The following is a 128,235-nucleotide window of genomic DNA, read 5'->3' on the forward strand; positions in this document are numbered from 1 at the left end:
ACTCAAGGATGATATATGTAGAGTGAATATACCTCATTTGTATGTGTGTAGATGAATTTGAAAGTGGTCCAGGATGGTGTGGGGCGCGGAGACCAGCGAGAAGGAGAGTCCGTCCGAAGCAACCTTCAGCCTCTAGTCTTCAGCCTTCAGCCTTCAGCCTTCAGCCTGGAGCTCCACGCCCACGTCTGCCTCTCGTCTCATCAATCAATCACATCGGTTTCTGGTTTGTGGTGTCCGTTCAGCGATCCGAACAGTGACAATTGGAATGGCACTGAACTGGAATCCGAATCCGAATCCGAATCCACACCCACACCCACACCCACACTCACACTCACACCTGCACCCAAACTCGCAGTGGCCAACGTGAGTGCTCACTACTCACTGGCAGTGGCCAATGTCAGTGGCCAGTAGTGTACAACTGCAATTGCATCTGTCGACTGTCACAGGCCTGCGCACTGCCAGTATGCGACACTGCGTCATCTCCCTTCTATCATATACATATGACATTTCCTCTGTTTTGACGTGGAACGACTTTTAGATACGGGGATATGCGGGATATATTAGCGATAGCGATTACATTAAAAAAAAATTCCCCCTCATAATAAGTTAATAATTGTTTTACATCCGAGACTATCTCTCGTACAGCAATAATGATTATTTCGTTGAATTGATCAAGCATTTCGGTTTTTAATTATAACTAGCTGAACCTGGCATGCGTTGCAATGCCACAATAACGCGTGCAATTCCCGTTCCACAGACATTCAATTTTATATATTTTTTATTTTTTTTACATATATACCAGGAAGGCCTTACAGGTAAATCACAATGCGCCTTCCTGGCCAATTACAAATTACAATTACAATTACAAATGCAGCATTTTTATTACAAGTCGTTGAATTACGAAACACTGAAAATATGGCAAATTAACGAGACATCTACATAAATTTTATTGTACATCAATCATACTTCAAATAGTGGTGACATAGTAGGTAGGAAGGATTTTTAACCAATTTTTTTTCCGGGAACCGTTTCAACAATGAAATCAGAGAAAATTGGCTAACTCTGATAGAAAACGATCAACCTGGAGCATAATTCCAGGTCTGACCAACAGCATACTCTGAAAAATACATTTTCATTCGAGGCCCGGACCCAGGGATCGCCTCTCGACGCTAAGCAGAAGCTTATCGACCGAGCTATGCTGCTGGATAGGTATAGATCATAGATGAATAATACATAGATCCGCCCTCACGCTTTATACTGGTCTCCCTTTTGGCGCATGCAAAATACATGGCGCATGTACACTTTCTCTCAGTAGGTAGTTAGCTTCTAATTAGGAAAGGTCGATTGTGGAGATCTTGTCGTCACTAACTGAGGGGTGCGGGGGGTTTAACTAGCGGGGAAGTGAAAAAAATGCCGACCGCTGCGTCGTAGGGAAAAAAACCTTTTTTTCCCAACTTCCCCGCTAGTTAAAGTCCCCGCACCCCTCAGTTAGTGACGACAAGATCTCCGACCAAAATCACGCGTCAGGGTCCATCTATTATATATCTATGGTATAGATATATTTGCTTACGTGGGCTGTGTGTATATCCCTTTACCTGTTCCACTCCATCTTTTCATTCAATTGTTCCCCATAAGACAAAATTATATATGCAAAACGCAAATGGACATATAATCCTTTAATATTTACTTAATAATTTTATTTTTGTTAAAAAAAATGTAAAAGCATCGCTATTTATTTTAATTTAAATGGCTAACAACTATAATTTAGCCTAAAGCGGTAATGCCCCTTCTTGACATTGGCCGAGTCATAACAAGCGAAATCGCAATCTGAAATGTGAAAGTGGCAAGAATATTACTTACTTACATTTTTGTGCACAAAGTTTTTACTACAGAACTGGTCCAGATCAGCAATCAGACTGTAAAATAAATTTCACTATCATAATTTGCTTATCGTGTACTATTAGATTTGGTTAGTATTCAAGATACACATACATTAGTTATCGTGATAACTTCTTGTGCTTATTTAAAAGTGAAAATAAAGGGTATGGTCAGTTTATACTGCTTGCTAAGACTACATTGCTCATTGTAGGCAATCGTCAGCTGTCAGTCAACAAGCGTATGTGGTGGTTGTTCGTCTGGTTTGTCATTTATATCTATTATTACGCAGTTGCATCGTCTTTGTAATAATATTATACGGCAAACCTAGTTAACTTTGTATATTGTATGGTCTAAGGTTTCTTTTAAATTGTAGGTTAGGATTACTGTCAGTTCCATTATTTATTTTCATTGTCTATTTGTCCAGCATACGGTTTTTGAACCACCCAGTAAGTAGAGAAAATAGTTAATACATTGATGATGGTCGTCAAAATTATCAGCAATTTGACGACTAATAAATTATCACTCTAAATTAACAATAGCTTCACACTGAAGCATTTGTGGATGAGAATTTTTACATCAGTTTACTAAATTAACCAATGTTAGATGAAAGTGACAAATTAAATTCATTTAATATTTAAACATTTTTTTCTTAGATTTAAAGTTCCTAAGAATTGTTTGTTTTTTTAATGAGACGATATTGGTTTTCGTTAATTGACGTCAAAATGTTTTCAGATTGAATGGAGATTTTCTACTCGTCTATATACAATAATGAATCAAAATATTGACATCCAACACCAACATTCACAAGCTGATGAACCTTGGAAAATCCAAAATAGTGTTCACGATGTAAACAAGAATGCTCTTGACACAAGCGAGCAAACTACCGTTGTTGATATTGCAGTTAATACACACAATTTCCCCATAAACTCGAATTCAATCATTGACGTTGATATAATCAATGCTAACACTAATTTTCAAAGTATGCAACAACATCAAGATATGGCTCAAGCTGAAAATAGTATAAAAATGAGAGAGGAAATTGAAATTTTGCGACAGCCACCCATTCTAAACGTCAACAGTTGTGAAACTGAACAAGTTTTGAATCGATCAAACTTAACTCGAATAGATTCTTTTAACCAAGTGAATCCAAACGCCAGAAGTCGAATGGCTCCAGAAAGTAATTCGAGAAAAAGTAGCTTAGATTCCTTAGCTCAATCATCAATACTGAGAAACTATCGAAATGCATCTGTAAATCAAATTAATAATAATGAAAGATCAACCAATATTGCCCATACATCAAGAAATCAATCTGATATGTTCCAGATTCCAATTATAGGATATGAAATTATGGAAGAGCGAGCAAGATTCACCATTTATAAACTGAGAATTGATGATCCTCGAACTGGTTTGTCGTGGATGGTATTCAGAAGATACACCGATTTTGTGAGACTGTATTCAAAACTCAAAGGTCATCATCCAAATATTAATCTTCCACTTCCAGGCAAACGTTGGTTCAAAGACAATTTTGATCCGATCTTTTTGGATGATAGAGTCCGTGGCCTACAAATATTTGTAAATGTTGTTATCAGAAAATTATACAATGATAGTATTGTACGTGACTTTTTTTGTTTGGATGAACCACCACCGGTTTGTGATGCTGAACCGGAATCACTTGCACTTTTCGGTGCTCTGGAAGATACAGTTGGAGCGTTAAAAAGTCAAATACGTCAAAAAGAGGAAACAATAGAAACTCTTAAAAAGAAAGTTTATTATCTGGAAGAAAAAATGAAGGAATGTCAAATTTGCAATCCCATTGGAGCATCTTCAATTAACAGTAATATCGAAAAATTATCTGTTACGTCTAGCATTAGAAGCTAATGATGTATACAAATATATTTATTATGTCAACAAATCATATATAGTATTGTTGAGTTATTGTCCCAGAAATGCATTTTACAGAAACATGATTTAATGGATAATTATTATTGATTTTTCAAAATTGTATTGGTACCAATATAAATGGTATCAAAAAATTGACTAATCATTGGAAGAAAGTAATAGATGATTATAGATATTCTTTTTTTCACTTAAATGACTTATTTCACTTTTATAATAACATTAATACCTTGTACACAATGTTCTAGTATTATATTTCAGTCATACAGAACGTATGAGATTCCATAAATTTGGAACATATTTCCTAAATACCAACTGTACACATACATATTTTCAAAACATATATAAATACATACATATCTGTGAAACACACCATTTTAATATTACATCTTTCGCAAGGTTCATAATTCAATGTTATGATTATGTATGTACATATTATATGTAGGTATATGTTGTTGATCCTACTAATATGTTGATATAAAATATTTATATTGTGTCAGGATAATATTTTTCAAGCTTTGCATCTGTACTGCAATAAATGGAGATTACCAAAATCGATATTAGGTATTTAACTTTCGTAGGGTAAATTGTACATATGCATATTATTTATTTTTATTTTATTTTATTGATATTCACATAAATTGACCAAATAGTATCAATTAGTGTATAAAATGTAAGACTCTGAAATTCAGCTGTGACTGTGGCCTTTTATTAAATGTATTTTCCTATATAAATTTTATAAATAAAAATAAATTGAAATTATATTTTTGGACTGTTAAATTATATTCATGAGACTGTTGTAACACAAAATATTCCAATAAAATTAAATATATCTAGATTGGTTTACACAAATAAGTGACTATTTTCAACTAATACTTGTAATAAATTTTATCTTGTATGTATATTTGTTTACATATGTATTATATTTCTGGTATATATGTATGTACATACATACATACATACATACGTATTACATGAATAATTTATTTTTCATGTCTTTATTATATTATAAAATAATAAATCATTTATTACAATATTTTTAAGATGATGTGAAATAAAAGAACTGAAAGTTCTGTATTTATGCATAAATGTTTTTATGCTATTACTTTAATTTATAACATATACATACATGCATATGTAATATTAAATAAAAAAAATATGTTCTGAAATGTTCTTCCATTTGTATTTTTAAAATAAATTAATAAAATGGGTTTATATTATAAATATGTATGGTTTTTTAAATATAATTTAAAATAATGAATTTCCAAAATATTGTAAAACAATACCAGAAATAAGCAGATGTTGGAAGTACATTTCCAAGTGAGTTTTTGATGTATTCATTTGGTGTGTAATTCTTCACAGAATCTTAAAATCCAAGAACATAACTATTTTAACCTGTATATATTAGATAAATATTAAAATCAAATTCTCTTGATAATTACACACATACATACCAGATCCGGCTTCTGGATTTTTGCCCTTGTGTGCAAGGCCTCTAAAAAACGGATTGAGAACTAAAACAAAATTCAAATTCACAATAAAATACAAAAAGAAATGCAATACAGAATACACACATATAGGAATATAAAGAACTAAAAAAATGTTGTAAATTTGTTATTTACAATTGGAATTAGTATTATAAAAATTGGAAATTATAAAAGTTTAGGTATTGGATTGGATTCGACTTTCGGATAATTTTAATCCACAAAAAACGAGATTAAAGCGATATCAAGAACTACCGAACCATTAGTTAACTTTCAGTGGTTTACAAGCTCTTCCCAAAGATATACATACATATACAGAAAGGTTGAAGAATATAGTCCAATGCACTCAAAGAAGTGTGGAACATTGTATGCTTAGCATAACGAAGAGACAGAAAACGGAATACGTGGATGAGAAGTATGACAAGGGTTATAGATATAGTGGATAGAGTGAAGAGATTGAAATGGCAAAAGGCGGGCTAGAAAAATGGACGAAAGGCGGACAAAGGAAGTGCTATAATGGTACCCGAGAGAATGTAAAAGGGTAAAAGGAAGACCGTAGGGAAGATGGGTAGACGAAATTAGGAAAATGTATGGGGTGAGATGGATGAGAGTTGCGCAAAACAGGGACGATTGGAAGCGTGTTGGAGAGGCCTTCATCCAGCAATGGATGGTGAATGGCTATAGATGATGATATATGTATAGCATAAACATTTAGTATTGTTTGATATTATAATAAAGCTCCTCTTTTTCAGAAATGTTGATAACGTATATATTTTAAAGGAATTTGAAAAAAATTACGACGACGATAGAAAAAATGATCAAATATTTGCGTTCGATCGAACACATTTTCTCGAATGTGCTCGATTGATTCCGGTTCCGGATTCATGTTACATTTCCGGATCTCGAGTTCGATTTCAGTTCTGAATTTTGATTCCTTTTTCAATTTTGGTTCCGGATTCCTATTTCAATTCCGATTCCCGATACCATTTTCCGATTTCGATTTCAGTTCCGATTCCCGGTTTTGATTTCTTTCAAGTTACTTTTAATATTATTTTTTATTGAATAATTTTATATGCCATAATAATTTTATGCCCATGCGATGATATTCAATCACTAGTACAGGTGCAGATTAACTATCGTTATATTATTACTAGTGTTATGCCCGTTGAAATTTCAACGGGTGCTTTCGGATTGATACATAACACTGTTCGACACGAAAAATGGTTCAGAGATGAGATATGACTTTTCTTATACATAGATCTATGCCCAGTAAATACGAATCTGGTAATACAAAATGTTGATTGGCTCGAGATTCGGAGATAATGTGTTTTTTAAATTGCGCGATTTTTCTATATCTTCGTGTTGTTCGATCGATGTCTCAAAATCTGTCAATTTCCTGTTCAAAATGAATATTGGAATCTATAGTCGGGTATTTTATCTTTCATTTGAAGTACTTTTCAGCTTTCAAATCTTTCTACGTATTTTCACTTTTTCCCACTGTTAATACTATTTTATATTGAGTTTTTTTCTATTGAAACATGTTTATTGGGATAGTGTTCTAGCCACACTATTTTTATTTTCGTTTAAAAGGGATAATTGGAAGAGTGCAGAATTTTAAATCGGTAAAATTGCGAGTTAACATCTCGTACTAGTATTTACTCGTATTTACACGAATCTGAATTGAATTCATAGGGATAATATATTAAATGGTCTTTATATGAAAATTAAATAAAATTCCACTTAGAAAAATCATATTTCGATTATTCTTCAAAAATTCTATTGATAACTGGCTTACCTCGATAAAATAAACGAATTTTTGTTATTAATCCACAAGCGGAACACGTGGGTAAGAAGTATGACAAGGTTAGTGGACATAGTGGATAGAGTAAAAAGATTGAAATGGCAATAGGCGGGCCACGTGGCTCCAAGAATGGACGAAAGGTGGACAAAAGAAGTGCTTGAATGGTACCCGAGAGAATGCAAAATGATAAAAGGAAGACCGCAGGGAAGATGGGTGGACGAAATTAGGAAAATATGCGGGGTGAGATGGATGAGAGTTGCGCAAAACAGAGACGAGTGGAAGCGTGTTGGAGAGGCCTTCATCCAGCACTGGTCACACCCGAAAATTAGTCACGAAAAAACTGGTCACACCCAAAAATTCGACCAATTTTTAATTAAAATTAAAAATTGGTCTAATTTTTAGGTGTGACCAGTTTTTTCGTGACTAATTTTTGGGTGTGACCAGTTTTAGTGTGACGGGTGATCACGTGTGACTGGTTCACATATGACTAGTAGTCCGTTTACCATTAAAAATATATCCCCGGAATTATTTTTCCAGAGCCCAGGATTCCTCTCCACTACTCTGGGTAGGCTGTATGTTATAAATATACATACTTCAATGGTAAACATTTGTTCTCTGAAATGCATAGCACAACACATACTATGTATGTATGTATGCATCGATAATACGTACGAGGTTGAACTTTCACCACAAGAATGTAATCATCTCTTGTTGGCAGTGAATGTGGCCCACGCCGAACATTGACGAACAATTATCATATCAGTACCAGTCTGCATATGCCAGAAAAATTTTCTTTTTCTTATTAAAAATATGAAAAAATATATGCAAACTGACTTATATTGTCTTGTAACGTTAATTTCAAATATTTATTCCTTTCGTCTTTCATATTTTAAAATATATCAAAACAACACTAGTTGTTTTTATGTGTGACTTACAAAATTATAAATATTTTAAATTTTCCGAAAAGAATTAGATGATTAATTGTAGTAATTGCACGTATTGAGAAGTAGACATACAATTAAATACTGAATAGAGTGTGAAAAGCTCCGTCTACTTGTTGGCTCTCATCAATTATGCATCACAAAAAGGTTGAAAATCTCTCTCATCGTCTAGAGCTGAATAATAGTTTCGTACTAGCAATTGTCATTTTTATTTTAATCAATTAAAAATATATAATAAGTATCACAAATCTTGGAACTGTTATAAAAATCAATATACATACATACATATGTACCTTTGGATTTTCCGTCCTTTAAGTGTTATGGTTAACCACACATTGCCTTTAAAATTGATTATTATCAATTTATTTGAATAAGTTAGATATTCTAAAATTAATCAGAAAAAGTGGTACACTTCATAATGATAATACAATTTATTCCATATAATAAGACTGAGTTCTGTAAAAATATAAATATTCTCACCAATGACAATTTAATATGAAACAAATAAATATCGCATAGATTTCAATTGATTGCAAGTAAACACCACAGCCAGACCACAAATATGTTAATTATTCAATTTTGCAAGAAAGCTGCTACCATCCTGAAAATAACCTCTTTATACAAGTGCTATCTACAAAATATATCATTCTTTTTTAAAAGCTATGTATTGATTCAACTACAAAATATCTGCTAAGCTCAGTATCCCTTCAATAGTCCGAAGAAATTGTATTGAGTCCACATCCTCAGTAGATTTAATTTTATAACACGCTAGTTCGAAAAAGATTGCCATTCTTCTTATAGAGATACTTTTTTCAACAGCTTTTGTTTAGGCATCTCATTTTGTGGGTCATTGGCAAGGACGCAGGTGTGCAAATAAATTATGGAAACAACATCGTACTTTCTCCACAGTTGTATCCTGGGTGCGTGTGTAATCAGGAAACAGTATATTTAACCTGATTCTTAGTTTCCTTCGAGCATATTAATACAATCGAACAGTACCAGTGTTTTTGAGATTATATTAAACGTTTCTGATCATAATACAGATTTTAAATTGTCAATTTACGAAAAACTGAGTTCGAATTTTCGCATGATCACAAAACTTCATCTATTGTTATTACGTATGTACATACATAGATATAGTAAAAATATTGTGTAGATTTGTTTGGATGAAGATTTGTTTGTCAAATTCTAATCCAATATAACGTTTGTAACAAAATGAAGCAAGTTAGGTATGACAGGTTGGCTTTCTACATACAAAGAACAAACCTCGTGACATTGGAGCGTTGAACACGAGAGATGGCCATTGCTCCAAAAATCTGAACCAGGCATTTTAAAAAGTGACCGAAACGAGATTTGAACCAAACCGCCCCCGGCTCACCAGCAAGGCCGCAAAACTACATCATCCAACTTTCTCCCAATCATGTATTGAGGTCTGTGTTGATCAAAAATAATATCGGCTTCCTAGAGCCGTCCCATATATAACTACAAATACTTACATTTATATGTACGTGTGTGTGTAATGAGATCAACGCAATTCGCAAATGCAAAATAGACGTCTTTTACGCATATCGATGAAAGTAAACCGTTGTCATAAACTTATTATAATGCAAAAACTTTTTGTTTGAAAGTGCGATAAAATTAACAGTATACAGAAAATTTTTATTGATATTTTTAACGAATAGCCCAATAATTCATTAAATATTATAAATGCCATTTTTTGCATTGCATTGCAAGTTTCTTTTACTATAATAACTTAAAAGCTCAATATTCTTAAAACTTTTCAGCTAAATATCTTGTCCTATCTGAAAATAAATATTTGTGTTAGATACATACGTACATATATGTACATATGTACATATGTATATCAGTTACTTTGATTATTTATTGAGAATTGATTTATTTATTTATTTATTTAATAGTTTTGGACCATTGTGGCATTACAGGAAGAACCTAATGCGCCACAATGGCCTACATTTGAAAAAGATATAAAAACATGATATAAAAACAAGTAAACTGTAAATAAAGCAAAAAAGCAAAAGCAGAAAACATGGTAAAATAAAATAATAATAAAAAAAAGTAACAAAAGGAAAATAATACATCATTCAGAGAGGAAAAAAAATAACAAAAGTGTAAAAATTAAAAATAAAATCCACAAATCCCATTCTTTGTTTACACTGAACAAAATTAAAATAGTATATAAAAATGTACAAAGGAGAAAGAAAAAGTAAAATAAAATAAAACAAAATATGAATAAAAAATAAAATCACAGCGAGGCCCAAATGGAAGAGAGTAAATTTAAATTATTCAATTCTATTTTTTATGCAATTTATAATTTTAAATAAATAAATAACCATAAAAAACCGAACGAAAAAGAAAGCACCTATAATGGCAAATTTAACGACACACGTGTTGCGAATAAGTTCTTGTTTTACTTTCATCGGCAGGTTGCAGTTTTTATTTTATTTTTTGCTTCAAGAAATAATACCTTCACGGAACTTGGTGTATCAATTCGGGGAACTTCTCGAGCACCTTTCACTTTTAACTACTCTGCTGACCCCTTAATAAAAATGATGCTGTTCGGACATAAAAATGAAAGCTCAATCGTGAGTAAAACGACACTCCTTCTTTCCGACGGAACATTCAAAATGTACAATAACGTGAAACAACGCCACCACACATACAACATATTTATTTATGTATGTATGTATTTAAGTACATATTCGATTCTGTAGAAAAGGCTCCAAAGCGTTGAGCGAGTGCACAAGTGCATATGCTTCAAAAGACGTATGTAAGCGCCAGAGGCCGTGAACTTGTAATGCACCACACAGGTGCGAACTAGATGCTAGATGCACGTTTTGCGTGTGATTTTAAAGAAAAAAATTGAAAATATAAAATTCGCGTAAAAACTTCTTTTATATTATACTAGTGGTTTTTTTACCCGGCTTCTCTCGTTATTTGTAATATAAACCGCTTAAGCTTACTAGTACATAAACATTCATTTGTTTTTTTATTAAATTTATTTGAATCACAAAAAAAAAATATATATATATATATTTAACGACAGCCAATAAATAAGAAATTAATCACTCACAACCGGAACTGAAAAAATAATCCTGACCTGGAACTGAAAAATGAATCCGGGTCCGCAACTGAAGCAGAAATCCGAATCCGGAACTGAAAAATGTACCGTATCTGGAACTGAAACAGAAATCTGGATCCGGAACTGAAAAAGGAATCCGGAACAGGAAATGAAAAAGAAATCCGGATCTGGAACTGAAACAGAATTTCACTGAACTGAAAAAGAAATCGAGATCCGAAACTGAAAGGAATCCGGAACTGAAAAATAAATCAGGATCCTAAACTGAAAGGAATCCGGATCCAGAACTGAAACATGAATCGGAATCGAAATCTGAACAGAAAAAGGAATCGATGTCGGCGGCATAGAAAATTATATTTTTTCGATAACGTCACAGATTCTACCACCCAAACCTTACATAGTTACATTAAACCTTACAAAGTCTTTTTGAAATTATATATTAGATGATTTTAAACGTTTCTGTTTTCACCTGTCGTCTAGTGAAAAGCACGACATACTCACACACTATAAAGTAAGTATTGAATGTTGATCAATTGATATGGCTACAAAGTTAACAGATATAGTTTTTGATTCCAAATTGACCATTATTCATTTAAAATTGACCCTTTTTCATTTCAAATTGACCCTTTTCATTTTAAAAGGAGTCATTTTTTTAGGGCGGGATTCAACTCAAATTTTGATAAAAAATATTGTTAAGTCATTGGAAATATTCATGTTTGCAAAATTAAAAAAAAAATTGGCGTGGTGGAAATGCACTTTATTTTGTCAATCTTTTAGTTATACACATTTTTATAATATTTTTCAAAACTCGTTAAATAGTACAATGTTGTACCATTTTTAAATTATTACCTGTACGGAAGAATCTAGACTTCCTATAAATTTCCTTATCTGATAAACAAGTAGCGATATAAATAAAATAATCCACATTTACATACATATATATATAAATACAGGAAATTGTTGAAGATGTTTAATGTTCCACTATAATGACTGAAAGCAATGTTCGAACAAATAAAAAACAAAAACATTTTAAATAAAAAATATTTATAGAATTTTATGTGATTGAATTACAATTCTTGAAAATCACATTTCTTTCACACTTACATATTTATTTATTTTACATATATACCAGGAAGGCCTTACAGGTAAATCCCAATGCGCCTTCCTGGCCAATTACAAATTACAATTACAATTACAAATGCAGCATTTTTATTACAAGTCGTTGAATTACGAGACACGTAATTCAACGACTCTATGAAAAACTCGCAAATCAACGAGGCATCTATGAATTGTACATAAATTTTATTGTACATCAATCATACTTCAAATAGTGGTGACATAGTAGGTAGGAAAGGATTTTTAGCCAATTTTTTTTCCGGGAACCGTTTCAACAATGAAATCAGAGAAAATTGGCAAACTCTGATAGGAAACGATCAACCTGGAGTCACAAATCCAGGTCTGACCAACAGCATACTCCGAAAAATTTATTTTCATTCGAGGCCCGGTCCCAGGAATCGAACCCGGCGCCTCTCGACGCTAAGCAGAGGCTTAACGACCGAGCTATGCTGCTGGCTATATGTATATTCAATCGAGTAGATTACTCAAAAGGAAGATCTTCATCACTTCTTCACATTTCTGGTTACTTACATTTTCAGGCTACTATCTTCTGTACATTGAAAGACATTGGAAGTCTGTCCTACAAAATTATAATTTATATTATTTATGTGACTAATGATTTTTATGGTTTTAAAATAATTCCCTAATCGTAAGTTCATGCCTGTATGGTGCAATGGGCACATGCGGCTATGGGAGAAAGTTGTTGTCAGGGTCGAGTCAGCAAGTTGTCATGCAGGGCAGCCTCAGGTTATTGCTACCTTGCCGTCGATGACGATGCTGCTGCACTTCCAAAGCTGCATTCCCTTCCTCGATAGAACCACAAACTCTTATTTCCGGCCCACCGAAATTCCATCGCAGCGACTAAGTAGATTCCACATTTTCGAAACGATCAACAGATTCGCTTTGAATAATTTATGATTTTCCTTTAACATGTCACTTTCACGACATGGGAAATCTAGTTGAATAACATTCGGCGTTCTTTATCGCATCAAATTTACCATTCTGTCGTTGAACGAACTTTCCTAAAATTGGACGATTCAAATTCCTGACTCTTTTTTCTTGTTTTGCCTAAATTAAATTTCCAAAGCTGCTATGATCGCAATGATTTAAATTTTTAGCAGAATATTTTCTTATTGTGTGCGATATTTGCTCAAAGTTAACGTTGGGTAGCCTCGTTATCGAACCCGTGACACGGATTCTGACGATCGTTGAAATCGTCTCTTACAGCCGCTCGTCGCAACAATGGATTATGCAAAATCGCGTAAAATCTTGAATATCTGAATGGGAGGAGCACACCATCCTATACATACACCTTAGGAACAATGGGGGTTATGGGAACGAGAAGCATTCGGCGCGGATTTTAGGTGCGCAACAAAAGCATTGTCTTTGGTGCGAGAACGCCACAAAATAGAACTTGCATATATCTTTCAACCAGTTTTCCTCTTTGGCAAGCACGGTGAAATTGGCAAATTTCTTTAAATCCGTAAATTATCTAACGCAATATGTCGGAACATTTAATGTAAACGTTTATTTCATTTTGCAATGGCGTGAGAAAACATTGTAGACTTCACGCATTAAGATTGAATGTACGTAGATTATTTTATATTTTGAAATAAAATGCATTTAGACTGGTTATATATTATTACTAACGACTGTTAGACGTACATATATCTTTTAAATATTACAACATACAAGAAAATATCACCAAAAACTTAAATTTTAATACAACTATCTACAAACATATACATATGTACGAGTTACGAGAAATTATGATGAATGATTTTCTTCATTGAACCTTTTTATTCTACTGACAAACACTTTCAATTCAATTCCTATAAACATTTGTAGCCTTTTCGTTAGATGAATATTTTTCTAATAAATAATTTTCACTAAATTTATAATAATTCTACGACAAAATACGCCCATATGTGAGTGAATTAACTTATGAAACGGTCGAGTGAAATCGCCCATATGCTGTAAAATGGAAATGCAATGAATGACATAGTATAGCGTAAATGTATTTATACATTGTACCTATGCAAAAGCATACAACAACTGCTATTTACAGTACATTGCACAAATACGTCGCATTTCTAAATATTTAGCAATTGCTTTTAAAATCGAAAGTTTCCCGTAGATTTCCCTGGCTCGCGTTAGAAAGGGATGACTTTGTCATACGCGGATGCGTTAGTATTGACCATGGTTTGACGTAATTTTAAAAGAATTTCAATAAGACGTGAGTTTGTTTTCTCGTGGTTTAGTCAGAGAAAGGTAACGACTGTTTACCAAGTATCGTAAATATGCCTCTCTATTTTTACAACATACTATTTTAATCACCATTCATATGTATATGCAATTTGTATTTTCTAATATTGTGTCTAACGAAACAGAAACAAACTCAAAATGTCAAAATGTTGTATCAAAGTATAATAAATAAAACTTTTTGAATAAAAAAAAATCGCAAACAAAAATTGTAAGTATAAGTAAACTCTCAAATCAACTGCATATAGACAATTTTATACCATAAGCAAAAACTTTACCAAAGTTCAAAAGTTTTGGCGAAAGCTTCAATTGACAATTTTCTAGCAGATAACTGTTGTCATCTTTAGTCTGCTTTCATTCATTAAGTCTGCTTCTTTTTTTATAATTTTCATTTAAATATTATTTTAAACGACAGTGTATTTACATACCTACGTAAAAGTAATTAATTAATGTATAATAACACTTATAATAAATGAAAAAAAATTGTATTATGTGTATAAGTTACAGTCCAGGTGTTCACTCCGGTTCGTTCATAAACATACTAGTCTGTTCATACACGAACTATTGGTTTGATTTAAGTACTAACAGTCAAAAGCTATATTCAAATAGACTCACCAGGTGTAGCATGGAACTTTTACCTGTCAAAACCTTTGCGATGTTGTTTAAAGGGGAAATCCTATGGAAACTATATTTCAACGTTGATATAATTCCCGTTTCCGCTAATTATTAAAATATTTCAACTCGGGGTAAGCACGCATATGTATTTACATAGAGGATATGACAAACGATTGAGAATACCAAAACTCATGCATAATATATCAGTTTGTGCATGAACAAACTAGTTAATTTGTTAATTTATTATTTTATGCACGTTATGAATGGTTATCAGGGGCTTCATTTCAGCGTTTCCCATGGGGGACAAGATTTTTGACAAATAAGGAATGACTTACTTAGGGGGGGGGGTGTATTATATTAAAAAATGAGTGTATATGAATTTTAACTATTTAATTTAATAATTTTTACATTTATATATTTTTATCAATATAATTAATAGTAAAATAATTTTAAAGGATAAACGAGATTTACAAATATCTTTCAAAGCAAGGCAAACAACAAAACGAAATATATTTGGGAGTTAACATTTTTTTCCTGGGGAAAAATCGACCATTTAATTTTCTATTTTTATTGGTTTAGTATTTTAATTCAAATTCATAATAATACATTATTAACGTGGATAATTCCGTTCAGGGGGGGAGGGGGCTGCCCACCTCAGCCCCCCCAAATGACGCCCCTGCTGGTTAGATTTTTTTTCATATATGAACAAACTACTATGTACATATAACGGGCTAAAAACCAGACTGGTACAAGTGACATTTTTAAAAAAATCTGGTTTAAGTTCTAAAATAATAGCATATATGAAATGATATTATTTTAGCACTTTAAACCAGCTTTTTTTAAAAATTTCCCATGTACCAGTCTGGTTTTCAGCCCGTTATATGTTCATGAACAAACGAAATGTACACTTGGACTGCAACATACATATTCATACCTATACATAAATCCTTTAACCAATCATCATCTACGGATTTCGAATCATTTTTAACATATGTACCTACATACAACATTTAATGAAGGTATAGCGTCAAAATGTATATGACTAATATACAAAAATAAAAATTTGAAAAAAAAATACGTCGTGTCGAAACGAATTTCAGTAACCGATACTAAGTTTCAGTTTGATAGGACTAACGGTGTTCAAAAAATCCCCAAAATACACACACACACACACATTTTTTTCTAGAACATGTAAACGTAATCAGTAATCGACTCTGAGTTCGAATCAGTCAAAATCTCGAGTTCGAATTTTCGCATGATCACAAAACTTCATCTATTGTTACTACGTACATAGGTAAAGTAAAAATCGAATAAACTAATGATATTTACATATTAAAAAAATAATGAAATGTAATAATCTTTATAAAAAGAAAACTTTGTTATTTAAATTTCCGCAAAAAACCCTAAGCTATCCATTTCAACTGTTTTTTTGAAATTTGTATTAATGATATAAAGCCTATGTACATTAACTTTATGTTTTTTTTGATTTTTAAATGCTTTTTATTATTACGAAATTATGTTCACAATACATCTTATATCTATTTTAATAGCTACTGATCTACTGATCATTTTCTGTTTTACAGTTTTAATTTAATTTGTTTAGTAATCACAGTATTATATTATTCTAATGTTACTCTAAAGCATAATAGGAAAAAGAGCTCAAAAACCTATTTACAATTTAACTTTATGTGACATGTTGTATTTCAGTACTTTAGCGAATTATCCAACGTTTCCAAAATAACTAATATAAGAAGACGGAAGTTTGTGGACACCGTGTCGGATAAGAAGAGGACGACACTCTTCGGATAAAACACATATGGCTGTGAAATTGTGGTTCATTCTTGGTTTGACAGTACGCGCGCGCGGAACGGTTACAAACAACCGCGACTTAACACTCGTGGGTCACACAACTCCAAATACACCAACTACAACATTTACAGCAACAAATATTTTTTTTTCAGATACAATGCATGCTTAGCGTATTCATTCAAATTTTTTAAATTAGAATTTTAAGTTTTTCGGGTCGTGTATAGAGTTGTGTGACAGTTTTAATTAAGCACCGTGGCGTTTCCCACATTCAAATTATTTCAAGATTTTATTAAACCATACAATTCGTGTGTACAATTAATTTATTACAAGTGACGTGTTGAGATTTCAGGTGCGACCGACTAAACAAGTGCTAGTTCTAAAACTGTGAAGTGCTGAATTTGTAGTACATACATACAAAGTGCTAAAAAAGAAAAACATCTCGTGTCTCTTTCAAAATAATACTACACTAATCGATTCATTTAATACTGTTCGAGTTTGTGCCGGTGAGTGTACCAATTATTTTACCATTATAATTATAACCATTCTATTACTTCGCTCAATTTAATACATGTCTGAAAATACAATGCATGAGTAGCCTAGATATATTTTATAAATTTAATTTCGAAGTTGTTTCCGCTCTCGAGTTTTAAACATTTTTTAACGATATGTTTCATCTTTGAGATAAACTATTTAAATTTAATTAAAAAGAAGTCTTGATTAATTTAATTCTGAGCAGTTAAATGAAAAAAATTCAATCTCAACTAACGGGAAGAAAAAATTAGAGTAGATTAAAATCAGATCATTTTATAAAATAATGTCAATGAAACCGGTTGAATTTATAATAGTTGAGCAAAAACCGATTATACTGATGATACCACACCTGTCGTTAGCTAAAACAAGGTTCAAGTGCATAAGAAGGCCACCAAAGACATACATAACATATGTACTCTAATCGCGTGACGACACATAATTGCGCCTATTTTTTTATGTTCATCATAAAGTCGTTAGTGATTTTATGAAAATAATCGTAACAATTTGTCATACAAATTTACGTAACATACATATTTCCTGTGAATAAAATAATATATTATATTCTACAAATCTGTCAATTGTCACCGAATACTGTTTGTTTTTCATATGTACATATGTGTGTTTAAAATAGTTAAATATGTTACCAGGGGTAAATTTTATGATAATAGTTATCTTTAACACAATTTGCCCAATTAACTCTTTACTCTATGCATGTGAAATATTTTAATAAAATAGCTATTTAGATTTAAATATCAAGTAATATTTTTTATTTATACATACAGATATGTAATATGTGAAATCAAACACATTTGAAAATTAACAAGTTGTTTGAAATAAATTAAATATGTATTCTATTTAAATATAGAAAAAAAAACAAAAGTACGGAAATTTATTCAAAGAGCTTTTCTAATTTGACATAATTTACATATTTATTATTTAGGTTTGTAAATATTTACATATATATGTACATACACGCGTGCATATACAATATACATACGTATATTGTCAACGTAGACATAATACATTAACTTAAATATATATCTTTTTAATTTAAACTTTTTTAATCAACTAAATTTTTATATTTCAATATACATATTTCATGAAATTCAAATAAACTTTATTTAAATTTCATGAAATATATTGAAATGAATGAACGCGATGTATTTAGAAAAAATTCACTACGCAACAATGTTATTTTTAGATTTTCTATTCATGTCATTTTGAAAACGGAAAAATATTTATGTGTGTCGCCAAAAATTAAAATGCGCATTTTGTGACTACAATGTGAAATTATTTTTATTTTCGTATAATTCATCATGAACACGCACCAAATTTATCATTCTGCTGTTAAATTGTTTTTATAAAAGAAAATGGCAAAAATATAACACCAAAATTTTTTTATTAAAATTAATTTGTTTATAGCGCCATGCAATTTTTCAACAATGCTAAGAATTACATATATGTATATGCGAGAATTAGAAGAGAACCTTACACTTCCATTGCTGTATCTATTTCATCGTTTGATCGTCTGTTTAAATATGTATAATCAAATGATTAATCATAAGCATAACCAATTATATTGTAAATAAGTAGCTATTACTTACTCGAATGATGCAAGTGAAACCAAAGTACATACATATATGTATAGTAGATATTATTACAGATTATCGTTTATGAGTAAGCGATGTTTTTCACTTACTATTTGCGATTAACATTCAGTTACAAGGCATTAAGTGAACGTTAAAATAATAAAATTTTGATTTAAAAATTATCTTAAGTGATTTTGATTTCAAATTTGATTGTAATGATTGACTGCAAAAATAAAAATCGACGGTAAAATTTGGCAAAAACGAGCTCACAATAATTATTGATCGAGTAAAAGTTTGCCAAATGAGCTCATATTTGAGAGAGAGGCGAATAGAGAGTGATGATGATTTAGTCAACGAAACAGGTTCTGCGGCACACTGACCTCTATAACCTTATATCTGTACGAAGTATAAACTATTTATTTAGTCTATTTTATCACTTTTTTATATAGCAAAAAGTCGTTTCAAATGTTAGTTTATGAGTATTATGACAACAGAATGTTTTATTGAGGTACATAAATTACCCATCTCAGGTTCGTGTCTTACCCGCACGTTGATCTCTTTTTTAACAAACTACTTTTTGTTTGTAGTTTTTCTTCGATGTTTTTAAGTTCGATTTGAAATACATATGTATGTAGTTTTGCCAAATAAAACTAAGCCACGTGAATAATTTTTTCAAACTTCTAAAATCGTTTTCATAAAACATTTTAATATCTAATTGACAACTGTTATTATTGCCAATTACATATACATACATGGGTCTACGTGACTTGACAGAATGTTAAATTACAGAAAACGCAAATATCAGAATGCAAAGATTGAAAATCGAAAGATCTTAAGTCGAAAGATCAAAAAAAAATGGTGCATGGTAAACGGTACATACTCACGTACATAATCACTTAATTTGCGCGAGCAGGATACAACAGGAACAAGAAGAACATGCTTTTCCTCCCGTATTCTGCGCGCGCACATTAACACGGGAGGAAAAGCATGTACCTCTTGTTCCTGTTGTATCCTGCTCGCGCAAATTAAGTGAGTATGTACAGTTTACCATGCACCATTTTTTTTTGATCTTTCGACTTAAGATCTTTCGATTTTCGATCTTTGCATTCTGATATTTGCGTTTTCTGTAATTTAACATTCTGTCAAATCACGGAGACCGACATACATATATACATATGTTCATATGTGTGTATGTACCTAATTTTATAAATTTGGCTTTACATTTTACACAAAATACTATACATAACTACATATATTTTTCATTTACCATAATAGGTCACCCTAAATCGACACCATTGTTAAGTGTGTATGTACATATATTCGAATACTTTTAATGATGTATGTAGTTACATATACAGATTTTGTACATATGTACATCTTTATCATATTTAAAATAGATAATTGAAATTAATTATAAAATATTTCCATTAATATTGCGTAATGTTACAATACAATATTATCGCAGCACGCAGCATGTGTTATCTATTCATTTTCGATGAGTTGAATTTTAATATTATCATTCGACTTCACCACGATTCGAAAATTACGAATTAATATTCCATGAGCATTTTGACCCTAAAAATATTGTATATCACTCGTGGTTGTTACGGCTCATTATCATGAAGTTTATTGCGGTCGAAATTATAGTAAGATGTATCGTTTTATAGGAAAATTGACAAGTTTTCCAATGAGATTTTCTTTGCTGACACATGTATATCAATGAATGACGAGTGGTTCTGTTACGGAATTAACATATGCTAATTTGTGCACAGAGGGCAATGTTACACTTCTTAAAAATGTATGCCAAACTTAAAAACACACATTCGTCATGGAATCGTACAGATATTTACCGATTATAATTTCTGAAAATACGTATATTTAACAAACAAAAAAAAGAACACAAGCGCATAGATTATCAGTACAATTTCGAATTCTCTTCAAACAAATCCTTCTGCCACGTTTCATAAAACGTTAATATTTCAAAGTTTATTTTTTTATGATAGAAATGCTTTTAAAACGTCTTTGAAAATCTTTTTAATTCGATTTATCTTTTTTAAACTGTAAAAAAAATTCTCCGGGAACACTTTCTTTGAAAAACTAATAAAGTTTGTTTAAGAATATGAAGATTCGACAAAATCTAATATTACATACAATGTACATATGTCTGTCTAATAGGAGTAGAAAATGAGTCAGATGAATTCAGATGCAATACGATAGTAGTGTTCAACAGTCTCACCTTGAGAGTCCACCTGAGATTCTTGGCCCAAAAGAGAAAATACAAATATTTGTAGAACGTCAAAAGACAATGCCGAGGCCAGAGAAAGGTCGCCCCGGGCTACCATGGAAAGTCTGGCACGATTGCTGACCACTTTAAAAAGCACCATTTCATATGTAGTTATATATGTATGTATATATAATATCCATACATACATATGTATATATTATATGTAATGTCAATAATAAACATAATCTAAATTCCTAAATTTAAATTCAGATTTACATACGTACATATGTATGTGTACTACAATATAATTTACAGTATTAATATTGGACGCAGTACCTCCAATATTATTTTTGTAGTATTTATTTCAAATTATGCAATATATTTCTACGAGATATACATGCATGTATTATTAAATAATACACCATTTTTATAACTTGGAGTTGTAATTTCGATACATACGCCTAATTTTTAATTGATATCGAAAACATGTATTTTTAAACACATATATAATTATTATGCACATCTACATACATATATCACTGGTTCTCGAATGAAATTTTACTTATTAAATTTGAAGCTGAGATTTCATCCAAAAGTATAGTAATTCCCAAACTTTTACTTTTCATGGGTTTCTTTATATACATACATATACAATTTTAATATGTTGTTTTCTCTTCATTAATTATTGACTATTATTATTATTAGTATTTTATTCTGTTTTCAAAAGAATGCATTAGTACTTTATTGGTTGATTTGATCAGCACTCCTCAAATTCTTGCAGAATTCAGCTCTAATGTTCCCAGCCAACTCATTGGCAGTCTTCTGTCACGCATCAATTTGATGGCTTCGTCACCTGTTGCAAAGAGCATCAAGTTCCACAACCAGATTTCTGTTAGCTTGGATTCTTTAATCTTAATTTAAGTATGCCGATCTGGCTGAAGGATTGCATAATTTAAGACCCTAAATTTGTTTTAATGTTGTATTTGTTTTTATATATTTATTTATTTGTTACATATTTTATCTTCTTTTGTTTTAACATCCTTGTTATTCTTGAATCTTATTTTTTGCTTAGCCATAGTGACGTCCTGGATAAATTCTATAAAGTCACTTTGGCAAAGTTATATATAAATAAATATATGTACATATTTGCATAGTTACTGTTCATGCATAATTCTGATCAAAATATTTGTTTTTTCAGTATTATGAAAATAGTCTTGATCAATATTTTATAAAGTTATTAGTTATTAGTCGAAAGATCAAAAAAAAGGGGGTGCGTGGTAAACGGTACATACTCACTTAATTTGCTCGAGAAGGATACAACAGGAACAAGAGGAAAAGGCTTTTCCTCCCGTATTAATGTACGCGGAAAGGATACGGGAGGAAAAGCCTGTTCCTCTTGTTCCTGTTGTATCCTGCTCGCGCAAATTAAGTGAGTATGTACCGTTTACTATGCACCCTTTTTTATCTTTCGACTTAAGATCTTTCGATTTTCGATCTTTGCCTTCCGATATTTGCGTTTTCGGGTGGTTAACATTCGGGCCCGTGAGGTAGACCCCAATTATATATATGTACATACGTATGTACGTAAAAACTATAATTAATTTATCAAACACAAACGTGAATACGTACGTTAAAGCGAAAGCTTACGACTATCCACAAATATTATATATCGATATGGAATTGTCAATAGAATTAAATTTCAATGGTCATATTATATTTAATGGTCACCATTTAATTAAAAAATGGTCTGTATTAAGAGACGACAGGCTGTCTACGTTATCTTCGGCCGCCTTTTGCAGAAAACGCATTTTTCTTTTTCCGATAGCAGACAAGCACAATAAGAGATGATGCTGACAACAGCACAGCTAGCGAAGGCTAAGGAGCACGCTTCGCCGTATGGAGGTCAAACCGTAGAGAGAGTGATTGTTAATGAAATATTTATTACCGGATGGACCACTCTGTAATTGGGATCAATCTGCTAAGCGGACACGTGTGTGCCGGGTGACGTTCCAATATGAACTGATTATGTGCATCTGTTATATTTAAATTTTTTAAATAGGAATTATCCCAAAGTATAAATAAATCGTACCAGGATTTTCCAATCCTGGTACGATTTATTTTATCTTGAACATTAAATGAAATTTAAGGATTGTAATATTCAGTTAACTTAAATTATTGGCACAATAAATTTCGATATTGAGTAATAACTAGACTGAGGATCGACACCTTGCTTTTTCCAGGAATCGGGGCGGTTTGGCTCTATTTACAAAGCTTGAGTACAAAAAATAAGGTTGGACGAACCTTTTACAACAATTGAACAATAGCATTAACAACAATTTAATAATAAACGGCGCGCTGTGGATCCGGCCACTAGTCCTAGTCACCGGCCACTAATAACTAGTCTCCGGAGCCTGAGGGGGCCGTGTATTGTTCAAAGGTTGTAAATGCATTGTTAAAGGTTTGCCGAACAATGGATAGCACTGTGACTATCCTACCTCTACTAATAACTAGACACCGGATAGACACCGTGCTTTTTCCAGGAATCGGGGCGGTTTAGCTCTATTTACAAAGCTAGAGTCCAAATAAAAAAACGTTCGGCGAACCTTTAACAATGCAATGAACAATACACAGCACCCTCTGGGTCCGTTTTTTTCAAGACGGCACCTTGGTTATCCGGCCTTTACTAATAACACAATCCACGTGGAAATGAATGACCTTAAACTAGACTTTTTGTGACCATAATTTCTTCATAATGATTCTGTTACACAATTTTCACCTGTGATTACATGGAAAGTGTGTACTACAACAGTGTGAATCGATGAACAGATATACATATGTAAATACTACATACATTGGACATTATACATTTTAATAATAATCAACTGATTGGCATGTTTCAGCAATTAAATAGTGTGTAGTTACACTTCAATTCAATTCATAAATTCACATCAAAGTTTCACTTTCTGTAATTGAATAAAAATTTTGCATAATTTTGTGTAAAATTATACTAAAATTGGCAATTTAGTTATACAATGATTATTGCATAAATTTTTGCCTGTAAATATGCCGAAAAGTTGTTTTCAATTCAATTTTAATCACTTGATAATTTAGATGAGATCATATTCGGACCCGATATACATATATATGTATGTATGTATGCGGTGCCAGAACAAAGAAGATGCATGTCATCTTCAATTACAAAGTTTCAGTTTTCTTTCACAGTTAATTTTTACTAACCTCTTCTTAGTTCATTAAGATTTGAATCCTAGCTAGAGCCTATTTTAGAATGTGTTACAAAACGCAACCATGTATGTACATATGTATGTAGGTATACTGTTTGAGGATGCGAGATATTAAAAAAGATTATAGTTACATATATACAGTTTGAACTATAATTAACGAATAAAATATGTAGACACTTAAAAAAATATTTTGCGGTTGCTAAAAATTTCGCTAATTGGTTTCGGAATAGTATTTTACGATGATTTTTTACTTTCTGTTGCCAATTGTTTTACATTTAATATCATTAATTATTTACACAAAAAAAGAAACAAAGCTTTATTACACTGTCATTCAAATGTTATTTTTTATTACTTTTTCTATATATGTATATATAGATATGTACATACATGCGTACATACGAAGTATCAATAAATGAAATTTATCATTTTCGGTTGTCGTTCACTTTTTAATAAACACATTACATACGCCATAAAGGGATTCGCCTATATTTTTAACATTATACAAATAAGACAGTATACAAATATAATTTTTTTTGGTTTCACCGTCATACTGATCAATTCCTTTTCGTCTATTTTATGATTAACTAGTGGTTTCACCCGGCTTCGCTCAGTATTTTTAATATAAACCACTTAAAAATGGCTAATCTAATAGAAAACATTCATTTGTTTTTTTTATTAAATTTATTTGAATCGAAAAAAAATTATATTCAACCATATCAATATCGTCGTCATAGAAACTTTGATTTATTTGATTTGATGCTTCCACCCAAAACTTACATACATACAAAGTCTCTTTCGAAATTATATATCGGATGAGTAAATCGTGCAAATTTTGTGTAATCGAGAAGTAGGTGTATAGTTCGGGCCACCGAGAGAGGTAAAGTTCCTGGGCCCGGACTACTCTAAGGGCCCCATATCGGAAATCGTACCCGTTAATCATTACCTTTCTTATTAAATTATTTTAAAAAATAGCAACCAATATATAGGTATTTTTCTAATAGTTCTGATAGATGTTTCGCATATTAAAAATATATCTATAAGATATTTTTTGAAATTTGCCATAGGGCCCTAATTATTTTTCCCATTTCTCGGGATTCCTCTCGGCGAACCTGTGTATAGTCACAAATTCCAAATCATTAAAAATGAGTATGACTTATGAAAGATTGTTCAAAAGCCGTAAAGTCACGGTCATTGATCCTGAAAATTCAATTAAAATTTGTGGCATCTGGAGCGATGAAAAGCGCCCAGAAATACATACATATGCATGTGCATATTTCACTTTCGTTCGTTCCGCTCGCAATTACAAAAACCCATTCGCATTATACACGCACGCGTCTCGTTTCAGGAATCATACCCATACATAATTCGCGTATATTATCGTTCTGGTTGCTTTTTGAATGCACCGCGAGATACGGTACTGTTCACTGTTCAGTGTCAAGGGACGCACACACTACATATAATAATTGTACATATGTACGAATGTAGCATCGTCCGGATTTTTGTAAAGAGATCGCTCGTTTCGAGCACACCTGATGCGCTAAAAATGAGGCGCGATTAAGTAATGGAGGCCAATAGACCGTGCCATGTGAATCGGTGAAAATGACAGTGGTATACTCGTATGTGGCACGAGCAAGAGCGCATCCGTATACCCATACTTTACTCCGCCACACCAACTGTAGCATTCTGCTACACTTCCCATGGATTGTGAGTTTAATCCACCAAATCAATTTCATGAAATGGAACCACTCAATTAAAAATTAAATTAAAACGTTGCAATACAGATTTATACTTTTTTCGTACGGGAAAACTCTCTGAAGCTTTTTTTCACATCTTCGACGTACAAAATGGTTCGGTGATTATTCCGCACAAAACGATCTCGCGCACGTCATGTAAATCTCGATCACGGAACATCTGGCACCCGAAAATTCCATCCATCGAGATTTGCCCACGTGAAATATCCTGCTAACGAGAGCTCGAGTGCCAGATAATACGTATTCACGATTTTCGTGCAAAGATTGTCGTTTGCGCGATCGCAATGTGTGAAATAATCCATTTACCATACAATATATAATGATGATATTATATTTACTAGGTGTATTTTTTTATTATTTAATATACCCAATATGTTAATATACCCATAGCTTTAAGTAACATCAACATTTGATATTCAATCATATTTATAATATTTACAGCATTTGATATTCAATCATAAATATATTTATAATATTTACAGCTTTTGATATTCAATCATAAATATATTTATAATATTAGATTGAACTTTGTTCCATAAAGGAGCATAAATTGTTTTCAAATTCATATCAAACACTTTATTTTCAAATTTTAAATTAATTCATTTATTTTTAACTTCATAACAAAATGATTAATTATTTCTAACGTTGCTTTATATTGTTGTAATAAATATAAACGTATTGACTAGATTAATAAACAACTGTAATATCGTATATTGTTATAAAATTATATTATTTTTTAATTTTATTTTCAAAATTTTATTAGATTTCTATTTATAGACTAAATAGAAAATAAGCCTAACGAGAGAGTTTTCTTTATTTTTAATTGATCATGTATTAGCAAAAATAAATTATTTGAAAATAATCAGTAATTAAATTTAAAATTTATTTATTTATGAAAGTGTAATTATATATCTCATTGAAAAGATTTTTGTGGTCGGGAAAATCGTGCTTCGATTATCTGCAATGCTTTTCCTTTCACTCGTTATTGAATGAATAGACAAAATGGCAAACAATGTTTATTTTATATCAACAATTTTAATAATAGCTCATAAAAAATTTCATTATCAGAGTCAATAAATAGCCCATTATTTTATTTCATTGTAAAATTCAATAAAAGCACTTTTTTTTCATTATCAAAGTCAATAATTATCATTTTTAAAATAGAAAGCTACATATTATTCAATTTACAAATGAAATTGTCTCGTTATAAATTTAAAACAATCTTTTTTTCATTTTTTACAGAAAGAAAACAAAAACTCACGAAGCCAGTTCAAAACGCCTCTTCATGGTGAACTACACAGTTTTCAGCAAAAATTCATAGACCAACCAAAGATATGATTATTAGAAGTGTGAGTATGAATTTTTTCCATTGTCGATAGAAATCATGTACTTCCTGTTATCAATGACACACAGATAACTGTAATTTCCAATCATCATAAGATCAACATCCGGATGATGCGACAATGGTGAAAGTGTCGGGTGGCTGGTTTTCAAATCTACATCCGTAAAATGTGAATCACCCACTCGCTCGACCTAGGTCATATTCTCAGATGATTGTTCCAACATAATCGAACCGGTTTCTAATAAATAATTATGAAAATTGACATACATATGCATTCTTGAATTTCAATTGACTTTTGGTACAATTAATAAAATACATATGTATTATATTTACATGTATAAAATTAAACACGCAAAGAAAAGCAATGATTAAGAAATGAGTAGCTGTCAAATAGCTTTGGAGTATGTACATATGTACATACATAAGTATAAAATTATTATTATTTATTGCCATTCCAATTTAATACATGCTAAATAATACATGAAGAAATAATTTCAGTGGCTTGTACGAAACCAAATTTATAATATAATTAATTCTTGACTAAATATTCTGCAACAAATTTGGAATATTTTTTTATCGGCTGCGGATTAGTCCACTGATATAATTTCAATCACTCAAAAATTCATTTCTCTGCACTCCTTATTTGAACAAATTATCTGACCACACAATAGGACACACATATATTCACTTGAAGTATAAATTTGATTGTTTTTGATATTTGTATTTTTTTGATTCAAAATAAAACATAGTATATAAAATATATAGATATGTTTACGTATGTATAATTATATTAGAAAATGTTTTTCTTTTATAATTTCCCAAACTCTCCATAGTTAAAATTATTAATTATGATGATATATTAACTTGAAAATTGGAATCATGCACAAGGTTTATGAGCAAATTACACCCTCTGTGTAACCACTGCTGTAATTTCTGAAAATAGATAAATTGAACCAGCTTATAAAAATTGTGTAGCACTACTCTGTAAGTATGTATGTACATAGATATGTTTCAAAAATATTGAGCGAATACTTACCTCTAGGAAGCACTCAAAAATGATATTGTCTATCTGCATTATAGTTTCTATATACATACATATCTATAACGATCTTATTTAGAAGAAAAAACATCTTAACAGGCGTTCTAATAACGTTCGTGCATATGTACATATACATATGTATATGTATTTAAAAAAAACCACACTTTCACTCAAATGACAGATCACTTCAAATGCAAATGACCAACACTATTTTCAATTTTCGAATATCTTCATGATTTCGCTTAACACGTTTGATCCATATATTATAGAAAACTTTCTTTCCGTCGCTTTAAATATTTATTTGAATTGTATTAAAAATTGTACGAATAAGCAATAATATAATGTTTTCAGATGGGTCATTCAAGACTAAGATGGACAACGTTGGTGACGAGCATACTATTTACGTGTCTATTAACGCCAGCAAGGGCTGTAGTAACCAGTGGAGCTTCGGACAAAGTATCCGTAGATGGTCCACCAGGGCTGATAGACATCCAAAGTGCTGAGGACCTTGTTGCAGAAGCCTCAAGTATACCCACCAACTATCTCGCCAAATTCTTAACACGTTGATAACATTGACCGTGTGTGTACACACTCTCGCCCAATCCGGTTTCTAATTGAATCCGTCAGAAAGAGAGACAAAAAAAAAATAGAAAATCGTCTCGTACGCAAATAGAATCATTTTTAAATTTCTCCACAAGCTATGTGACGATGGGTCAATTCGCTTGATTTATACTAGATTTCTAAGTTTTTTTGATTTTTCATAAGCCGATTGAACTTGATCGTTCTGTTTCAGTCGATACACAAAAAAGGGAAATACCCGGTGGTGGATTGTCCAATTCTTACGGTGAACCAATTCCAGCCGATTCTTATGGACCGCCTCAAGAAGACAATGGGCATGTATTAGCTCCCCAACCCATTCCAATTTCGGACTCGTATGGTCCTCCCAGTAAGCCAGATCTGGGTAAGTTGGACTTGAATACGCTTAAATTTAAAATCATGTTTTTTTATTTACATATATCTTCCAATCGTTTTCCCCCAATTTAAAAGATTATTACTAGAAACATTCAATAGTTCATTTTTTCAATTTTCAAACTTCCCATATATATTTTTTTAAATTGTCGCTGTTAAATTATCATACATTTTTTACACGTGTACATCTAAGCATATGCAATAATTTTTTTGTATTATTTCAGGTCTTCCAATTCCAGTTTACGGAGTACCAGATGACCCATCTAATCACATAAAATATCCAGAGCTTCCCCCGGATATTCCACCGCCGATTTCTATCGGTGGTCCACCTCATCAAACATATGGTCCACCACAGTTGCCGCACGATATATATGGTCCTCCAAAAGGCGGCATCGGACACAATCATCATTCAATTCATAAAATAAATGGTGGTGGATCTCAATATCATGGTCCTCCACCTCCTCCGTTATTTGGACCACCAAAACTTCAATATGGTCCTCCGAAAGCTTTATACGGACCGCCAAAACCCCAGTATGGTCCACCGAAATACCAACACGGTCCTCCGAAACCGATATATGGATTACCAAAACCTCAGTACGGTCCACCGAAGTTACAATACATCCCACCAAAACCTCAGTATGGTCCCCCTAAGCCACATTACGGACCTCCAAAATTACAATACGGTCCTCCCAAACCTATATATGGGCCACCGAAAATTCAATATGGACCACCTAAACCACAGTACGGCCCACCAAAACCAATCTTCTTACAAAAGCCTCACCCGATTTACGGTCCTCCAATATCTCACATTGAAACTAATCAGGTTCTAAAACCCCTGTTCCCTATACCTGAAGATACGTATGGACCACCAGGAAAACCAATCGGTTCAGATTACTTTTCTCACCAATTGATATCATCGGATCAAGCTTATGGACCTCCAATAGGTATTCATCACGGTCCACCGCAACCGGATCCTAATCCTAGACCTGCTCATCCTGGAATTCCAGCTCCACCTACGCCACCACACATTTTATATGATGGTTGGACACCAATTCCAGGTCTTGTTTCAAAACCGCACAATGGACATTTCTCTGGAGGACTTCAAGACAATTATGGCCCACCTCCGCCACCGTCACCTATAATTGAATCTGATATTATCTCATCATCATTCCATTCATCAGGTAACATAGATGCTGGTTTACATTCTGGAATATCATCTGGTGTTTCCTTGGGATCATTCGGAGGAACATCAGGATCATTTGGAGCAACATCAGGATCATTCGGAGCAACATCAGGATCATTCGGAGCACAATCAGGATCATTCGGAGCACACTCAGGATCATTCGGAGCGCCATCGGGATCATACGGAACTCCTATTCAATCTGTAGATATTCATTCTATCGGAGGAAGTTCGGATCATTCTCACTCTTCTAATTCCTTCATATCGAGTGGGTATTCCAGTGTTTCTGGTAATGAAGGCTTGCAAGGAATAGACCTAAATTCAATTATTGGTTCATCACATAGTGATGGAGGAATTGGTCTACAAGGATCTAAAACAGTATTTGAAGCTCATTACACAGAAGGTGGAAATAGTCATGGAAGTATAGACTCTAGCTCCCACAGTTTGAGTGACAACTTTGACAAACATGTTGATTCATCGGGAGGTTCAGTTTCCGTCTTACAAAGCTTAGGCTTTGATTTAGGATCAAATGTAGGTTTTAACTCACAGTCCCACTCGAATTCGATTTCATCTTCTTACGGTGTGCCTTTAGATTCATTTTCGGCAAATGGTCCTTACCCTGGACCGCGACAATTATCTGGGAGCCACTCATTTTCATCAGATATTGGTTTAAAACCTCCTAGTGGAATTTATGGTGTTCCACCAGGTGGCAAATATGGAATACCACCACCTCCACCACCACATAATACCTATAAACCTTCACATCAACATAATCATCTGGCTCTTTCGTATGGTGTACCTTCAGGATCAATAGGTAGTGGAAGTATCCATGCTTTAGGAGCAAGTTCACCGAAACGCCCCATCAATTTTAGAGATCCAGTTCCATCAGGCTTGTTAGAAAACATTGGGCATACTGTCATACAAAAAGATGTTTTAGGAATAGATGATTCTAACATCCAAACACAACATACTTATTTACCACCACCTGTACAAGCTCTACCGGAAACGTCGCATTCTTCGTTCTCTAATGAAATATCACATGGCGGAGGTAGCTCCTTCAGCATACAAGCATCAATAGAGCCTTCAAATCTTTACAGTTTACCGTCTGCAACTAATCCAATAAATTTCCAAAATCATGGAAGTCAACAAATATCAAGTTCGGGATATTCGTCATCACTAGATAGCTATAATGCTCCATTTGCTACAGTTAGCGATTCATACGGAGCTCCAAGTATTGAAAATTCAGTTACTACGACTTTAGATGGTAAAAATATCGTTAAAACAGAAAACTCAGAAACAAATTCTGCACAAGCTGATGCAGCAAGCCTAGCAGCTGCTATTTTAAAGAATTGCCCTTATCATAAAGCTTTATATGAGGCTGCCAAAAATGTAGAACAACAAAATCCATCTGTTTTGGCTTCTAGCCTAATTGCTAGTTTGAATTCGGACAGTTCAGATTCGAGTAATTCTGCATCCTCGATTACAAATGCTTTTAAGCAACTACCACCAGGAACCAATCTGATAAACTTCAACGAAAACAGTGTCAATTCCAATTCACAATCATCTCAACATAATTCTCTATTATCCTTAGAAGAATCTAAATCTGAAAATCAAAAAGGAAAGTCTTTGAACACAGGAGAACAAGCAGCAAATTTCCAACAATCCAATCAAAACAGTTTCCAACAATCTCAAAGCATACTTTTGAATTCTGATCAATTTGATCAAAGTCAGATTAATCACCAACAAATATTGAATCAAAACTTTGGAGTTTTAAATGGCATACATAATATACCAATCCAAGGAAACTTGGGTGCATATACTCTACAAATTCAATCTGCAAATGGTCTAGGACAAAGTGCAAGTCCTGATGCTATACCACACGAACAAGTACTATCAGAGGGTTTACTTCAATCAATATTACAAGCTATTGAACAACCTCACCAAACTCAAATTATTCCACAAGAAACGCCAACTGTTGAATTGCCTCAAAATAATTATTTCGATTTAAGTCAAGCCCAATCAGGATTAGTTCTCCCGGAAGGTTATGAATTTAGTGACAATATTAAAAATAATAAAAACGATAACATCAAGCGAGGTGATCAAAATGCAGAAGATGAAGATTCATCTCAAGAAGGATCTGAAGGCGCTCCTGTGATAATAGTTGCACCTCAAAATTCTAAAATCAATTCAAAATCATTTTTAGAACAATTCGGAATAAGTAGCAATGAAAATGAGCGAGCACCTGAAATTGTAACCCCACTTAATATTATTGATGATAACGAAATTGCTGTGTATTTTAACAGCAACAAAGACGACGATACTTTTGATTATGATAATGAAAATAATCAGGAAAAAAGGATTGAAAACCGAGATACCGAAGAAGGTAACTTTACAGATGATTCAACGGAAACTGTAACGGAAATATCAATAGAGACATCAATAAGTGCGACTGATAATGAATCACAAAAAAATGCCCAACAATATGGAGAGACAAAATCTGAAAAAAAGGGAAAATTCGGTGACAAAATTGTAAAAAAAACAGAAACCTAGTCTGAAAAAATATTAGTCTTAAAAAATATAATTTTAGACTACCGATATGTCAAGCTCAATGTCATCTTTATTATTTATTGTAATTTAATTTTAATTTATTTAATTATTTATGGTTGTAAAAATATTTATTTATGAAACTAACACAAACAAAAAACTTAATCAGCACGCCTATGCATTCCCAACCAATGAAATAGTTACTTTATAATAAATCTTATCAATTACCGTGTTCATATAGGTCAAATTAGTGTGTGAATGCCATGATGGAGAGATTTTTTAGTATACTTAAGATTTTATGTATCAGAATAGATACAATACATGTGTAATTATACAAGCGAACCTGAACTCGCGCATGTAAATATACACATGCTCTGAATGTATCACCATTTAAGAATATTTACAGTATTTTTAATTAGCCACTGTATTATAGAAATGCCATATATTTATTTATGGTGCGTTTTGTAAACATATTAGTCATAAGTCACAGAGGGTAGCTAAAACCTGAGTGACGACTGTATTTTTTATTTATTTTTATGAATGCTATATGTACTGTGTAAAAGTAATAAACTTCGATATATTACACTAGCAAAATATAAGTATCAATAATTAAGTTTGTTTGACAGTAAATATGTATTTACAATGACGAATATAATTAAAACTATATTTATATTTTTTTAAATAAAAAATTACCAATAATTTCCGAGGAAAAATTAAACGCCAATTTATTTCTTTAACACATTTAATCCACAATTTCTTCTACCCATGCAGAATACTTGATATACACAAGTATAAATGTAAATATTCGAATAAGTTACTTGAAAGCAAGTTGTCTACACTTACAGCAGTAATTGTACAATTTTTTCTAATATTTAAGTATACCTTGGTTTGAATACATACATATTTGAAATTCTCAAGTTTGTAAACCATTGTTATACTTAACATTTTAAATAACTAGTAACATTCATGAAACATCCTACATATGATGATTAATACATACACATACATATAATATGTAGATAATATAATTATTAATAAGTATTTATATAGAAACAACATTCCAGATAAAATTCAAATATTATATTATAAAGAGTTTAAAAATAATGGCGTTTTGGAATAATACTACTGCTAATAAATTTAATATTTGGTTCATATGTATATGTAATAATATAACGTATAACATAATTGAGTAATTCATATCGTTAATTAATTAACTACAATTTTAATACAGTTTTATTCGATATAGTATTTAATAGTAAATACACTTGTATGTATGTAGATACTATTTAACCATCATTAACCAATTTAGTGACATAATTGCTTGGAAACAGTCCTGTCATGCCACGTAATTCACCTAAAATTAAACAAAAATTGTAAAAATCTGCTCTAGTTCAATATATACATACATGTACATGTAGTAGAAGTATTATTTATGCAAGAGAGTCGTAGAAGTGTGAGTGATGTGGTAGAGGCGCAACTTCATTGTTAATTGGTATAGATATTGATATTGGTAAGGTGACGATATGGCTTAGGTATAAGAGTATTGTTTACTACAGCTCACATTCACTGACACTACTAGGATCCACCTCAATATAAATGACTTTTACTATACATATGCATGTGCATATACATATGTACCTTGCCACCAGGCAGGATCCTGATCCCTGTTGGTAACAGCAATTATATCATCTTTATCGAAACTCAATTCATCAGCATTTTGCGCAGTATATGGGTATAGAGCAATAACCTAAAAATCACATAAAATAGTTATTTTCATTCAAAAAAATGATTACTACATTAACTTGGCTATCTCACCTTATCAATTATTTGCTCTTGGGACATGATATCCATTTTTGATGATAAAACTGGTGTGGTGCGACCGGATACTCGACCAGATGATTGCATTATCTACATAAAATTAATTTTGTGTTAATAGCGTAAAACGGATGAAATTTTTAATAAAATGTGGGCATCACAATACCTTCACATAACTAGCTGGGAACCATCCAACTTGACGTTTGTGTCCTTTAGCTTGCAATTCTCCTTCCCACCAACCACTGTCAGCTTTTTTGCGAATCATGATTAACTGACCTTTTTGAAGAGTTAATTGCTCGGTACTAAAAGATTATAAATAATAATCATAAAATGTTATATGTTGTATTTAAAATGTACTTAAAATGAAAAAAATTTACGTCGCGTCGATAGGAATTTCAGTAACCGAAACTAAGTTTCAGTTTGATAGGACCAACGGTGTCTAGTGATCGATTCTGAGTTCGAATCATTCAAAATCTCGAGTTCGGATTTTCGCATGATCACAAAACTTCACCTATTATTACTACGTACATAGATAAAGTAAAAATACCTGTTTGCTGTATATGAAGCGAGAGCTTGGGCAATTTCGGGTCTTTTGCCACCCCTTCCAGAAACAGAATCGCGTCCAGAGACTGAATCTCTCCCAGAAACTGAAGATCGTCCCCCTACTATCTGTCCAATTGCAGCTGCTACCTGACTAACTCCTGCTTCTGTAATGGCTGCTACTTCACTCGATATAGGTGTTGAGGGTTTCTGTTCCTATTTTGAAACATAATACAATTAATTTCAGCGATTTATTTCAAAAATTAAAACTTTGTATGTATGTGCAAGGTTATCAGCATATTTTTAGCATTGCAGTTATTTCTTTAAAATATGGTGTTTATAATACGTTCCACTTTCAAAACAATCTGGAACTAATAGAAAGTCGATGTATTCCATTTAGGGATAGTTTTAACAATATTTTACCGGAGCGCAAATTCCGAAGAACAGTAGTTTTAGTTTTATAGGTACGTAGTACAAACGATATCTATATAATTTATTAATTATTGAAGAATTTTCTAAGACAATTCAAAATCTGTACGTCTCAGCACGATTTTGGAACCACTAGCATAAAACAATAAATTTTAGATAAAAATAAGAATGAAAAATTCATATGTACATATATAAAATAACTGACATCATTGAAAGTTTGAATGGGTGTAGATTCTTGAATACTATTAGCTGATTTTATTTCAGGTACATCATTTGATACGTCGGAAGCATTTTCATCAGTAGTAGGTTGAACGTAATTTGAGGGAAAAATTCCAATTCTAGAATAAAAACAGACACCAAGATAATATCATTTCATATTTGATATACACATGTAATGTAAGCACATCCAAGAATTTTTTCTAACCTATCACCAATTCGACCGGTCCACCAATCCCCATTTTTCTCAGTAACGAGGACCATATCACCAGCTTGAAATGCTAAATCGCCAGGCTCGTTAGAATTGTAAGGATACGTTGCAACGTATAATCCTTGTCCACCTATTAAAAAAAACATTTATTTTTAATATTAACTAAATAAAGTAAAAATAATTAAAAAAAATATGGTATCAACTTGCACATTATGTTTATAAGAATGACAAAAGGCATTTATAATTGACATTTTAAAAAATTAACACATTGTGCAAAAATCAACATAAACATAATTTTGAAATGTGATAAAAATAAAAATAAAACCAGTGGTTGCAGCATCTACAGGTTGGGAGTCCTGTGGGACATTGCTTACATCTTGAACAAAATCACCCACAGCTAAAATTAATAAGCACATATAACATACATAGACACGCATACATACATATGTATAAAAATATCTCAATTATATTTGATATTAAGATATATTTAATTACAATACCCGGTAAAGAAGACTGATCTCCTAATCCAGGTTCACTAACGTTTTCAGGAACTTCTACTATGCCTAGAATATAAAAATTATTATTAATATTTAATTATCTTTATCATAAAGAAAATAAGAAAAAAATGTTTTCACCTTCAAGCACTGTTTTAGATTCTAAAGATTCACTAACTACGCCAACTACACCAACATCTTCTCCGGGAGATGTTGCAATTTCAACATAAGATTCCGGAAACCATCCCGAATCACCTGATTTCAAAATAACAATTTTACAACAAATTAAAAAAATATATAATAAAAATACAAACTAAAGATTCAAGCATATAACATTTAAAATTCTATTACCTCTACATTTTCCACTGAGCCAACCAGGTTCAGCTTTGACATCAACACACACCATCACAGTATCACCAGGTTGCAAAGACAATTCATCAACAGAACGAGCCACAAATTCATACACAGCTCTATATCTTACTTCACCAGATGCAGCAGCAGTTCCTTTAAAAATTCCACATGTAATACAATCAATAGACTTTCATCTAAATATAAAATAAATTATTTGCGAATTTAAAAATACCGGCAGGTGGAGCTGTGTCCCATGTACTACTAATAGATGATGACGTTTCTGGTGGACCCCAATCTGCAGACGCTGCCGGTGTATTCCATGCATCAGCGCCTAAAAAGTATAAAATCCTATTAGAAAAAATCAACAAGAACACACTCACTCTCAATTGCAATAAACGCAGATTAATTTAGACCACTTCAATACAATTATTATAATTTTTAACTCATGGATACATTTTATACTTAGGAAATATTTGATGGTGCTTGTTAACTCTTGGAGCCCGGGGTGTGTTGAATACGTGTGTATGCTTGACGCCGGGGCATATTTGCAACATTACGCCAAAACCGTTTGGTAAACAAAAAAGGGCGTAACTTTTTATTTAATGCATATTTCTGTGCGAAATTTGGAGAATTTGAAGAATATTATCTTATCTAAATTATAAATGTATAATTTTACAAAAATATTAGCTTTTCGTAAATATTAGCTATAGGTTGCATTTGTTTCAGTACCACCAGTATTAATTGTGCGTAAAATATTTTTTTCAAATAGGGAATCGGATTATTTTATATCCTTGCGGATGGGACAAGTATTTAGTCTATACAATTTGTTTTTACTAGCTGATCTATCTTGAATTAGCTCGTTTTCTTTATAGCAGAGTACCTTTATGTTACGCGACATGTAATAATCGAGCTATAGTTATCAAGTAGTGGCGGCTGTATTTTTATACAATTTTATTTATTATATCTATTTTCATCGACAATTTTCAACGATAGTAATGTGTTTTATATAATCATCATAAATCATCAGTCGGGTCAGGTCAGGTCAGGTCAGGTCAATGCAAGTCTTGAATTGGTCATAGATGGCCTCTTTCCGCAACAGCCAGTGATGGAAAGACGATCGACGAGCGGTACAGGCGATGAGATGCCGTTTTTACAAGAGAAAAGTACAGCCAGAGAAACAACAATGATCAAATGGCAAGACAGATGGAACAGCTCTGAAAAAGGTCGATGGACACACTATCTCATCGGAGACCTAAAAGCGTGGTGCCAAAGAAAGCACGGTGAACTGAATCACCACACGACCCAAATACTCACAGGTCACGGGTGCTTCGGGACCTTCCTACACAAAATAGGGAAGGAAACAACTCCGAAGTGCCACCACTGTGAAAACGAGAAAGACGACGCGGCCCACACAACCTTTGATTGTCCGGCATGGGAAGATGACAGAAGTACATTCAGAACTGCAATTGGCGTAGAACAACTGACGCCGAGAAACATGATCTTCGACATACTGGATAGCGCAACTGCCTGGTCAGCGTGGGAAGCATTTGTTTCCACGATAATAAAAAGTAAAGAAGTCGCAGAAAGAACCCGAGAATTTGAAGGTAGAGCCATAAATGGCTAAGATAAATCTGCTTTCCCGAAGCAAAACATGAAAATGTGTCCGGGGAGCTGAAGAGTCAAGGGGGTGGGGTTTAGTCGGTAAAAATCCGACACTATCCTCCAGTGCGGGCTGGAGGATGTCTTTGGAAGATTCCCCACCTCAGACGATAAAAAAAAGGTCAGGTCAGGTCAGGTTAGGGTAGCAGGGGTTCTATGTTAGGTGGATCTAAACAAAAAAATATTACTTTCAAACTGGAAACAATCTTTTTAAACTTTCACACTTTTACACTTAAAACTAGTCAATATTAATTTTTGGTGTGATATGAATAAAAACATTCACCAGCATGGAGAGGAACCATACATTGTTTGCACATAAAAAACGTTTCGTGGCGAATTTTATGTGATTTGCAAACAATACACCGTTTCCTTATATTTTTATTGTTTTTAGTAATTCTAATGGGTTCATGGTGTTTTGAATTTCACGTGAGTCTTCCAGATGGATTAATTCGTGGGCACCGAACTGCGGTTGAAGACTGATAAGTTGAAGGGTGAGTTGAAGTTGTAGGCTGAATTGAAGTTGAAGGCTGAGTTGAATTTGAAGGCTGAGTTGAAGTTGAAGGCTGAGTCAAAGTTGTAGGCTGAGTTGAAGTTGAAGGCTGAGTTGAAGTTGAAGGCTGAGTTGAAGTTGAAGAATGAGTTTCTGAATGGTTGGACGTTTTGTTCAACCATCCTTTTACCACATTCAACAAGAACTCGTTGAAGTGTAATTTCGTGTTCGAATTCAAATTTTTGAATACGCAGTAGGAGTTGAAAATTGCCGAATGTAGAAGTTGGAAAAATACTTTTTTTGGCCACTTTAAAGTTTTTCTATAAATCGGGTTATATGCTAAATATTGATCCGCAAGATCTACAGCATTCATAAAACTATTGTAGTCTATTATACGGGGACGCGACAATTGGTTCAAGTCCAAAAGGTTCAATGACAAAATGTACCCGACGATTAGTGCACTGACAAAATGTACCCATGACAAAATGTTCCCGCGACAATTAGTTCACGCGACAAAATGTCCACGGAAATAAAGTTCAAGCGACAAAATGTTCAAAAGTCCTAAATTTTCCTATTTATTTAGAAAAAGTAACTTTTTATTGTATTATATATATATCTATCGATGTATATGATACTTTTTATCGTATAGATCGCCGATGTTATTAAATTAGTATAAATTACAGGTGTTCTCAACCGCATCCAACATATTCTTATTTAAATTGAAAAATTACATTTAAGCGAATGTCATTGAATGTCATTTTAAGATGTCATTAAATTAGTTTAAATGTAAGGGGTTCTTAACCGTATCCAATATTTACTTATTTAAATTGAAAAAAAAATACTTTTTAGGCGTATGAACTGCAGATTACATTGAATTAGAATTAGAATTATATGTCAGGGCTCGTCTCCAAAATTTTCTTAATTTCAAATGAATAATTTACTTTTTATCATATACATCACGGATGTTATTAAATTAGTATAAATAACAGGTGTTCTCAACCGTATCTAACATATTCTGCAATACGATTAAAAAGTATTTTTATAAAATAAGAAAATATTGGATACGGTTGAGAACCCCTGACATTTAAACTAGTTCAATGTAATCTGCAGTTTATACGCTTAAAAGGTTTTTTTTTTCAATTTAAATAAGTAAATATTGGATACGGTTGAGAACACCTGTCATTTATACCAATTTAATAACATCCGTGATCTACACGATTAAAAGTATCATATAACATACATCTATAGATATATATAATACAATAAAAAGTTACTTTTTCCATTAAAATAGGAAAATTTAGGACTTTTGAACATTTTGTCGCTTGAACGTTATTTCCGTGAACATTTTGTCGCGTGAACCAATTGTCGCGTGAACATTTTGTCGCGGGTACATTTTGTCAGTGCACTAATTGTCGGGTACATTTTGTCGTTGAACCTTTTGGACTTGAACCAATTGTCGTGTAACCGGATTGGATGACCAATAACTACGCAAAGAATTTTTACGCACTAATCCCATTATAATGAAAAAACCGAAAACTTTTTGCATTTCTTTGACAGTAACGTCAGTCCATTTTAAACTATGAGCATAAATTTTAAATATATTGGCATTCACTCTTTGATACGTATTGGTTTCGAAAACGATTTTTTCAAAAAAATCATTATCAATAAATAACGAAGTTATATCCGGAATGCTTTATGGATCTTCGGGAAAAACTTTTACCCCAGCGATGCCTTCAAAACATTCATTCACTCTGACTTGATCAAAATCTGACCAATCAATAGAAATATCGTCTTCTTCTGTGCTAGTAGATGAAGATGAAGATACGCGCATTACTCGCACACCTTGTGGTCTTTCAAAATTAGAATCATCACTCACTGAACTTTCACTTATTTCGGATATACTGTTTTGACAATTTTCTTCTAAATCATCCATTTTTAAGATGGAAAAATTCAAAATTCAAATTCAAAAAAATTAACGAAAAAATGAAAAAGTTTACGGAAACAATTGAACTAATGCAACGGAGTTGCAACAAAAACCAATAAATAATAATGTAGCGAGAAAATTTTTTGTACCCAACATTACTAATGTTTATTATTTGTGACAATTTTTTTCCTAGTAAAGTCACCTTTTGTCTTTGAAATGCGCAAAGCCGCCGATGCACGTGTTTGAAAAGCGAAAACGGAGTGTTTATATATTTGTAAAACATTATTTTTGCGTAATTTTGCATTCGCAAAAAATATCGTAGCATACCGTGTTGGTTGTTTATCACTGAAATTTTGCACTGACAGTACGCGTACATCAACGTTTACGAGTAGGAACTCTAGTCAGCGTAATATTTGAATTAAAAATTCTGTACAATAGGAATTTTGAATGAGATCTTGTATATAATTACTGAAACTCAATTATATAGACAGAACATTTAAAAAAAGAGCAAAAGTTTAAGTATAAGTTATTAAAAAATTATACTTTTTCTTTTTGTTCGATAAGTGTGTGAAATACGAGATTTAATTTTTTTTTTTTCAAAACAATATTTTTCAAACCCTAGTAGTTAGAGATTAAATCATTATTATCAGAGATTAAAATATTAAAACGCGCATATGTACGCAATCCCGTCCCCAAGCTATCGAAATGAAACGCGCACATATGCGCGCCCCGACGCCTGGTCAAAATTTCAAAACGCGCATAATATATGCGCGCCCCGGGGTCACCGTGTTAACAGTTAATCTACTTGAAGTCAAATTTCATTCTTAATCAATTAAATCGTAAACAATAATAACAAATTTAAATTACCGGAATTATCGTCCCATGCAGATTTAGTGGTTTGAGAAGCTGCCATAGCTAAATATTCTGCTTTACGAGTTTCCCACAATTTATATACCTGTAATAATAAAAATGGTAAATAACAATAAATGTACATATGTACGTCCATACAAATAAATATGTATGTATGTACATACATACATATATCACGAATTTCGACCATTAAGTCGTTTGGATAAAAATAAAGTACATATGTACAATAATTGTCGAATGTGCAATATTTTATTTATCTACCTGATTACATTTCTCAGAAAGTTTTTCGATGTTTCCATTTATTTCAGAAAGTTGTCCCTTATTATTTTGAACATCTTGAGTTTTATTTTCAACAATTGCTTTTGCAGATTCGATCTGTAAAAAAATATAACTTTGTTGTTCAAAACAGAAAATACGTAAATAAATTAACAATAATAAGCCACAAAAAACACAAATTTCTGATACAATATGATCTGTAATATATACAATATATGTAAGATGAATAATTAAAAAACAAACCTTTTCCCTTAGTTGTTTCAACACAAGTTCCATATTATTAAATTTGTTCACACCATCATCTCCAGATGAAAGTTCACCAGATTTGATCTAAAATCCAAAAATGAAAATAGTTATTATTTTACTTTACTTAAACTCAAACAAAATTCAATAATAACCTTAGCATCCAAGTGTGCCTTTTCTTGATTTAATGCAATTTGTTTTGCATTTAATTCCTTAATAGATGCTTTCAATTTAGCCATTTCTTGCATAGACGTATCTCTCGTGGACCTAAGAAAACATTGAATATTTATAAGCAAAAGCGTCAAACTGAAGAACTTTTTCTTTTCTTTTTCTTTTCTGAACTTTTCTTTTACATATGTATGTATGTACATACATACATACATATGTAAAATATTATTTACATTATGATACAGAATAATATATTTGTAAAATATTATTTAGATTATGATACAGAATAATATTTATATAAAAATAAATTATATCACGCCAAAACGTCAACAAAGAAAAGTGACACATTTTTTTCGTAAATGTCTGATTGTTAATACAATGTAATCCACTTTTCTCGGTTAAAGTTATATATGTACATATAATATATAAAGTTATATTAAAAACAGGTTTCTAAATATAAAGATATATTAAATCATATTGCTCTAACCTCATGCCATCAATTGTAGATTTTACATCTGCAACACTGACTCTCGTATCGACGATACTCTGTGTAAGTTCTCTGACTCTATTGTTGACAGTTGTTAATTCAATGCTCAAGTGCTGATTTTTACCTTTCAAAGCAAGTAGCTTTTCTTGTTCTTGATTTCTCAACATTTGTAGTTCTTGAGTTCTTTAAAAAATTTACTTATTAAGCTTTGGTGAAAAATGTTTGCTACAAGACAATATAAATAAAGTAACAATAATAATACCTCTTAGTTTCCCACTCCAGTTGGCACTGACGTTCCATTTCTTTTCTAGCTATATCACGTCTTTCCTATATTTAAACAAAATTAATCAGAATATGAAAAAAATAAGATCGACTAAAAGAAAAATACAACTAAACAAGAAAATATACACAAAGCTAATAGAATAAATACATATTAAGTGCGGACAAGGATTAAAAATATATATGTGGAGAGGATGGTGCTCAACAAGGTTACCCATGCATTTGTGTCTAAAAATAAAGTACATTATTAGTCTTTGTAATCTAAAATAAGCGTTGAAGATAGAAGAACATGCTAGGATATACATAGTTTTGCAAATCGGAAAAATAGCCATATGCTTCATATCAATGAGTGCTCAATGACCTGTTCTTCTTTTTGTTTCTTTTTGATTTCCTCTTGTTCTCTTTTTTGAATTTCCAATCGCAGCTTTTCTCGTCTCTCTGCTTCCTCTCTTTCTTTCCTTTCCCTTTCAGCCTATAGTAAATATGTATGAGAATTTAATTATAAATACCAATATATATGTATATATATATATATATTATTATAATATTAAAATACACAAAAATGCTCTTTTGAAAGTAACATATAGGTAACTATTGATTTAGGTATGACTAATATAAGCAAACCTGTTCTCTTTGAGCTTCCTCTTGGGCAGCCTAAACATTTAATATATTAAAAAACACATACACACAAAATTAATTCTTAATACATGAATTTCAATAATTTAATCTAAAATTTGTAATATTTGCTTGTCTGTTATTCCATATTAATCATTTTTACATAATAAATAAAAAATAATAACATAACGAACGTAAACCAATAATTAAATTATAAAAAAAATATTGTTATACAAACCTGTTTATATTTGAATATTAAATATATAATATAAATTTTGTATCTAATAACATAAACTATATTTTTCTATAAAATATTCACCAATATTTTTAAAAACCAACATATGACCAACATGAATTACTCACTTTTTCCTTCATTTGCACTTCTAACAAAGCTGCTCTCCGTCTTTCCAACTCAGCCTGTCCACGATCAAAATTTTCTTTTCTTTTATCCTCATAAGAAACTTGACTCCCGGGGCTCAAAAGTGAATCGCGTCTAAAGCATTTTTATATTTCAATATTCAATTATATAATATAAACAATATTAACGATAAAATAAACTTTTTAAAGCATAGTACATATATGTACATATGTATGTATTTAAATATGAATGTATGCAGTTCATACCTAAAAATTGGTGGCACAAGTTCTGGGGGTAATTTCATTGGTACTGTTTCACCAGTAGCACCCAATTCACATAAATACATGGCAAGAACAAACTCATCACACCCTGAAAATAATTACAATTATTTTTTTATTTGATAAACATTATACAATATATAATGTATGTATGTGATGATTTTATAGATAAATCACAGTTACAAAACATTTCTACCACGAGAGATCCATTGAGTTTAAAATATGACAAAGCTATTGCACAAATCTATAGTCTAAAAATATCGAAATATGAAGAAAAAAAAGGTGCTATTTCGGCCAAACAAAGTGAGATCAATACACAATCGGAGCCCCTTTAACTATAGTATAATAAATTATGTGTACTTAGTAAATTCAATATTTATAGTTGAATTAATACATATTATAATACCTAAATTTCCATCAGAGTCGAGATCAGCCATTGCCCAAATACGAGCCAAAGTAGCTTGAGGTAGTCTTGATTGAAGCATAATATTTCTAGCTTGAGGTCCGCTCAAGTATCCTGTCTTTGCTCTATCAGTAGTATTAAATAGTTGAGTGAATTTCAATCGTGAAGCTTGAGGAACTGCCCATTCAACTGGAAAAGATGGCATTGCAACGACACCAGAACCATCTGCAGGTGGACTCAACATCGAAGCGGGCAAAGGTGTCGAAGTAATTGGTGGAACTACACTGGGAGGGCTAGATATTTGTGGAAATGAAGAATTCGGAGCTGAACCCAACCCTTGTAATATATTTTGAGAAGGTTGAGAAGACTGAGATACGTTGGGAATCAATTGAGGAATACTTTGCACCAATGGTGAAGCTTGTGCAACAGGCAACATTGGTTGCACAAGAGGAGCGTTTTGCATCAGCGGTTGTGTAACAATAGGTTGACCAGTAGGTATAAGCGTTTGAACTGATGAGAGTAAAGGTTGATTAGATTGTAAAATTGATTGAGTTGGTTGAATTAACGGATGAGTTGGTTGCATCAACGGTTGAGTTGGTTGCATTAATGGTTGAGTTGGTTGCATCATTGGTTGAGTTGGTTGCATCATTGGTTGAGTTGGTTGCATCACTGGTTGAGTTGGTTGCATCATTGGTTGAGTTGGTTGCATCATTGGTTGAGTTGGTAGCATCACTGGTTGAGTCGGTTGCATTAATGGTTGACCAATAGATGTCATAGATTGAATCAATGGCTGAGAAGGTGGAATTATCGGCTGCCCAGTTGTAATTAGTGGCTGACTGCCTTGCATCATAGGTTGGCTGTTAGAAATCATCGGTTGAGATACAATTGGTGCCATCAAAGGTTGAGAAGGTGGTAAGATTGGAGCAGCAACCAATGGAGCCATTTGTGGAGGTGGAATCGGTTTAATGGGTTGAGCTGAAGGAGGTGTTATAGGCTTCATGGGTGGTGATATAATTCCAGAACCTAAGTAAATCAATATATTAATAATTTATATGTACGTATAGATAGATCATTAATATATGTATGTATATAGCACTTAAATAAGTAATACCGGGTGGATTTAAAGATGTCACCAAACTTGGAGGAAGAGCTTTCGGGACTTCAACACCATGGAGTTTTAAATTTATAACCTAATAAAAATTCATTGATTACATTCAATTGAACAACAGTGGAATTCAAGTAAAATTAAAAGACATCCATAATACAAAGAATATATCACCTTGCAAGCAATAGAGAATTCTTTTAGGTCAAGCTTTCCATCAGCATTTGTATCGGATAGAAACCAAATTGCACCAAGAATCGGTGGCGGCAGTTGAGACTGCGTATGAAAAATAACAAATATTACAAAACACAAATTTTTAACATTTGGAAAAACCTTGGGTCAAATAGAACCAATGAATTCAGGAAAAAACAGAAATATACTAGAGATTCAGAAAATAACCACGATCCCAGTAATTCAAGTTTTGTAACAAAAATATTTAACAGGATTTTATTCATTAAGTACGTATTTATAACCAATTAAAAACTATATGAGTATACACACCATATGTTTGAACAAATACAATATATTTCAATACAGTACAACGAATTTCAATAAAATGATCTAGTATTACCGAAGAACAGTTTAAATATCTCAACTACTAGTACATACACGTAACCATCAAACCAAATGAACCATCAGACCAGTATGAAATTAAAAAATTATCTAAATAAAACACTTTGTACCTGAAGCATGAATCTCTTAGCTTGTTCACCGCCGACCATACCATTTACTGGACCGAGTGATCTAAAATGTTCAGCAAATTTGACATGCTCATGAGGCTGGATAATCCATGGATCAGTAGCCATTTTTAATTATGTGCCCTGAAATATTAAAAAAGTTCCAATCATTTGTGTCCTATAAGCAATGTTCTAAGCAAAACATTGCAATCGGCATAGTGATAAATTATTTTATAGTTTGAATATCTTATTAAAAATTAAATAATATTCAAATGCATTCATAATAACTCCAATAACCTACTTAAAATTTTATTTTTAGCTGGGTCTAATTTAATGAATATAATATATTTGGGACTTATATTTATAATACTGACAATAAAACATTTGAAAAAATCATCTTAATAATCAATAGTTTTGAGGTTATGTCGAATTAATAATTGATGTTTATAAAAATGTTATTTTGAAATCGTATGGCAAAATTAACTTTTATAATGAATTGGACTACACATAAAATACGAATTATTGGTCTTACCAGTCCAGAACAGAATCAATTGAAAAAAAAGTCTCAACGCACAAAATACGGATCTGACGTCCGTGGGACTGACAGTGCGTCAGTTGTGGTAAACCATTCGATATAATTCTAGCAATTGAACGGACTGTTGAAATATTTCAAGACTAGAATAAATTAAGGTTCAGAAATATGTCCGATGATTCATTGTAGGATAGAAGGATAGAGAAGTGAAGTCCATCGTATAAAACTTGAAGGACATCTTTATCAAATGATTCAATTTTTCGCAAAAATATTTTATATTAGCATATTTGAAAAAAAAAGGTACCGGAACTCACTTTTCGTCAAGTTTTTTTATTGGAAAAGATTATATTCAAATTATATTACATACATTATTTGTTTGAAGCATAAAAAATACCGAGACAAAAAGGTGCCGGAACACCGTTCCACCGCGTTACATGGGAAAAAACGGTCCGTGATGAGCCAGAATGTTAAATTACAGAAAATACAAATATCGGAAGGCAAAGATCGAAAATCGAAAAATCTTAAGTCGAAAGATCAAAAAAAAGGGTGCATGGTAAACGGTGCATACTCACTTAATTTGCGCCAGCAGGATACAACAGGAACAAGAGGAACAGGCTTTTCCTCCCGTATTAATGTGCGCGCGCAGAATACGGGAGGAAAAGCCTGTTCCTCTTGTTCCTGTTGTACCATGCTCGCGCAAATGAAGTGAGTATGTACCGTTTACCATGCACCCTTTTTTTATCTTTCGATTTTCGATCTTTGCCTTCCGATATTTGTATTTTCTGTAATTTAACATTCTGGCTCGTCACGTAGACCCGAGAAAAAAGCCCTGCATATTAGTCAAAAAAGTTTCTTTATGCACACATATTATGGAGTAATTAAAATGGTAAAAACAAAGAAAAGGCGGCAGAAGTGGCTCTATATTTATGAGTACACGCAGGTAGAATAAAGGGTTTTGTTCACCTCCAAAGCCAAAGAAAAATAAAAAAACGCTAGAAATTTATCAAAAAAAAAAATCACGAGTGAAGTAATTCAGGAGCGTTGTTCAAAATAATGGATTTTATATTTTTTCATAACAACTTAATAAATTTTATTTATTGCATTGGTAAAAAAAATCTGTGTGCGCAGCTGACACAAAGCAAGTACTCTGAATCCGACATCAACTCGACAGGTATGAGTAGTCAAAAAGCTACTAAGGTTTATTGTGTTAACGATTTGAGAGCCTGTTTTTATTTTTTTTTGTAAATTTTTACACAATTTAAATTTTTTTTAAATAATAAACGAAAATATGTATGTATATAGCGTTAAATTTCAAATATAAATTCTTCAAAAACCATTTGTTTTCCTTCCCTGAATATGTTATTGATCTTTCATATTATTCTTAACCGCATCACTCCAAATACATTTTATTCTGGCCATATCTTCAAAAGAATATATACATAGGGTAATCGGACATTTCGGTAATCGGACATAGTCATTTGTGAACCAGTCACAGTATAACCGGTCGTACTAGATCGGTCACATGTGATCACCCGTCACACTAAAACTGGTCACGAGAAAACTGGTCACACCCTAAAACTGGTCACACCCTAAAATCGGTCACGAGAAAACTGGTCACTACCTTAAATCGGTCAATCAGTTTCATGATCTAGAGAAAAGTGTGTGTGTGTGTGTGTGTATTTTGAGGATATTTTGAACACCGTTAGTCCTATCGAACTGAAACTTAGTATCGGTTACTGAAATTCTTATCGATACGACGTAAATTTTTTTCAAATTTTAATGTTGACCGGAAATGATACTTCCCCTTATACATATGTAGGTGTTCTCTTTTTTTAAGTTTTTGAATTCAATTATCTCCCAAACCGCTAACCGAATCAGACTGAAATTTTTTAAATGTAGTAGAAATTATAAATTTTATACCCTAATATGTTTTTAATATAATTACTTGAACCGGAAGTAGTACTTTTACTATAGAGAATTGAGGTTTTTCGTGTTTTTCTCAGAAACCTTTAGTTTTATTGAACTAAAATTTCATATCTAGAAGTTTACGCTTAATACCAAGTTATGTATAAAATTTAGTAAGCATCCGTCAACCGAAAGTGGTAGTTTACTCTTGTTCGATTTTTCTTCCACTTTTTTTTCGACCCCTTAAACATGTGTGCTCTTCACGAAAAAAATAAGTATAATTCTTGTATCAATTAGATATAGTGATCTTAATAGCAAAAAAAAATTTAAAAAACATCCGACAACTGGAAGTAGAACTCTTATCTTGTGTGAAATGAAAATGTTATCATATCCGGTATGTGTGAACGTGTATATAAGATTAATTATCAAATTTGGTATTTTATCCTTTTTATATTCCTCAAATACATAGATAAAGTCGTGGGTAGGTCTAATCCGATTTTTTTTATTTAAATACCGGTTTATCAGTAAATTACCAGTAATTTTAAATATTACAATTTTTTTTAAAAAAACATGTAATTTAACTATAAATTTTTCATGTTTACATTAGATGATTTGTAAACAACCCACACTAAAATTGGATGCCCAAAAATCAAAGTAGATTTAAATTCATAATAATTTTATTAATACGGGGATTACAGCTTATAATGAGTTTGAATTTTTATAACCCCTAAATTTTCATTTTTAACCATTTGAGGGGGGGGTAGTTTGCCGTAAAAGTAAAAGACAATAATTTCTGTTCAATTTAATATCATGATCGAAAAGTCTATTATATAACAATTTAATGAAGTAATTTCACGTAGCATTACGAGTAAAAATTAAAATATATATTTTTTAAATATGATTTTTTTCAATTTATTTTTGAAATAATTGTGAAATTCTGAAGTAAATGTAAAATGCTTTGTATTATTAATAAATATGTAGGTGTACCACAATACACTTACATATATACATATGAAATATAATATAATATGTAAATTATGCGTATTCGACGTATTATAACTTTCACAACGCTTGAATTTTATTGATGCAGGTTACATAGTTTTAAAAAATAAATACTCCACATTTCTACATAATACTTTCCAATTAAAAACCACAAATACACATTTTCACATCAATTATATTTAACAAATACACGTTAACTAAGATTCAATGCAGCGTTTGTTTAAGTGACAGCAGAAAAGAGGTTGTTTTAACAGGAGAAAAGTTTTATTAAAGGTTGAATGCGACTATAAGTTTACAAATAATTTTCTCGGCAACATCTTTAAAATCTTATTATAATTATTTTCTTTCACGTACAATACCTATAGATAGCAAATAAATCATTAATAAATATAATATGAATAGACATTAAGTTTAGTAAAGCATTTTGTAAAAATCAACTTTGACGCAACCCTGCCCACCATTGTTAATTTTTATGATGAACCTTTTTTTTGCTCTCTAGCTTTGTATTTTGCCCTCTTTCCTGGAAAATAGCCCCAAAACTCCCAATTTTGTTCCAAAAACATGCTCCACCGCCGAAGACTAGTAATGAGAACTTATTTTCGTGTTTTTTGTATTAATAGCCTCGCCAATACCGCCAACCTATTTTCTTATTGCTCTCGAGGATATTCGTGGAAATAATAAATTATTTTAATTGGTTCAATAGATCAAATAGCAATGCCAGATCTCAGATATGATAACAGGTAGATATATCATATTATTTAAGTTTCAAAATATGTACATAGTTAATAGAGACTCAAAATATAGATTCGATAGAGAAGATTCAGAGACTTGTTTTACATTTGATGTACATACATACATAGGTAAGTATTACACAAATGTCCCATTTATGTTTTTTATTGGGTGGTTACTCAATACTAAACTAAAACGTAATATGACTCAAAGGCTGACTTTTTTAAGACAACTCGTGTAAGCTAAAAATACGCAATATACGTAATAATACATAATAATACAATTTTAGTCAATAATTTTAGAATCTCGCCAAAAATTTATAATAATCGACTCATTTAAACTGCAATAAGTGACTCTTAAGTGCTTATTTTTTTTGAAAAATGCAAATAAAAAAGTTAAATATTCCTCAAAAAAAAAAAAGATACATAAATGATAAAATCCACCGGCAATTTTTTTAATGAAAAAAAATATAAAAAATATATATTCATCCATCACGTTGTGCTTCTAATTTCAAATGTGAATACAAATATTTTTAGCACATTCGTACAAGGAATTCGATTCCATTAATAATTCCGTACAAGGAATTCCGTACTAGGGATTCGTACAAGGAATTCGAAGATATCGAGATAATTTTTTTTTTTAATTTGATTTTTAAATGCTTTTTATTATTACGAAATTATTCACAATACATCTTATATATATTTTAATAGCTACTGATCTACTGATCATTTTCTATTTTACAATTTAATTTAATTTGGTTAGCAATCATAGGATTATACTATTCTAATGTTTATCTACAGCATAATAGGAAAAAGAGCTCAAAAACCTATTTACAATCCTTTTAAATGCTCATAATATATCTAATATATAATATTAATTAAAGTCTCACTAAAGTCGATGACCTAAAGCAGATTGTGCTTAGGTAATCTGTGTTTATACCTGAAGGGTATAGACATTTTGTTGTTAGTTTGGGTATAGACACTGGTTAGTTTGTACATAAGTAATGTCTTTAACAAACGGAATATTGAGATAAATAAATAGAAATTGAGATTTCCACCAAAAACGGTAATTCTTAAATTTATAACCAGCTATTTTGAATATTTACATAATAGGACAGGAATTCTATCTAGGACGAGTTTGGCTACAATTTTTGTCAAAAAAAAACCGGTTTTTTGCAAATGCTGCTCTCAAACTAATAAAATTTGCTGTCTTCCTACCAATTATTTTATTACATAAAAAAAATGTAAGCGCCCGGTAAACCGTGAATGGCTTATTCAATGTTTGTGACTGGCGAAAGAAAGACGCGTTCACTCACTTAGAAATTGAAATATTTGGTTCATTTCATTGCCCGTTACAATTTAACAATTTAATTTGACAAACACACATTGATTAATCAATCGAAAAAATTTAAAGCTACTTCGCATGGGTAAGTCGTATTATATGTAATTGATTTTTAATTGATCGTTGTTCATTGCACTAGTTGCATACACACGATACAAAAGTTGGTCAGTACTCATAGAAATTACTCGAGACCCATATTTTTAGCATCTATTTATTTATTTTTTAATTTTAGCATTTTCATGTTTCATCTAGTGAATAAAATGCTCGGTTCAATGAATCTTTTTCAAAATAAAGATCATTTCAGTATATATATCATCTATCGCAAAATGCTAAAAACGAGGGTCATAATAATAATAATCAATGACATCGCCGTGAGCATATGTAATACAACTTCTTATTTTTATAGGGAAGAAATATATTTTTCATACAAAACCGGGTGAATTACTTATACATATGTGCATATACATACATATCTTCCTTCCCGACGTGTATGCAGTGTGAGTGCGTATCATAATACAGAATATCAATATTTCGAATTGTACACGTGCAAAATATTCGAATTTGGAATAAAGAGGTGTTATCATCTACCCTATCCACTGATTGATTTATCGTTCTTATTTTCTGAACAACTAAACATACCAATTTATACCATGATAATTAATTCGTTTTTAAGACAACGATTTAAGACAAATTTCCACGCGATATTGAACTCGATAGTCTTCAAACATCCAAAAATGATGAACAGTTGTTGAAATAAATTTTCACTCACTTTCTTATTTATTCGATTATTGAATATATTTAAAAATATACAATAACTTCCCATAATTAATGAAAATTGCAATCGTCTTTGGGCGTGTATATTATTTCATTTTATTTAACCTTCAACATTGATCTTGGTCGAGTTGGAAAAATAAAACTCGTTTTGTAACACAAAAAAACCGCATTCGCACATATATGTGAACAAATTTATTAACATACAGGAATATTTATGTGCATACATATATAAGAATATTACTATAATAAATCGATGTATATATGTATTTAAACATAACAAACTATACAAGTTAAAAGATTTTTAGCTTTCATTAGATACATATCTTCCCATTATGTTTTTATATATGTATAAATATATTAGTATATGATAAAACCGTAGTTCGACCTTTCCGGTAACTTATGTATATTACTTTTTTAACTACACCTTATTCGCTTTTTTTCATTGAAATTTTATCTTTAATTCTAAATAATTAAAATCATCATATAAATTATAATATAAATATATTCTCATTTAGAAAACATATATTTATTTATTCTTTTTATCTGTATTATTTTGATCATTAAAAAATCGTAGAAAATTTAGTGATTCCTTAATGAATTTTCCATGCAAATTGCTTTACTAAAGTATATCTATTTGTATATCTTATCATTATTTCTGATTTTTTTTTAAATGAATTCGAATTATCGCATGGTCACAAAGCTTCATCTATTGTTACAACGTACGTAAATAAAGAAAAAAATCTATATTTATTGATCTCTATTTTTCACACTTGTGAAAGGAAAACGAAAAAACATTTTTTTGTACAGAAAAATGTGGACATGAAAAAACCAGACATCAAAAATTGCGAAAATCATCAGAAAAAATAGACAGAAAAACCGTACCAACATCGAAAATTATGGAAAAACGCGGACATATAAAAACATCATCTATTCCTATGTCATAATAGGTTTAATAATATAATGATTCTAATATTGTTATGATAGATCTAATCAGGAGTGGCTCGTCTTTAAGGGCAACCGGGGCACTGCCCCATACAAATTTCTTCTGAAAAAATGAAGGAAAATAAATTTAATATTTTGTTGGTGACTCGTCACGATTTATTTAAAGAAACACATTTAAAATCTTGAAGAGTCACCAAATTTTTTAAAAAAGTAATTTTTCCTGCATAAAATGTTACTAAAAATGTATTACGTTCATTTTTTTGGAGAAAAAATATTATGTAGGGGGGTGGTTTTGTCCTCCTCTAGCCCCACCTGTTTTAAATGTCACGAGTCGCCGCTGAATCTAATACAGTATCGGACTTAATATTTAATAATTGGTTATTGCGCAGTGAGTAATAAATAACAAACAAAAAAAATAGCAAAAAAGTGGAAGCCTTATGTCCTCGTAACGTTGCTTTCGTTCAACACTTACTGATAACAGTATAATATATTATGACTGTTATTTTGTTTTTAAATCCAAATAACCAACTACTACAAACCAGGCCAATTACTACGATATATCCTCTACTTATATTAAATGACAATACATTGTTTCAAATTGATGTTAATGAAAACGTACACAGAACCCTGAGTAGTATCTGGCGGTCAATGATCATCCTTTGGACCGTATCGCATCTAATCAGTAATGTATCGACCTCTCATCTGTCAGTGGCCTTTTGCCTTTTAATATTTTTATTACTTTTAAGGTAAATATTCATTATATTTTTATGTATAAAGAATTATATACTGTTCTTTGAATATCTTTAGTTTGCAATTAAATTATAATTTCATAATTCAGCCAATGTCATTGAAAACCATTTCGAGGTTATGGCTAATGTCAGAAATGTTGCCAGTAGTTTATATACATATAAATGTTTATATGATACGTTGTCAGCTTATTGAAATCGGTTTGCGTTATTGCGATTATATGTATAACTATATTAGACTTGAATTTGTAAACTAAATATTGTTCTCATATTTTTTTTCAACAATTTAAATTTGCATTTTTGTAAATATATAAATATATAATTTTTGTATATATATAATGACCTTCATCTTAACCTAATGATCTTCCACACTTCTTTGCAAAAGCCTTGCGCATTATATGTAGGTCTTTGAATATATTACTCGAGATCGACCGATACCAAAATTTATTCCGATCAAGGTTCATGTACTGATTTTTTTTGTTGATTTTAATAATATGCATATAATACCTATGTACGTTTTAATCGTCGGAAGTTTTCCATAAAAAAAAACTTTATTGATGTTTTTTGTTTACGGCGAATTTTATGTAATATGACTACACTGTGTTTACATGTCACGACGGCGTATTTAATCTCACGATTCTCAAAAGTGAGATAGGCGTATTTATTTATACATTTATACATACCCACTTTTTTGAACTAAATTATCAAATTACGGCGCTTTATCACGGTTTTATACAAAAACATTTAGATCACATGGCGAATTATCAAAAACAAGTTCATTTTTTACTTACCTCTTATACAGTTCACATGGTTTTCGTGTAAGGGGTCATTTTTCATATTTACAATTGTCTATTTATTGAAAAAAATCACCCGAGGCGTTGAAATAAATTTAAAAAAAAATTTCTTCTAAATATATATGTATTATTTCTTTTAATTTAGGGACCCCCTGGCTATTGCCGTAATTTGCTGTAACTATACTTTAATTCAGTTATCTGTTAAGATAATTAGAAGAAAAATACGTGATTACCATTAGCCAGTTATGGTTTTATGAACAATAGGAATTGAGATCTAGTTAAATGAAATAAGGAAAAAAAAACTTATATACTTTAAAACCTTTTGATCAGCTCAGATGTTCTAACCAAAAGGTAAAGCGTATTTTGAGAGTTAAGTTCTGTTCATACCTATCCAACACGAACCGACCTTTAGAGCAGAGCATCGTAAACTTTGGATATTCGCGGCACACATTGTTAACGACTCGTAGAGTTTGTCAGCTTCGTACATATATGTATGTACATATGTACTTCATCGGCAGTCGCTAGTTATTCCGTATATGCGTAGGGACAAAACCAGTGGCGGCTCGTTCATACGCACTGCGGTACTGCAGCACCCCCAAGGAAATTGAGAAAAATTTTATATTATTATATCCATAAATTTATGTATATTATATGAAAATATCAATATTACTTAAGCGTGTATTAAGCTCGCCCGCACACCGATACATCCAATAATGATCATACATCGCGGTACTAAATCATCAAATCATAAATCAGAAAGTGAGGCATCGTTTATGATTTTGTGCAGTACGGTTTTCGATGGAATATGCTCGAGTGGGCAAAGGAGGGGCGCGGGGGCAGCTATAAGCTTGGTCCGTACTGCACTCCCAACAGTTACTATACACATTTCTTGTTGCGTTCGTGCGCGCCGCGCGCTCGACACGCTCGTCACTTTTCGTCATTTCTTCTGCACCTTTTGTCTTTCCTTCTACACCTCTTACACTTTCTACGTTTCTACACGTCACTTTAATTATATAAGATGGTATCAAAATCAACTTAAATATTAAGTTGACACACTTAAATATTCTTCCGAAAATACTGATAAAACAATAACAGATTCTACCAATTTACTGAATACAATTTTTTATTTTAGGCAGAACTTTTTAGTTAATGCCGCATGTAGAAATTATTTATAACCAAATGCAATCTAGTTATATCGATGTATTTTCAATTAAAGAAAACTTAAAAAGTTTTACTAATGTCATTATACAAATACGAGATTCTTATAGCGAATATAAGCCAAAAATATGTGATGCATATATTATATGCATATATAATCGCACATATTATAGAAGCCAAAAATATGTGCGATGTTATTATTAAGGATATAAAAGAAAGATATACTTTTTCTTATCAATTAAAAGCTGTGAAATTATTTAATAACGAAAATTTTGAAAAGTACTGAAAGAAAATGCCAATGGAGGATCTACCACTAACCGTTGAATCATATCCAATGCTAGATAAAGAAAAACTTCAAACTGAATTAGAAGTGTTTTACTCAAGAACATAAATGCATAGTATTAATGATTTATTAATATTTAATTATTTATAATAATTAAATATTATAACTATTTAAAACTTATTTTTGCAATCGATTTATGCAAAGTTCGTGTGGAAATAACAAAACTTATTCAAAGTCTGCTTACAACTTCAACTACCTCTGAGCCAAAACGGTGTTTTTCATCAATAAATAGAATACAGACATACATATGTATATAAGAAACACAATGGTTCAGGAAAGATTGACGGCTTTGTCTATGTTGTCAATTGAAAACAAAAATTATCATAAATAATGAAAAGTTGATAGACCTTTTTTAAAGAAAAAAGACAGAAGAATCAATTTTATAATGAAATAAAAATACATATAATGTTCAATTTTGATCCTTTTGATGTTAATAGTAAAATATAATCCAAATAAACATTTATTTTTATTTTTAATCAACCGCAGCACCCCCAGATATCTTATCCACGAGCCGCCACTGGACAAAACACTAACTAACATCGGTTTTATCCCTCACACGCGATCTCACTCGCACGCATTAGGCCGAAGACATTGCAACGCAATAATTTCAAATTTGTTCACGTCGCCACCTGCGCTGTTAGGGTAAAATAAACAAACAATTTAATAATTTCAAATGTGTTCACCGCCTGCGTTTTTCCGACAAATTATCATTACTGTAATTGAATTTGATTATTAACTATTAATTTGAAACTGAAGCATTCACTTATCGAAACATATCGAGAAACTGAAACGGGAACGGCAACGGCAACGGCAATTTCTTGCGTTATGGTGGCATTGCAACGCATGCCGGGTTCAGCTAGTATTTAACGTACTTAACTTATGTACATATGCATATTCGCATTATATTTTAGTAAACAAAAACTAATGATGATTATATCAATATATATATATATATACATATGTATGCTTATGCGGAACTACATATTGTTCAATACCAATTATGGACGATTTCGTTTAGCTATTTAATTTAAAATAATTTGACATATTATGAATAATAGTAAAGTTAGCTAAAAAAAAAACTAATTTCAATACAAATCTTCAACAAAAATTTGCAAATTAGTATTTTTATTCAACAAAATATTATATATTTTATCTTCAAAATCCTTCTAATTTACAGTTTTACCGCCATTATTGCCGTATCTTATGATTAAATTGCATACATACATAATATTAGCATTCCAGTTTGCGAATATTTTTACTGCATGTTTTTTTATGCCTTGTCCTCGGGTTTTTTTAAATTATTTATTTCATTCGATTCTAGTTTTTTGTTATCGACCGTCAAAAATAGATAGTACGCAGTAAATAAATATGTTTTCTTATTATAACTTGTTTTAAATATCATATTGGCTATCCCATTATAAGCATATTTCTATATATGTGTGTATACATACCTGGCAATAGTGACGTAATTGTGGGCAATCTGTTTGGTCACTGTGACGCTTGTATCTCTATGTAAAGCTGCCAAATTTCATACATCGCAGAAGCGCAAAATCGCAAAAAATATGCACTAATTTTCGTGTTGAGTAGTACAAGGCTGTCACAATGAAAGTGACTAATAGACAAGCCTGTCTGAATTGAGAATCATATAAGATAATATGTATTTAACTAATTTCATTAGTTATATATTTGAGCCGCTATAATTGACTATGGCATAGGTACACTTTTCTTAATTTTGTGAAATATCTCGCAAAACTATATAATGTTTTGCGTTTAAAAATTAAAAATACTGGTGGCCTGTAATACGTTTATTCTGCTTTCCCCAGATTCTGAACTTATCGAATTAAAATAAATGAATTAAGTCATTTGTGAATTAAGTCAAACAGAAATAGTGTTTTCTGTTTGACTTAATTCGCCACTTTCAAATATAACGGCTCATTTATCGAAAATGCCTAAATCGTCGAAGCTACTGATGACTGAATCACCTGATGGAATAAATCCAATTTAAGGTGTGTTTTAAATGTATTAAACGTATGTATGAAATATTCTGACCGCCTCAAACAGTGCTGTTCGCAATCGTTGTGTAATTGACAAAATCGCAATACTTTCGATAAAATCATTCTACTTTTAATCAATACTAAAATTCGTTGTGCTTTTGACGAAATTCGCAGCCATTTGCGAAATTTTACCATTAACCATTTTATATACAAGTTCTTTTCTTGTTTTTTATTTTTACATTTTCTACAAAATATTCACATTTTTCAAGGAAAATGTATACATTTTGTATTCCATGTGATTTTAAAATAGTATATAATATTATACAAAATAAAATTTATAATATATTTTTATATGTAATTATGTGTGTACATATGTATGTGTATACATATGTATGTGTAGTGTACTTGATTTTGTCATACCATAATACAATACATTGAACAGCCAACTTTTTTGCACATAATCAAGATATCTGAACATTCCGATATATTATTTTATTTGTCACACATATCACAATTGTGTAAGTCGTTGCCCGAATTTATTTTTAATAATATATGTGCTTTCTTCTTCGGGCATGACGAAAAGAAAGTAGAAAATTATTAGTCGAGATTTTGGTCGTAATGTTTTTTTGATTCTTTTGTTGACGATATCGTGATTTTACAATTTTTACGAATTTTTCAAAAAAAAAAAAAAAAATACGACTGTCGTGCGTATTCACTAACCACAGATGAAGAATTGTATCGTTATTAGAAAACTTGAAATTTTCATTTATAAATATTTATTATATTTAATTGTGATATCTTGTCATATATAAAACCGAAACGGCGTGCATAATTCGTTCCTGATTGGCTGTCGTCAAAGTCGTTTCTGATTGGCTGAATTGATCAAATACGTTTGTGATTGGTCGATCGTTAAAAAATAGTAATTTTTTTCGATTCTAATAAATTTAATAAAAAAAACAAATGAAGATTTTTACTTACTTTCATTCGTGGTTTACGTTTTATTTCCATTTACCGAGCAAATCCGGGTAACACCACTACAAGAGTACTGATACTGATAGAAAATTTGATAATTTTTGTGAAAATAAGCATATTTTCTTCTGGAGAATGATATACTAGGGCTGCCAAACGGGCGGTTTTCCGGGACTGTCCCAGTTTCCCGCATCTAATCCCCACGTCCCGAGAGGACCTTTCGATACAGCCAAATATCCCGGTTTTAGATAACTGCTTATTGACCTCTCATTGTTCAGAAAACCGACAACCCGCAGTTACGAAACCGCAAAAAAATGCATGAATCTCTACAAACGATGCTTTTTCTCACTATCAGCAATTTAATTTCAATTCTTATAACAGGCTGAAATTAAACACAAACCTAAAACTAATAAAAGCCGTGTAATAAAGCTTTTCTTTTACTTTTAACAAACAACGGAATCAAGGTTTTCCTAAATCTTCTTTGGCAATAAGATATGATTAACTTCATGTTATCTATCTATCTTCTATATACATATGTATGTATATAAAAATCAATATTTGTCTGTTTTTCTGTCACGTATGCGTTCCTATACCATTCAACCGATTGCGACGAAACTTACAGGAGTTATTGTGTGTATGCCTGCGATGGTTTCTGTAAAAAAAATCGCTCAAAAACAAAAACAGGAATGAATGGCATTGCAACGCAATAATTTCAAATGTGTTCGCGTCGCCACCCGCGATGTTAGGCAAACAATTGAATAATTTCAAATGTGTTCGTCGCCTGCGTTTTTCCGACAAATTATCATTACTGTAATTTAATTTGATTATTAAGTATTAATTTGAAACTGAAACATTCACTCATCGGAACATATCGAGAAACTGGAACGGGAACGGGAATAGCAAGCATTACTGTGGCATTGCAACGCATTCCGGGTTCAGCTAGTATTAAAATAATAAAAACAAAATAAACTTGAAAAAAAAGAAAGGAAATACTATATAAAGGCCACAGCGCCAAAATCTTTTGTAAAATATCACTCTTTTCAGCGCACAGCCTTTCTTACGTGTGTGCGAGTAGGATACTAAGGGACGTTATACCGAGTCCTCTTGTATCTTACTCGCGTATATACGTAAGTAAAGCTGTGCGATAAAAACAGAGAGATTTCCATGGCACGCCACCGAGTGTAGCCTATCAAAAAAACGCTACTATTTGTATTTTCCCAAAAATATTCCATCACCTTCAAAACCACATTACTGACAAGTAAAGGTTTATGAAGACATTTAGCACAAGGAATTTAAATTTTTGTACAATATGGTTTCTGAAGACTCTTGGAAACCCACTGGAAGACATAATTGTATGTATGTATGTAATATTAATTGATAAGAACGACATAACAACTTTTCTACGACCTTCATTTCAATTAGACCAGGCAGATAGAGAGAGAGAGTGATTTCTGTGATATACATACATACATACATACATATCATACCTCGTAACAATTTGGGCACTCGAGCGTATTTGTTATAGTTTTTCTTTTGCATAACAGTGGGCTGTATTACGTATTGAACTAAATTCAGCCGCAAGATCGATTTTTATTATTATGTCGTAAGCGTTTTGTGTAATTTAACGTTTTTGTTTTTATTATTACTCTTTCAGAATGGCGATACCTAGGTAGATTCTGCACGCACACGAAAATCTCACTATAATTTCCAAATAATGCTGAAACCAAAGATAGCTTTAGACATATTATTTTCAACGTCACGGGTGCGTTACCAATATGGAGGTGCGTTAGTTTGGCGAAGGCTCAATTCGAGCAGCAGCGAAGCACGCCCTCAAAAAGTGGCACTGCCCTTACAGGGGACTTCAGTCGCAGCAGAAGCATCCAAATATGCTTCCACTCTACACCATAAAGACCTTCCGACCTTTTTCCCTGTTCGAAAAGACGAACCATCCGCCTACAAGAACACTATTACAGAAAAAGTGAAGATGATCGCCTCGAAAGTTGATCCTTACGCACGTCTTATGAGACTGGACAAACCCATCGGTAAGTACATATATACATATATGTACATCACAACGATCGAAATATCGTATTCGATTTCTTGAATTGCAAATATTTCTAAATTACAGGTAGTCTTTATTTATGCTGTTGATTATGAAAGTGGTCATAAATCGGAAATGCGGTGTGTAATCGTATATATTTACTCCTATTCTTAAATCGCGGTCCACCAGTGGACCCCAAAGCTATAAAAATAATAATAATAATAAACTTATATATGTATATTTTACTTTACTTGCATATATATTTGGATAAAGAAATGCTTAAATGGTAAAATGTATTTATCGTATAAGAATTTCTGACTCAAATTTCGACATTTATATAGACTGTTTACTATCAGACTTGGTAGTTTTTCTAAACATGATAGATCTACATATATTTTATATGTACATATATTGAAAATATTCCTATAGCTTTTTAAAGTACTCATTAGTATGTTTTTTTTTTTATTCTAATTTTAATATTCGGCAGTACTTTTTAGAACATTTAAAACTTTTCAATGAATTTATTGTTCGATTGCAACTACAATGACAATTGAGATTAAATTTAAACCACCAAATGACATTGAAAGTTTGCTTGTGGGAGGAAAGTATTCGCAATGACGAATATAAAAATGTAATTGCTTTAAAATAAAAAATATGTGTCTCAACCACTTTCATAATAGTAAGAGTATTTGCGTTTTTGTGATCTCATTGGCCTGCATTAAACTGAATAATTTTTTAGCGTAGATATTTAATATTTAAATTTGAGAATGTAACTGTATTTTCAAAATGCTTTATCTATCTACAGGTACTTGGTTACTATTTTGGCCTTGTGGTTGGTCTATTATGCTTGCTGCTGATCCAGGTATTGTTTCTTCCGGAGAAGTTCTGCATACATTAGGACTCTTTTTAACTGGAGCATTTGTTATGCGTGGCGCTGGTTGTACTATAAACGATATGTGGGATAAAGATTTAGATGGAAAGGTTGCTTTCATAGATTTTCCTTCAATTTCTTTCGTTATTCATCAAAATTACAATATTAACGTAGATCTCAACAGGTGGAGAGAACCAAAACACGACCATTAGTCAATGGAGATATCAGTATGAAAAATGCTACCATATTCTTGGCGGCTCAACTCAGCACAGGTCTTGCCATATTGTTGCAATTAAATTGGTATAGTGTTGCACTAGGTGCTTCTAGCATGGGTTCGTATTTTACTATACCTATGTATGATTATTTTAAATGTTCGTTCAAATTAATCTCGATGTTTTATTAAAATATTTATTAATTCATTCCAGGTCTGGTAATATTGTATCCATTAGCAAAACGGATAACTGATTATCCACAACTAGTTCTGGGACTTACTTTTAATTGGGGGGCTTTGTTAGGATGGTCAGCTCTCAGAGGCTCCGTTGATCCTGCAATATGTTTACCTTTATATGCAGCTGGAGTTTGTTGGACGCTGCTTTACGATACGATATATGCACATCAGGTAAATTTGAAAAGTCTGTCGAAAACAAATATAATACATTATGTATTAAAATTAAATTGCTGCGACATACTTAAAATATGGTTCTTTTTAACAGGATAAAAAAGATGATGCAATAATTGGAATCAAATCAACTGCGTTAAAATTCAACGAGTATACCAAACCATGGTTGTGGGCAAACGGAGTGGGTGTACTTGCTGGCCTTACCACTACTGGGATAGCCGCCGATTTAAATTGGCCTTACTATGGTGCAGTCGGTCTTGTTGGGGCTCATATAAGCAGACAAGTATGCTAAAATATGCATTAATACTCATATACATAAATATATGTTATTCAATTGTTGTTGATAATAATATGCTATGTAACTTATTGATATTTTAGATTTTGACACTGAATACAGAATCCAAAGAAGATTGCTCATCAAAATTTGTATCAAATAGCACAATCGGTCTTCTCATTTTCATGGGAATAGTGTTAGGAAAATGGGATGCAATTACAAGCTATTTTAAAAACATTAAAAATGATAAAAAGGAGATCTTGACATTGCCTTTAGTACAATAATCTTTTTTTCTGAATTATCTTAAATGTAGAAATATATACTTTTGAGTATGTACTTTATATAATAGTGATTTAGTTTCATAAACCAAAAAGATTGGTACTTAATGAATGGTATCAGTAACACCACCACTGTTATAATACGTTATATAATTATAAACAGAACCGATGTATCAAACATGGAATTGTAAATATTTTAATAAAAGCTTGTTTGTATTTATTATACTAGTCATTTAGTAGGTATTTTTGTGTTTCAATTCTAAGAATTTATGAAACTTCGATTATTATTTTAAAAATTGGCATATGTTACGAATTACATATTTAATTAACTGAAAATGCACTTTCTAGTGACTGCTACATACTAATTTTCGCAAAATCACGGTTGCATGATATGGCAACGAATTGTGAGTAATTATGAAACAAAATATTATGCATAACCATAAAAATGTAAGTATGTGGAGAATATAAAATGCACATATGTATGTAATTAGTAAAAAGTATGAAAATATCAAATCTGTATTTAATGTGAATAAATAAAATTTTATTTACATTGTTTTTTTAACAAATTCTTAACTATAATATGAATCAAAATCGTATCATACATAATATTATTTCAAAATAAAAATAATTTCTAATTTTCGACTTAATTATAATTTTGTTCAAACATAATTTATTTTTTTCCTTTCTTCAATGTAACCAAGCTTTTCTCCCATTTTTACTCTATCGCCATCTTGAAATGCAAATTGAAAATTTTTCGGCGCTTCAAATATAAGAACGATTGTGCTGCCCATATTAAACTGTCCAACCATTTCCCCTCTTGATTGGTTGAACTGGTCTAACGCCAAATCTTCATTCCATTTTAGCTTTCTTCTGTTTGTTTTTAGTTCTGCGTCTTTGTATACTTCAATAGATCCAACATTAGTAGCACCAACAGGTGTAAAACTAAAAAACCCATATTTCCATTCTCCTACGTAAACAGCTCTTTCATTGACACAGAATAACCCAGGAATCAATTTCGCCATAACTGGATTCACCGAGAGAAGTTTTCCAGAGAAATGACGTCTAAATGTTGCTTTCCAATCGCACGGAGAATGAAATCTATGATAATCACCTGGAGCTAAATATATTACACATTGATGTAAAATATTTTCCTCGTCATTTTTTAACAGCGATTTATAATAGTCTTTAGAATCTGTTTTTACATTCCAAGTATTTTCTCCAAAGAAATTTTCAAGAGTGTATGTAATTCCCTTTACTTGTTCGATCGAGTCAGATGTAACTGAACCGCAGTGGAGAACTCGACCATCACATGGTGATACGAGACAACTTTTACTGTCCACAATTCGAGCAGCCGGTTTGAGACGTCTGACAAAAAAATCACCTAAGCTAGGATAAGCTTTGAAGTCTTGCACTTCCGCCTCTTCTATATTTACTCCAAACGTGTTACTATATTTTTCGTAAATATATGGTCTCATAGAAATTGGCAACTTCGTATTGGCAATGGAACCCCATATTTTGCTAACAATGCGTAGTGGCAGGTGAGAGTAACATTCTATTTCAAAATTGGTAATATTATCTTCAAAATTCCTGTTATACAACCAAACAGTATAGGTTCCAACAACTAAGGGGGTCCATCTTGTAATAATACTTTTTGGTGTTCGCCAATTTCTGAATTTTAATATATTTTGAGCCTCTACGTCACTATAAAAATTATTATTAATATAGTTTTGTTTGTGTATCACCTTATTTCTTCTCAGAGTCTTAAAGACGTTTTCCAACTTCTTGAACCAACCCGAATCGAATCTCCAAAAGAATTTCATGTTGATTGTTACAGTCTTATTTTTAAAAGAAAAAATAAAAGTAATTTGTATAAGTAGAATTATGGAAAAATTAATAGTGTTCCTCCATAATTTTGTCACAAATATTCACGTTTGGACTTCTCAGAAGCGATATCAGCTGACACGTAACATAATAACCTCAAAATATGAGAGTGACATTCCCCCAGACGGTCGTAAAACTTTACAAACACGTCCATTGCACTTGCAACGATTTCACCTCATTTTATTGGACAAGTTTTAAATGTATAATAAACAAATATGTGAAAATACATTGAAACTGCTGCGTGACTTATGATTGAAACACGATGTAAGCATGTATCCTTTTTACTTATTGCTTCTTTTGAAATTAGTGAAACTAATAAAAACCTTGTCAAAACAAGTTTGATCATATTGTCACTAATTTCATTATTTTATTTTAACAGTATGTACATTTCCAATAGTTTTCTAAATAAATATTTTGAATGTAAATTATAGTCAGGAATTTTTTTTAAGAACGCGGTAGAACGCCGTTCCGGCACCCTTTTTCACAATATTTTTAATGTATCAAAAGCAATTGGACGTAACAATATTCGTGCGTATATAATTGGCCAAAATGATAAAATGTGGTGTCCGTATGAAGAAATATGGATGAATATTTCCATATCTCACCCGCGTAAAATATGGAAATACATCCATATTTCACCCGTCTCGGGTGAAATTTAGATTCGAATTTCTTTGGTAAAAGCCCTGATTACAGCTATATTCCTATAATTATTGTTCTACTAATCGTGTTTTCCAACTGTATAACAAATATTTTATACACGCTTCGCGTCTATTTTCACTCTCGTAATTCTCATCGGCTCATTGATAGCGAGTATAAACGTTTTAATTTTTAATGTTCTCTGATTTTACTGTGCTTATTGTGTGCCTACTGCATTTAATATATATCACTTTTCATTCATTAAATTTAAACTACCTTTTCTTTTAATTTTTAAAGTCTTTTAATTTTACAACTCGGTAACATTACTGAGTATCTTTTGTATTGTAGGGAATCATCCATCACACACGTTCAAAATTGTGCAAATTCGGAGACACAACTTTTGAATGAATTCGACACGACCGACAATGACTCCTCGTCTTCGTCATCCTCAAAGGACGACATGACTGCAAATGCAGAGTCAGTGTGGGAGTTTACGCCGCATTTTACACAAATTCTAAAGCTTAGACCGCACTTGGCGGCACTGCACTACAGCGACGCAGCGCGGCCAAATATTGTTTGTATGTAATTCTATAAAATAGAACGCACTACGAGTGGCGGGACACTGCGCGTCAGAATTGCCTTTTGCCAGAGCTGCGCATCTTCTTCTTCAGACGCGGCAATGGAATTTGCCGCGTCTATACTGCATGCGTCTTAGGGCGAAAATACACCCAGCATCCCCAGTCCCAAAAATCACCCCTGGAGTGTTTTCGGTGATATTTTATCTTTGTATTTTAAACATTGTTTTAAATTTAAATATATAATCAATTCTACATTTATACCACCATGTTCAAAGACTATTTTAATCAATCTAATTGAAAATGGAAATGGAAAAAATGGTTTATTAAACAAATTATGAATTTTAATACGAATATTGTTTCACATCTAGAAAATTGGGTAAACAATTTAAGGAAATTACTGATTTTAAATGTATTACTTTGAAACGTCAAGTAGATTGGAACAACGTAGAAGAAACAATAGTTTTCATAAAGAAATATTTGCCTGAAAACTAATATCTAGTACTGTAGAATGAATTATTTGACGAAATTTTATATTAGAAAAAATACGTAAACTTTGAAAAACTTCAATAGAATAATGAAAAAACACCAACAAAAAATAACATCAATAATTTGTGGACAGCAGATGAATATTGATATCGCAAAAGCAATGGTTATAATAAAGTGCAATTTCAAGTATAATACTTGCGAAGACTTCATGCAACAAATAGAAAATTGCGATGAATTTCTTAAAAATGTGCATAACGTTGCAAAATATTCTTAATTTAAATATATATATTTATTGTATTTATATTTGTTTCATTGAAAATCGTTTATTATACATTAAAAAATAGATAACCTTACACTATACGTTTGTGGGGGTAAATGGATTATTTCGCAAAACGCGATCTCGCGTACGTCACTAAAATCTCGATCACGAAACATCTGGCACCCAATAACTCCATCAATATGCGAAATATTGTACTAACGAGAACTCGCATGCCAGATATATATATTCCGTATTTGCGATTTTTGTGGCAACGATTGTCGTGCGCGCGATCGCAATTTGCGCAATAATCCGTTTACCACGTTTGTGATGGCGTTTTTTTTGCCACGACTCGATCAACGTCGAAATAGGCTGTAATGTTAGCGCCAGAGTCATCAGCAAAATGATAAATTATAATCAGTTTAAATTTCACTAAAGGGTCACAAAGTTCTCAATATTGAAATGTAATAACGATGACGAGAATGAGCGTGATTGTAGGTTGGTAGCTGTGCGGGTTTGTTTTTGTGTTGTGTCGATCGCAGGCGAGTGTTGAAGTGGAAGTGGAAGTGGAAGTGATCGGGCCGAACGAAGAAGAGGAGAACAACAAAGTCGAGAGCGAAAATGGACGTGAGCCTATGGAGAGAATTCGGGCGCATGAACGTGTGCGAGCGCGGAGAGCTGGTCTCGCGGATGCGGGCTCTCCTGGGCCACGCGCTCTCCACCGACACGGCCGCCTTCTTCCTAGACATGACAGACTGGTGAGATCCACAACATTCACATGCTCACATTCCCCATTCCCCATTCCCCGCTCACGTCTCTTTCCATTCCAGGGATCTGCAGGCGGCCGTGTGCTGCTACCTGGACACGTACGGACCCTTGCCGCTGCCGCTGCCTTTGCCCTTGCCTCTGCCGCTGCCTTTGCCGCCCCCGTTGCCTCTGCCGCCCCCCGACACCCACTCGCCTCTTTGCATGCGAGTTCTCGACGACTCTGCTCACAGCTCCGTTCTGCCCGTTCAACCCAATCAAAAGTTCGCACTCTCTTCTCTTTTTATTTTATAACACTGCTCTCATTTCAGTTTTCTTCGCATTGCAATGAAAAATGTGTGATTCCTATTGATCGATGGATACTTAGAATCCCCTGGACAGTGACAAGACCCAATGCCTCCATACTACAAGAGCTGAAGGCTGACAGCCTGGAAAATTAGTCGTTCTAGGAAACATTCAGGGGAAAGGAATATCAGTGACCAGGTCAAGGCTGCCTCTGTAAAAACTGCAAGGCGTCGAGAGGGCTGGAAGATAATGAAGTCAAAAGACGGGAAAGTCACGACCCTCAGGCATGGGATCGACCAAAATGCTCTGATCTATAAAAATCCGTTCATAACAAAACTCGTCGGCCAATAGGAATCGAGATCTAAAGTAGGCCCACCGCCAAGCTCAATTGAAATCGGGTATAATATGTGCCATGACAATTCTTTATGTATTTCGTTCATTTTCCATCGCTAGAAAATATATAAATATATTTTAACACCCTATATATTATTGTGGTTTTCTCATATTAGGAATTATATGTACTTCATTTCATTTGACTCAGGAACAAGAAGAAAAACACGCTGTTGGTATCAGTCAGCTAGATTTGATTTCATACTGGGATATTACAACCTCCATACACAAGTACAACTTTCTAGCGGCTCGAATAAAAATAACACTTTCTGTATACATACATATGTATATAGATCAACACAGCATGATAGTTTTCCTTATTTCTAACATGTAGAATCTTTGATTTAATATGTTAAACATCGTTCTATATACTGATAGATGTGCTACCCGGGGATATTTCGAAATTTGCTCACTAAATTGCAAGCATACTATGAAACTAAAGACGTTTATGATCGTATATTCGAATAATGCTTTAGAATGCCGAAAAAATGATGAATTCCTAGATAAATATTACAAGCGATTACTGATAAATGAATGAGCTCTACTGTAATTTGATATATTCGTGCTTTCAATTTCAGTTTAGAGTGGAAGTGGAAAGTGACGAACAACGGTGAAAATGTATGGCCTGAAGGTTGCGTTTTACTTGCGTCAACCGTACCTGAACCTTTCTTTATTAACACTAAAGCAATTGCGACTTTAAATCCTGGTGATACTGGAGTATTGGAGGTAAATTTCACTGCACCTTCTGCAATAGGATTATATTGTCAACCGTACCACCTTTCTACAATTGACGGATTAACGTTTGGAGGTAATATTCACCATATTTTGATAATATATACTATAATTCTTTATAATTGCATCAATTTTTTTATATTCAATGGTAATTTTTGGATTAAAATTTATTTTTTGCAGATTCTTTGAAAATAATGATAGCCGTTGAAAATGGTGCTCAACAAATTTCACAAGAGGTATAAAGATTTATGAATTTGTAATATTCTTTTATACATATTATAACAAAGTTAACCATTAACACTTAAAAGTCCATTACGAATTTTCATTAAGTTGACTTTTGAAAATTCCTTTGCCCTGGGAAATATCTTTTTCAAATGTATGAAAATTAAAAACAATAAAATAAGGTCTATTTAAAAAACCGAAATATCGGTTATTCCTCACGATTTCGCAAAAGCCCACATGTATACAGAGCTGCCGAGAGGAATTCCGGGGCTTGGGAAAAAATAATTTCGGGCCTTGAAAAACTTAAAGAAAATCTTATAGATATATATTTTTAATATACGAAAAATCTATCTACTAGAAAAATAATAAACCTTAAAGCATTAAATAAATACATGTTATATCTAATATATAATTTGGAAAGAGACTTTGTATATACATATGTATGTATCCTTGGTTCGTCGTCCGTAGATTGGTGACGTCATCGAACAAATGATCCGATTTATTTATTTTTTCGATTCATAGACGCCGATTCGATTTTTCGGGTGAAGCCCTAAACAGCAATTGCTCATGGGGGCGCAGAGGGGCGAAGCCCTAAACGGCAATTGCTCATGGGGACGCAGAGGGGCGAAGCCCTAAACGGCAATAGTTCAGGGGGGCGCAGAGGGGCGAAGCCCTAAACGGCAATAGCAATAGCTAATGGGGCGCTGCCGTCATCAAACAAATGATTCGATTTTTTTTTTAAAGGGCAAAGGCTCAGGGGGCGCCGAGGGCGAAGCCCTAGACGTCAAAAGCTCAGGGGGCGCCGAGGGCGAAGCCCTAGAAGGTAAAGGCTCAGGGGGGTGCCGAGGGCGAAGCCCTAGAAGGCAAAGGCTCAGGGGGGCGCCGAGAGCGAAGCCTTAGGAGGTAAAGGCTCAGGGGGGCACTGAGGGCGAAGCCCTAGAGGGCAAAAGGCTCAGGGGGGCCGAGAACGAAGCCATAGAAGGCAAAAAAAAATGATTTTTTTTATTAATTTTTAAAAATTTTATTTTTAATAAAATGTTTACTATTAGATTAGTCATGTTTAAGCGGTTTATATTTCAAATACCGAGCGAAGCCGGGTAATTCAGCTAGTATAGAATAGTATAAAATATCAATATCGGCTAATTGGACGTCCCAACACTGGCCCGCTCAAGTAGTTCGAGCCCTGGAACTTACCCCCCCTTCGTCAACCCTGAATGTGTAATCACTAAAGTAATAAAAGGATTGATTATGAGTGTCGAAATTCGCCAGGAACGATGGACCTACGCAAAGAGTACAGTTTTTATTACACTTTAAATTAAATTCCATGAATGATATGTTGATGTTTGTCATGTTAGCATAGTCTGGATGAACTGTAAGATCATTGGTACAAACCACCCGTCCCGGAGTACAGTATATACTAAGGTTTCAAAAACGAGTAAACTGGTGAAACTGCCTCTTTTCAAAATCACCAAAAACCATAAATTAAATGACTGAAATAACAAACTTTCTTTTTTTTTAATTTAATTGAAAATTGGAGTACAGCATCTTTACAGTTGTCTTCAACCATATAAATTATCAGATCAGTCTTTCTGTATTCAATTTTATATAAAATATATTCATTTCAATATATTTTCACGCAATAAACAATATCTAAATTATAGATAATTTAAATTTAAATCAAAGATTCAATTTGAGAAGTATGTTACGCGCTAAAAACAGATAATTTCGATGTCTGAGGATCTTTTCTGAATATTATTATTTTGGAATACTTTGAAAGTCAAGCTTTAAACCATAGAATTTTTTTTCATTTATTTACCGATATTTTGGATAAAGATATTCTGTTATGATATCTATGGAATGTATGCTTGAAACTCAATATTTTAAATAATACCTTTTTTGTAAAAAGTCTGTTGAGTTAAGAATAAATCAATACCAAAAACACATAATTTAAGCTCAATTCAAATGTATGCTTCTAAATCCTCTACCATATTATTCGCAAATCTGTATTTCAGACTATTCAGATGTAAAAATACAACTGATTCAGAAATCATAAAATCAACATTTAATTCTACTTGACATAATTTTTTTCATGAGTTTACCCAATTTTTGTGTTTCAATATGTAATGTGACCTAAAGTAATTTCTAAATTGTAATCATATAGTTTTTTGGATTGCATTATTTATTTAATAAAATGCTTTAGTTACTTTCTGCTTATAAGTAACTCACCAATAACTATAATCATCCGCATCGATGTTATTAATTTTTAAATTTATCATAATGCCACAATACTTTCAATTCCAAAAATATTGGTTTATCGGTTACTTCACCGAAAATTTTCCAGTTATTTGGAACCCCCCCCCCCCCCAGTACATGCTGTTTACATACATTTTCTAAAAATTAAAAAATATACTTAAATGTCCCTTCACGTTTGTGATTGTGGTCTTTTGTCGAAACTCAGCCAACAATTCAGGAGGGGGCATTACAATAAAACAGACGAGATTTAAATAATTTATTTTATTAATACTTGCATTTCTATTCCAGTGTCCGACAGATATGAGTACAGATGACAACATGTGTTAACAAATTCTTTGATAGTGAGTGTCTTAATACTAATGATTGTACAATGAAATTCATCGCCTTTAAATTTACAATGTAAATAATTATTAGTGTTATTTGGTCGTTGGAATTAGCGTTTTAAACAAGTTGAAAGTAATATTCAATTTATGAAACTCTTGGACAAAGAACTGTGATCCAGACACTATATTTTTATTTAACTTATTTGATTTATTATATCAAATAATTTTTTAAAATTTCATGTATATGTATATAAATTTTATTATCACAAATCGCAATTTTTATCTTTTCAATGCTTTAAAATTTTTAATATAAAATTTTATCAATATATACTTATATTTAATTTTCTACTTAATGTTATTATTAAACTCTTTATTTATATATTATTTTGATTTAATTGATGAAATATGAACTATAATTAAATAGCAAACTGAAAATGTGATAAAAAGTAAAATGAAGTACCTTATTTCTAGTTAAATGTCTAATAATTGTCCCTTTATTGTACTTCCTAACGAATGTTTTATGTGGTTTAATTGATCACCAATATTTTTCAATTATCGTTTCATTAAAAATGAAAACTTGCACACCCTTTTATGTGTAGATTAAAAATCTGTTAATGCATTTATATGTATTCTTTTGATGCAAAATTTAAATATCAATTGAACAAATACATTGAACAAAATTACTTGTCCATATATGTATATAATACGGTTCGGTGATTATTACGCACAAAGCGATCTCGCGCACGTCACTAAAATCTCGATCACGGAACGTCTGGCAACTAAAAATTTTACTCATCGAGAGCTACCCACACCAACTATTATACTAACGAGAATTCGAGTTCCAGATATTTCGTATTCGCGATTTTCATGGCAATGATTGGCATGTGCGAAATAATCCGTTTACCATATAATACATATGTATGTATGGATAAAATGTACACTATTATATGTTTAAATATGCAATTGTAAATAAATTTTCTGATTCATTATTTTTTTTAATTTACATAAATACCTTCTAACAAATTTCAACAATTTAATCAGCTTAAAATAATATAATAAAAAAAACCGACATATTTCATAAGCATTTATTGAATAGGATGAATCAAAAATGTTGCAAGTAAGAAAGCACATGAAAAGTATGAAAAATCTAAAGGAAAATGTGTATCAAACAGCCATTTCCATATCAATTTTTGGGTGAGGTTTGTAATCTGAAACTATGAAGTGTTCATATTTGAATGCTGTGATATCATCTGTAGGTGCATCTGACGAAAACGACAAATGGGGAAAAGGACGAGGCTCTCGAGTGATTTGTTGCTTCAATGGTTCAACATGATTGAGATATACATGCGCATCACCCAAAGTGTGAATGAACTCTCCAGCCTACAAAGTAATTTTTACAATTGTTTAAAGTTTGCTGTTTCACATATTCTTGTATACTTGATGACAGTAGCAAGTGAGTTAATGGAGCAATTCAGTCAACAATGAACGAAAATAACTGAATAATTACCTGTAAGCTGGTAACTCGGGCCATCATGTGTATCAATAAGGAATATGATGCTATGTTAAAAGGTACTCCAAGTCCTAGATCAGCACTTCTTTGATATAGTTGACACGATAGACGGCCATTTGCCACATAAAACTGAGCTAAACAGTGACACGGAGGCAGAGCCATTAAGGGTAATGATTTAGCATCCCATGAACATAAAACTAAGCGTCGATCTTCTGGACGGTTCCTTTAATATTTAAAAGAAAATATCTATGAGTGAGTATAAAACATATTCATGCAAGTAATAAGTAAAAAATATGAATACTTGATCATATCTATGATATTCAGTAGTTGGTCTACGCCTTGACCAGTGTAATCTACGTGCATTCCTTTATATTCTGCACCAAAGTGACGCCATTGAAAACCATAGACAGGCCCCAAATCTCCTGAAGGTTGATCAATAAAAATGTATAACTCGAGCACTTGAATTTATATACTACACTATGAAAATTTTACCTTCTTCTCTGTCTGTAAATCCGATGCTATCCAAAAATTCCCTCGAGCTATTACCGTCCCAAATATGTATTCCTTTTTCCTTCAGTACATTAGCATTAGTGCTTCCACTTATAATCCATAAAAGTTCCTCCAGAACGCCACGTACAAAGACTCGTTTTGTAGTCAATAATGGCAATTGACCATTTTCCAAATTCCAACGGCTTTGAGTGCCGAATGACGACAGGGTTCCGACACCCGTTCTATCTGGTCTTTTAGTACCTGTAAATTGATTCAAATGTGACATGAATCCTATACAATAATAAGAATATAATAGACCGCGCGTGTAAATCAAATCAGAATTAAATACAATACGAAAATAAACGTGATACAAAATCGAGAAGTTTAAATCGACTCAGTTTGTTTTACAACCGCTAGTAAAGAATCATTCGGGATTTGTTAAAAAATAATGTAGACGGTTTTTGAGACTGGATGAGTTGTATATTTTGAGACAATGTGAAGTATGTACAATTGAAGGAGAATACCTGTGTTGATAATTTGCTGGACCAATCTAAGATATTGTAGTTCTTGGTGCTCCAACTTCTGATTTCCATGCTCACCATTCACTCCATTCATTGTAAGACTCGCTCCATTCTCCATCGCCATGGCAAGTTTCCCGCTAAAACTGGTGACACTTCTACGTTTACTTTGCCAACAGCAGCATATAATATTATTATGTTTGCCAGGCTGGTTCACATTTGACTAGTAATCACCGAACCATATTTTCTCTCACAAGATATGACGTAGGAGAGGCGAGGCAACCTGGCAATACTGAGTATATACTCGTATTTACTTTTATTAGAATATTTTCCATGATCAGCGGACAGTGGACTAAAGAATGAAATAAATTGAAAATTTCCACTGTCCGAGGTATTTTAAGCGTAGTATACATTGAAGTATAATGTATAGAATAGTCATTCCTAACAAAAGTATCGCTTAAAAGCGAGCCATCGAAGAGAGAGACGGAAAGTCAGAAGAGAGACAAAAGAGTGAGGAAAAAAAATTGTGGAAGTGATCGTCCCTTATCGTCCCTTGACGTTCAGGGACGCACGGGCACATACAGATGTTCGGACTTTGTCGAACTAATACTACCACACAATTTCACTAGTAGAGCCTATTTCAAAGAGATCCTACTGCTACAGAGTTTAACAATCAACTGAGCAAAACAGCCGAAATCTCCGTTTGAACGGAGTTTTTGTAGCAACATTTTTGTAAGCTAAGAGCGCTTCTACCCATTCTACTTCAATGGTAGTATATAATTACAAAAATATTTCATGTTTAGAATTTTATAAAGTAAGAAACTTTTGCACCAAATTAGCATTGTAGATAAATATAGTAACTGAGATAATGAAATTTAGAGTGAGAATGAAGATGATTAAATTCAACAATTAGTTTTTAAGTCCACTTTTCATATTCCTAACTACATATTTATGTTCCGGTTATTATGATAGTGGAATAAGGCATGTAGCATTTGAGATAATTGGACATTTACGTAAATTTGTTTTAAAAATTATTTTGATACTACATAAAAATATATTTGTACTTTATGATTCTCAGCTTTGTGGATATAATATTTCCTGTACTAGTGGAATTTTTCGATTAGCTTGTATAATAATGGTATTTTTGGTACCTTAAATGACTTATTTCACTTTAATAATAACCGGCACAATTATAAAAAAAAATGTAATAAGTGAAAGTAAGAAGAGGCAAGGCGAGAGTAAGAACACCTACATAACTTGAAGACAACTCGTTTGCAATATTTTCCGAACACTAGTAAGGACGACTCCTGGGTTCGGAATCCATTTTCCGTGACAGCTAAACCAGTAGGCTTAAGGGCAAGTGACTATGAAAATCTAATTGATTTAATTAATGACTCTCATTTGAAAGAAAAATACAAAGATCAGCCTTTAAAATGATTTTTGTGTGAGTTCGTCAAAAGAGTACCTCAATTTTTCAAAACTTGCTATTATTGTTTCATTTCCATTTTCTACAACTTATTTGTGCGAAGCGGGATTTTCTAATTATGCTGCAACGAAGTCAAAGTGCAGGAAAAGGCTTGAAGCCACACTAGAAATTAGAATGCAACTTACCAATATTGTGCCTGATATCAAGAAGATGGGTTTAGTGCAAGCGCTCGACAATCACCAGACAGACTGAACGATATGCAATACATTGACTCAAAATCATCAAAGTCATTAAGTGCTTTATTTATTCATATTTTTATGTTAACATTATATTATAGTTTTATATTTAAAAATAATTAGTAATAAATAATGTGTTTTAATAACATTTTTTTTTTATTTTTACTATTAGGAACTAAAAAATAAGTGTTCCGTTAAAATTTCCGGGTTTACGAAGTGTTCCATTGCAGAAAAAGTTTTAGAAACTCTGATATAGGCATAAAGATTATGAAATCAATTTATTCCCGTATTATGAAATTATTATGTAGATATTGCCGACAATTTTAATATAGTAATTATTTTCGAAAAAGCATTTAAAATTCTTTGAAAAAATTGATTTCACAATTAATTGTCCGTGCGCTGAGTTGTCCGTGCGCCGAATTGTCTGCGCCGAAAGCTCGACGCTGAGTTGTCGGGGTGCCAAATAAATCAATGAGAAAAATGAGAATAAAAAAGTATGAGACGGAAGAAACAATCGGTTTTGACCAGAACACACCAATTAAGTGCAATTTAAACATTTTACTTATAATTTAAAATCATATAATAAGAAATTACTCGTTATACAATATGTTTATCAGTTGATATGAACATTGCTCGTACTTATTTATAACAAAAATAAATTTAAATATTTTTTTAATTATTTTCACTTTGCAACGCGACGTGAGCTATTAATTAATATAATATTAATACAAAGATACTATTACACCAATCTCTTATTATAACTTTTATAGATACTTTATTTAATTAATTTACATATACATATACATATACGTCTTCATAGAGATATTTTTTAGATTTTAGTTGGCCGATGCGATTCGGTGATACCACAGCAAAACGCTCAGAGAGGGGAGGAATTAATAAACATGAGGAACATAGTGCCGCCATCGCCAGTCATACAAGCGCTAACTTTGGTTCGGGATACTTCGTCGCGCTTTCAAAATCTCTCCCTCAAAGCATTAAGCGACATTAACATTAATTATTGTGATGTATTGAATTTTGAAAATAAAATGAAAAACAAAAGATGTCATAAAAAATAAAATAAGAAAAACTCATTGTAATTATTTTAAGTGGAACGTAAACGTATATAAAAAAAAAAGAAATTGACATAAAAATTGTGACAAAAGGAAGATATGGATACGATGATCCTTCCAGATTATCCGGAAAATGACGAAAAATTATCCAGCTATCACTTCCAAGATGCACTGGAAAACGAGGTGGAAATCGCCAGTGAAGTGTATGACATTGTTATCGTCGATAATTGGCAAACCGAGCAGCAAGAAATGGATGACAACAAAGTGTGGTGCGACGATGGTGAACTTTTAGCAGAAATCTATGTTGAGCAACCTGAAGGAAGCCCTACGCAAGTGATACATTCTCAGGAAGGGATTTTTCCGAACTACCCTGAACCGACAACGCAAACTGACTCCGACGATTGTATCAATTTGTCGTGGCTGCTAAACTTCAGATTGGACGACATCATCGATAGCTATGGCGAAGAATCCACGCCGAATAAACGAAAAGACAATGTCACATTTGGAAATAAAAACGCAAAATCAGTTCCATGCTCCAGTCCTACTGTTGTTACACAAACCAAACCTCCATACACTTATACGAAACTTATAGAATTGGCTTTGAGAGAAAAAGGAGAGCTCACCGTCTCTGGAATATACCAGTGGATATCGTAATTTATTTAATTGTTTTTTTATAAACTTTATGAATCTTTCAGTTGCATTAGTTGCAGTGAGCGATGTAAATATTTTGTTTGCTGTTTATTTGCAAACTTGTAATTTTTACCATAGCTATTGCTTGGCAACAAGATTAAATATTTATTAATCACCATTCTATCAAAATACTATTAATGTTTGAAATCGCGTTCAGACAACTTCACTCTATAAGTTTTAATTTTTTAAAATTAATAATATAATATGTACTGCATTTATAGGTGATTTCAATATTTCGATCTGAACTATGTATGTATTTCCGGTTTTTTTTTGTGTAAAAATAGTATTTCCAAGTTATGTACACACATATAAATATGTAGATAATTATTTTTTTTACTTTATTCTATGTATTTAACTTAAAATAATCTAAAAACAAATTTCGTTGAGTGTGTAAGTTTGATTTTAATTCAACTTAAGAAAAATTTAATGTATCTGCTTTCCGATTGTTAAATCCGATTGTCGTTGAAAACATTACGTATTATGAATCAGATTTATATTATATTATAGATACATGGATATATGTATGTAAATATTATAAATGTGGCGCAATAGAGTAGTAGAAGACCAGTCAATAAATGGAGATGTCGGTACCAGGCGGTACGCGACCCCTGTTCAGTCGCAACCCTCTCTATATTTTCACTTTCCTTCTTGTCTATCCCCAGTTGATTCATCTGTAACGTTCGATGTTATTTTTATTTGATCTTTCTTTCAGGGAACGATTTCCATTTTTCAAACCATATGATGATCGTTGGAAAAATTCAGTGCGCCACAATCTGTCCATAAGTCCTCATTTTCGCAAAGGAGCAAAAGCATCTAGGGGAGCTGGACACCTTTGGACAGTGGCTACTCCTAGTGCCCTCGACAGACAATTAGCTGCACATGTAATCATTATCAGTACATAATATCATAATTACACATTTATAATGCTTTCGATCAGTGGTTCACTTGGGTTTAATCTTTGCGGGAGGGGGGGAGGGGCATTGAATGTTTTTTTGAAAACTCAATAAACTTCACGAAGGAGTTATTTAAATGTATTTAAGTAGTCAAATTTAATTTTCTTTTCTTATAACACGGCTTTTGAGTTACATGGCCCCTAGCCCCCCTCACACCCGCTAAGTGCTATCAATGTTACAGAAAGAATTTGCCTTCTATAATATTACAGCGAAATCGTAACCAATCTTACCCATTTTTTATATAAAAATTATAAAAAATGATTATATTTCACAATATCTGCGCTTATGAAAATCGTATAATCAATTTAGCTGTAGCAGCGTGTTTTAATTATAATATAACTATGCGTATCTTATCGACAATACATATATTAATTGGCCGATTTACGCTCTACTGATTTATTGATTATGTTGAGCTTTGAAACCCCAAAGCGAAATGATATCTAGTCGAATTACATACATATTGTAGTAATAATTATATATGTATGTAATAATTTATTGTTATTTTTATTTTAGAAAAAACAAGAAAAGGAGCCTACCATGGAACAAGAAGTAGAAGCCGCGGCAGCTAGTATATTACAGCATGGTAGTCTAATAATTATATATTTCTAATGATTTAATTTGATGGTCTGTACATAAATTATTAATATTAATAAATTTCTTGATTTTAGATTTCATGAGTCCTGTTGCCGTCGAGCAAGTCGCTACCGTGTATGATCTATACAACGGTCCACTTTCTTATACGTATTGATTTAATGATTATTGCCTAATGTTTGTACATAACAATATATTGGGTGATACAATATTATAATAATTATACAATACAAAATGTAGTACGTATTTCGAAACGAATGAAAACGTAAATGGATAATTTTTAAAACAAATGATTATTGTTTTTAATTTTTTTTCTATGCGAATCTACAAGAAATAAAAACAATGCTTTCGAATAATTTCGTGGATAAAAGTAATTCGTTTTATAATAACAACTATTCATAAGTGAATTTGAGTTTACATGTGATATTTTCTTTTATAATTTATTTGTTTGACTTAATTATAATAAAATGTGAATAAAATCGACGCAATTTTCAATAATGATGTTTATGATTTAATTAAAATGTACACGTCTAAATCTTATGTACGTTTAAGAGATTCGAAGAACTTCTTATTTAGTACTCAATTAAAATACAGGATTTTTATTTTACTCGCCAAAGTATACATATATCTAATCATTGTCTTAGGATTCGCGCTAGTAAAAGCGATATGAAAGTATACTTTTTTTTTATGCAAGTAAATCTTCTCCAATGTATCCAACGAAATTGTCGGATATTTTTCAAATTAATTTAATATCACAGTTTCATTATAAACGTATTTGTTTGCTAATCATTTAAAAGCTGCACAGTAAAAATAGTGAAATACACTTTCGTTAGATGTGATTCCACGCAATACATATGTTAATTAACTATTAATTGCACAGTAAAAATACATGTTTAAAATCAATACATATCATAAAGGGTAGGCATCAATAATTTTTTACAATTTTGGGAATTTTTAACAGCCACTGTCACATTTCATAGCAACAATTTTATCCCTCTCTTTAAATTACATACATCATATTTCAATATCCCCTCTCCTTCATTTGTATCACGAAGTTAGCCCAACGTCAAGAAGGGCCATAAGATGTAAATTTGCTTCCAAGTTTGTTGATACAAATAATGCCTCCTCTTCACGACATGAAGTTGGGGTTCTTGTTTAGTGCACATAAATATGCGTGGGTGAGTGCAGGGTGCAATGCTTCGTCAAGGTATTTACACATGTAACTGCATGCATGATCAATCATTTTGTACAAGCATGCTTGAGCGTATGTACCATTATTTTGCGCAAGCATTTTGACTACATATAAGTATACTAGCGGCTTGAAGCTTGTTTGAATTTTCATCTGCATGCTTGTACATAGAAAAAATGCCAGCGCAAGCGTGATAGAACAAGTTTGTGCAAAATTTCAATTCTCTCAGTAAGTTAGTATAAGAAAATGTTTTTCTTTTCACAAACCAGTCTTTACACTACATGCTACGTTTCTTCTTTCGTATTTTTATTTAAAAAACCAAGACAAGAGTAGTCAAAGCGAACACATCGTCGTCAAACACAAACTGATGTTATTCAAGCATGTTTGTGTCGTGTAGTGGTACTGGATAGAAGAGACCCTGTGCATGTTTGTACAAATGCAGTTACGTGCGTAATTGCCGGTAAACGGATTATTGCGCAAATTGCGATCGCGCGCACGTCTATCGTTACTACAAAAATCACGAATACGGAATATCTGGCACTCGAGTTCGCGTTAGTACAATATTTCGAGTTTTTGGGTGCCAGATGTTCTGTGATCGAGATTTTAGAGACGTGCGCGAGATCGCTTTTTGCGGAATAATCACCGAACCGTAACTAACTGTATGCAGTGGCGGTTATATGCAGTACCGACTGTAAAACCATTGGTTGGCTAGTGCTTCACTGGCATTGACTTCCTCCCCGGCTGCTGAAATAAACAGTTGTGCATTACCAACACAGTTGTCTCACAGTTGCATACACGTGCGTTCGTAGCTACGCGTCAGAATACAAGTCAGCAAAAATGTTTCGGCGTTTATCGAACGAAAATTTATGTATAATCGCGTTGTTGGAAGAAGAAACTCAAGAAGGCGGTCTTTTGATGTGCGGTGGTGTTTTGATGTGAGCGGTGTTTTGATGGGCGGTGTTTTGATAAAAAAGCAGCAAGATGTGATCTAGTTGAACTCTAGAGGCTCACTCTGCCGGTGGAGGTTGCTGCGTTGCTTTATAAACGTTTTGGGTTGAAGTGTGTCGTGTGCACATATTTTGTTCTTGGTACTCGCGAGCGTGGTTTTATGGGTTCATACGCCTGGACGTAGTTCGTGGTTTTTATGGGTTCAGTGAGTTCTTCCTTTGTTTCCAAGACACGTGTATAGAAACACGTGTCGACCTTTTGACGAGGCGAGCGTGTGCCATGCGTTAATGACTTTCCTGGATATGTGTCGCAGTGACCTGATGAGATCATTTCAGTTGTACTATATGCCTACAGTATGAACAGACGGTAAACGTAAAACTGGTCACACCCTAAAACTGGTCACGAGAAAACTGGTCACACCCTAAAATCGGTCACGAGAAAACTGGTTGACCGATTTTAGGGTTTGACCAGTTTTCTCGTGACCAGTTTTAGTGTGACGGGTGATCACGTGTGACCGATCTAGAGCGACCGGTTGTCCTATGACCGGTTCACATTTGACTAGTAATCACCGAACCGAACAGACCTCGAATCAGCCAACGTCAGAAGGGCCCATAATATTCAATCTGGCACCCGAAAATTCCACCCATCGATATGTATCATACTAACGCGAACTCGAGTGGCACATATTCCGTATTCACGAGTTTCGTATGCGCAATGTGCGAGGTGTAAGTTTTCGTGTAGTGCAGTAGTGCGGTAGTGCCGTGTCGTGCGGTGTAGTGGTACGCGAGTGGAGGGGAGAGAAATGGAGAGCGGAGAGCGGAGAGCAGAGATGACAGTCGATGACAGTTAGTGGGCGTGAGTGGTGGGCTGGAGCGCTGGCATTGGCGTGGGGCTGCTTTTGCTGGTGGTGCTGGCGTGAGTGGTGGCAGTGGCGCATGCAGAGCCGCGCTTCTCACCTGCTGCAACGGTACTTCACTGCAACGGTATTTCCCTCAAGTGTTTACGTGACGTTTACGTTTGTGCTTGTGGTTGGTTGTGGTTCAGCGGCACACGATCTGGCCCCCGCGGCCTCGAAGTCCACCCTTCGCAGCCGGCGCTGCTCCTCCACTACACCCTGCAGGCTGCCATCCTCCACTCGACCGGAGAACAAATTCAACACCACACCAAGGTCAGTCGCACCCCTTTCAACACACTTTCCTATTACAATACAATACAACACGCAATTACATCTTTTTTCAACATCTATGTCAGTGAATGTCAAAGAGGTAATTTCTCAATCACTTACATACATACATACATTCATTTCTTTGATTGTTATTATCAGCTGGTCGAATTAGAAAAAAGTACATATTAGATAGAGCTTCAAATTCGCATATATGACATTACGGCAAATGTAGCTCGTCATAAATATTATGTATGCTTCGTAGCGTTTCCTTTTTCTTTTAACCATGTTATACATAGATTTTGCAATATTGAAAAATTAGATGCGCACCGTTGAGCTTAGAATCGTAACAAAATTGATTCACAAGTTTATTCTGATATCGAAATAATTATTTGAAAATAAATTTTTCTTTTGTTATATTATTGATATTGTTTTTTATGAAATGTAGTAATTTGTGGTAGTAAGTCTCTGGCAATATGACCCCAATGTTTAAGTATCCTAAATTTCAAGTCGCTTATTGGATAGCGAATATGCCTGTATAGTGGGAGTGCAGAGAATTCTGATTGCTTTTGTTGTATGTGTATTTTGTAGATACATCGATACTAGTTTTTAATGTATTAAATTCAATCTATAGGACTTGCACAAGTTAATCAAGCTGCCAGGATTAAATGCTGCTACCGATAGTGCCGCATTAGCTAAACGAGTGGTAGATAAATGCGATTTAATTCATCCTTCACAACTTAATGAAGTGGAATATTTGATAGAGTTCTTGAAAAATCGAAACGAAAGCTTAAGTCAGTGCCAAATTCGTCTTCAATATTTTACTCTATGTATATTGCTGATGTTTTGTTTTAATTATTTTTCTTTTTTAGATTTAAGTTCAAACTTGCGTATAAAAAGGGATAGCCACTCGAAGCCGAGGGAAACCACAATGGGGCCTATAGATGGAGCTACGGCCACTATAAATGCCGTCGATCAATATATAGAGCTATTGTACGAAGATATTCAAGATAAAATTAAAGGATCGGCTTTAATTTTACAACTAGCTAGAAATCCTGATAATTTAATTGAATTATCAAAAAACGGTATGTACAATGTTTTATGTTTTCAATATTTTATAAAATTATTTTGTTTTGAAAGTTGACATTTTATGTTTTAAAAATTCTCCTTATATAGAGGCGTTGCTGAGTGCACTATCGAGAGTATTAAGGGAAGAATGGAAAAAAAGCATCGAATTGAGTACAAATATTGTATTTACATTTTTTTCATTTTCAACATATAATGAATTTCATCCTATTATACTTCAGTATAAAATCGGTTCACTGTGTATGGATGTTATTGATTTTGAATTGAAAAGATTTGACCAATGGAAAGAAAGCCTCGATGGAAAAGTCAAATCAGTCGTCAGTACTGAAAAAGTTAGTACATTCGTTATTATAAATTTCAATTATATTTAAAGTGTTAATAAATAAATAATTTTAATGACACAAAAATGTGGTGCTGTAGATTGATTTACCAAAAAGCAAAATTCCTGAACCTAAACGACGTCCGAAATCTGGCACGTGGGCTGTTGCCGACATGAATCCCGGAAACAGAAATTCTCGATCTCTCAATAAAAGTTATCACGAAGAATTGTGCAACATGGCCGAATCTCCTAAAAGTGACGAAGAGCAATTAAAACGAAAACTCAAGGCGTTGACTAAAAGACAAGAACAACTTCTACGTGTGGCGTTTTATTTATTGCTCAATATAGCAGATAATATCAAAGTCGAAGAAAAAATGCACAAAAAAGACATAGTTGGATTGTTGATTGGAGCTTTGCAGAGACACTCAAACGTGGACTTGTCGATTTTGATCATTTCATTTCTCTTGAAACTCTCTGTGTATAAAGAAAACAAAGATGCAATGGTTAATTTGGGTTTTGTTGATAGATTCCCAGATTTATTAGACGCTGGTGCATCTAGTCCAGACTTGCTAAATGTTACACTTCGTTTATTGTTCAATCTTACATTTGACACTAAATTGAGAAATCGAATGGTCAAAATTGGACTTCTTCCTAAACTTATTTCGTATATTAGTAAGTTTATGTTCGTAGTATTATACATTATTGAATTACTGTTGACGTTTTAATAAACATTAATTATCTTTAGGTGATGATAAACATACATCAATCATAACAAAAGCTTTATATCATCTGAGTATGGACGATAGAGTCAAAGCAATGTTTGCTCACACTGATTGTGCTACCCTGGTTCGTATTACATACTTTAAAATTTTAAAAAATCGGATGTGATCAACCCACGACTTTATCTATGTATTTGAGGAATATAGGAAGTATAAAAAACAAAATTCGATATTGAAATGTACATACACGTTCACACATACCAGCTATGAAAGCATTTAGATCATGAAAATGTGATCAGTGATCGATTCAAAGCTCGAATCAGTCAAAATCTCGAGTTCAAATTATCGCATGATCACAAAACTTCATCTATTGTTACTTTGTACATAGATAAAGTAAAAACTAAGCTGTTATTACTATTAATTAAATATACTTTCAGGTGACTGATATGGTTTTACTAAGCAAAGATGGAATCCAGCGAACGGAATTGGCTGCACTTGCAGTAAATCTGTCTCTACAACCACGATGTGCTGCGTTGATGGCTGGATCTGGCCGTTTAGCTGCTCTGGCTGCTCGAGCATTTCGTGCGACTGATTTGCTTTTAATTAAACTTATCCGCAACTTATCTCAGCATTCGGAAAATAAACATTTATTTATTGTAAGATTTATAAAATCTGTATATGTAAATACTTCAATTTCATGTATGTTCATAAATAGATACATCAATGACAACTTTATATTAGATAACTTGAATATATGTACCTTAGAACTTACATACATTCAAATTTTCTAGGAGTTTGTAGGAGACATAGCAAGCGTTATAACAACAACCAATTGGGTTGACGAGGCTTTTGTTGTAGAATGCTTAGGAATTCTTGGAAACATCTTACAACCTGATCTAGACATACACGCTCTAGTGAAGCAATATAATTTTAATTCATTCTTATCCAATATATTGAATCCAGGTAATTATCATTTACACTTTATACATATAGTTATAAATAAATTAATGGTATAAATTAATGAAAAAACATTACTAACTTTCTCCTTTGTACAATCAGAATATTTCATTACAATGCACGTACTCCTTGTAAATGTTTCAGACTCCACGGCTAATGAAGAAGTAATTTTGGGTACTGTGGTGGTAGCAGGAGCTATTGCCGGTGAAGAAGCGGCTGCAGTAGGTTTATGTGCTAATGGAATACCAACACTACTCGTTCAACTATTGCGAGCACGCCAAGAAGACGATGAATTGGTTTTACAAATAGTATTCGCTTTTCGACAATTGCTGAGACATCCATCATCAGCTGCTCACTTGATCAACAATACAGGTATTACAATACATTTATTATATTTTAATTTTGATGTATGTATACATATATGTATGTACATATGGAAGTATTATAATATATTTATCATATAAAATTTGGGCACATTTTTTTATCTTCATTTCAGAAGCTCCAGCGTATTTGATTGACCTTATTCAAGATAAGAATTTAGAAATAAGAAAATTATGTGAATCTTGTCTTGATGTCATTACTCAAACTAATTCTGAATGGGCAGTTAGAATTAAAGTAAATACTTAGTTTTATTTTCTATATTAATATAAATTTCTTTCTAAAATTTTATTATATTTATATACACATGTATTATTTATTGGCAGTTGATGGAATTCTAGTTATCTCCATCGCAGTCTTAATTGCGTGTGTAATGACGAAAATTACATTTACCACTGATAGATTGATATATAACCTACTATACATATACACAATATCTATAATAGTATATTTCTTAGGTGGAACGTTTTCGATGTCACAATGCACAGTGGCTGAATGTTGTTGAGGAATTAGTGGGAGATGGTGAAGCTGGAGAAATGTCAGATCCGGATCTTCCGCCATATTTATCCTCTGAATACTTGTCTAATAACAATATTTTCAAAGCAGGTAGATATAAAGAATATTATCTGTTAATATAAGTTGGCTTTGTCGTTATTAAATATTAAATTACAATTATAGGCTCCCAGATGTCTTTGAGTGCAACTGATGAATCTGATTTATTGGGAGATAATGAAAGTGGTGAGGTTTCAAGTAGACCACGAAGCAGGTAATAAAACAAGTTATGACAACACTATGATATAGATATCAATTTATTAGAAACATCTATTTCTTACTATGCTTTTATTCTTTTAAAGATATAGTAAAGATATGGAGGACATGGATTTTGCACTTATGGGAAATTCAGGACTGCTAACAAAATCCTCAAATTCCATGGATTCTGATTCCATAATGGCAACTGAATATCCATTACAAGATTAATAAGATAATTTAGCTTTTCTGCAATTTAATTAGTTAAATACTTATATATGTATGTATGTATACATTGTGTGATTATTTGCTTTCTCTAGAAAAATGTAACAATATTTTAATTACAACTGCATATGTAGATTTGCTTAAAATGGCTTCTAAAATCAGTGATCAACAACCTACATATGACCTGAGGGTAATTCAATAATATGACCTCAATAATGTAATTTTTTATATATTTTATTTTATAGAACAAATAATTATGCTTAACAATTTCGTAAAATTTTAATTTAATTATAAACTCAGTAATCTATAATAAAATTTATCCAATTGCCCAAAAGGCTACTAATCTAAATCATGTATACTTTTACTGTTTATACACTCAAAGAAATTTTATTATTACAATGAATGCATAAATTAGCTATTTAAACTTGTATACCTTGATATATGTATGTATACTATCAAAATGATGTTAAGGTACAATGGAATAATAAATCAATTAATGTAGTTGCACTGCATTTTCAAATACACATGTGTGTATGTTGAACGTAAAGTATTAAATAAAAATGAAATTGATCTCTATATTTATATTATGCACAAAGTATTGAACAAGTTTTATTTTTTTCAACAAATTCTAGTCATTTTGTTGTATATTTATTTTTTTATAAATACATATAATATATTGCAATGTGTAAAAACAACAATAAAATAAACTTTTAAAATTTATATTATTTATTTTAAATTGTTTACAAGCAAATGAGATAAAAATATTGTCTAATTTTTTTATTTACATTATTGTTCCAAGTTTTATTGATCTATACATGTATGTTAATCCAGCAGACACATCACTTTTACAAAAATCAGAAGTATCCTGGATATTTTAATTCTTGTTACAACAATGACTTAAAAACTTCCATACATCGTTAAATTAGATGGAATGCAGAAATACATAAACTTTAAAATATTTATATTTAAATAATATAAGCATTTTAGATCTTTCGTATGAGAATGTTTACACATTAAAATAACAACGATAATATACATATAATTATGAAGAACAAGACTATATCATTATTTTTAAACATCTTAATGAATTAACTTTTATTTCCATGGTTGCGGGACGGGCCAATCTCTTTCTTCAATTCCTCTCGTATTTCCTTATTGGATTGAAGTAATTTAGCAAACTCTGCATGGATTCGATCATTCTTCATCTCCATCGCATCTAAAACTGTATTCAGATCATCCAATCGTGCATCTAACATGTCGAACTCTGTTGGGGGATAAAATTGACACGTTAAATTGGTAATTACTATATAAAGAAATGAAACAGTTCTACAAACTAATTTGGAATATAAATTTCCACGAGACCTTCAGGATCGAGTTGGTTTTGTGTCTCCTGTGGAGTTTGTATCTCCTGTGGAGCTTGTGATTCCTGCGGAGGCGGATCTGGCGACATCTCGGCACTTGACATAGTCGCCTCAATGACAACTGTCACCTGACCGATTGCGATTATCTGATTTCCCCCCCGTCCCTTTCCCTTTACCGTCGTTTGCTACACAAGCCTGCAACGTAATCATTTCTTATTATTACAGAACAACATACATATATTCAGCCATAACCGTACGCAGTGAACCTAAATCTGTGTCCCGTATCATGGTCCATAAGTCAGTTGTCCCGGTTTTCTATCTAGCATTCAGTTAGTCGGACAAAAACAACTGACAAGAAAAATAAATGAATGTGATAATGAAAGGTTTAAGGGTGGCAGGGTGCTAGTGCAAATCACAAGAGCCAATCATTCCTCGTCCTTTCGCTTGTTTCACGGTCATTTCACCGTGTGACCTTTTCATCGTATGGTATTTTCACCGTGTGACCAATTCATCCGGTGATCTGGAATTACTTGATCGTATACACAGAGTCATGCGAAAAGAGTGACGGACCGGAATGCGTTCAAAATCTGGGGGCGCCACAATCGTCATCACACATTTGCGAAACTCTCATCCATCTCACATTATAAATTTTGTCAACTCATCTTTCTTTAACCCTTTTACATTTTCTCGGGTACCATTCCAGTACTCTTTTTGTCTATATTGTTTTTCCTATGATAACAAAATGAAAATACAAAAAGTGTTGTAGGCATATAGTATGTACAGACTCCAGGGATGTTCAACTCGAGAGCACCCCGGAAGTCGGTTTCGTAGAAGCTCGTGGTAAGCGTGGGCGGGGCTGGTTTCCTCCAAGGGATCTACAGGTCGTCGTCTGCGGTCTGGTCTCTGCTGCTGTCGGCTCGGCTCGATGTATATCTCTCTCTCTCTCTCGTACAGTGTGCGTAAGTGAGGGTGATACGGGACAAAGGCGGGAAATTGAATAGTAATGAAAACAGGTTATAATTCTGTTTGTATGGTGACTGTATTTTATATATATATATATATATATATATATATATATATATATATATATATATATATATATATATATATATATATATATATATATATATATATATATATATATATATATATATATATATATATATATATATATATATATATATATATATATATATATATATATCCAGAGATCAAGCAGGGGGCAAAAAAAAGGGGGGGGGGGGGGAGTCCGACTTGAAATTAGCGCGCACGTGTTCAAGAGGTTATGATAACCTCACTCAACCACGTGGCTACGTGATCTGACTTCGACGAAGAGAGACCAGGAATTCCTCACTTCTCACCGGACGTATACTGAAGCTGTACTTCCAGTATCGTCTGCCGACCAAGGCTGAGCTGATCGGGACTCGGTGGTGGGAACCAACTCGGTAGCGAACGGAGATGTTCACTCGACCGACGCGGAAAACGAATAGGAGGCGGGGACGCGCGCTCGGCGCCGATCTCCCTCCAAAACGGCTCCTTTGGTCGTAACGCCACGAAAGCTGACCATGAAGACTTGGTCGGAACATACTCCCCCCGTTGGAAGTCAGAGGATCGAATTCCAAAACAAACAAGAATTAATGGTGCACAAGCGACTAATGAAATACACAAAAACCAAGCAAATAAGCAAAAAAATAACAACAAAATAAAAAACAACACAACACATAACCCAGTCAGCAAACAAAATAACATTAGTCCATCGTCAATTTCCCATCCTACATAAGCAGCTGACTAAGCCGGCAAGAAACAAACAAAAAATAGACAAACAAACAACCAAAACACCAACAAATAACCAACACCAATGCTAGGTAACAATATTGTTCAATCGTTATATGTCCCAATCTATCCTGATAGCTCTATTACAAAGCACCAATCAAACCAACAAGAGAAGCATAAAAGAAAAGCAACTCAAAAACTTAAGTTAAAACACATAAACTGAATCCACAACACAGATACAAACAACGCGCCAACTTTAATGTGGGACGTTATGAACGTTCGCCACACCGTTGCACAAATTCACTGAGTGCTGCTCGACTGGCAGTCGAGCTACTCGCCGGACTGCTCGCTTGGTGTTGCTGATGGAGGAGTAGTAGGACCTACTCCTGTGACCCTGTCTGCCAGGGGCCGCTGCTGCATGTGCTGGTGTGGTAGCACCCTCGCTCCGGGCTGATCGACCAGATCCTCCTGCTGTTGCGCAACTAGTGGTGCGCCAACTAGGAACTGGCCAGGAGTTATGGGAGCTGGGTTGGGAAGGTCGAAAGATGTGAGGGTTAAAGGGCGCGGGTACATTGCGCTTCGGCAAGCGGAATCTTCGTACCGCGGAAATACGCGATTCGTCCAGGGGACGCGTAACTGTCTTGACTGGACGTCTCGCGCCAAAACAAGATAACGGATCACGACCCGTTGTGTGATGGCAATTCCGAGAATCACTTGAAACTGTGGGCGCTTCTAGAGAGCCGCCCAATATCCAGCCGAAAGCTGTATTCATCATCGCGATGCGTCCTCCTCTGTCACCGCGTGACTTGGAGGGAACTAAAATGGTACGTTTGCCATTGCGTAACATCGCATGATAGGCGTCGCTGCCTATCACCATATCCACTGTACCGGGAATATCGAATGATGGATCGGCAAGGGGGAGATGAAGCGGCAAATGGCTCCGAATCTCGGACACGTTGCGCGATGGAAGTTGATTCGCGATCTCGGGCATGATTGCGCAATCGAGATCAACACTGGAGCCCTGATTGGGGATGCGCGGTAGAATTCGAATTACCGCGCCACTAGTAATGGACGTCCTATTTGAACCTATTCCTACCAGGTTGACGTCCATCCTTTTCGACTTTAAGGCGAGTCGCCTTCTTAAGTCTTCAGAGATGAGGTTGAGTTCGGAGCCGTTATCTAACAATGCTCGAACCTTGTGCGAACGCCCATCTCCGCCGCGAACTTGTACTTCCACGGTGGATAACAGGACAGTTCGGGCGTGAGAATGCGATACGCGTCTCACCGAGTGTAAAACCAACGATGATTTTACGGGTTTGGCGTTCTCTGATTTCTTTGGGCTCCGATAATGTTTGGCCTTATTTGAAGGCGAAGTTTGGTATGGAGTTGAGTCATGTAACATGGTGTGATGGGCATGACCGCATTTGAAGCATCTCTGCTTTGTTTGGCACGCGTGAACTATGTGCCCTGGCCTCAAGCAGTTGAGACATAGTCGACGTTTTATGGCGTTCGACCTACGCTCATCACCGCTCATTTGGCGGAATGATGGACAGGCTAGCAGAGAATGACTTCCGCTGCAACTGATGCAGGAGGGGCGTTCCCTCCTCACATGCAGAACTGCTGCCTTCGGATTCGTAATGGTTCTTGGTCGAGGATTCGACTCGCCTTTTAAGACGAAGTCGGCATTTGCCATCGATTGGCACTGGCACGTTAGAAAATGCATTATTTTGCTAAACGTGCAGTCTTCATACTTGGGAGTCTGAAGCTCCCATTGCAGAAGTGTACTCCGGTCGAGTTTTCTGGTGATAAACATCACCAGAATCTCGTTCCAGGTCTCGACCCGGACGCCCAAGTTAACGAGCGCACGTACATGCATGTTGGCATCATCTATGAGACGACGCAGACTGACGTGATTGTTGCTCACGACTGGCTCGGCTTCAAGCAATGCCTGAAGGTGATACTGAACAACAATTTTTTTGTTGTTATAGCGTTGATCCAAAATGGACCACGCGCTCGTAAATGCATTTGAAGCTAATTCCAGGCCGTCAACTAAACGTTGGGGCTCTCCTTTTAGGCTTCCTAGTAAGTATTGGAACCGGGCGATTTGCGAACTCTCGCCGGCCATAGCGGCCAAGAAGCGTTGTGAAAAAAGCGGCCAATTTTGGACGTTGCCTTCGAAGGTGGGCAACTCCAAACGGGGCAATTTTATTGCCGAATTTGATTGCGGTACAGGTGACATTGTGAGGTTAGCGCCATCTAACGGTGAAGCGCTCAATTGCGGCTCACGCAAATTGATTGCTTCGGTGCATCGCACGAAGGCGGCCATATGCTCCCTATCAAATAGGTCCACGACGGATTCGGAGGCCTGCGCCTCTTCTTGGTCCAGCTCGTTTATCTGAGCTTGGATCGCTTCGAATTCAGACAGTAATGGTCTGATTGTTTCGAGCCTGATTCTGAGCTCGAAGATGCTCAGATCGTCCCCCAATTGATTCGCGTTTCTCGTTAACCGAGCGCGAATTCTTTTCCGCGTATTTTTAAGCGTACTCAAAGACGCCATTATTGAAATGCGACGAAATCAAACAAAGGAAAAAATGGACGCGGGAAAAAACAAAATGGACGTTGACGACCAAAAAAATAGCAACAACAACAGAAAAATGCTAATTACGACCAACCTGGATTCGACGACGTTGGAAGACCAGCTCTGAAGACATACGGAATCGAAGGACCAAATGTACAGACTCCAGGGATGTTCAACTCGAGAGCACCCCGGAAGTCGGTTTCGTAGAAGCTCGTGGTAAGCGTGGGCGGGGCTGGTTTCCTCCAAGGGATCTACAGGTCGTCGTCTGCGGTCTGGTCTCTGCTGCTGTCGGCTCGGCTCGATGTATATCTCTCTCTCTCTCGTACAGTGTGCGTAAGTGAGGGTGATACGGGACAAAGGCGGGAAATTGAATAGTAATGAAAACAGGTTATAATTCTGTTTGTATGGTGACTGTATTTTATATATATATATATATATATATATATATATATATATATATATATATATATATATATATATATATATATATATATATATATATATATATATATATATATATATATATATATATATATATATATATATATATATATATATATATATATATATATATATATATATATATATATATATATATATATATATATATATATATATATATATATATATATATATATATATATATATATATATATATATATATATATATATATATATATATATATATATATATATATATATATATATATATATATATATATATATATATATATATATATATATATATATATATATATATATATATATATATATATATATATATATATATATATATATATATATATATATCCAGAGATCAAGCAGGGGGCAAAAAAAAGGGGGGGGGGGGGGAGTCCGACTTGAAATTAGCGCGCACGTGTTCAAGAGGTTATGATAACCTCACTCAACCACGTGGCTACGTGATCTGACTTCGACGAAGAGAGACCAGGAATTCCTCACTTCTCACCGGACGTATACTGAAGCTGTACTTCCAGTATCGTCTGCCGATCAAGGCTGAGCTGATCGGGACTCGGTGGTGGGAACCAACTCGGTAGCGAACGGAGATGTTCACTCGACCGACGCGGAAAACGAATAGGAGGCGGGGACGCGCGCTCGGCGCCGATCTCCCTCCAAAACGGCTCCTTTGGTCGTAACGCCACGAAAGCTGACCATGAAGACTTGGTCGGAACATAGTACAACAAACAATGATCTCACGAGGCCACTGCGACACATATCCTGAAAATCGTTTACTCGTGGTAATCATTTACACGTGTTCGTGGAAACAAAGAAAAAGCATTCATGTGTGGCGCTTGAACCTATAAAACACGCGCCTCGAAAATAGGTCGACACGTGCTTCGTATACACGTGTCTTGGAAACAAAGGAAGCGTATGACCCCATTCTCTTACGGACATCGTCCTGGCTTTGACCCCAAAGCTATAAAACTCTCGTCCTGAGAACACGTGCCCTGGAGAACAAAGAGATCTTTTGCACACGCCACGCTTAGAACTTCCATATATAAACCAACGCAGCAACCTCCACCGGCAGAGTGAGCCTCTAGAGTTCAACTAGATCACATCTCCAAAGAAACCTCTTCGTACATACAATAACCATTGTACCAAATTGAACAAAAATAAACGATCCTCTTTCAAACTCAACTGAATTTCCATAAGCCGGGAAACGGTCGAAACTTTTCACTCGACCACCTGTTCTATAGTGTTCTCAAAGTTTCATGTAAATAACTTGTGAGCTAAGAATATTGAAATAAAAATGCAATTTTTTGTTTACATTCGATCTGCTTTATAGACTTTGAAAAGACTTTTGATCGTGTCCAACACGTTTGCCCGATGGAAACTTTAAAAAATATTGGCCTGGATGACAGAGATGTCAAATTTCTAAGAAATATTTATTGGAATCAGATTGCGGTAGTGCGCGTCGATGATTAATTCACTGATAAGATTCCTAGTGAGGCGTCAAGCAAGGATGCATCCTGTCACCTATCTTTTTTAACACCTACACATAATCTATCTTTCACGATGCTGTCCAAGAAGCAAAGGGTTGTGGCGGCTCGCTTATACGACATGGCCGAGTTTGGTTGCCTTCCTGCGAGTGGGAACCAACTCGGCTGGGTTCGGAGAGCTACTACTCACTCTGTCTTCAGCTGTCATATAATAAACACGTGCATTAACATGCCAGTCGTCTCATTCGTTCATCCTCCATACTGGTGACCCCCTACATCGAGCCACGCAGCCTCGATCAATTTCAACATGCCGCTCATCCCTGCCTCGCCGCGCCCCCATCGCCATCAACACAGCACGCCGCGGCCCGCGGGTGACAATAAACGAGCAGACACGGCTACCTACCTACCTACCGACGTCCAGCCACAACGTCGATGACAGGTGCAAAAAAATGGGGGTGCGAATGAGACGACGATCTTGACAGCTGGATGTGGAGTCATGCGCGATCCACTACACATAGAACGGTCATCCAGCACCACAAGACATACACCACCTCAGTACCATCATCATCATCAAGGCCCCGTCCGTCCCCACGAGCGTCGTCACGCCGAGACGGGCGGTAGCGCTACAACACCTCCACGAGCCACAACGACTCACAGTCCAGCTCGGAGTATCATCAACCACATCGATGCCCCTGCCGCCCCCGCCGCCCCACCAACCGACATCAGCCTCGGAAGAGCGGCGCCGCCGCAGCATCGCATCGCATCGGCGCGACCATCGGACCACCCACCGTCCTGCTCGCGACGTCACCGCCCTCGAATCTACCGACCATTCAGGGCGGTACACCTATGTACACAGCGGATGACCCACGTCAACAATTTTTTTTCTCCCCACGTAATAATTTTTTCTCTTTGTGTAACAATAATTTTTTTCTATTGTAAAATTTGTTTCTTTGTAATTTTGGTATCGCTGATGCTGGGGGGGGAGTGATGTGGCGGCTCGCTTATACGACATGGCCGAGTTTGGTTGCCTTCCTGCGAGTGGGAACCAACTCGGCTGGGTTCGGAGAGCTACTACTCACTCTGTCTTCAGCTGTCATATAATAAACACGTGCATTAACATGCCAGTCGTCTCATTCGTTCATCCTCCATAGGGTATTAATATAGGCGGTGAAACAATCACCAATATACGATATGTCGATGATACGGCACTAGTTCTAGAAAATTTACCTAGACCGTGTACATCGAGAAAGCAATTGTGGCGGCTCGCTATACGACATGGTCGAGTTTGGTTACCTTCCTGCGAGTGGGGACCAACTCAGCTGGGTTCGGAGAGCGGCTACTCGCTCTGCCTTCAGCTGTCATAAATAAAACACGTGCATTAACATGCCAGTCGTCTCATTCGTTCATCCCCCATAATATCTTTAGCGCCCCCCCCCCCGTGAGTTTTTTCTGTATCCGCCACTACCTCGGACACATTATACGAGGTCCAAAATACGAATTTCTCCGTTTGATAATCATGGGAAAAATATATGGTAGAAATGGATTGACACGAAGAAGTTGTCTTGGCTTCGAAACATGCGCATGTGGACTAATGTGAGCGCCGTAGATATGTTCTGCAAATAATCGATGAGGTGGTTGCCAACGTTCAGATAAGAACAAGGCATTAGAAAGAAGAAAATAACTTAAAAACGGATGATCCGGGAGGTAGCGCATGTGATTTTCGTAGCGGCAGTTATCCACTTGCACCGTGCTAACCCCGAAGAAGAGGGTGGCAGCACCGGTGATAGAACTGTCACTTGTCCATTCGGTTCTTGCCGGTGGTACTGCAGAGGAATTAGCCGAAGCACCCGGTTCCCTCAAAGCCTCCCTCTGAGAGGTCTCTCTTGCTACGGCGACTCGGGAGGACAAACACGAGATATCGGGCAGTGTGTCCTGTGTGCCCTGTGTGCCCTGTGTGCCCTGTGTGCCCTGTGTCCCCTGTGTCTCCTGGTGCCCTTCTGGTGTGACGAAAGCACGCTGGTGATGCCGACATCGCCGCAGACCCCTCAAGTGATCGAGACCCCTCGGCCACCTTGAATTGGAGATAGGTGACAGGTCGTCGCAGCCGTCCCAGCTCTTTAGACATCTACGGCCGTTGGTCGCCTGGTAAAGCCGCCCGTTGAGAACCACGTGGGAAGGCCCGAGCTTATATCTAGCAATGAGCGACGAGACGGACCTAAACGAGTTGGCGAGATAAGCAGCCTGTTGGTATGACAGTAGCTCACACGAGGCGGCACTGACAGACTACAGGGAGCGGAGACGACACGCAGACGATAATTCGACGGGTTGAGTCATAAGTTTCACGATTGCAGTCTCAAATGGCGAACCTGAGACCCAGTTCACCGTGTCGCAAAAGTTATTTTTAGTTTTCGATTCGTTGACTTGTCATTAACGTAGGTCGGGGTTAGAGATTTGAAAGATCTTTACCATGTGCCAGGGTTACTTTATTTATTTAAAGTTTAGACCATTGTAGCATTACAGGAATTCCTAATGCGCCACAATGGTCAAAAATATAACAGACAAGAAAAGAAACAAAATAATAACTAAAGACATTACACAACAAAAACAAAACATATGTATATATACACAAACAACCAATAATTATAATAATTACAAATTATAAAAAACAAGAAAGAAGAGAATGTCTTATAAAAGAAAAGAGAGAAAGAAAAATAATATAAACATATGTATATACAGACCAAAATACATTTATACATAATCATAAAAAAACATAAGGAATGCCTTGCACCTACAGCCAGTTCCAATAAATAAGAACCAACTGAAAATACAAAACATCCCTGTGGGGCTCAAATTATGATGAAAGAGATAGATAATCTCGACCTACATTATCGACAAGTCGACGAATCGATTTTAATTTTTTCCATATTTGCAGTGACCCAGTCCCGTTTTTACTTACCTCTTTTACGTTTCACATGGCTTTCGTGTTAGTGGTCATTTTTATCTCTTATCCGATCGTTTTTATTATCATGATTGTATTTTTCCTAATAAAAATCGTATAGAAACACGCATTTTTTCATTACCCTTTATAACTCAGTTTTAAACATAAAATTATATCATTCTTCAAATATATCTTAGATACATATTGGTTATACTAGTGGCCTGCATGCACACACTTGTGCAATCGGTAAAAAATCGCAATTTGGATCAACGGAAGCTGCTGAATTATTATATACTGCCTGAAGTGACATGCGCAAAGCCCACACTATGCCGTGTCTCTTTCCACGATATACGAATCCATGGGGGGAGAAAGAGAGACAGAGCATGGTGTTAACAGCGAGTACCTTACGAAAAAAAAACTAATAATGATGTTCGTTGAAACCTATCCTAAAATGTACTTAATATAAAAAAAAAGTACACACGTATTAGACAATTATTATATAAGAAGATAGGCGCAACCGAGCATTCAGTATACATAAACAAATACATGGCAGTTACATGAATTTGGTAGGCTCGTCAATCAGAGTAAATAATTTTTTGTGATATGTTAAATTAATTTTTCTGTACTACTGCTCCATATTTCAAATAATTACATTTTTTTGTCAAAATTGTCTAAATTTAAAGTGTTAAGTTTATTATTTAAAGTGGCAAGTATTCCAAGTAAATAGTATCTAACTTCAAATGTAAAATGGTCGAATTTAAGTCCTATATGCTTAGTAAATACTCTTTAAAATAATTTTCAATTATATATTACCCTTAATTAATAAACCGCCTTTAAATTAATTTTAAACACCTGTATACAGCCTTGTACTATGTCTAAAAATCTTACTTTTATTTAAATATACATCAAGTATACCAATATATTTTAAGCCTGGCTTAACCCTTGTGCCGTGGAAGAACCACAACTTCATTATTTTTTTGATATAAAATTCTCAATAAAACAACATTAAAATACATCACGCATATTTATTGACAAGTTTTTGCCTATCAGCAAATCAGCAAATTTGCATATCAGCAAAGTACAGAATTGATCAAGAAACATACTAGTCGTATGAATTACAGAATTGACCCTTGAATTTTAAAGTCAGAAAATAAGAACTCTATGACATTACTACATATCTTTTATTCCATCAATGGTGTTTTTGTTCACTATGAACTGATTTACAATCCAATTGGCCAGTGAGTGTAATATTTCTATCAACTCTCAATAAACAAATTACAATACAATGCAGGAACTGATTATAAAATTTAAAAAAATTTCGTACATATGTATATTAATATTAAATAGAAAAAAAAGCCATGTTATTTGGCATACATAGATTTTAAACAGCTGATTAAAAGCTAAAAGACTTGAAACATTTGGATACATACAATGGTAGTGTTATTTATGAATTCGATGGTAGTTTGAAACATTAATACATACTAAAGATTGTGTAAAAATTTGTAATATTTTCATTATAAATATATATTATACATACGTATGTACATATAATATGAACAAAGCAAATATTTGAGAGCGGTGGTAAAATATGAAGTTGTTAATTATTACATCATAAGCATTCATATTGTAGCATTCAGCCAGAACAGTAATTTTGAGTAATGATTGAATAAATCATTGTGGCTCTTATTATTATAATTGATTTCATCGTCATTGAACACATTAAGCGAATCGTCACTTGAAATGTTCAATATTTTAAGTTGTGATGATTCTTGTGACGTTTTATATCCAACTGTCGTTTCAAAAATATCTTTCTGATCGCTTTTTGATATGGAAACATCTATGAGTTCCGGAATAGGATTATAAGATTGGTTTTTATCATTTTCATATACAATTAATTCTTCGTGTGACGAGTTTGTTCTTTCACATTTAACGTTATCCAACGAAGCGTTTGATAAATCCATGTCTAAACTTTCAATTGGTGGATGTAAATGGCTGTGAAATTCAGGATAACCAAATTTAAGGACCAAGTACTCGAATTTACTCAATTTTTCCGAATTAATGTGCGTGTGAGGTAAATGTAATATGATCTTTAGCGGCAAATCATCTTCTGTAGATATATTTTCACTGTTTCTATTATATTTCTCATTCGTATTCGGAAATGCCTCCTCGCCATTTTCAGTATCATTTAATATACCAATTTTTGACTCGACGAATTCATCGTTTTCAAATGAATTGTTAAACACGTTTGGCAATGAATTATCTTTCGTTGTAGTCTTATTTTCATTCATGTTCATCTTAATGAATTTTTTTGGAAACTTCAAATTTTCTGTTTTAGTCAAAGCCTTAAAATCCACCTGAAAATTAAAATTAAGTTGAGCAGATTATTGGAAACTTGCTACCTTATTTTACAATCAAAGCAATATGCAAATAAAAATGTATAAACCAATAGTTCAGATAAGGATTACTTACTTTACAAATCCCACAAGGATTATCAAATATTGTCGATAGTATTGCTGCTTTAACATATGGAAACTGTGCAAAGCTCCATGGTGGTATTATATGATAAGAAATCCTTCCGCATCTTATCAAAAAATTAAAAGATACACTTATTTTTCATTTCACTTGTAAATAGATGACATATCATATTGAAAATTGACCTGTCAGTTATAAGAACACTATTTGAAACTGATCTTCCATATAATATTACATCATCAGGCGATGTTTCTTGAAAAATATGCATACTATTGCCAGTTAAATATTGCATATAATCAAATCCGTCATCGTCATTAAGAGAGTCATAAGAATTGATCAAAACAAATTGGATATTATTGAAATTTGAACGTTGCAATCTTTTTTGTAACGTTTTCAATCTATGGAGATAGAAAATAGTGTTGTGATATACATATGGGAATATTACAAGAAAAAAAACGTCACATACAATCTGATTTGTTGGAAATCATAAACAGAATCAACGAATGCAAATACTGTATTGAAACCCATTAAGGAAAAATGCTCCATTTGTACACTCGTAATAATACTGTTTGTGTATGTAATATTTGGTTGGAGTTCGCATGTGATGTAATCAAATTCACAATTTATTGTAGTCATTTGCACAAACACGACTAAACTTAAAAAACCTTTCATGGTGATTATGAATGATGTCCAACACTAATTTACGAATACATGCAACACGTTCGAAAACATGTAAGTGAATGATGCGCATCACCTAACACAATTTGACCTTTTTAGTTATCGGAAAAGTTGCTAACACAACTGATTACGGCGATTGTTATTAGTTGTATTTGTAATAATTAAAGAATATTTTCCAATTTGATTAATTTTTTTTATTCTGAATGTATTGTATAAACGTGACATAAATAAAAAAAACCTCTGAAAACTTTCAATAATAATTTTCGTTATATCCATATGAACAATTACAACAAAGTGGAACAATGTATGTAAGTCTTCAAAATGTATTTAATTGCATACATTTTGATCCATTTAAAGTAAAAAGAGAGTGGGTACATACAATTAAAATACTAAGATATATATTATAAAAAGATTTTCATTATTTATTTGAAATAATTATACAATTACAAATGATACCGTGAACATATTTATATATGTATTACAATTTAGAAAAATCATACAGGCTTATAATCAAGTTTACTTTCCAATTTTTTATTATCACCAACTTTTCGCACTGCTTTCATCAAATCCTCCTGAAAAAGAAATGTTTAAAAAATACGTTAAGGTTTGATTAATTTATACAATGTCGATTTTTCGATCCATTATTATTATATTATAAATATACCTGAATTATATATTCTCTCTCCACACGTATCGCAAACAGTCCAGCTTCAGTGCACACATTACGAAGATCGGCTCCATTAAATGCGTCGGATAGCTTCACTACAGCTTCGTAATCTATTTCGCCGTGTTTTGCAATAGGTCCAGCGTGGATTTTTAGAATTTCAAGTCTAAAAATTAGATAAACAAAACGAATCATTAATTTTTAATCTATAGTACATATATTTATTTTAGGTAAGTTAAAAATTAAAAACCTTGCTTGTTCATTAGGAAGGGGAATTTCAATCTTCCTGTCTAATCTGCCAGGTCGCAATAAAGCAGGATCTAAAGTATCGGGTCTATTGGTGGCCATTATCATTTTTACTTGACCCAGTGAGTCAAAGCCATCCATCTAAGAATATACAAGATTTAAGTTAGTTCTTTGTTACTAATTTCAATAAATATGTAGTAAAAATAAATTGAATGTGATTACAATTGAACTTCAGGGAGAAGAGAAAAATTAATGTTTTTCAAATATATCAATATAAACATGTCATAACCTGATTCAAAAGTTCCATTAGAGTACGTTGAATTTCACGATCAGCAGATGTACCTTCTGAAAACCTTCGCCCGCCTAAAATTGATTTAAAATACAAGATTTAACAGCTTTACAATTATCAATTATTAAATTGTTGATAGTATTGTTATGCATTGTTTATCTTTTTACCAATAGCATCAATTTCATCCATGAATATAATACACGGTTGATGATCACGAGCATAGTTGAACATTTCTCGAATTAATCTTGCACTCTCGCCAATATATTTATCAACTATAGCGCTGGATACTACCTGAAATAAAATAAAAAATTGTAAACCAATAAATATGCATCATAAACATGACATATTTCAATTTAGTAATATTTGAAGTCGACATTCTAAATGTGTCGATTCCTATTGATCGAAAAACTTTGTTATGAACCTCCAACATATACTTTTTTATTTTGTTGGACAGAATATCTTAGCTGATCGATATGAATCGTATATTTTTCACTCTACTGCAAACAAAATTATATATATATTTTATTAATATACCTTCAAGAAGTTTGCATCCAATTGAGAAGCTACAGCGCGAGCAAGTAGGGTTTTTCCAGTACCGGGAGGGCCATACAATAAACAACCTTTAGGTGGAGTAATTCCAACCCGTAAAAATAATTCTGGATTCATAAGAGGCAGTTCAATAACCTAAGAAAAAAAAATGATATATTTGAAGCAAATAATTTTTATAGCAATAAATATATTCACTTATAAAAAGTAATACCTCTCGTAATTCACGAATTTGTTCTTGAAGACCACCGATAGCCGAGTAAGTAACGTCTCCGGGATCTTCGTGACTCATATTATAAACTAATGGATCTACTTCCCGCGGTAAATGTCTCATTACAGTGAGGGTAGTCATGTCCAAAGCTACTCGAGTTCCACCGCGTAATTTGGATTTGTCCAATTGCCGACGGCATCCCACAACGTATCGAGGACCATTAGTGGCTTTTACAATGACTGAAAGTGTCGAGTAATCGTTATAAAAAAAATTAAATAACATAATGTGTCATAAATACATATAAAGACTTACATTTTTCTTCTGTCAATTGTTTTAAGACTTCTCCGACGATTTGTCCAACGCTCTGAAGAGCTTTCAAGTCGTTTTCGCTCTTATCATATTGTTTAGTCAAATCTTTCAGTTGTTCTCTCACTGAAAATAAAAATTAATGAAAAATGAAAAAGATTTCAAAAAATAAAAATTTTATAATAGTATTTGTTTTCAATATGAAAATATATCTTGTCAATGAAAATAATTTTATTGAATTTTGGTAGTATAAGTATTCCCTTCAATATTCAATTAAAATAAATTAATTAATAATAATTCATACAATATGTTGGCATAAAATAACTCAATAGTCATCATTTAATCAATTATTGTGTATTATTGATGTTAGTTGACATTTAACAAAAAAACAAAAAAATGCAATAAGCATTGTAATATAGACATTGAGAGAGCCAATTCACAAGTATATATTTTAAAAACCAAAAAAAATCAAAGGGCTTCTGTCAAAAAGTGACTTTGCACAAACACATAACCTGGTTAGACGACTCAGTAAAGATGTGACAAAATATTATCAAAAACGTAGAGCAGAAAGAGAAAGACGTGGAGCTTTAGAAGCAATTTGAAACTAACTTTCTTTGAGGCGCGATTCAACCTCCTTGTATTCCATCAATTTGATGCGGTAGTCCTGAAAAGATTTCTCGCGAGCCTCAACCGTAGCGGTCGCCATTGTGACTTTTGCTGACTGCCGACTGCTGAATAACTCCCGACTGCTAGTCCGCGAACTTTGCAGGAGGTTTTCGCACAAGAAATAGTTTCCTAGGTAGTAGTACTCCAACCGAAGAACGACCGCGACGGCAGAAACCAAACGAACTCAATTCACACACTCATGTCCAACGCTGCACTGTGCATTTACGCCACACATCGCCTTTTCATATTTACATATTACATTACAACAAACCAAATTTGTCGCGATAATACCAAAAGGAACACTCCGCAGTATATATTGGCCGAGCAAAAGTCGCTAACCAATTTGATTTTAAAGAAAAATTATTTTTCCCTATTTTTACAAGCCTCTTCTATATTTCACTTAGCTAACGATTTAGTATTTTGAAACTTTGCCATTTTATGCGCTTGGATATTTAAAGGTCTGTTCATACCTATCCAGCACGACCCGAATCCTGCAAGTACGGACAGTATTCTTTAGTACATTCTATATGGACGCGCATGAATGCATAAATGCGCATGCATAAGGATTGTAAATAGGTTTTTAAGCTATTTTTCCTATTATGCTGTATATTAACATTAGAATAATATAATACTATGATTACTAACCAAATTAAATTAAATTGTAAAATAGAAAATGATCAGTAGATCAGTAGCTATTAAAATAGATATAAGATGTATTGTGAACATAATTTCGTAATATTAAAAAGGATTTAAAAATCAAAATAAATGCGCATGCGCGAATGGAGTATGAATACGTCCATATAATGTACCAAAGAATACTATCCGCACTTGCAGGACACCTGCAGAATACGGGTCGTGCTGGATAGGTGTGAACAGACCTTAAAAGGAATTATGTAGTATGCATTTGGTGTAATTCATTTGTAAAATATCGACCTTCTACTCAATTCTACCTAAGCATGAGAAAAGCAAACATGGAATCACTGCGTCTGAGATCTGTAAACATATGCCGGACCTCTTCATTAATAATTCTATATTTACATGTATTATTAAAATAAAAAGTAAAAACTAAATTGAAAGTATGTAGTTTGACGTTGGCCAAACAATTAACGAGAGCACGTCGTAGAAAACGTTGGCAGCCTGACACGAAGTGACTGTCGTTGTGTGGACGTCAAGGTGCGAAGAACTTGACGAGAATGGCGTGCAGTTTGCGATGGGTTGCGTTGGTGACGATGGCGATGGCGATGGCGATGGCGATGGCTGTGGCTGTGGCAGCGACGGAAGAGGAAGTGGGCTCGGGCTCCGGCTCGGGCTCCGGCTCCGGCTCGGGACGTCACACGGTGGAGGGGCGCGTTTACCCGGCCGAGGGCGCCGCGGCCAGCGAATGGGGGTCTCAGCTGCAGGTGCAGGCTCTGACTCGGGTCATACTCAACGCCGGAGAACACCTCGGCTTTCCGAGGGCCGACGGCTCGTTCGTCATCAGCAACGTTCCGTCCGGATCCTACATCCTCGAAGTCCTGCATCCCGACTACATGTACGAACCGGTACGAGTCGAGATCAACTCCAAAGGCAAATTCAGAGCTAGGAAAGTCAACCACATACAGCCCACGCTGATCATTCAGGTGCCTTACCCCCTCAAGATGAAGCCCATTTCCAAATTCAAGTATTTCCACCTCAGAGAACAGTGGAGGTTGACCGACTTCCTTTTCAATCCGATGGTTTTGATGATGGTGCTACCGCTACTTCTCATCATGGTCTTGCCCAAGATGATGAACGATCCCGAGACCAAAAAGGAAATGGAACAGCTGAGCAACTTCAGAAAAATACAAGATATGCCTGAAATGTCAGAGATGATCACATCCTTCTTTAGTGGAAGCCAACCGGCTAAACCGAGCGCTAAAGTATCAAAAACGACAAAAAAGAGGCAATGATTCAACAAATCTAGTCAAATATATTTAAATCTCTTTTTTTAATTATATGTACATATTCACGTTTGTTAAAATTAAATGTTTTATTTAAAATACTTATTTTTACGTACCACGACCTTTAAGCTAGTTCATTTGATAATACATGTAAGCATAGTAAGTTAGTAAAAGAATATTATATACGTAGAATAATACACCAAATTACTTTGTAAAAATTTATTTCAAAAATTATGATATGTATCAAAAACACCAATATAAAATTGACCAAAAATATCACACGCATCACAAAAGCCATCACATTTATATAAGTCGAGACTATTTCTCAGTTTACTTTTTTCATAAACTTTGAAATTGTGATTATTAGTCCATAGAATACATTTTTATATGAATAAAATAATACTGAAGAAGATAATAAATACGAAAACTATCTGATTTTTCCCACATCAAATAAAGAAAACATTTTTCTTTAATACTAAACCTAAACAAATTCAAAACCAAAAACTGTCGATTAACACAAGAGAGTAAATTATAATTTTAGCATTTAATGCAAGTTATTTTATAAAAATGAGAGACATTAAACCTAAAGCATCACTAATGTGAAAAAGTTACGAAAGCTAAATTAAATGGTATACGTTTAGATACGTATACATCCATTATATGTAAGCACACTTTATGCAAAACGCACGCGTATCGTAAATTACAATAGTAAATTTTTCAAAATTCAGGCACACAGACATATGCCACACAACATAGTAAAAGCACAACCGGACACGGCATACGTTTATCTTCACAAAACTTGGAGTTCATAGTAACTCGGACAGTGAAATAATTTGGTATGAGCATACAAATTAAAGATTTGATTCACTTACAAAGGGTAAGAATTGGCGAATAGCAGTAGCATCTTAAAATTGGCCGATTATAAGTGTATTCACAATTTGATAAATTAATCAAACATGATATGGTTTGTATTGTGGTTTCTACGGTTTTTTTAACATTTGTATAAACTCTTAAGTACAGACCATTGTGATATTGGAAACACCAGCCCTCACACAATCTCACATTATTAAAAAACCGAGTTCCACATCAATGAATATACTATTATCTACTTTGTAGATTTTACGTCTTTGTACACACACATAATCTGTTCAGATTTGCTATCGTACATGGACATAGTCAATAAAAGATTGTTTTTCTACTTTTTTACTAATGATCTTTTGATGATCGAGTCGCCTTTCAGACAAGTAATTTGTACTTGTACCTAAAATTTGTAGTTAATTCTTGTTTAGAGACTACGTTTTTTTGTCAATACAAAGTCAACTCACAAGAGCTTATAATGTCATTATTAATACATACTAACATATTATTTTGGTAAGTGTCTCCGACATTCCCTCAAATATGGTACAAATTGAATTGAAATTTAAGTTTCACTAGTAACCAAACGTCAATAGACTTTAAGAGATGGTTCACTATGTCTTAATTCCAATTAACATTCCAAGTTCCAATTTTCACATAAGTAAATAAACCTCTCCAATAACACAGTAACAACAAAAAAATTACCGGAGCGAAAACTTATCAATCTTTACTAAGTTTGACTCACGAATTCGAATATGACAAAGATTTTTGTTGGCTGTCTCTTGTTTAAAGAGATATGAGCGTTAAAAATATGTGCAATTTTTACAGATTTTTGGCTTTTGCAGTCTTTAATTCAAAATTTAGTATTACTGTGTCAAAAGTAAGTACTATTGGAATTAATAGTCAGATGTTTTTCTATAGATTGTGATTTTTTATTTCTTTAAAATACATATAATTATTTAACTAGAGAATTTTAAGTCAAATAAATTTAAAATTCACTAGATGAATAATTAAAGGTATTTGAAAAAAATAAAAGATCATAATCCATAGGAAAATAAAATCTGACTATTGATTCCAATACTTACATTTGGCACAGTAAGACTATATTTTTAATTAAATACTGCAAAAGCCAAAAAATTGCACATATTTTTAAACGATCATATCTCTTAAAAAGTAAATAAACAGAAAATATTGTCATATTCGAATTCAGTGGGTCAAACTTAGTAAAGATTGATTAGTCTTCGCTACGGTAAGTAAAAAACGTGATTTTTGTTGCTCGTTGTAATTAGTTAGATTTTAATTGAATTAGTGAAGCTTGACTTGCGTGTTACAAAAAATAAACTACAAATTGGCATTTGTGCAGTTATACAATAAAAAATAGAAAAAACCTACAACTGTTAAGGGATTCCTCTTGAAAAATATGTACATACATTTATGTATATATAATACATGCAACATACTGAATAATTTCGCAGTAAGAATTTAGCATAGTAAGATGCTCAAAATACATTCCAAATTCACCGATAACAGATGAAACTGAAATTCATATTTAAAAAGTTACATGCATTGATGTATAATATAATAGATCCGCCCTCACGTGTTATACTTGTCTCCCTTTTGGGGCATGCAAAATACATGGCGCATGCACAGTTACTCTTAGTAGGTAGGTAGGTACCGCTGCGTCGTAGGGAAAAAAACCCAACGTCCCCGGCAGTTAAACCCCCCGCACCCCTCAGTTAGTGAAGACAAGATCTCCGACCAAAATAACACGTCTGGGCCCATCTAGTGTATTATACATTAATGGTTACATGCCAATTCTTTTCGTATACATGAGCTTTTCTAAAATGTTGTTCAATTGTTCTAATTCTGATTTCAAAATAATTTTCATTACAAATAAATCACCTTTTAAAAAAGCAAATTCAAAAAAATAAATACAATTTATGAATTAAATATTGTCATTCGTTAGGCAACATTATATATTTGTTTGCCATTAGATTTATAAGCGATGATGACAAATAAATATGTATATATATAAAGTGAAAGTCCTTTTTACACATGGATCATAGTAGCGTAAGTGAAAATCTGTGAGCTGCAATGACCCTAACCCACCGACCAATTGCATCACTAAGACTACTATGATTCTCATGTATAAATTCTTTCTACTATATATGTATATACTTAAACAAAGACTTCTCGAATCTAAATCGGATGAAAGCTTCACACGCTTTTCATCACCATGTAATTATTTTCAATTTCGGCTTCTGAATTCACGGCCTCGGATAGCTTTTCACATGCAATAGATTCTACATAACCACATGGAGACATTGGAATATATTCTTCTTCAGCTGCCCTTTTTTTCAATTTTTGTTGTATCAACTTGGTTTCGCCTCGTAAAACAAGTTCAAGGATATCTTCTGGATATGCATTTTTAAAGCTATTGTCAGCGCATATAACTGACAGGTCTTTTATGTTGTCATCGCTTTTATCTCCATACCATTTTGGCGATAATTCAATGTTCAAATTTTCAAATTCACCATTAATGTCTGGTGCGTCCAGATTCAAATCAAGATTCTCCTCAGATTTAGAGCATCTCTTATTGGTTAAAATATTTGATTCAAAAGATTCGAGATTTTCACAACTCTTGGCAGAATCTTTCATATCATTAAAATGGCTACCACCACCTAATCTTCTTAATGCTCTAGCCATTTTGGAATTTCTCAACATGTTGATTGGCTTTGAGGGCGTCACATTGCTATCAAATTTCTTTTTTTGGGTAATAGATGATGTTTCACTAGATGTAATAGATGCAGCATCGCACTGGCAAGCAGTAACTTTATTGCCATTATGAAATTTTCCTTTTAAATGGTGTGTGTCGCTTTGAACTCTTTTTCGAAAGACATCAAAAGCTGTGTGTAATTTGTTACCATACTTTAGGCTTCCTTTTGTCGATTCCGTTTCACACATCAAGTATTGTGGTAAAGAACTAAGAGAGCCAATCGAGCTGTGAATTGAGCACGATTTAGTTTCACTAGCTTCTTGATTGATAATTGAGCACAAGCTTTCTTCTTCAACACCCGAGTCACTTGCACTAAAAAATAAGAAAAATGATCAAATTCCCATATACTTGAAATTAAGTTATTTTAACAAAGTGGTGTCTTACCTATCAAATTTCCCAGAATGAATTCTATGTCTTGGTGGCAACGGCGGTGGTAAAATCTTTTTACTTTGTCTGCGAGCAGTGCCATAGATACACTCAACCAAAGCTTCATAGGTATTATCAGCAGAAACTCTCATTGCTTTTGAAACGCGAGGATTTTTATGTATAAGATTTTGCTCCGATATTTCTTCATAATGCCCAGAAGCAACTGACACTCCAGAAGACCGTCGATCAAATGAGCTATAATGGATTTAAACATTGTAAATAATGAAACATAACTCATAATACCAGAATGTATGTACATATCATAAATCAAAAATATTCAGTATCAGAAACAATATACCTAATAAATTCGATACTCACCACTCGGAAAAATCTGATATCTGTGTTCGGGATAATATGTTTTCACTAGATTTTACAACTTTTTTGTCACAGTGCTGTAATTTTGCTTTGCTCGTATGTCCCGGTGTACTTAATAAAACTCCGGCCGATATTAGAGTTGATGCAACCTGTTTCAGTAAAGCAAAGCATTAAAAAGATTAAAATATACGCATTATCAAATGGATGTTAGCATGCCTTTCGAACCTTTCCTTTTAGAAAATAGCCTTTGTCATTAACGGAAAGCCTAATGCTGGGATCTTGCAAGGAATAATACCATTTGCTTTTACTTTTAGATGAAATTGGTTCACACGATGAAAGTCCTGAAAAAATAAATTGAATTGAGAGGAGAGGAAAGGTTTTGAAATGTAAATTTGATGGAAAATTTGCTCACCAGAATCTCTTTCACTTTCAAAAGAATATTCTTTAAAATCATCCATTGTAAATAGTGTGCCTTCACTTCTACTAATTCGTCTGTCTAATTTTCTAAATACTATTTCAGGGCTCAAATGTAGAAGTTTGTTTCTCAATTTATTTGTAAGTAAATTTGCATACAAACAAAAGAAAGAAAACTGTCCGAGTCCGTGCTTGAAATTGCTAAATAGGAAAATTATTCATTTTATTTTCACACAAGCATAAACGGAAAAATTTTAATATGTAAAGTTAAATATTTATAGAGAAATGACATTTAAAAACGCTGGTCTAAGTGCTTCATATTAAATGATTTAAATTGAAGGTAGTGTATGAGTATTATATTATATAAAATAAATTAATTACCTATTAGTCCTTACAGTGAGAATTCTTTGGTTGTCAACCTTTGTATTAGCATTATATATCAAGTCAATGCTGCTAATATCAGTGAAAGTAAAATGCGCTTTTGTTTGACCTGTTGTATCAGATATTTCAAAATAATCTGATGTAATTTTCAATACACCATACAATCCTTTAAATCCACATGCGTTAGAAAAATCATTTTCAATTACTGACACTGTGAAATTATTATCTGTATGGTGATTATTATCTGTAAAGTATATTTAATTTAAGTATATTATACAAACGTAATACGTGTTTGAGAAACAAAATACAATCAGAGTTCACGTTCGAATATTCACAGAGTAACGTTTGTACTAAGAGGAAATATCAAGCAATTATATATGCATTACTAAAAACGAGATAAAATTATCCGAATGACGAATCATTTCCTGCTACGAAGTCAACTTATTGTATTAAAGTATTAAAGGTCACATATATGTATGTTAAATATGGTACATACATATCAAAATATATATGTACCATAAATAAACGGGAATAATCGGTCGGTAATAAACTAATTAAATAAAATTATCAACCTGTTCGATCTTTTCCATCGAGCATAGCTCTCATTCTTAACATCCACAGTTGACTTTCACTTTCCGACTGTCCAGCCATGAGCAAAAGTGATCTTTGACTATTTATTGAAGAATATATTCCAAATGCATAATCTTTTACCTTGGAAATGGTACGGCAAATGATTGAACCTTTGGGAATTTCTACTTGCGATGTCGAAGACATGCCAGCAGATGCATGAAGGACAACGATGATACCCTGTTTGACAGCCTGAGGTCTTAAAATGCACCATTGCTTCTTCCAAGTCTGTAAAAAATTCGGGAAATATTTGAAAAATATTAAATGTTCTTTTGTTTAACGAAAAACAGCCGGGTCAGAGTTCGAAGGTACAATTAGAATTCTACCTTCCAAGTGGTAAAACCTCGGGTTGACATCGTTGGTAGTTTCACTTCCATATACCCTGACATGTTTCAATCGCGAAATAAATAAAATATTGTGCAAATAAAAGCGGTAAAACGTCACATATGACAAGGCGACCGCAGTAACGACATTTGTTTATAAAAAACATAAAGCTCGTTCGTTGGCCGTAACACCTTTTGTATGCGCCATCAATGACTCACCAATGGCTACAAACACAACGGCGACATGAACGCAAACACAATTATCAAAATGCTTAACTCTTAAGATACGCGCTTTTATATGCCAAATATAATGTACCAATAATTTATATGCAAAAGTAAACAACATACCTACCTGCTTTGCAGAAAAACATGTTTTAATTAATTTTTCTATATGTATAAATCTTAGCGGTCTCCGTCACGGGCCCGAATGTGAAACGCCCGAAAACGCAAATATCGGAAGGCAAAGATCAAAAATCGAAAGATCTTAAGTCGAAAGATCAAAACAAAAGGGTGCATGATAAACGGTATATACTCACTTAATTTTCGCGAGCAGGATACAACAGGAGCAAGAGGAACAGGCTTTTCCTCCCGTATTAATACGCGTAGAATAAGGGAGGAAAAGCCTGTTCCTCTTGTTCCTTTTGTATCCTGCTCGCGCAAATTAAGTGAGTATGTACTGTTTACCATGGACCCTTTTTTTATATTTCGATTTTCGATATTTGCGTTGTCGGGCGTTTCACATTCGGGCCCATTAGGTTGACCCAAATCTTAGATACAATCTTATCAACAGATTCACAAAAAATAAGGTATTCCCATGTAGGAATATAGCACATCGCGTACTATCCCTTATCGAGGTCAATACACTCGCATACTCCCCCGTCACACAGTTTACCACACCCCTCTGAAGTGTGCTTCTAATCAAGCGGAACATACTCAGAATACACCACGACCCTAGAGTCTAGAGAAAAACAACTGCACACTACCACGTGTCCAACTGAAACAGATGCACCGACGTATCAGCAACTAACGCCAGTGAGCTTCGGGAACTCAAACTACTCACTCCTCCGGTGTGGAGCAATTATCTCCGTCGCTGTACATACAAATACAACTGTAATAATCTGAGCAATAAAGGATCCCCTTCCAAATAAACACAACCACGTGTTTCTATAGGTCGGGAAACGGTCAACATGTTACTTATTCCCGCACATGCCTAAACCCATAATTAAAATTTTCTTTAATTCCTACAAGTAACTTTTTGGTTTTGATTTTTCACATATTTTTTTTCTTCAGATGAAATTTCCAATGCTTAACTCTATGAAAAAGTTTTTTAAAATATGTAGGGTCATGAACAATGGATTAGGAGCTTGGGGTAATATCATATTAATTTCATTATCTGAATGTAATACAATAAAATAATAATTAGAAATTTTTTTATTGAAAAAAAATCACAGATCATACTCATTTACATTTTCAAATGCTTTTGTTAATATTTTTGTACACGCATTTTTATTACGGGATTTTAGAAAATAAATCAGCAAATGAAATAAGTTACTACCTAAAAGCATTTTTTCGTCAAGAATTATAGACGCGTAAATTATGGCTCTTATAGTACTATAAATAATTTGTAGAGTAAAATAATGTATTAATATGTACAGAGAATTCTAAAAAATTTTACAGTGATACATTGCCAATATATTTGTGCATATTGATAACAGTAAATGAAATTCATATACTTTTGATGTAATTCCATTGTAAAAAGTTTTAAGATTTCCCAGGTATACATAATAATCAAAAATGTTTAAACTATACATCATTTTATTTCTTAAAGTCAAGCATATACAATAGACTTTTTGTCCTATACGGCAAGTTCAGATAACAAAATAGAGACTTGTTTTCTGCTTTGATTGTACAATTTAAATTTTAAAAGTATAGTGTAAACATAGTTAAATGTTAAAAAGTTTAATGTGTGAACAGGGTCAAGACACTATGGAGATAAACATAAAAAAAAAATAAACAACTCGGGATATTAAAAAGCAGTTAAAAATTATAATCACATATTATTCCATCATGAAATGACGTTTCCCTTAATTAATTTCCATTGTTCCATAATGATAATGTTGTCCTTATAAGTCCAACAATGAACTGAGGTTTATTGATTGTACATATGTGGTGCTTATGTGTATATGAAGAATTGTTAGAGAAACATTGACTAATGGCGTGAAGCTACATAGTGTCTTTGCAAATGAAATTTAAAAATTTGGACTAGCAACAACTTTGATACACAAATATATTTTTTTAAAAACATGTATACATATATAAATAAATAAAACGCAAATAAACATAAAATAGGTCAATATTTTACCTAAAATAAGATCTTATAATATCATTTAATTGAAAAATCATGAGTGGCAAAAAATTGTATATATGTAGTAAATTTATTGAAATTAAGCAGTATCCATTCGTTAAACTAAAATCGTATTTAGATTGCAAAGCTCGGCAATTAAAAGCAATATTTTTTGGAATGTATAAATTTAATGTTTATTTTCATTTGTGCGTTGCACTATATTTTGCATAATAAAAGACTGATTTTTTTTACATAAATCAAGTATGTACGCTAAAAAATTGGACTTTGAAGACTAGATGAAATTTTAATTTCCCACAATTAACAATAGACCAAATACTTATTATTTTTTTTGTAAAAATATATACAAATAAGAGTATTTTAATATTTAAAGTAGTATTTATAGTTACGTAAAAATTTTATACAAATTTTGTACGTACATAGTTAAACTCCTATCCAACGAAAGGTTAGCTCCCACAAATAAAAAATTTCAAAATTTTAATATTGCATTGTTGTTTTTGAATAATAACAACTGATAAAACAAACAGCAGACTGCAAATCAAGTATATAAAAAAAATGAAATTCATACCAATTCCCAATCAGCATCATAAACAATATTATTTTCAACACGTTTTTCATTTTTTTCTTGAATATTTGATTTAATTTTTATTTCTTGTAAATTCCACAAATTTGGAATAGATACACACTTTGGTGTCAAATCTATTGGTGGTTCACTTTTTGTTCTGTCATTTTTTTTCAATACTACCACTTTTTTATTGTCATGGATGACGTTTTGAATTTTTCCATTATCGTTATTTATTGTAAGAGTTTTTTTGACAGTATTATTTGAAACATGTAAATCATCATTATTTAAAAATATGGGAGATAATGGTTTTACTTGGCATAAAGTTATAGGTTCTAAATTTAATGCCTTAGCTAATATTTCTTCTTTATCTTTAATTTCTTTTTCAATAGACTCCGGACTCCTATCGTCAGGCAATAATCTACAAAATTAATAAAACAAAGTTGTGGTTAACTTATTAAAATAATATTGAAATTATAATAAAATAAACAAACTGACTTATTATCGTGATAGAAACTTGCTGACATAATGCTCGGTTTAGTCATCTTAGGGATTTTCACGTTCTTTGCAGGTGATTCTTTCAAATCAGTAGGGTTCTCGCAAATATTTGATGAATTATTTTTTTTACATTTTTTAGAACTATGCAATATATCATCTGAAAATTCAATCCGACTTATGGAATCAAATATTTGTAATTTGTTCACGTTTCTTTGTGTTGGAAAAACCAGCGATTTCACATTGGGTTTTTTGGCATTAGAACAATCTTTAGAAGTAATTTCATTTTCAAAACATAAATTTGACAACAGTCTTTCAATGGTGTTGTTGTCAATATCAGCTGTTAAATCCTTAACTGGAGGAAGTTCAAAACACTCCTCTGCTTTAACCACACTGGTCGTATCTGTAAATGTTGGAATTGCTGAATCTTCCATTGTATTTATTGGAGTATCACATTGTTCTGTTGTATCAGAGAAAAATAGTTTTGTTTCAGAATTAGCTATGTCCTTAATTGTGCTAAAAGCGAATTGAATGGGGTTGATTAGAGATTTTGTCATCCTATTTTCATCTACAAAATAAAAAAAGAGAGATATTAAAAATAATATTTCATCTATAGATACTTCGCATGAACATAGATAAAGTAAAAATAAAAATAAACATATAAAATATATAAATAACATCAAAAAATACATTATCAAACCTGCATTTGTGACTTCAACATCGGGTGCATAAGCAAGTCTAACAATACTGCTGTCACCTTCCAATACAAATATTTCTTGCTTATTGACAGCCACAGAAATAATTCTACATTTTTGTAACAAAATGAGAGTTATAAAAAAATATTAAAACATAAATAACACAAAACTAGATAAAAAAATCATAAACCTCCTGAAATCATCTACTGCTGCTATAGCTACTAATGTCTCAGGATCCAATATGTAAAGTAATTCTTCATTGTAGCTTACAAGGTAATTATCGTTGAATTCTAATAGTGGTCCAAAATTCAAATCTTTCGTTGATGGAGCTTTTTTTTTGGTAGCAGGATTTAGTAATTCAACGTGGTTAGTCGGATTTGCGATTGTATCCTAAAAAATTTGTTAATGTTGTTTTTAAATTTATTTTTGTATATTTCATTGTATTAAGAAAATAAAGCATTGTATTAACTTTAAATAATAGAGTTTCGAGAACATTTCCTTGAAAATCAGATGTCCATATTCTCATACCTGGGCGGGCTGAGTAAATACGCACATCATTCGGTTTATCATAATTAAAACAAAATGTACCGCCCAACTTGCAAAGACTACAAATAAAGGTGTTTTATTTAAGAAAAGTAACATAAACTTTATAGTATTAGTATTTTCATAACAATATTAATTAGTAAGAAATAATTTTAATGTATTTAATAATATTTTCATATTTTACATTTATACATAATGTCTATGAACTTGTAAATTTTGAAATTAGATATAAAAAAGAATAAAACGTACTTTTTTCTATCTTTCTTCCCAACTTGATCGACATTCCATTTTAAATTGTCTTTGTGACATAAAATACTTCGAAATACACTCGATATGAGCAAATGATTTTGATAGTAGCTAAGCTGTACTATTTCATAGGATTCATTGATAATTTCGATCGATTTGCAAATGTGCTGAAAAGAAAAAAAAACACCATATTAATGAAATGTATCACATCTTCAAATTAAAAATTTGTGAATTTAAAAAAGTACCATATAGAAATCGATTTCTGTTAAAACCACAATTCCATTTTTATCGCCAGAAAATAGTTTCATTCCATTTTTCGACCATTCAAGGGATGTTATTTCAGTTTTGTGAAGGTCACTTATCGTATATCTATTTTTTACAACAGAGTATCAGTTAAATTCAAATTAAATACAATTTTTATTACTTATGTAAGGCGTACCTTTCGATTTGTTGGTTAGTTTTCGGTTTAATATAGTCGGGTACGCTATCTGGATGAGGTTTTGGAATTTGAAATATTGTAACTTGGCCAGTTTTGTCACCGGCCGCTACCATATGGTCTACGGTGGAGACAATTTTAACACATGTTACAGGGCTGCGCGAGTTCTGAAACGAAACACAATACGTATGTACATACGTACATTAAACATTCATCTTGAAACACTACAAGTATGTAATTATTGAACATGAATTTTATTAGACATTCAACAGCTAATGCCGATTTAAATTGTGCAATTTTTATTAGTATGATGGGAAAGCAAAGGTATGGGTAGATAAACTATAATACCATCTCAACTATGGATGGATGATGGATTTTTAACTAGAATATAGACTAGGGCTGCTATACGTCCTGGTAGACTGGGACATGTCCCAGTCCACGAGTCAGTTGTCCCGATATTCTATCTATGTAGTTTGTTAGTCAGACAAAAAATACTAAAGAAATACAGGTAAATGTGAGAATTAAAATGGAAGAAAAGGAATTTCAAGTCGAATGTAAGACGCCAGATGGAATCTCATCTCTTCGCTTGATTTACGGTCATTTCACCATGCGACCTGCAATTAATTTATTGTATACAGAGAGCTGTGTGAAGGAAGAAACGGTCCCGGGCTTCAAAATCGTCAAAACAAAATTCATTTTTTACATACCTCTTCTTACTTCGCCTTATTTTAATGCCAATTTTAAATAAATGCGACAAATTGCCGAATTTTTAAATGAAATAATAAATTCAAAGATATCGTTTCCACTTTTAAAAAATCTACGAATTGATAAATTTAATTTGACAGTAAATTATAAAAAAATGAATTTTTCAGTAGTCACCGCATCAGTTGATATATCTTTCAGTAAACTTTAAATAATCAAAAGTTGTTTAAGATATTCAATGGTTGAGGATTTCAATTTCATTATTGATCATTCAATTCCCAAATATCCCGGTTAGTTACTCAACAATTATGGCAGCCCTAATATAGACCCATGTGGTGCATAATGCGTTAGAGTATATGTACACGAATATGATCAATTGATCACATGTTAGTTGTTTCAAAATTTTAAAAGCTTTTATTTAATGATTTATATTATTATGTTCGTACGGGATTTTGAAGAGATAAATAAAATCTAATATTGATTAGACGGATGGAATAGAACCTCGATACGTAGACGTTGTAGACGCGCGGTGTCTCTGTGATACCACAACAAATGTCCACATTCAGATCCAAAAGCCAGATGGAGAGGTTCGGCTGCCACAGCTGTCAAGCGAGTGGTCTTCGATCGCGGAAGACCCCACCAGCTGGCAGTTTCCGAAACTGCAGACCAGATTTGGGAGCAGGGGGCCCATTCCCTGGGGGCCTCCATTTGCTCACAGTCGCTTCGTCGCTTCAAACTGTCATCACCGACATCATCTACACATCGACACACCGGAACCGATAACCGATACATATACAAACCATAATTGCCATATCAAAAAAACAAATGCTTACAATCATTCCTTTCACTTTAAGTTTATAAATATTACGGTTCGGTGATTACCAGTCAAATGTGAACCGGTCACAGGACAACCGGTCGCTCTAGATCGGTCACACGTGATCACCCGTCAAACTAAAACTGGTCACACCCTAAAATTGGTCACGAGAAAACTGGTCACACCCTAAAATCGGTGACCGATTTTAGGGTGTGACCAGTTTTCTCGTGACCAGTTTTAGTGTGACGGGTGATCACGTGTGACCGATCTAGCGCGACCGGTTGTCCTGCGACTAGTTTACATATGACTAGTAGTCCGTTTACCCAAAAGAACACTTAAAGCCACTTCTATTAATATTACATTTCTCTGCTCGGCGCTTTCAATTGAGCGCTTTTGAAGTGCGCGCTTCGAGATAGTGGATTTCGAATGAAAGCGCTCGAGTATGTACGCGTTCGGGCGCTTTCATACGAAATCCACTATCTCGAAGCGCGCATTTCAAAAGCGCCGAGTGTGTACTGGGGGGTAATTGGACTATTCGTCACAATGGGGTGGTCACAAAGACAATTTTTGCCATAAAAATCGCGAATACACAATATTTGGCACTCAAGTTCTCGTTACTATGATAGTTATCGTTAGTATTATGGGGGATGAACGAATGAGACGACTGGCATGTTAATGCACGTGTTTTATTTATGACAGCTGAAGGCAGAGTGAGTAGCCGCTCTCCGAACCCAGCCGAGTTGGTCCCCACTCGCAGGAAGGTGACCAAACACGACCATGTCGTATAGCGAGCCGTCACAGTATGATGGACTTTTCGGCTGCCAGATGTTCCATTATAGAGATTTTAGTGACTTTGTGACCAGTAATCACCGAACCGTACTGGGGATGTAATCACCGAACTACCACCAAACACACCTTCCCTGCCTACAGAAGTATTTAGATAAAAAATTTGAGAAAAATGTTCTGGTTTTGAATTTAAAAATAAAAATGGCTAATTTAATGGTGAACGATGATATGTACTTGGAAACTAAACATGAACTTTGAATCAATTTCGAGCAAATCGACCTTCCTTTTAACATTTGATAGTCAGGTGGGAGCGAGTTTACAAATGGGGAAAACATATGAGACGCAAACGTCAAACGAGCGAAGGTGTTCGCGAGCGAGTGAGAGAGTCGCGGACGTTCGCGAACTCGGCGGGCGTCGGCGGTGTCGGTGTCGGTGTCGGTGTCGTTGCCTGTGCGGTGTCGGAGTCGGAGTCGGAGTCAGAGTCAGAGTCGTAGGGAGGGCCGAGCACTGGGGCTGGACAGGGGCAGGGGCAGGGGCAGGGGGCGCGCGGATCGTTCGGCCCCATCGGGGAGACTCGGAACTGGGATCGGGGATCGGGGATCGGGGATCGGGGTAGGGTCATGTGAGGGCTGAGGGTCTCCTCATCGACTGGGAATGGGCAACTGCGTGAGCGGACCGGCGGACAAGGAGACGAGGGGGGGAGCGGCGGGCGGGGGGGGCGCGGCGGGCGGCAGCGGGGGCGGGGGCGGAGGCGCGGCGGAGGTGTCGGCGGGCGGGGGGGGCGCAGGGGTTCCGGGGGCCGCCGGAGCCGACGACAGCTCGCGAGAAGCTGACCTGGCCGGGGGGCCAGGGGGCGGAGGCGCCGGGGGCGGAGGCGGAGGGGGCCCCGCCGGAAGCAGACCCACTGCCAAACCACTCGAATGTGGCGACTCCCCGGCCAGAGTGTTCGTGGCCCTCTACGACTACGACGCGCGTACCGACGAAGACCTCAGCTTCCGCAAAGGAGAGCACTTGGAGATCCTCAACGACACGCAGGGCGACTGGTGGCTGGCCAGAAGCAAGAAGACCAAACAGGAGGGCTACATCCCCTCCAACTATGTCGCCAGGCTGCAGTCCATCGAGGCCGAGCCGTGAGTACCTCTACCTCTAATTCATACCAAACTACACAACCCATCTGAAAAGTGAGCACAAATTCAACCCATTTATGCCGGAGATTCCAGGCTCTCTGATGGTCTGCCCTGATCGATCGCATATTTAATAATATCAACCATGTCAACAGTGAAAGTAAAATGAATTTACGTTTTGACAGCTTATGTGCAATCTAATCAGTGCACTTTCTATAATTCAACGAAGCCAAATTTTACTTCCAAAAATCTATATAGTAAAACAATCGGCTATAGATATATTATATACATATGTATACGCTTCCAAAAAACGTTTTTTGTGTGTATTCATTAGTAAATATATCCATCATTACCCAAATATATAATAACATGTGGCCAAGGCCAAAGAATAAATGTATTTATATACGTTTAAATTACCCATTACCGTTTAAAATCGTTCATTATCGAGTATTGCATATATGTATAATTATAATTCACATTAGAAAGTTGCAAAAATGTTTGAATATACATGCATAACTTAAACCACGCTTCAAAATCATCACAAATTTGTCGATATGTAAAATATTAGACTTGGACAGATTAAGCATTGAACGAACATACTTTCAATTTTATATTTTAATTATTTGCTCAAATGTTTTTCATATTGTATAAGCTAAAATGCAAAATATCTCACTACTAGAATTGTCCAATGAGATAGTAAGAGAAAGTACATATAGCAATATTGTGTATGAAACATATGCACATACATACATGTCTTTATAATATAAAATTTAATAAAAAATTAGTCAACGATTTTGATATTGGATCAGAAATAAAATAAATGAAAAGATCAACTGAACAGTAGTAATTTATAAATGATGATTTGACAATTATTTCATATATATCGCCACTGGAAAGGCCAATTGCCGTAACCCTCAAATATCAAATTGTTCAGGAAGTGAAAAAAATTATAGACATTTTGTATCAAGTTACTATGTGACTATTTTTGAATTATTTTGATATAAAATAATCATTTAAGAATGCGATTAATCTATTGCCATCATTTTGGTGAAAAGCCATCAACCTATACGGTGACAATATAATCACATGATCATACAATTCATGGCTATTATACATAGCTTTCCGACAAATTTACAGATGAACAGTTAGCTGAATTATGTTATGTAACTGCAATAGACTCGATTGAAAGTATTTACATTTTATAATTTGTGTTTTACTGAACAATTTGTCAAATTAGACAACACATAGTATGCATATGTGACAGTTTAGCCTTGCATTTTAATGTTATAAGTATAACTTTTCTTAAATACGAAGCATACCAACGACATTATGTATGTATTTAGAGAATAAAGTTTAAATATTGTAAACGATATTTCTCTTCTTCATTTGATGCAGTGCTTTCATTTCTTTTTAGACAATTAAAAATCGATAAAGGCATACTTGAATGATATCAATTGTGGTATACTGATAACATTCCAGTAAAATTTTTGCTGTACACATTTAAATGTACGTAAGTCTACATGAAATTAAATAATGGTGTTATATTATTTAAAAAAAATTCACCCTACTGAGTGGTGAACTGTAAATATAAATACAATTTAAGTAAATATTCAATACAATTTATAATATATAATATTTTACATTAGTGCAATTGATTATACGCCGTCGTGAATCACACATCTTTGTGCGACACCTTATCAAGAGATGTCAGTGTATACCTGTAGTGCTCTTATTTACTTTTCCGAAGAATAATTATTATTAATTAAATTTATGTTTATTTCACTATTATGTATGCGTTATGATATAATGTAAAAATAAACATTTTTTTTTATTTTAAGAAATATGTACATGTTTAATATGTACTTTCACTTGTTCTGTTGTTTATTCAATATGGATATTACATTATTTAAAATGCTATTAATATTGTATTTTATAGCTTTGTATAAAATATTCTTTCATTAAATTAATTTTAAGAATTTCATAACAATTTGTTTATACATAATTTTAGTAGCATTGAAGTAGATATGATAAATATTAAACTACACAAGTACTTAATTTTTTTTAGCGCGACTATTATTTCAAATGTTAAAAATATGTACAATTTATTTGTACTTTCTCTTAAAATTTTAAATTTTGTACAAAATTTGAGTTCAGTCAACTTTTTATTTCCGAATGCATCTAATGTTGTATTGTAGTGTCACTAAATATTATATGTTTTGTGAGCTTTTCCTTTCTAACAATTTTGGATTCTCATAGCTAATCATATGAGAAATTGTAAGCAACATCATGCATTATATTATGAAGAGTAGTTCACTGAAATATGATAAATTAATGCTTATAAAAATTAACTGAATAGTTTAACCAAACATAATATGTATACGTATTCAAGATGTGAAGCATACATAACGAAGTTCAGTAACAGACTGTTCGGATTACACTACATTTATGCCGAGGCATGTGAGTTGAATAATCAAAATTTCGCTGTTCTCATTTTAATTGCCCATAGATATCTTATACTTCTAATTTTATCACTTTCTGTTTAGATTAATTTTATTCTATAAAGGCTTTATCTTAGTGGATAAATAGTAAAAGCATTATTTATCTATGTGGAATATTTAAGGTGAACTGAACTGGTTGGATACTTAATGATGCGCTTTTATGATCAACACTGTTTATGGTTATCGCCTTTTAGTGCATTTTTCATTGCCCTTCAATACTAAATAATGCAGAGCGAACTCAACTGCTTAAGGATATTTACATAGTTAACCTTCACTGGCTTTTCTCGGATGTCAAAGCTACTCTCAAACCGAAGTGATTATGCAAAATTCATTACCTTCTCAGATTTTACTAACGGAACTTTTAACTTGTTATTATTATCATACTTTATTTATGAATGCAATTGTTTAGGAGAGTGAATCTTTTTGATTAGATTAATTTTTCACCCCGGGTGTATATGACAAATAGTCTTTTATATTTCTTATGATTTATATATATTTTTTGCATTCGTGTGCCTACTGACACATTGACTTATAAATCCCTGACGATTTGTCAACAGCACGACCATTGAAGGCATATCCTTGATTGAGGTTCAACTTTATTGGTATTCGATTGTTTGATATTGTCATGGATCGCTTCACAATCGATGTTATTATTTTCCAGACACAAGTACTCACTGCTATAATGCATAAAGAGTTTCGTCAAATGTTAATAATCAACGTTATTATCACCTGCAATAAGAACTATTGAAATAGCTTCTTCCGATTTGATAGCATGAACTAAATTTTTTGTTATAAAAGCTGCAATCTGTATAACTGAAATGTTAGCTTTTGCTAAATGCTAATTAGCCACGTCCACTCTTTGCATCGATTCTTGTGACACAAGTCGTTCTCAAAGTCTCGTCACATGTCTAAAACTTATCTGGTCAATAGCTCAGGTCTGCTCGAGCTGTCAAAAAACTATATATGGTAATCAGACTCGCTTTTTTTACCTGCAAAGTCTATTTGACTTGTCCAAATCGTCACTAACTGTAGATTTAGTCACGATGATCATTTCATTGGTTCGTGATCAGAATCGAATAAACTATTTTATTCAGTTTTCTTTGATTTTAACGTTTTTGGATTCAATAATTTCTTTCACATTAATTTGATACATCCAGGGCAGTGGAGTCGCTTCATAATTTACCGATTCCAACTCCGACTTTATCTTATAATTCGACTCCAACTTGCACGATTTTAGTAAGATCGACTATTCTTGCCAACGTATAAAATTGTTAGTAATAAAAATAATATCAATTTTCAAAATATAAAAATTATTAAAAAAATCATTAAAAATTTAAATTTAACCAAATTTATCGAATTATTGGTAATGAAATAGATATAAATAAAAAATTGAGTACATTCATAGTGTGTGTATGCATTTAATACACAAATAAATCAATGCGGAAAAATGAGAGTATAAAAAAAAATAGTTGATGGAGGAAACAAACGGTTTTCGCCAAAAACATCAAAATACCTGCAATTCAACAATTTTATTTATAATGTAATATAAAAATCATGATTTTTATACTGAAATTATTAAATTTATATTTATTAGTGGATTTACTTCAATAAAATCGGAGACTCTAGTTGACACCTTAATACAATTAATTAATGAAAATAATAATAGGGAGTTGGTTGATTTTTTATGCCTCCGACTCCACAGCCTTGGATACTAATGTCCAACAATTCATTATATTGCATATTATATTTCTTTTTTTTTTCATATCGATTGTGTACATTAAATGTCATGGATTTTTCTTTGAATCACTATTTGATTTTTTTATTACATGGTTTTATCTATGTAGTGCCGATGTGGTATGTGAGTCAGGATTCTTGCAATTTAGATATTATTTTATGAAACTTAACTAAAGCAATTCAATAAATGAGTAATCCATTTGTTAATATTATGTTTGTAAAATGCGACATATATAATTGCTCAAGAGGGCTGGACACGAGCGCATTGTCCATACAAACGTATTCGATTTTTCCCTTCCTCAATTATGGCACTAGAGAAATTATTTTTTAATATGCTATGGATATCCACCAATAGGCATATTTAATTTTTTTTTTTTTTTGATAATTTATTTTTTATAGGAGCTAGGACCCACCAAACATCTATAAAATCGCCTCGTTTTTACACCCATGAAAAGAGTCTAGCATGATAATTTAACGGTTTATTTAAAAAACAAATACGAAAATTGTAACACAGAAAATATCTTTCTCATACTGATGATGAAATTTTTTTAAAAATTAGTCCAGTTTCGAAGGAGAAAACTGGGGAATACGAAACCTCGATTTCGTCGATTTAAAATAGGTATTATCTGGTCGAGGCGCAACTGTCGCATTCACTCAATATATATATATATATATATATATATATATATATATATATATATATATATATTTATTTATATTTATATATATTGATATATATTGTCGCATTCACTCAATATATATATCGAAGAATGGAACGGCAACAAAATTATTGTTTCGGGTAACCAGCCCTCTTAATGTTCAACTTATTTAAAACTAAAATTAGTGTTGTAATTTATTCAATTGGCTGCAAGGGCTGACGCTTTTCTAACAAAGTCATTATTTAGACGGTTATATAATGCACTTCACATGAAATTGTAGTACCAGTAGATCGGTGTCGATCTGGAGATGCTGATGGAGTGCCAACGAGAAAGCTCCATCGGACGAATTGCACAGATTCCAACGTCTTCGCAAGTGAAATGTAGTTTCACAACAAATTAATCGCGTTAAAAGGACATGACGTAGAACGAGATAAGCCGGTGGTACGCGTTCGACTTCTTTCGTGTCGTTGATTACGCATCGAATGTTTTCCATTGCAAGCAATGGTATTATAGTTAGATAGATAGTGGTATACACCTGAGTACCTGAGCGCGCACCTACGTTTATTTATAAATGTCTTATACAACCTCCACATTCCGACTGTTCGTTTATTGGGAGGGTCGACTTTCTTGGAAGTGGCCGCTGCAATCTGTCGTTCAGCAGCACCAACAGTAGCTTCCATCTTCCAACTCGCCTCACATTTCTTTGTCTCCGCGTGCGTTTCGTCGTTATTTAATACGGACCGTTTTTTGCGTGTCCTCTTTTGTTTTGTAGCGCAAACGCTTTTTTTTCTTGTGCGAATCTGCGTTATCGATGTGGAAAAATCTCGTGAGACGTCTGTCCTGTGGCGTGTCTCATTCGCTCGAATTGCACATCGTCTGCATATAAAGTCGCCCCTAAGCCCGGCACCGTTTATAAATTATGTATTGATTCAAGTTCGTACTTAAAGAGGGTTTATTCACAGATAAAATTTTTGGCGTTTAAAAAAAATAAAGTTTATGTAATTCTAAAAACATGAATTTTCAGAACGGTTTTAATAATTTTATATAAGAAGGTCTTCGCGATGACCGTTAGAGTGGTTTGATCGTAGAGCTGCCAGATTGCCAATTGTGTGCTATGTCGGACTCAATTTACCATATAATTGCCAATCATTTATGCATATGTATAGCATTCGGAAATTCCCGAAATCGCTTTTGATTACGATATGATCGGCGATCACTCGCAAATTCAGTCCGATTTATCTACTTTTGAGTTTTACAGCATTTTTAAAAAATATGTAAGTCTTAAATGGTTTCAATAGACATATTTAATTTTTATCATAGGTGCCTTAAC

At 33.3% G+C, this 128,235-nt stretch overlaps 15 protein-coding genes across 21 annotated transcripts; 7 read left to right on the forward strand and 8 right to left on the reverse strand.

Annotated features, from left to right (window-relative positions):
* Positions 1-51: 51 nt before the first annotated feature.
* Snx16 (sorting nexin 16) lies at positions 52-4,514 on the forward strand. Its single transcript, XM_077428301.1, has 5 exons — positions 52-396; positions 1,893-1,918; positions 1,965-1,969; positions 2,071-2,138; positions 2,611-4,514. Exons 1-5 carry the CDS (start codon positions 52-54, stop codon positions 3,754-3,756), a joined length of 1,590 nt encoding a protein of 529 aa, XP_077284427.1. The 3' UTR covers positions 3,757-4,514.
* Positions 4,515-28,968: 24,454 nt separating this feature from the next.
* LOC143909979 (uncharacterized) lies at positions 28,969-34,161 on the forward strand. Its single transcript, XM_077428303.1, has 7 exons — positions 28,969-29,143; positions 29,411-29,578; positions 29,811-31,785; positions 31,819-32,471; positions 32,550-33,072; positions 33,160-33,209; positions 34,082-34,161. The coding sequence occupies exons 1-7, from the start codon at positions 28,969-28,971 to the stop codon at positions 34,159-34,161; spliced, it is 3,624 nt and encodes a 1,207-aa protein (XP_077284429.1).
* On the reverse strand, positions 34,046-47,963 carry Dap160 (dynamin associated protein 160). 3 transcript variants are annotated; one of them, XM_077428176.1, is made up of 26 exons: positions 47,728-47,963; positions 47,202-47,339; positions 46,696-46,794; positions 46,528-46,606; positions 45,420-46,439; positions 45,002-45,104; positions 44,741-44,870; positions 44,124-44,234; positions 43,746-43,810; positions 43,484-43,666; positions 42,984-43,095; positions 42,829-42,915; positions 42,571-42,684; positions 42,307-42,394; positions 37,599-37,697; positions 37,367-37,519; positions 37,157-37,270; positions 37,022-37,084; positions 36,847-36,918; positions 36,519-36,651; positions 36,300-36,432; positions 35,673-35,881; positions 35,292-35,427; positions 35,126-35,218; positions 34,949-35,057; positions 34,046-34,664 (listed from the first exon to the last, which is right to left on the reverse strand). In XM_077428176.1, exons 2-26 carry the CDS (start codon positions 47,322-47,324, stop codon positions 34,597-34,599), a joined length of 3,696 nt encoding a protein of 1,231 aa, XP_077284302.1. In that variant the 5' UTR covers positions 47,325-47,339; positions 47,728-47,963; the 3' UTR covers positions 34,046-34,596. The 3 variants fall into 3 exon arrangements, with proteins under 3 accessions (XP_077284302.1, XP_077284304.1, XP_077284303.1); XM_077428178.1 differs by lacking the exon at positions 44,124-44,234 and having other exon boundaries at positions 47,728-47,831; XM_077428177.1 differs by lacking the exon at positions 44,124-44,234 and having other exon boundaries at positions 36,282-36,432; positions 47,728-47,831.
* A 4,627-nt stretch (positions 47,964-52,590) lies between these two features.
* Coq2 (ubiquinone biosynthesis protein COQ2, mitochondrial) lies at positions 52,591-65,168 on the forward strand. Of its 5 annotated transcripts, none has more exons than XM_077428244.1 (7): positions 52,591-52,789; positions 62,079-62,466; positions 63,271-63,446; positions 63,521-63,668; positions 63,762-63,955; positions 64,050-64,238; positions 64,334-65,122. In XM_077428244.1, the coding sequence occupies exons 2-7, from the start codon at positions 62,139-62,141 to the stop codon at positions 64,511-64,513; spliced, it is 1,215 nt and encodes a 404-aa protein (XP_077284370.1). In that variant the 5' UTR covers positions 52,591-52,789; positions 62,079-62,138; the 3' UTR covers positions 64,514-65,122. The 5 variants fall into 5 exon arrangements, with proteins under 5 accessions (XP_077284370.1, XP_077284369.1, XP_077284372.1 ...); XM_077428243.1 differs by lacking the exon at positions 52,591-52,789 and adding an exon at positions 55,068-55,166 and having other exon boundaries at positions 64,334-65,067; XM_077428246.1 differs by lacking the exon at positions 52,591-52,789 and adding an exon at positions 61,832-61,942 and having other exon boundaries at positions 64,334-65,168.
* On the reverse strand, positions 65,050-66,537 carry LOC143909933 (phosphatidylserine decarboxylase proenzyme, mitochondrial-like). The gene has a single exon (XM_077428250.1). The coding sequence runs from the start codon at positions 66,325-66,327 to the stop codon at positions 65,167-65,169; it is 1,161 nt and encodes a 386-aa protein (XP_077284376.1). The 5' UTR covers positions 66,328-66,537; the 3' UTR covers positions 65,050-65,166.
* A 2,331-nt stretch (positions 66,538-68,868) lies between these two features.
* Positions 68,869-74,302, forward strand: LOC143909937 (protein ILRUN). Its single transcript, XM_077428256.1, has 5 exons — positions 68,869-69,102; positions 69,175-69,372; positions 70,363-70,592; positions 70,697-70,752; positions 73,280-74,302. Exons 1-5 carry the CDS (start codon positions 68,966-68,968, stop codon positions 73,316-73,318), a joined length of 660 nt encoding a protein of 219 aa, XP_077284382.1. The 5' UTR covers positions 68,869-68,965; the 3' UTR covers positions 73,319-74,302.
* Positions 74,303-74,383: 81 nt separating this feature from the next.
* On the reverse strand, positions 74,384-76,125 carry Ts (Thymidylate synthase). Its single transcript, XM_077446708.1, has 5 exons — positions 75,838-76,125; positions 75,317-75,574; positions 75,126-75,246; positions 74,822-75,047; positions 74,384-74,694 (listed from the first exon to the last, which is right to left on the reverse strand). Exons 1-5 carry the CDS (start codon positions 75,956-75,958, stop codon positions 74,479-74,481), a joined length of 942 nt encoding a protein of 313 aa, XP_077302834.1. The 5' UTR covers positions 75,959-76,125; the 3' UTR covers positions 74,384-74,478.
* Positions 76,126-78,421: 2,296 nt separating this feature from the next.
* Positions 78,422-81,294, forward strand: LOC143909729 (fork head domain transcription factor slp1-like). Its single transcript, XM_077427859.1, has 4 exons — positions 78,422-79,213; positions 79,966-80,134; positions 80,720-80,789; positions 80,875-81,294. The coding sequence occupies exons 1-4, from the start codon at positions 78,663-78,665 to the stop codon at positions 80,952-80,954; spliced, it is 870 nt and encodes a 289-aa protein (XP_077283985.1). The 5' UTR covers positions 78,422-78,662; the 3' UTR covers positions 80,955-81,294.
* A 2,445-nt stretch (positions 81,295-83,739) lies between these two features.
* Kap3 (kinesin associated protein 3) lies at positions 83,740-89,246 on the forward strand. Its single transcript, XM_077428460.1, has 14 exons — positions 83,740-83,901; positions 83,979-84,102; positions 84,731-84,890; positions 84,969-85,181; positions 85,273-85,514; positions 85,603-86,173; positions 86,247-86,347; positions 86,658-86,876; positions 87,012-87,183; positions 87,322-87,549; positions 87,674-87,792; positions 88,014-88,161; positions 88,234-88,321; positions 88,410-89,246. The coding sequence occupies exons 1-14, from the start codon at positions 83,774-83,776 to the stop codon at positions 88,531-88,533; spliced, it is 2,637 nt and encodes an 878-aa protein (XP_077284586.1). The 5' UTR covers positions 83,740-83,773; the 3' UTR covers positions 88,534-89,246.
* Positions 89,240-90,073, reverse strand: LOC143910094 (uncharacterized). Its single transcript, XM_077428461.1, has 2 exons — positions 89,890-90,073; positions 89,240-89,791 (listed from the first exon to the last, which is right to left on the reverse strand). Exons 1-2 carry the CDS (start codon positions 89,990-89,992, stop codon positions 89,616-89,618), a joined length of 279 nt encoding a protein of 92 aa, XP_077284587.1. The 5' UTR covers positions 89,993-90,073; the 3' UTR covers positions 89,240-89,615.
* A 10,069-nt stretch (positions 90,074-100,142) lies between these two features.
* LOC143923200 (uncharacterized) lies at positions 100,143-102,359 on the reverse strand. The gene is made up of 4 exons (XM_077446754.1): positions 102,074-102,359; positions 101,793-102,005; positions 101,605-101,716; positions 100,143-101,489 (listed from the first exon to the last, which is right to left on the reverse strand). The coding sequence occupies exons 1-4, from the start codon at positions 102,277-102,279 to the stop codon at positions 100,755-100,757; spliced, it is 1,266 nt and encodes a 421-aa protein (XP_077302880.1). The 5' UTR covers positions 102,280-102,359; the 3' UTR covers positions 100,143-100,754.
* A 323-nt stretch (positions 102,360-102,682) lies between these two features.
* On the reverse strand, positions 102,683-105,439 carry Rpt4 (Regulatory particle triple-A ATPase 4). Its single transcript, XM_077446713.1, has 9 exons — positions 105,157-105,439; positions 104,554-104,673; positions 104,245-104,480; positions 104,019-104,168; positions 103,652-103,775; positions 103,485-103,558; positions 103,200-103,336; positions 102,950-103,115; positions 102,683-102,857 (listed from the first exon to the last, which is right to left on the reverse strand). The coding sequence occupies exons 1-9, from the start codon at positions 105,251-105,253 to the stop codon at positions 102,780-102,782; spliced, it is 1,182 nt and encodes a 393-aa protein (XP_077302839.1). The 5' UTR covers positions 105,254-105,439; the 3' UTR covers positions 102,683-102,779.
* Positions 105,440-106,316: 877 nt separating this feature from the next.
* On the forward strand, positions 106,317-108,669 carry EMC7 (ER membrane protein complex subunit 7). Its single transcript, XM_077446741.1, has one exon. It carries the CDS (start codon positions 106,407-106,409, stop codon positions 107,139-107,141), a length of 735 nt encoding a protein of 244 aa, XP_077302867.1. The 5' UTR covers positions 106,317-106,406; the 3' UTR covers positions 107,142-108,669.
* Positions 107,963-113,478, reverse strand: LOC143923188 (uncharacterized). The gene is made up of 8 exons (XM_077446740.1): positions 113,253-113,478; positions 112,872-113,154; positions 112,300-112,543; positions 111,917-112,119; positions 111,730-111,845; positions 111,508-111,653; positions 111,148-111,384; positions 107,963-111,075 (listed from the first exon to the last, which is right to left on the reverse strand). Exons 1-8 carry the CDS (start codon positions 113,313-113,315, stop codon positions 110,205-110,207), a joined length of 2,163 nt encoding a protein of 720 aa, XP_077302866.1. The 5' UTR covers positions 113,316-113,478; the 3' UTR covers positions 107,963-110,204.
* Positions 113,479-114,663: 1,185 nt separating this feature from the next.
* LOC143909922 (WD repeat-containing protein CG11141) lies at positions 114,664-121,381 on the reverse strand. Its single transcript, XM_077428195.1, has 9 exons — positions 119,792-121,381; positions 118,592-118,755; positions 118,398-118,521; positions 118,156-118,319; positions 117,833-117,968; positions 117,554-117,753; positions 117,369-117,472; positions 116,672-117,236; positions 114,664-116,594 (listed from the first exon to the last, which is right to left on the reverse strand). Exons 1-9 carry the CDS (start codon positions 120,080-120,082, stop codon positions 116,174-116,176), a joined length of 2,169 nt encoding a protein of 722 aa, XP_077284321.1. The 5' UTR covers positions 120,083-121,381; the 3' UTR covers positions 114,664-116,173.
* Between the last annotated feature and the right edge of the window lie 6,854 nt (positions 121,382-128,235).

This window comes from Arctopsyche grandis, chromosome 3, assembly GCF_051622035.1.
Source record: "Arctopsyche grandis isolate Sample6627 chromosome 3, ASM5162203v2, whole genome shotgun sequence".
NCBI lineage: Eukaryota > Metazoa > Arthropoda > Insecta > Trichoptera > Hydropsychidae > Arctopsyche > Arctopsyche grandis.

What these genes read in the sequence shown, in the direction of transcription:
- LOC143910094 (XM_077428461.1), bottom strand. Translation starts at nt 89,992, where the DNA reads ATGTCAAGTGCCGAGATGTCGCCAGATCCGCCTCCGCAGGAATCACAA. An exon ending in AAACCAACTCGATCCTGAAG is followed by an intron (nt 89,792 to 89,889) that starts GTCTCGTGGAAA and finishes ATCCCCCAACAG; the next exon opens with AGTTCGACATGTTAGATGCA.
- Rpt4 (XM_077446713.1), bottom strand. Translation starts at nt 105,253, where the DNA reads ATGGCGACCGCTACGGTTGAGGCTCGCGAGAAATCTTTTCAGGACTAC. An exon ending in TGGATGCAAACTTCTTGAAG is followed by an intron (nt 103,776 to 104,018) that starts GTATATTAATAA and finishes ATTTTATTTCAG; the next exon opens with GTAGTATCCAGCGCTATAGT. An exon ending in GGATGAAATTGATGCTATTG is followed by an intron (nt 103,559 to 103,651) that starts GTAAAAAGATAA and finishes AATCAATTTTAG; the next exon opens with GCGGGCGAAGGTTTTCAGAA.
- LOC143923200 (XM_077446754.1), bottom strand. Translation starts at nt 102,279, where the DNA reads ATGAAAGGTTTTTTAAGTTTAGTCGTGTTTGTGCAAATGACTACAATA. An exon ending in GATTTCCAACAAATCAGATT is followed by an intron (nt 102,006 to 102,073) that starts GTATGTGACGTT and finishes CTATCTCCATAG; the next exon opens with ATTGAAAACGTTACAAAAAA. An exon ending in ATCCTTGTGGGATTTGTAAA is followed by an intron (nt 101,490 to 101,604) that starts GTAAGTAATCCT and finishes TTTAATTTTCAG; the next exon opens with GTGGATTTTAAGGCTTTGAC.
- Coq2 (XM_077428244.1), top strand. Translation starts at nt 62,139, where the DNA reads ATGCTGAAACCAAAGATAGCTTTAGACATATTATTTTCAACGTCACGG. An exon ending in ATAAAGATTTAGATGGAAAG is followed by an intron (nt 63,447 to 63,520) that starts GTTGCTTTCATA and finishes AGATCTCAACAG; the next exon opens with GTGGAGAGAACCAAAACACG. An exon ending in ATACGATATATGCACATCAG is followed by an intron (nt 63,956 to 64,049) that starts GTAAATTTGAAA and finishes TCTTTTTAACAG; the next exon opens with GATAAAAAAGATGATGCAAT.
- LOC143909933 (XM_077428250.1), bottom strand. Translation starts at nt 66,327, where the DNA reads ATGAAATTCTTTTGGAGATTCGATTCGGGTTGGTTCAAGAAGTTGGAA.
- LOC143923188 (XM_077446740.1), bottom strand. Translation starts at nt 113,315, where the DNA reads ATGTCAGGGTATATGGAAGTGAAACTACCAACGATGTCAACCCGAGGT. An exon ending in CGATGGAAAAGATCGAACAG is followed by an intron (nt 112,544 to 112,871) that starts GTTGATAATTTT and finishes TATACTTTACAG; the next exon opens with ATAATAATCACCATACAGAT. An exon ending in CTCACTGTAAGGACTAATAG is followed by an intron (nt 112,120 to 112,299) that starts GTAATTAATTTA and finishes TTTCCTATTTAG; the next exon opens with CAATTTCAAGCACGGACTCG.
- Kap3 (XM_077428460.1), top strand. Translation starts at nt 83,774, where the DNA reads ATGACAGTTAGTGGGCGTGAGTGGTGGGCTGGAGCGCTGGCATTGGCG. An exon ending in AAATCGAAACGAAAGCTTAA is followed by an intron (nt 84,891 to 84,968) that starts GTCAGTGCCAAA and finishes TTTCTTTTTTAG; the next exon opens with ATTTAAGTTCAAACTTGCGT. An exon ending in AATTGAATTATCAAAAAACG is followed by an intron (nt 85,182 to 85,272) that starts GTATGTACAATG and finishes CTCCTTATATAG; the next exon opens with AGGCGTTGCTGAGTGCACTA.
- LOC143909729 (XM_077427859.1), top strand. Translation starts at nt 78,663, where the DNA reads ATGGATACGATGATCCTTCCAGATTATCCGGAAAATGACGAAAAATTA. An exon ending in ACAGACAATTAGCTGCACAT is followed by an intron (nt 80,135 to 80,719) that starts GTAATCATTATC and finishes TTTTTATTTTAG; the next exon opens with AAAAAACAAGAAAAGGAGCC. An exon ending in AGCTAGTATATTACAGCATG is followed by an intron (nt 80,790 to 80,874) that starts GTAGTCTAATAA and finishes TCTTGATTTTAG; the next exon opens with ATTTCATGAGTCCTGTTGCC.
- LOC143909979 (XM_077428303.1), top strand. Translation starts at nt 28,969, where the DNA reads ATGGGTCATTCAAGACTAAGATGGACAACGTTGGTGACGAGCATACTA. An exon ending in CCGGAAACGTCGCATTCTTC is followed by an intron (nt 31,786 to 31,818) that starts GTTCTCTAATGA and finishes TGGCGGAGGTAG; the next exon opens with CTCCTTCAGCATACAAGCAT. An exon ending in ATCAATAGAGACATCAATAA is followed by an intron (nt 33,210 to 34,081) that starts GTGCGACTGATA and finishes CTACCCATGCAG; the next exon opens with AATACTTGATATACACAAGT.
- LOC143909937 (XM_077428256.1), top strand. Translation starts at nt 68,966, where the DNA reads ATGGACGTGAGCCTATGGAGAGAATTCGGGCGCATGAACGTGTGCGAG. An exon ending in TTCCTAGACATGACAGACTG is followed by an intron (nt 69,103 to 69,174) that starts GTGAGATCCACA and finishes TTTCCATTCCAG; the next exon opens with GGATCTGCAGGCGGCCGTGT. An exon ending in TGACGGATTAACGTTTGGAG is followed by an intron (nt 70,593 to 70,696) that starts GTAATATTCACC and finishes TATTTTTTGCAG; the next exon opens with ATTCTTTGAAAATAATGATA.
- Dap160 (XM_077428176.1), bottom strand. Translation starts at nt 47,324, where the DNA reads ATGGCTACTGATCCATGGATTATCCAGCCTCATGAGCATGTCAAATTT. An exon ending in AAGTGCAAATGAAGGAAAAA is followed by an intron (nt 44,235 to 44,740) that starts GTGAGTAATTCA and finishes TATTTACTATAG; the next exon opens with GCTGAAAGGGAAAGGAAAGA. An exon ending in GCTCAGTGGAAAATGTAGAG is followed by an intron (nt 37,271 to 37,366) that starts GTAATAGAATTT and finishes TTTTGAAATCAG; the next exon opens with GTGATTCGGGATGGTTTCCG.
- LOC143909922 (XM_077428195.1), bottom strand. Translation starts at nt 120,082, where the DNA reads ATGTATCGGTTATCGGTTCCGGTGTGTCGATGTGTAGATGATGTCGGT. An exon ending in TACAACGTCTACGTATCGAG is followed by an intron (nt 118,756 to 119,791) that starts GTTCTATTCCAT and finishes GTTTCGTTTCAG; the next exon opens with AACTCGCGCAGCCCTGTAAC. An exon ending in GCAGTAGATGATTTCAGGAG is followed by an intron (nt 117,473 to 117,553) that starts GTTTATGATTTT and finishes ACAAAAATGTAG; the next exon opens with AATTATTTCTGTGGCTGTCA.
- EMC7 (XM_077446741.1), top strand. Translation starts at nt 106,407, where the DNA reads ATGGCGTGCAGTTTGCGATGGGTTGCGTTGGTGACGATGGCGATGGCG.
- Ts (XM_077446708.1), bottom strand. Translation starts at nt 75,958, where the DNA reads ATGGCGATGGAGAATGGAGCGAGTCTTACAATGAATGGAGTGAATGGT. An exon ending in CCAGCAAATTATCAACACAG is followed by an intron (nt 75,575 to 75,837) that starts GTATTCTCCTTC and finishes ATCAATTTACAG; the next exon opens with GTACTAAAAGACCAGATAGA. An exon ending in CCCGAGTTACCAGCTTACAG is followed by an intron (nt 74,695 to 74,821) that starts GTAATTATTCAG and finishes ATTACTTTGTAG; the next exon opens with GCTGGAGAGTTCATTCACAC.
- Snx16 (XM_077428301.1), top strand. Translation starts at nt 52, where the DNA reads ATGAATTTGAAAGTGGTCCAGGATGGTGTGGGGCGCGGAGACCAGCGA. An exon ending in ACTCACTGGCAGTGGCCAAT is followed by an intron (nt 397 to 1,892) that starts GTCAGTGGCCAG and finishes TTTTTACTACAG; the next exon opens with AACTGGTCCAGATCAGCAAT. An exon ending in ATGTGGTGGTTGTTCGTCTG is followed by an intron (nt 2,139 to 2,610) that starts GTTTGTCATTTA and finishes AAATGTTTTCAG; the next exon opens with ATTGAATGGAGATTTTCTAC.